Consider the following 130,996-nt stretch of genomic DNA (forward strand, 5'->3'; position numbering starts at 1 on the left):
AGTCATGTGTGGATGTGAGAGTTGGACTATAAATAAAGCTGAGCACAGAAGAATTGATGCTTTTGAATTGTGGTGTTGGAGAAGACTCTTGAGAGTCCCTTGGACTGCAAGGAGATCCACCCAGTCCATCCTAAAGGAAGTCAGTCCTGAATATGCATTGGAAGGACTGATGCTGAAGCTGAAACTCCAATACTTTGGCCACCTGATGTGAATAACTGACTCATTTGAAAAGACCCTCATGCTGGGAAAGATTGAAGGCAGGAGGAGAAGGGGACGACAGAGGATGTGACAGTTGGATGGCATCACCGACTCGATGGAGATGAGTTTGAGTAAACTCCGGGAGTTGGTGACGGACAGGGAGGCCTGGCATGCTGCAATTCATGGGGTTGCAAAGAGTTGGACATGACTGAGTAACTGAACTGAGCTGAATCTCTTGTCTCTGCAATGAGGATACCTGGATTATCTCAGTGGGCACACTATAATCACATGGGTCCTTAAAAGTGACAGAGAACTACTGCAGGGGATATTAGAGTGATATAATCTCAGAAGATTCAATTCAGGTTTGCTAGCTTAGAAGATGCAGGAAAGAGCCACAAATCAAGGAAGACATGCAGCCTCTAGAAGCTGGAAAAGGCCAGGAAGCAGATCTTACAGAGCCTTCATAAAAGAATACAGACTTGCTGACTCCTTGGTTATATCCCAGTGAGACCTGTGTACGACATCTAATCTATAGAGCTGTGCTGTGCTGTGCTAAGTCATTTTAGTCATGTCTGACTTTTTGAGACACCATGGATTGTGACCCACCAGGCTCCTCTGTCCACGAGATTCTCCAGGCAAGAATACTGGAGTGGGTTGTTGCACCCTCCTCCAGGGGATCTTCCCGACCCAGGGATCAAACCTGGGTCTTTTATGTCTCCTGCATCGGCAGGTGAGTTCTTTCCTGCTTGTGCCACCTAGGAAGCCCAATCTGTAGAGTTATAATGTAATAAATTTGTGTTTTAAAGTTGCCAAGTTTGTAGTAATTTATATGTTATATGTACCACAAATGTGTTAGAGCAGCAACGGAAAACCAATACAGCACTTGTTATGATTGGTATATTAGGGCTTATTTTGTCTTCTGTTTTTCTCTTTGTTTTTCATTTCTGTTTTCCCTCACTTCTGTGAGTATTTGAGTATTTTTTTTTAATAATTGCATTTTATTTGTGTAAAGTGTTTTTGAGAGTATCATATTATATAGCTGATTTTAGTGATTGCTTTAAGGCTCGCAGTATTTATACCTTTTCACAGTGCACTGCTGTTGCCATTTTACCCTCCTCCATTATAATTGTTTTAAATATTTCCTCTACATACATTTAGAACCACATCAGATAGTGTTAACACTTTTCTTTCAAAAGTCAAACATAATTTAGAAAACTTAGAAGAAAAGCTATTGTATTTACCATATTTTTGCTTATTGTGTCTTTTCTTCTGTCAAGAGGTTCCAAGTTTTCTCCTATTTATGTTTCCTCTCTGTTTAGAAAAACTCCTATAGCCGTTCTTCTAGAGTAGGGTTGCTGGTGACAAAAACTCTTTGTTTACCTTCATCTGACAATGCCTTGATTTCCCCTTAATTTCTAAGGGATGTTTTCAGTAGGCATAGGGTTTTAGTTTGACATTTTCTTTTCTTTCAGTGCTTGAAAAATGCTTTGCTTCTTCCTTCTGGCCTTTGTGGTTTCTGATGAGAAATTTACTATCATTCAAATGATTTTTCTCATTATGTAAGGCTTTTTTCCCCCTATGGCTACTTTGAAGGTTTTTTCCTTTGTCTTTAATTTTCAGAAGTTTCATCAGCTTTTGGCATAAATTTATTTAGGTTTACCCTGGTTAGGGTTTGCTCAGCTTCTTGAATCTATAAGTTTATACTCTTGCCAAATATATGGAAAGTTTTTAGCCATGATTTCTTCGAGTTCATTTTCATCTCTGCCCTCTTTCTCTTGTGTCCTTCTGGGGCCCTGGTGACATTGATGCTAGATCTTCTATAATACTCTCCCAGCCTCCTGAGGCTCTGTTTATTTAGTATTTTTTCTAATTTCTCATTATTTGGGGTGAGTTCTATCATTCTGTCTTCCATTTCTCTGGTTCTCTCGAAGCTCTTGAAGATTAGACAGTGAGGCCTGGTGTGCTGCAGTCCATGGGGTCACAAAGAGTCAGACACGACTCAGCGACTAAACAACAAAGATCAGCAAGTGAGTGTGAGCCAGGCTCCTTTCAAATTATCGCTTCTTCCCTGGGTCCCGGAGGATGTACATCTGTTAAGAATGGAGTCCCTATTTGCTACAATCCTCTGGCTCTCCTGAAAGTAAACCCTGCTGGCCTTCAAAGTCAAACATTCTAGGGGCTCATCTTCTTGGTGTAGAACCCATAGGTTGGGTAGTCCTTCCTGGGGCTTGGACCCCTTGCTCCTTGGGGAGAACCTCTGGAATTGTAATAATTTTCCCATCTGTAGGTTGCCCACCTTGTGGTATGGGTCTTGACTATACCACATCTCCATCCTTCTTACTCACCTCATTGTGTTCCTTTTTTATATCTTCAGTTATCAGAGGCCTTTTCTGCTAGTCTTCAGATTGTTCTCATTGCTGGTTGCTCCTAAATACTTGTAATTTTGGCGTTTGAGTGAGAGGGAGAACTCAGGATCTTTCTTCTTCTCCATCTTGGCCATTCCCTCTGAATACTGCACATTGACTTGTTTCTACCAAGGCTGCTTTAACATCATTGTCAGATAATTCTCTTTGTCATCTCAGTGTTGGCAACTATTTTTTTGAATTTGATTTCAAATTCTTTTTGATCTTTGTGTGATGAGAGATTTTTATATTAGAATCTGGACATTTTGCACTCTATATTGTAAAACTCAGGATCTTATGTAAGCCTTCTGTTTTATCTGGCTTTCTCTGATGCTGTGTCAAGGAAAGGGATTGTACCACTTCACTGCTACCAGACAAAGTTAGAAGTTCAGGTTCCTCCTTCAGCCTCTTTTGACACCTGAGTGGGGAGATGCTTTCCAACTGCTCAGCAGGGGTGGGAGTTCTGGCTTACTGCGTAGTCTCTACTGAGACCACACCAGGGATGGCCTTGATATAGGGAAATTCATGACCTTCTCCCAGGCCTCCTCCCATATTACTATAGTGGAAAGAGGAGGGGTGCCTGGTTACTACTGAGAGGAGGTGGAATTTCAAGCACCCAGTGGTCTTCACCACCGTGGGAGAAGCTTTTTTCTTGTACAGGGGAGATGAAGGTCCTAGCTTACTACTTAATGCTCTCTGACTCCACATTGGCAGGGTTGTTGGGGCCTCACTGCAGCCTCATGAGGGTAGAAGTCTAGGCTCCACACTTGGCTTTTGCTGGTGTGGGTGTGGGTGAGGCCACAGTTTATTCTGTGGTGTTTGTCTGCAGTGGAGCTGTTATTACCTAAACATGTTCTGTCTTTTTAGGTTATTCTTTCCCTGGTCCTTTGCCTAGAAAAAGCAGGCTTTTGTTGGAGCTAACTTTTGTCTGTGACCACTGGGTAATTCTAAGTTGTCATATTATTATTTTTAGACTGTGTTGCACATGCAAGAAGGAGAAGGCAATGGCACCCCACTCCAGTACTTTTGCCTGGAAAATCCCATGGACGGAGGAGCCTGGTGGGCTGCAGTCCATGGGGTCGCTGAGGGTCAGATATGACTGAGAGACTTCACTTTCACTTTTCACTTTCATGCATTGGAGAAGGAAATGGCAACCCACTCCAGTGTTCTTGCCTGGAGAATCCCAGGGACGGTGGAGCCTGGTGGGAAACCTCTATGGGGTCACACAGAGTTGGACTCAACTGAAGTGACTTAGCAGCAGCAGCAGCAGCACATGCGAGATCTTAGTTCCCTGACCAGGGATTGAACCTGTGCCCCTGCAGTGGAAGTGTGGAGTCTTACCCACTGGATGACCAGGGAAGTCCCAGATTGTTATATCATTTAATTCTAAGTCTGATATGTATGAAGCAGAAAGTAAACCCAGGAACTCAACATTGTCTGTCCTGGGTCCCTAGCTAGTCTACCACCTTCTCTCTGTCTTTCAGTCTTTTTCTTTTTCTTTTTTTTAAAAAATATTTGTTTATTTGGCTGCATCAGGTCTTCATCATGGTGTGTGGGCTTAGGTGTTCTGTAGCACGTGGAATCTTAGTTCTCTTACCAGGAATCGAACCTGTGTCCCCTGCATTGCACAGTAAATTTTTACTCACTGGACTACCAGGGAAGTCCCCAGAGTCTTGTTTTTATTTTGTATATAATGTTCAGAGTTTTAGTTGTACTCAGTAGGTAGAACATTAAAATGTACCTCTGCTCTCTCTTTCTAGAAGTTGAAATCACCAGGGGCTATATTTTTTAAATTATTCTTTTGGTATCTCTACTGTACCAAATGTGTATACAAGGCACCAGGCACTTCTTTTTGTTTTTTGTTTTTTTTTTTGGTTTGTTTTTAATTAATTAATTATTGAAGGATAATTGCTTTAAAGAATTTTACTGTTTTCTGTCAAACCTCAACCTATGAATCAGCCATAGGTATACATATATCCCTTCCTTTTTGAAACCCCCTCCCATCTCCCTCCCCATCACACCCCTCTAGATTGATACAGAGACCCTGTTTGAATTTCCTGAGAGGTACAGCAAATTCCCTCTGGCTATCTAGTTTACATATGGTAATGTAGGTTTCCATGTTACTCTTTTGATACATCTCACCCTTTCCTCCCCTCTCCTCATGTCCTTAAGTCTATTCTCTATGTCTGTTTCTCCACTGCTGCCCTATAAATAAATTCTTCAGTACCATTTTCTAGATTCCGTATATATGTATTAGAATACGGTATATATCTTTCTCTTTCTGACTCACTTCACTCTGTATAATAGGTTCTAGGTTTATCCACCTGATTAGAACTGACTCAAATGTGCCCCTTTTTATGGCTGAGCAATATTCTGTTGTGTATATGTATCACAATTTCTTTATCCATTCATCTGTCAATGGACATCTAGGTTGCTTCCATGTTCTAGCTATTATAAATAGTGCTGCAATGAACAATGAATGGGGTACATATCTCTCAATTTTGGTTTCCTCAGGGTATGCCAAGGAGTGGGATTGTGGGGTCATATGGTGGTTTTATTCCTAGTTTTTTAAGGAATTTCCATACCTTATTCCATAGTGGCTGTATCAATTTACATTCCCACCACCAGTGCAAGAGAGTTCCCTTTTCTCCACACTTTTGCCAGCATTTATTGTTTGTAGACGTTTTGATGAGGGCCATTCTGACTGGTGTGAGGTGATATCTCATTGTTGTTTTGATTTGTCTTAATGGTTGTAGCTTTGTAGTATAATGTGAAGTCAGGAAGGTTGATTCCTCCAACAGACTGCTTTGGCTATTCGAGGTTTTTTGTGTTTCCATATGAATTGTGACATTTTTTGTTCTAGTTCTGTGAAAAATGCCATTGGGAATTTGATAGCAATCACATTAAATCTGTAGATTGCGTTTGGTAGTATAGTCATTTTCACAATATTGATTCTTCCTACCCAAAACATGGAATATCTCCCCATTTGTTTATACCATATTTGATTTCTTTCATTAGTGTCTTATAATTTTCGGTGTACAGTTTTTGTCTCTTTAGGTAAGTTTAAGTGAAGTTGCTCAGTCGTGTCCGATTCTTTGCGACACCATGGACTGTAGCCTATCAGGCTTCTCCATCCATGGGATTTTCCAGGCAAGAGTACTGGAGTGGGTTTCCATTTCCTTCTCCAGTGGATCTTCCTGACCCAGGGATCAAACCCGGATCTCCTGCATTGCAGGCAGATGCTTTATTCCTAGATAATTAATTTGTTTTGCTGCAATGGTGAATGGGATTGATTCCTTAATTTCTCTTTCTGATTTTTCATTGTTAGTATATAGAAATGCAAGTGATTTTTGTGTATTGATTTTGCATCCTGCAACTTTGCTAAATTCACTGATTAGCTCTAGTAATTTTCTGATTATACCTTAAGGGCTTTTTATGTACTGTATCATGTCACCTGCAAACAGTGAGAACTTTACTTCTTCTTTTCCAATCTGGATTCCTTTTATTTCTTTTCCTTCTCTGATTGCTGTAGCTAGGACTTCCAGAACTATGTTGACTAATAGTGGCGAAAGTGGATACCCTTGTCTTGTTCCTCGTCTTAGGGGGAATGCTTTCAGTTTTTCACCATTAAGAATAATGTTTGCTGTAGACTTATCAATATGGCCTCTACTGTGTTGAGGTAGGTTCCTTCCATGCCCATTTTTTGAAGAGTTTTAATCATAAATGGGTGCTGAATTTTGTCAGAGGCTTTTTCTGCATCTACTGAGATGATCATATGGTTTTTATCTTTTAATTTGTTAATATGGTGTATCCCATTGATTGATTTGCATATATTGAAGAATCCTTGCATCCCTGGAATAAACCCAGCTTCATCATGGTGTATGAGCTTTTTGATGTGTTGCTGAATTCTGTTTGGTAAAATTTTGTTGAGGATTTTTGCATCTATGTTCATAAGTGATACCGGCCTGTAGTTTTCTTTTTGTGTGTTGTCTTTGTCTGGTTTTGGTATCAGGGTGAGGTGGTATCATAGAATGAGTTTGGAAGTATTCCTTCCTCTGCAATTTTTCGAGAGTTTTAGAAGGATAGGTATTCAGTTCAGTTCAGTTCAGTTGCTCAGTCATGTCCGACTCCTTGCGACCTCATGAATCGCAGCACGCCAGGCCTCCCTATCCATCACCAACTCCCGGAGTTCACTCAGACTCACGTCCATCGAGTCAGTGATGCCATCCAGCCATCTCATCCTCTGTCGTCCCCTTCTCCTCCTGCTCCCAATCCCTCCCAGCATCAGAGTCTGTTCCAATGTGTCAACTCTTCACATGAGGTGGCCAAAGTACTGGAGTTTCAGCTTTAGCATCATTCCTTCCAAAGAAATCCCAGGGCTGATCTCCTTCAGAATGGACTGGTTGGATCTCCTTGCAGTCCAAGGGACTCTCAAGAGTCTTCTCCAACACCACAGTTCAAAAGCATCAATTCTTCGGTGCTCAGCCTTCTTCACAGTCCAACTCTCACATCCATACATGACCACAGGAAAAACCATAGCCTTGACTAGACAGACCTTAGTCGGCAAAGTAATGTCTCTGCTTTTGAATATACTATCTAGGTTGGTCATAACTCTTCTTCCAAGGAGTAAGTGTCTTTGAATTTCATGGCTGCAGTCACCATCTGCAGTGATTTTGGAGCCCCAAAAATAAAGTCTGACACTGTTTCCACTGTTTCCCCATCTACTTCCCATGAAGTGATGGGACCGGATGCCATAATCTTCGTTTTCTGAATGTTGAGCTTTAGGCCAACTTTTTCACTCTCCACTTTCACTTTCATCAAGAGGCTTTTGGGCATACACACCGAGGAAACCAGAATTGAAAGAGACACATGTACCCCAATGTTCATCGCAGCACTGTTTATAATAGCCAGGACATGGAAACAACCTAGATGTCCATCAGCAGATGAATGGATAAGAAAGCTGTGGTACATATACACAATGGAGTATTACTCAGCCGTTAAAAAGAATTCATTTGAATCAGTTCTGATGAGATGGATGAAACTGGAGCCGATTATACAGAGTGAAGTAAGCCAGAAAGAAAAACACCAATACAGTATACTAACACATATATATGGAACTTAGAAAGATGGCAATGACGACCCTGTATGCAAGACAGGAAAAAAGACGCAGCTGTGTATAACGGACTTTTGGACTCAGAGGGAGAGGGAGAGGGTGGGATGATATGGGAGAATGGCATTCTATCATGTATACTATCATGTAAGAATTGAATCGCTAGTCTATGTCTGACGCAGGATACAGCAGGCTTGGGGCTGGTGCATGGGGATGACCCACAGAGATGTTATGGGGAGGGAGGTGGGAGGGGGGTTCATGTTTGGGAACACATGTAAGAATTAAAGATTTTAAAATTAAAAAAAAATAAATTAAAAAAGAAAAAAAGAGGCTTTGGCATTAGCTCCTTTCTAAATGTTTGATAGAATTCTTCTGTGAAGCTATCTGGTCCTGGGATTTTGTTTTCTGGGAGACTTTTGATCACAACTTCAATTTCAGTGCTTGTAATCTGGTTGTTCATAATTTCTATTTCTTCCTGGTTCAGTCTTGGGAGATTGAGCTGTACTAAGGATCTGTCCATTTCTACCAGGTTGTCCACTTTATTGCCATATAGTTGTTCATAATAGTCTCTTATAATCCTTTGTATTTCTGCATTGTCTTTTGTAACCTCTCCTTTTTCATTTCTAATTTTGTTGATTTGATTCTTCTCTTTTTTTTCTTTGTGAGTCTGGCTAAAGGTTTGTCAATTTTGTTTATCTTCTCAAAGAACCAGCTTTTAGATTTATTAATCTTTACTATTGTTTGTTTCATTTCTTTTTTATTTCTGCTCAGCTCTTTATGATATCTTTCCTTCTACTCATTTTGGTGGGTTTTTTTGTGTGTGTGTGGTTGTTCTTTTTTTTTCCACTTGTGTAAGGTGTAAAGTTAGGTTGTCTGTTTGATGTTTTTCTTGTTTCTTGGGTAGGATTGTGTTGCTATAAACTTCCCTCTTAGAACTGCTCTTGCTGCATCCCATAGGTTTTGAGTTGTTGTGTTTTCATTGTCATTTGTTTCTAGAAATTTTTTGATTTCCCTTTTGATTTCTTCAGTAACCTGTTGGTTATTTGGAAACGTGTTGTTTAATCTCCATGTGTTTGTGTTTCTTACAGGTTTTTTCTTGTAATTGATATCTAGTCTCATAGCATTGTGGTGGGAGAAGATGCTTGATATGATTTCAATTTTCTTAAATTTACTGAGGGTTGATTTGTGACCCGAGATGTGGTCTGTCCTGGAGAATGTTCCATGTGTACTTGAGAAGAAGGTGTATTCTTCTGCCTTTGGATGGAATGTCCTGAAGTTATCAATGAGATCCATCTCATCTAATGTATCATTTAAGACTTGTGTTTCCTTATTAATTTTCTGTTTTGATGATCTATCCATTGGTATGAGTGGGGTGTTAAGAGCTCCCTTATTTTTAAGTCAGAGAAAAAGATACTCAGAGGAATTAGATGACTTCTTAAGGTCACAGACTTATCTGGTGGCAGAGCCAGAGCTAGGCCCACAATGCCAGTGCTTTTCATACTGGAGTTTCTTTCTTACTTGAATTATTCATTATCAACACTCAGGCTTCATTCTGAATTCTGGTGGAAAAATCATTGAAGCATTTTAGGGAGAAAAGTTCATGATTGCTTTACTTTTATAAAGGTTCATTCTGGTCACCATATGGAGAATAAACACCAGGTAGACACAGAGAGACCAGTTAGGAAGCCACGGCAGTGTCTTCCACACTTAGCAAAACACCTCTCAAGTTAACAGATGAATGCAGATAAGTGCCTCATAAGAGATCAAATATCATTTCTTAAGAAGTGCTTGGTGGATAAGAAGAACAAGATGGCAGAGGCGTAGGTGTACATGGAGTACATCTCTCTCCACAGATACATCAGGAATATACCTTCAGACACAGAAGTACATGCAGAACACCAGCTGAGAGTGGACAGGAGTACCTGACCAGTGGAAAAGATTATATAGAGCCTTGCAAAACTCAATAAGACAAAGGAATTAGGGGGAAATACAGGAGTGTTAGTAGGATTGGGTCTGCCCTTGGTGGGTGGGGGAACTGAAGCAGGGGTCTGATTCCCACAGTGGGCCAACTGTCTGAGTCAGAGGAGGAACATTTAAGGCTGAGAGTGAAACAGCTGATCTGTGGCAGCCTAAATGGAATGAGAATCAGACAGTCCTTGCTGTAGCTAAACATACCCCAGATAGGAACACTGGTGTCCTGGAAAGTGCAGCGGATGGGAGCTGGAGTTTAGGGATTGTGGAGCAAAGGGTGAGGGCTGCTATTGACTGTGTAGAGATGGATTGAGGGGATATGAGGGAGGAAATCATGGTGGGAAATGCCAGTGGAGGAAAGCCAGGCAGCCATGGAAGCAAGGCGATACTGCTGAGTCACACATACAGGGTGGAGCCATCACCCTAGCCTCTCTCCCCACCATATGCCAGCATGTCGGCAGCTAAACAGTAGAGAGGCTGGCCCATCAAATGCCTGATGCACTGAACTACAGAGTAGGACCCCACCCAAGGTGCCCCTTTAAGAGCCTGATGTGCCGATCTACAGACTAAGACCCCAGCCTGGGGTGGGGGTGGAAGGGGTGCCTCTATGTGGCTGACACACTGTGAACAACAGTGAAGGACCCCAGGCAAGGGAGCCCTCTAAGTGCCTGGACGAGCAGAACTACAGAGAAAGACTGGCCGAAGAGGCCTTCTGATCACCAGCTACAAGAGACTTGAAAAACGACTCTGGGAGGGCCATAACTCCTGTGGTGGAGACAGTCCATGTCCCTGCACACTTTGTGCTGCCTAGCTCCCACAAGCCAAGCAGCTACACCACCTTTATGCACAACTCTCACTGGGGCAGAGCTGCCACAGGCAAAAAAAGCCTTCTATGTGCACAGGGTCACTTTGGTCCCGTCCGACTCTTTGCAACTCTGTAGACTGTGGCCTGCCAGGCTTCTCTGTCAGGGAGGCAGCTCTCCAGGCAAGAATACTGGAGCATATTGGCCAATTCTGGTTGCCATACCCCTCTAGAGCACTATATTTCCTGCTGCCCTAGCCGCCAGCCCCTCAGTACCTGGTACTGCCAGAACCCCTGTGACCCAAGCAGCTGCACCACATCCACACCTGGCCCTCACAGGGGCAAACCCAAGCCCTCCAAGGCAGATTCAGGAGCTAAACCCCAGTGGACAGCCCACATGTAAAGGTGGAAATAAAACCACAATTGAAACCCAGGGGCAGTGTGGCTGAGGAAGACCCAAAACCTTTCCACCAGGTACACAATCAACTAAACAGACTTTGTGTCTATGGAATATACAAAGGGCCATTGAGAGCTCCCAAGAAGAAAACACACTAGCTCTGATAGCTGTGGACATTGGAGGCAAGAACAAACAGGAGTAGGACCAGATTAGAATCTGAGCTGCCCCCACAGCAGGTCCAGAGATCAGCACAGTGTTGGAGCGCATCCTAGGGAGGTAAGGTGGACTGTGACTCCCAGCAAGGAAAAGGACTCTGACAGCAGTGAATCCAGAGAAATGCTTATTATTCTTATTTTTTCACTTGTTCTATAGATTCTTTTGGATTCCCCCCCCCCCCCCCACCCACCCCGCTTCTTCCCCCTCTGTTGCAGCTGTTGATTTTATTGGCACTAGGAAATCCAATTATGCTTTTGAGCTTCGCCCCCACCCCCAGTCACATTTTATATTGTTATCATAAACCTCTGCCTCAAATTGGGCTTTTGCAGTTCTGTGGAGTTTTCCTCTGTCTCTCTCTTTTTTTTCTCTCTCTCTTTTCAATTTTAATTTTTAATTTTTTAAACCTATAATTATTTTTCGACATTTATTCTTTTGTTTACTTTTCCTACTGTTCTTTCCCCCTTGCAGTTAAACTTTAAAGTAACTGGAGCCTATTATACAGAGTGAAGTAAGCCAGAAAGAAAAACACCAATACAGTATACTAATGCATATATATGGAATTTAGAAAGATAGTAATGATAACCCTGTATGCGAGAGAACAAAAGAGACACAGATGTATAGAACAGTCTTTTGGACTCTGTGGGAGAGGGAGACGGTGGGATGATTTGGGAGAATGGCATTGAAACATGTATAATAGCATATAAGAAATGAATCGCCAGTCCAGGCTCGATGCAGGATACAGGATGCTTGGGGCTGGTGCACTGGGATGAACCAGAGGGATGGTACGGGAAGGAGGTGGGAAGGGGATACAGGATGGGGAACACATGTACACCTGTGGTAGATTCATGTTGATGTATGGCAAAACCAATACAATAAGTAAAATAAATAAATAAATAAAGTATATAAATCTTCTTTATCTAACTCTATTTAACTTTGCATATCTAATCTTTCTTTCATTACTTTCCTCTTACCATATTTGTTAGTTTTGTTTTTACTGCTTTATTCCCCCTTGGCACCTTGCTTCAGTTTTGTTTTCCAGTTTGTGCTTAAGTTAATTTTGTTCTTAACTGGTAGATATAATTTTTTATTTCCTTTGTTTGCTGAGTCAATCTACTATACTTTATTTTTCTTGGACTGTTTTCACTTTGCTCATGTGTATATGTATATGTGTATATATCATTATTTTAATCATCATTTGCTGTATTTTGTAGCTGCCACTTGTCTGGAGCTCATTTTTGGTTTCTTGTTTTTGGATATTTGTTTTAATCTCACTTAGTTCAGTTCAGTTCAGTCACCCAGTCATGTCTAACTCTTTGCGACCCCATGGACTGTAGCACGCCAGGCTACCCTGTCTATCATCAACTCATGGAGTTTACTCAAACTCATGTCCATTGAGTCGGTATGCCATCCAACCATCTCATCCTCTGTCATCCCCTTCTCCCACCTTCAATCTTTCCCAGAATCAGGGTCTTTTCAAATGAGTCAGTTATTCACATCAGGTGGCCAAAGTATTGGAGTTTCAGCTTCAGCATCAGTCCTTCCAATGCATATTCAGGACTGATTTCCTTTAGAATGGATTGGTTGAATCTCCTTGCAGTCCAAGAGTCTTCTCCAACACCACAGTTTAAAAGCATCAGTTCTTCGGTGCTCAGCTTTCTTTGTAGTCCAACTCTCACATCCATACATGACTACTGGAAAAACCACAACTTTAACTAGATGTACCTTTTTTGGCAAAGTAATGTCTCTGCTTTTTAATATGCTGTTTAGCTTGGTCATAACTTTTCTTCCAAGGAGCAAGGGCCTTTTAATTTCATGGCTGTAATCACCATCTGCAGTGATTTTGGAGCCCCTCAAAATAAAGTCTTTCACTGTTTCCATTGTTTCCCCATCTATTTCCCATGAAGTGATGGGACCAGATGCCATGATCTTTGTTTTCTAAATGTTGAGCTTTAAGCTAACTTTTTCACTCTCCTCTTTCACTTTCAGCAAGTGGCCCTTTAGTTCTTCTTGGCTTTCTGCCATGAGGGTGGTGTCATCTGCATATATGAGGTTATTGATATTTCTGCCAGCAGTCTTGATTCCAGCTTCTGCTTCATCCAGTCTGACATTTCGCATGATGTTCTCCAAATACAAGTTAAATAAGTGGGTGACAATATCTAGCCTTGACATACTCCTTTCCTGATTTGGAACTAGTCTGTTGTTCCATGTCCAGTTCTAACTGTTACTTCCTGACCTGCATACAGATTTCTCAGGAGGCAGGTCAGGTGGTTTGGTATTCCCATCTCTTTCAGAATTTTTCAGTTTGTTGTGATCCACACAATCAAAGGCTTTGGCATAGTCAAAGCAGAAGTAGATGTTTTTCAGGAACTTTCTTGCTTTTTCAATGATCCAGCGGATGTTGGCAATTTGATCTCTGGTTCCTCTGCCTTTTCTGAAACCAGCTTTAACATCTGGAAGTTCATGGTTCACATACTGTTGAAGTCTGGCTTGGAGAATTTTGAGAATTATTTTGCTTACGTGTGAGATGAGTGAAATTGTGTGGTAGGTAGTTGGAGCATTCTTTGACATTGCCTTTCTCCCTTAATACCATGACAAACCACTTCTGGTATCTTTTTTCCTGACCAGAAGTCAAGCCCTGAGCCTTTAGAGTGGGAGCACTGACTCCAAGACCCTAGATGACCTGAGAATTAACCCTAAGGAGTATCAAACAGCGAGTACTCACACAAAGGAAACCACTTGAATACAATACCTGGCATCACCCAACCACCAGTAGCACCCTGTGCAGGACACCTCATCTAAACAACAAACAAAACAAAAATACAAAACAAATCATCAGCAGCTAGGATCACCACCTTACTCAGCCTTGCCCATGAGAGGAAAAACAAACAAAAACTCAGCACAAACCTCACCCTGTACAAAGCCCATATAAACCACTAGACCAACCTTAAGAGGGTAGAAACCAAAAGAAGAAGTAATTCAACCTTCTTCAAGGAAAGAATTTAACCTTTCTTGAAGCCTTGGAAAAAGAGACCTCAAATACAATAAGTTAAAAAAAAATAATGAAAAGGCAGAGAAATACTATACAAATGAAGGAACAAACTAGAAACACAGAAGTCCAAATTTAAAAAAAAAAAAAAGAAGAAATAGACAATCTACCTGAAAAATAATTAAGAATAATGATAGTAAAGATCAAAAACTTTGAAAACAAAATGGGGAAAATGCAAGAATCAGTTAACAAAGACCTAGGCAGTGGCACCCCACTCCAGTACTCTTGCCTGGAAAATTCCATGGATGGAGGAGCCTGGTGGCCTGCAAACCATGGGGTTGCTAAGAGTCAGACACGACTGAGCGACTTCACTTTCACTTTTCACTTTTATGCATTGGAGAAGGCACTGGCAACCCACTCCAGTGTTCTTGCCTGGAGAATCCCAGGGACGAGGGAGCCTTGTGGGCTGCTGTCTCTGGGGCCACAGAGAGTCGGACACGACTGAAGTGACTTAGCAGCAGCAGAAGAATTAAAGAATAAACATACAAACAACACAATTACTGAAATTAAAAATACTCTAAAAGGAATCAATAGCAGAATATCTGAAGCAGAAGAACAAATCAGTGATCTGGAAGATAAAATTGGAAAATAACTTCTGAAGAGCAGAATAAAGTAAAAAGAATGAAAGGAATTGAGGACAGTCTCAGAGACCTCTGGGACCATATCAAACGCACCAACATTCGAATTATAGGGGTCTCAGAAAAAGAAAAGAAAAAGAAAGTGTAAGAGAAATTTTTTGAAGAGATTATAGGTGAAAATTTCCCCAACATGAAATAGTCAATCAAGTCCAAGAGGTACAAAGAGTTCCATACAGGATAAACCCAAGGAGAAACTCACCAAGACCCATACTATTCAAACTAACAAAGACTAAACACAAAGAAAGAATATTAAAAGCAGCAAAGGAGAAACAACAAGTAACATACAAGGGAAACTCCATACAATTTTCCACTGATCTTTCAGCAGAAACTCTGCAGGCCAGAAGGGAATGGCAGGATATATTTAAAGTAATAAAAGGGAAAAATCTACAACCAAGATTACTGTACCTGGCAAGGATCTCATTTAAAATTGATGGAGAAATAAAAAAGCTTTTCAGACAAGCAAAAGTTAAGAGAATTCAGTACCACCAAATCAGCTTTATAACAAATGCTAAAAGGACTTATATAGTCAAGAAATAACACAGAAGAAAAAAGACCTATATAATCAACCCCAAACAATTAAGAAAATGGCAATAGGAACATATGTATCAATAATTACTTTAAGTTTAAATGGTTTTAAATGCTCCAACCAAAAGACACAGACTGGCTGAATGGATACAAAAACAAGGCCTGTATATATGCTGTCTACAAGAGACCCACTTCAGACCTAAAGATACAAAGAGACTGAAAGTTAGAGGATGGAAAAGTATATTCCATGCAAATGGGAAGCAAAAGAAAGCTGGAGTAGCAATCCTCATATCAGACAAAATAGACATTAAAATAAAGAAGATTAAAAGAGATAAGGAAGAAAACTACATAACAATCAAGGGATCAAACCAAGAAGAAGACATAGGAGCACCACAATACACAAGCCAAACACTAACAGACATAAAAGGAGAAATTGACAGTAACACAATAAGAGTAGAAGAATTTAACACCACACTCACACCAAAGGACAGATCATCAAAACAGAAAATTAATAAGGAAACACAAGTCTTAAATGATACATTAGATGAGATGGATCTCATTGATAACTTCAGGACATTCCATCCAAAGGCAGAAGAATACACCTTCTTCTCAAGTGCACATGGAACATTCTCCAGGACAGACCACATCTCGGGTCACAAATCAACCCTCAGTAAATTAAAAAAAATTGAAATCATATCAAGCATCTTCTCCCACCACAATGCTATGAGACTAGATATCAATTACAAGAAAAAACCTGTAAGAAACACAAACACATGGAGATTAAACAACACGTTTCCAAATAACCAACAGGTTACTGAAGAAATCAAAAGGGAAATCAAAAAATTTCTAGAAACAAATGACAATGAAAACACAACAACTCAAAACCTATGGGATGCAGCAAGAGCAGTTCTAAGAGGGAAGTTTATAGCAACACAATCCTACCCAAGAAACAAGAAAAACATCAAACAGACAACCTAACTTTACACCTTACACAACTGGAAAAAGAAGAACAAAAAAACCACCAAAATGAGTAGAAGGAAAGATATCATAAAGATCTGAGCAGAAATAAAAAAGAAATGAAACAAACAATAGTAAAGATTAATAAATCTAAAAGCTGGTTCTTTGAGAAGATAAACAAAATTGACCTTTAGCCAGACTCATAAAGAAAAAAAAGAGAATCAAATCAACAAAATTAGAAATGAAAAAGGAGAGGTTACAAAAGACAACGCAGAAATACAAAGGATTATAAGAGACTATTATGAACAACTATATGGCAATAAAGTGGACAACCTGGTAGAAATGGACAGATCCTTAGTACAGCTCAATCTCCCAAGACTGAACCAGGAAGAAATAGAAATTATGAACAACCAGATTACAAGCACTGAAATTGAAGTTGTGATCAAAAGTCTCCCAGAAAACAAAATCCCAGGACCAGATAGCTTCACAGAAGAATTCTATCAAACATTTAAAGAGGAGCTAATGCCTATCCTTCTAAAACTCTCGAAAAATTGCAGAGGAAGGAATACTTCCAAACTCATTCTATGATGCCACCTCACCCTGATACCAAAACCAGACAAAGACAACACACAAAAAGAAAACTACAGGCCAGTATCACTTATGAACATAGATGCAAAAATCCTCAACAAAATTTTACCAAACAGAATTCAGCAACACATCAAAAAGCTCATACACCATGATGAAGCTGGGTTTATTCCAGGGATGCAAGGATTCTTCAATATATGCAAATCAATCAATGGGATACACCATATTAACAAATTAAAAGATAAAAACCATATGATCATCTCAGTAGATGCAGAAAAAGCCTCTGACAAAATTCAGCACCCATTTATGATTAAAACTCTTCAAAAAATGGGCATGGAAGGAACCTACCTCAACACAGTAGAGGCCATATTGATAAGTCTACAGCAAACATTATTCTTAATGGTGAAAAACTGAAAGCATTCCCCCTAAGACGAGGAACAAGACAAGGGTATCCACTTTCGCCACTATTAGTCAACATAGTTCTGGAAGTCCTAGCTACAGCAATCAGAGAAGGAAAAGAAATAAAAGGAATCCAGATTGGAAAAGAAGAAGTAAAGTTCTCACTGTTTGCAGGTGACATGATACAGTACATAAAAAGCCCTTAAGGTATAATCAGAAAATTACTAGAGCTAATCAGTGAATTTAGCAAAGTTGCAGGATGCAAAATCAATACACAAAAATCACTTGCATTTCTATATACTAACAATGAAAAATCAGAAAGAGAAATTAAGGAATCAATCCCATTCACCATTGCAGCAAAACAAATTAATTATCTAGGAATAAAGCATCTGCCTGCAATGCAGGAGATCCGGGTTTGATCCCTGGGTCAGGAAGATCCACTGGAGAAGGAAATGGAAACCCACTCCAGTACTCTTGCCTGGAAAATCCCATGGATGGAGAAGCCTGATAGGCTACAGTCCATGGTGTCGCAAAGAATCGGACACGACTGAGCAACTTCACTTAAACTTACCTAAAGAGACAAAAACTGTACACCGAAAATTATAAGACACTAATGAAAGAAATCAAATATGGTATAAACAAATGGGGAGATATTCCATGTTTTGGGTAGGAAGAATCAATATTGTGAAAATGACTATACTACCAAATGCAATCTACAGATTTAATGTGATTGCTATCAAATTCCCAATGGCATTTTTCACAGAACTAGAACAAAAAATGTCACAATTCATATGGAAACACAAAAAACCTCGAATAGCCAAAGCAGTCTGTTGGAGGAATCAACCTTCCTGACTTCACATTATACTACAAAGCTACAGTCATCAAGACAGTATGGTACTTGCACAAAAACAGAAATATAGACCAATGGAACAAGATAGAGCACCCAGAAATAAACCCATGTACCTATGGGTACCCTATTTTTGACAAAGGAGGCAAGAATATACAATGGGGCAAAGGCAGCCTCTTCAATAAATGGTACTTGGAACACCGGATAGCTACATGTAAAAGAATGAAATTAGAACACATCCTAACACCATACACAAAGGTAAAGTAAAAATGGATTAAAGACCTAAATGTAAGACCAGAAACTATAAAAGTCTTAGAGGAAAACATAGGCAGAGCAGCCAATGACATGAATCTAATCAAGATCATCTATAACCCACCTCCTAGAATAATGGAAATAAAAACAAAAGTAAACAAGTGGGACCTGATTAAACTTAAAAGCTTTTGCACAGCAAAGGAAATTATAAGCAAGGTGAAAAGACAACCCTTAGAATGGGAGAAAATAATAGCAAATGAAACATCTGACAAAGGATTAATTTCCAAAATGTATAAGCAGCTCATACAACTCACTACCAGAAAAACAACCCAATCAAAAAGTGGGAAAAAGACCTAAACCTACATTTCTCCAAAGAAGGCATACAGATGGCCAACAAATGCATGAAAAGATGCTCAACATTGCTCATTTTTAGAGAAATGCAAATCAAAACTACAATGAGATATCACTTCACACTGGTCAGAATGGCCATTATCAAAAGGTATACAAACAATAAATGCTGGAGAGGGTATGGTGAAAGGGAACCCTCTTGCACTGTTGGTGGAAATGTAAATTGATACAGCCACTATGGATGACAATATGGAGATTCCTTAAAAAACTAGGAATAAAAATCACCATATGACCCAGCAATCCCACCCCTAAGCGTATACCCTGTGGAAACCAAAATTGAAAGAGACACATGTATCCCATTGTTCACTGCAGCACTGTTTACGATAGCTAGAACATGGGAGCAATGTAGATGTCCATCGACAGATGAATGGATACAGAGGTTGTGGTCTATATACACAATGGAATATTACTCAGCCATAAGAAGGAACCCATTTTGAGTCAGTTCTAATGAGATGGATAAACCTAGAACCTATTACACAGAGTGAAGTAAGTCAGAAAGAAAAAGATAAATATCATATTCTAATGCATATATATGGAATCTAGAAAAATGGTACTGAAAATTTATTTACAGAGCAGGAGTGGAGAAACAGACATAGAGAATAAATAGACTTATGGACATGGGGAGAGGGGAGCAGAGGGTGAGATATATGTAAAGAGCAACATAGAAACTTACATTACCATATGTAAAATAGATAGCCAATGGGAATTTACTGTACATCTCAGGAAACTCGAACAAGGGCTCTGTTTCAACCTAGAGGGGTGTGATGGGGAGGGAGATGGGAGGCTGGTTCAAAAGGGAGGGCATAGATGTATACCTACGGGTGATTCATGTTGAGGTTTGACAGAAACCAACAAAATTCTGTGAAGCAATTATCCTTCATTAAAAAAATAAATAATTTAAAAAAAAAAAGGTAGCTTGGTGAGCCTCCCAAACTCACTGATGTTGCTAGTATCCTATGAAGGTAAGAGACATAGAAACTTATGTCATGTCCATCGGTCAGTTCAGTTGCTCAGTCATGTTCAACTCTTTGTGACCCTGTGGACTTCAGCATACCAGACTTCCCTGTCCATCACCAACACCTGGAGCTTGCTCAAACTCATGTCCGTAGAGTCGGTGATGCCATACAACCTTCTCATCCTCACTGGTTCCCTTCTCCTCCTGCCTTCAATCTTTCCCAGCATCAGGGTCTTTTCAAAGGAGTCAGTTCTTTGCATTAGGAGGTCAAAGTATTGTAGCTTTAGCTTTAGCATCAGTCCTTGCAATGAACATTCAGGACTGATTTCCTTTAGGATTGACTGGTCTGATCTTCTTGAAGTCCAAGGGACTCTCAAGAATCTTCCCCAACACCACAGCTCAAAAGCCTCCCTGGCACTCATCTTTCTTTATGGTCCAACTCTCACATCGATACATGACTACTGGAAAAACCATAGTTTTGACTAGATGGACCTTTTTTGGCAAAGTAGTGTCTCTGCTTTTTAATATGCTGTCTAGGTTGGTCATAGCTTTTCTTCAAGGAGCAAGTGTCTTTTAATTTCATGGCTGCAGCCACCATCTGCAGCAATTTTGGAGCCCCAGAAAATAATGTCTCTCACTGTTTCATTGGAAACAGTGAGACATGTCATGATCTTAGTTTTTTGAATGTTGAGTTTTAAGCCAACTTTTTCACTCTCCTCTTTCACTTTCATCAAGAGGCTCTTTAGTTCCTCTTTGCTTCCTGTCATAAGGGTGGTGTCATCTGCATATCTGAGGTTATTGATATTTCTCCTGGTAATCTTGATTCCAGCCTGTGCTACATCTAGCCCGGCAGTTCATATGATGTACTCTGCATATAAATTAAGTAACTGGGGTGACAATATACAGCCTTGATATACGCCTTTCCCAATTTGGAACCAGTCCATTGTTCCATGTCCAATTCTAACTTTTGTACTGTTTATGGGATTTTTCATATTTGTGTAGAAGCACAAATCTTTTCTTTGAATCTAGAAAAGTGGAAATCTTGTCTCTGAGTCAGTTTCCTTAGCATATTTAGGAGGTCAGTTTTATTTGTTCACTATCTGTTCATATCATTCATTATGTTAACAAAGTCTTGCATGCTAAGTGGCTTCAGTTTTGTCCATCTCTTTGAGATGCTATGGAATGTAGCCCGCCAGGCTCCTCTGTCCATCTGATTCTCCAGGCAAGAATACTGGAGTGGATTACCATGCCCTCCTCCAGGGGATCTTCCTGACCCAGGGATGGAACTGGTGTCTCTTATGTCACCTGCACTGGCAGGTGGGTTCTTTACCACTAGCGCCACTAGTGAAATCCAACGAAGCCTTACAATAACCTATAATAATTACTGCAGAGTCTGCAATTACTCCCCACTTTGTGTTTGCCATATCCTCTGCTTGTAATGCTTTTCTACTAGATATTACTGTGGCTGACTTCTCTTTAACTTGTTGAAGGTCACCATCACAACAAAGTCTTTTCTGATTTTACCCTATTTTCAACTGAATCCCTGTCCCCTTCTCTAAACCTGAAAATCATTGTCCTTTCCCTGTTTTATTTTTCTCTTCAGTTCAGTTCTGTTCAGTCGCTCAGTCGTGTCCGAGTCTTTGCAACCCCATGAATTGCAGCACGCCAGGCCTCCCTGTCCATCACCAACTCCTGGAGTTCACTCAGACTCACGTCCATCGAGTCTGTGGTGCCAGCCAGCCATCTCATCCTGGGTCGTCCCCTTCTCCTCCTGCCCTCAATCTCTCCCAGCATCAGAGTCTTTTTCAATGAGTCAACTCTTCGCATGAGGTGGCCAAAGTACTGGAGTTTCAGATTCAGCATCATTCCCTCCAAAGAAATCCCAGGGTTGATCTCCTTCAGAATGGACTGGTTGGATCTCCTTGCAGTGCAAGGAACTCTCAAGAGTCTTCCCCAACACCACAATTCAAAAGCATCAATTCTTTGACACTTGCTTTCTTCACCATCCAACTCTCACATCCATACATGACCACAGGAAAAACCATAGCCTTGACTAGATGGACCTTTGTTGGCAAAGTAATGTCTCTGCTTTTGAATATGCTGTCTAGGTTGATCATAGCTTTCCTTCCAAGGAGTAAGCGTCTTTTAATGTCATGGCTGCAGTCACCATCTGCAATGATTTTGGAGCCCCCCCAAAATAAAGTCTGACACTGTTTCCCCATCTATTTGCCATGAAGTGATGGAACCGGGTGCCATGATCTTCGTTTTCTGAATGTTGAGCTTTAAGCCAACTTTTTCACTCTCAACTTTCACTTTCATCAAGAGGCTTTTTTGTTCCTCTTCACTTTCTGCCATAAGGGTGGTGTCATCTGCATATCTAAGATTATTGATATTTCTCCCGGCAATCTTGATTCCAGCTTATGATTCTTCCAGCCCAGTGTTTCTCTTACATACACACTTACCATCTTTATTTTCTATGTATCTTATTTCCCTTAGCTATCCCATTCATTACATCTTTCCTTCTTCTAGAATGTAATTTCTATAACTGCAGAGGTTAATTTTTTGGCATTTCTTAATTGCTACATATCCAAAAATTTTAAGAGTGCCAAGTTGCTCAAAAATATTTGTCAAATGAATCTTAAATTTGTGTCTAATTGTGAATCTAACTTCACTTTGTCATTGACATTAGCAAAGAGAGAGGAACGGTTAAAGTCCTTTTTGCTAAGTCACTTCAGTCGTGTCCGACTCTGTGCAACCCCATAGACGGCAGCCCACCAGGCTCCCCTATCCCTGGGATTCTCCAGGCAAGAACACTGGAGTGGGTTGCCATTTCCTTCTCCAATGCATGAAAGTGAAAGGTGAAAGTGAAGTCGCTCAGTTATGTCCGACTTAGCGACCCCATGGACTGCAGCCTACCAGGCTCCTCCATCCATGGGATTTTCCAGGCAAGAGTACTGGAGTGGGGTGCCACTGATCCTTCTTTTCATCATCCTTGAGCTTCGTTTGTGTATATCAGTCACCCAGCACATTGAACTAGGCTTCTGAAGAGGTTTTTATTGTTTTTAACTTCAGTATCAAATTAACTTGAAGAACCAAATTGAAGTAGCACTTGGAACACAGGAGAACAATGTTTAGGCTAACAAAATGCACAAATTCACAATATTAGAACTGTCTACAGAACTTACGAAGATTTTATATGTTGTGGTATGGTGTCATGCAAAATGAAAGCACTGATTCACGCACCACCCAGTTTTGTTATCAACAGCAGCTCATCTTTATGACTCTTTCAGCCCTAGACTACTTTGCTAAGTGTTGATGCTGAGCTATGGCTGGAGATGCAGGTGGCTATGCAAGGTCTTTCTTAGCATGTATTTCACACATGCGTTTTTATGGATCCAGACAACCTCGCTGGTGTCCTATCTGCTCATTTGCATCTTCCCTTAGCAATGAATTGCTGATCTATGAGCCAGAAATGACTCAGAGGGAGAGCTGGAACTATTATCTTCTTAATTTGCTTTGAAGAGGGATTAGTCCTATTGTTAATAATTCTGAAACACCAATTAGGAAGCAACATTTTGTTTGAAGACATAAATGTTCAAATTTTCAGTCTGGACACCAACTTTGAGTCCAGTGAACATCTGGCTTAAGAGTGTAAGAAAAAAGACAACTTTAAAAAATAATTAATCTTCATTTCTTTTATTTCAGTTTTTCTCATGAGCTCGAGTCTTACTTAGCAGTGCCAAGTCAAATCCTAGGTCTTACTATGAGACATGAAAATAAATGATAAAGAAGCAGAAACTTGAAAGTGAATCTTTAGTTTATGGTGCCTGTGCCTTTGGCTTCCTTCCAATTAGTTGGGGTCTTTGTAGGTTTCTGCTGAATTTTCTGTAATAAGTGGGGCCTGACATTTCCTTAGCCTATCCAGGAGGTCAGTTTTATTTCTTGCATAGACTATTTATCTCATTTATTACATTAACAAACCATCAGGATGAGAAACAAACTGGTCTGGACAGAGGCAGCTTTCCTAATTCATGTTAGCATATGAGGCAAGATTGCAACATCAACCCTCTTTACAAAAAACAAAAATCAAAACACAGAAGGTCCAAACCAACCACCCAAGCGAACAAAAAGTCCACTTTTATGAATTTTGCAGACTCTCTAGGTTGTCAGAAGGATTTTTGCTCATCATGCATTATAGACATTCAAGTTTCAGTAGGATTTACCTTCTTGTTCTTTTATTTTATGGAGAACCAGATCTTGTAGAAATGGCTGTACATTATTTGAAAGAAAACAGATTGGAAATAGAGGCCAGCACTGAGCCCTGAAACATGAAATCCTGAGCCTGAATGGTGACTTAAAAATTCATCCTCTCAGATAACCTTACTTGATAAAGATAGGCTGGTGAGAATCTCATGTATGATATGCAATGTTTCTAATATTAAAGGTCTTTTCCTTTACTTTCCTAAACATGTTTTTCAAATTGGCTTCAAGTTGATTCAGCTGCCTCAAGTGGAGAACAGCAAAAGCATAACTGCCCTGAATATGACAGATAGCTAGCAGCTGTTGTTGAAAAACTGACACTGCATTGGAACTGTCTCAACAGAAAAGTTGTGCTTTGCAAAGGCAACATGCTCTGAAATATTTGTGTCTGTGATCAGCTTTTGCATGAGGTCTCTCCTGATGGTAACCCTGAGAAGGCGCATTTGCCATCTTCAGTTTTTGAATCACGAATCTTTCCAAGAAAACAAAGTAAACCAAGAGATGTTACGTAAGTTTATCAATTCAGGCTCAACATTTTCAACAGTAATTTCATAGATATTTTTGTTTCCTATACCATATATCACAACAGACTCTATCTACATACATTTGAATTCACTTTGTGATTTTTGGCCTGATGAATGTGTCATTTTCATGTAGGTAGACAATATGGCAATATGTAATGTTAAGTGGGTCTTTGGGAAGGAAATGGAATTTATAAAAATAATCTAATCCATTTAGATATTTTTCAGCTCATCTTGGTGATCTTTTAATCCAAGCTTTTTCTTAAATACTGTATTTGCAATTTAAGCACTGCCACACGCTGCCACCGCTGTTACAAAGATACATTAGATTGATAGAACGATGCTGCATTCCTTATGACTGGAGAAAATAATGACTTCCTCTGTTCTCTCTAATCATGTTTTTATGGTTTGTTTTCCAAAATACTGCATACTTGACCTTAAAAGGGGATAAAGACTGCACATTTCATTTAACGAGTAATAAAAAGTTGGGTTCTCATTTTGCATTTAAACCTATGGGGAATACATTTTACTATAAGATATTTTCATTATGATCCCCAGGTCTCAGACAATTCTGGCTGACTCTGGCTGCTTAAGGACTGTGTATCTCAATAATTGAAAATAGATGCAGTGGACTTTGACCTATTTTACTTTCTGTGTCTCCAAGTTGAAAACTACTTTTTAGTCTTCCATGAGATTTTAAGAAGCCACTATTTCAAGTAAAAGGAAGAAACAAAAGAAAAGTCATGCTTCATTTTTTTCCCCAGTTCTTCACTGTTACCTTTTCATGGTCCTACCTAGAAATCTAGATTTCATTCTAAATCCTAGAATGAAAGGTGAAAATGTTACTGTCTGTTGCACCTTGTTTAAAAGGCAGAGCATATCAAATATACTCTCTAAGAAAATTATATTATTTGAACAGTTTTTTGCTTTAATATTTAGATTTAAGAAAACTGGTTTTCTCCAGACCTTCAGATTTTACATGAGGTAATTTGCTTGTCCAACATTATTTGTGTAAATGAGAACAGCCTCAAACAGAACACTAACAATAGTTAAAATAAAACTGTTTTGAACATAATAAAAAGCTGAAATACTCCATTCCTTTGGAAATGAAATGACATTGTAGATAGGAAAAAAAATAGTTTGAAAGATTTTCTTTATTTGGTTAGGAACCTGACCTCCCCCAATTTTGGCTATCTTAGACTTTACTCCTAAGTTGTGAGGTTGAGGGATAGAATAGATTAAAAGAAAAAATAAAATAAATTTTCAGAATTTCTGCCTGTCAATTTGGGCCAGAGATTTTTAAATAAAAGTGAATTATTATTTGTGTACTGAAATGTCTAAAGCACTTCAGTAATGTCCATTAACTCAATAAACTGCAAAATTTATATGGTGGTAGTGGTAGTTTAGTTACTAAGCTGTGTCTGACTCCAGGGACTGTGGCCACTCAGGATGCTCTGTCCATGGTATTTCTTAGGCAAGAATACTTGAGTGGGTTGTCATTTCCTTCTCCAGGGGATCCTCCAAACCCAGGGATCAAGCCCAGGTCTCCTGCACTGCAAGTGGTTTTTTTACCAGTTGAGCCACCAGAGAAACCTGGAAAATTTAGATATGGCTATGATAACCCATATGGGCTTCCCAGATGGTTCAATGGTAAAGAATCTGCCTGCCACTGCAAGAGGTGGAGGACACACTGGTTTGATACCTAGGTCAGGAAGATCCCCTGGAGGAGGAAATGGCAACCCACTCTAGTATTCCTGCCTGGATAATCTCATGGACAGAGGAGCCTGGCAGGCTACAGTCCATAGGGTTGCAAAGAGTTGGACACAGCTGGGTGACTGAGCCACACACACTTGAAAACCCATACAATTTTTGCCTTAGTTATTGAAGATGGTACAATATTCATCTTTAGAAGTCTTTGGAAATTTCAAGTAATATATTTTAGAAAACGTATCAGGGAATCTGTATGCTTTATTTTATTCTGACTAGCAACAAATGAGAAGTAATTTGACAAGTATATTTATTTTCTTCCTGGACTGATTGTAGAAAAATGCCGAAATTTTCTGTTATTCTCATTATGCTTCTCTTAGCTTTAGTAGAGTATTGAATCCATGTTCTGTTGCCTCTTTTCAGAATAAATTATTAGCTTTAATGAAACAAAATATTCATAATTCACCTAATTCATTTAATGATCATTCACAAATTTGATGTTTCTATTGCTTTCTAACACAGTATAGAAGACATGCTTCATTTATCATTGATTTGATGAATGTCAACTTATTTTCAAAATATCTAAGTGTATCAGCCTTAAAAATTTAATCAGAAGTTAGTGACTAAATTATGACTCAGCCTATACATAATTCAGGAAATATGCTGTCACTTTCTAAGAAAGTTTTCAGATTTATTTTTTTCAGTCTTCACAATCGACACTCATGACTTCCCAGGTGGTCCAGCAGTTAAATTTCAGCACTACCACTTGAAGGGGCGCAAGTTAGATCGTTGGTTAGGGAACTACGATCCCACAGGCAGCACAGGGTGGCACTCCCCAGAGAAGCTCACAGATGACACTCATAACCACAGAAGCCTCATTCCATAAAGGAGGGCAAGCCACAAAGTCTGTCTAGATGTTTGTGTGTGTATAGGAGGGACAGCCTTGGTGGATGGGGAGTTGTTGCAGGGTGTCCACTATGTGCCGAGCATGCTAAGTAATTGCACGTCTCATTTTTGTGATGTGAACTTGTATGTTGGGAAAGTACATCACACCTTGACTAGCTCATGCCTAGTTTCTCAGCTCTGACTGTTGGTTTCCTTATTGTTGCTTGTAGTGAAATAAGAGTAGGAAAGCCATGCAGCAGATTTAGTTATAGGGTCTTGGAGATGTTATGGATTTTAGAGCTCATATAATCCAATTCTCTAATTTACAGAGAAGGAAACTGGGACTCAGGAAGGTTAAGCAACTTTCTCAAAATACCACAGTCACCAAGTTATGGGCTTGTCAGTCTTCTGGATCATTTTCATGCATTCCAAGTGTTAATTTGGTGACGTGTGGATAGACTTTCTTAGGCCGAGGATCTTTGGATTAAATGGATTCCTTTATTTTATTTTTATCCATCTTTGCTTCCTTTGCCATCTTGTTTCATTTCCGCTGGTGACATGTAGATCTTACAAGTATCCTGCGGTAGCTTTGTTGGGATTGGGGATTCTGAGAAACCAAACCAGAAATTTGACACTATGGGGCTCGAGTAAAAGTAAATCATGACTTACCATGTATACCAGGGAGCTCAGCCACAAAATTGATGCAAAAATAGCCTAAACCTGCACTTCTTCCCATGTATTTCAAAATGCATTCTTTTGTGCCTTCATTACCTGTTAAACTTTTATCAACATTTATTTTATTCAAGCCAGAGCTTGAAAAATCAAAACCGTAGGAGAGGATCAGAGCATTTGTTCCTCAATTTCCTTGAGCTGTGGTATGAATCCTTTGACACTGGTGAATCTATTCATAGAAACATGTAACCTTCTGAAAAAAAGAAATCACCCAGTATCCAATCCAGTCAGTGAAACACTCATTCCTTGTGTGTGTGTGATAAGATATTATTTCCATAAGCTGATACTTTCTTTGTACTGGCATTGGGATACTATTACTCAACAAGCTACCTTGAATTCGTTGTGAAAATAATCTCCTCCAGACAATTTAACAACTATTTTGTAATTTTTTACTTAATAACCGTAAATACTGAAATATCTTAAGATAGCACCATATTTATTATAAAAAATAAAAGCACCTTCCTGACTCCCAGCTTTCATCTTCATGAAGTTCTTTTCTCAGTGATTGTTTCTGGCATGTTTGTGCCATTATGGGTTAATGTGTTTCCACCTTTATATTACATAAGAAGAGGGCTGCTCTTTAAAGTGTGTATGGGTATACTTAGAGTTGGTTTTGGTTGACACAACTTAATTAGAAGTATAAATTACTACATGACTTCCATTCTTCACTGGGAGCTACAGTTAAAATGCTGGCACTGGCTAATTAATAGGCTCGATCCTGCCTTGTCAGTGAGGCTAGTCCATGAAGGATTTGATGCTTTCTTTTCTGAAACAAACAAAAACAGCTTTGGAACTGTCAGGAAATAACAGCAGCTCTTGAAGGCTAATCATTACCAGCTTTTGTCATGTGGTTGTAATTGTTGCATGAATTCTGCTTCAATCAGGAAAAAATATGCTTAAGTGCCAGTAAAAGTTTTTATGCTGCTATGAAATTTTGCAATTTATGGCTTTGTACAGATCAGCTTGGGTTACTAGGCAACACCGAATGTATCATTCACTCAAATTATTCCTTAACCCCCTGCATTGCTACAAACTCTAGCAAAAACAAAACCAAAAACCAAAAACCAAAAACTGTAATAAACTATGCTAACAGGGTTAAATCTGATGACAAATGTGAAATGGAAGTTGTGATACTAAAAGAAAAAAGCAGTATTTAAAAACTACACTGGATGGAAAGCAATCTGAATATTTAGAGTTGTTTACCTCAGGAAAAAAAAAAGTAGTTTCAAATGAATTTAATGATCATGTAGTTCTCTGATTGGCCATTAAGCAGGCCAGGTTTTTGGCACTTAAGCAATCATATTTGTGATGCTGGTTTTAATTAAGAAGTACACTGTAGGATATTCAATGACCAGGGAAGTGCGGTATTGCTGCTTGCTTGCTGTGCACCCATATGCATCTGAGAGAATATAAAACCCCGAGATATAATGACTCTTTCTCCATCTTTAAATAGACAGTCTGCCTGAGATTGTGCACTGCCGCACAGACTGAGTCTTAGAATCTGCATGAAGTCTGAGCATTGTCATTTAATACGCAAGAAACTGCAACTTGTTCCTCAAAGCAGTACCAAATTACGAGGCAGGGACAGAGCCACAGACACTTCTGGGGTGTTTGATGACTCAAAAGGATATTAGGGAAACCCTAGAATCAGTGTGGGAGCGGCTCTAGTAACCTTGGTTTGTGGTTTGGAAGTGCTTCCTGGTTTGAATGCTTTTAGTGTTTTAAGTTTCTGTTATAATTATTCTCAAGCAGCCAAAATGATATCTCACAGTCATCATGTCAAAAGTAACAAAAAATGAGTTTCGAGCAGAAGCTCCCCAAATTTCATTTTAGTCCAATGTTTGTATGTAGGAAATGCTTCCAGGGTGAAAGCATGTGGCTTACATACCTCGGAAGCAGGAGATTGGAATTCAAACTCTGACTGAACTCTGACTCCCGTGCTGGATTGTCACTTTAAAGTTTGAGGAGCACTACTTCAGATTCCTCCCTGCTGGGAGGGGAGGCCCTTTGCTTTGCTGGTTCAGTTGCTGGGAGTCATGACCCTGGGGGCATGTGGAAGTTGTCACTATGAAGAACTAACCAGGACAAGCTGCTACTGAGCTGGGTTTGGCTTACGAGAGCTGCTTCCGCATGGAACTCGGTTCCTTTCCAGGGTGTCTGCTAAGTCACTTCAGTCATATCCAACTCTTTGTGACCCCACGGACTGTAGACTGTTGGCTCCTATGTCCATGGGATTCTCCAGGCAAGAACACTGGAGTGGGTTGCCATGCCCTCCTCCAGGGGACCTTCTCCACCCAGGCATCAACCCAAGTTTCCTATGTCTCCTGCCTTGCAAGTGAATTCTTTACTGCTGAGCTACTAGGAAGCCCTTCTCTTTCCTGCTGCTGCTGCTGCTGCTGCTGCTAAGTTGCTTTAGTCGTGTCTGACTCTGTGCGACCCCATAGACGACAGCCCACCAGGCTCCGCCGTCCCTGGGATTCTCCAGGCAAGAACACTGGAGTGGGTTGCCATTTCATTCTCCAATGCATGAAAGTGAAAAGTGAAAGTGAAGTCTCTCAGTCTGACTCTTCGCGACCTCATGGACTGCAGCCTACCAGGCTCCTCCATCCATAGGATTTTCTGGGCAAGAGTACTGGAGTGGGGTGCCATTACCTTCTTCTCTTTCCTAATTACCTGCAAACCAACCTTCTCTTGTCTCCATTCCCAGATCCCCTGGGGTTGACATATCATTTTCTTTAATTACCTTCTTCTATTATCAGAGCTGATCAATGGTACAACTTTAAGAGTCCTAGAAACATCTTCTGCTTCAAAGTTCTCTTTCCTCAGATGATATTTAAGAGTTGGCATTCTGCTTCTGAAATTCCATTCCTTGTAAGGCATTGTCCTGTGTAAAAGCAAAAAGCCTCTGGAAGGCTAGGTTCACCTTCCAGGGCTATGGTGTCATCAATGAGGAGGTTACAGAAAATCACTTCCAATAACTTCTCTTTTCTTATAATTGATAACAAAAGAAACTTTATTAGAGACTTTCTGATAGAACTGACTCTTAACTTGATAAGGGGCAAGGGAAGAAAAATTTATAGAAGTAAGGTATTTTTAAGTAAGAGGATAACCAAGAAGGTTATGAAAAGAATGTATAATTCAAGGGAACAAAATGTAAGGTTATATTGACAACATCACTAATTTTTATGTTTTCATGTAGTAAACAGAGAAAATTATTACTTAGAATGTGTACTTATAGTTTTTAGTTACATAGTAATTTTTATTTTAAAATACAGATGATGTTTAAAATTTTTCAAATAACTGTGGAATATGGGAATTTCTTAAAAACTAATCCCAATGATATATTAAATGGAGATAAAGAGAAAAAAGTTTGAAAAGGTGGTACCACTTAAAAATTCATTGGAAGAACTCCATGAGTGTGTCTTCATGAGGGGATGCCCACATAGATCATGGGGACCCTTCTATACACAAAGAAGTGGATAGTCCCTGGTACATAGGAACAGCAGGAAGTGACATATCAGAGTCAGAAAAGCACGAGGATTGATGGAGCATGAATCCTGAGTAAATCAATTATGGAATCCTCCATTCCATGAGAAAATTTTCTGCTTTCTACCATTAGGACTGGCACTACTACTATTTGAGGACCATTGGACTGTCAGTAACTGGGTAAACAATTCTCTATCTTAGTGGTGTGTGCTGAAATTTCTCTAATGAAATATTCTGAGAGTCTGCTTTGGGGAGAAGATGGGTCTCTGCCTCAGGCATGGCTAATATTCAGCACTGGGGAGCTTGTGACATGAATGACTAGGTTGTTTTCACTCAGAAAATAAGAGAAACTGGATTTGTTTCTTCCAAGGGAATTGGTAATGAAAGAAGAAAGAGTGCAGAGAAAGAAGGGGATGATGTGTGAGATGGGGTGAAGATGGTGACTGCATGGGGTCTAGGGTTAAAGGTCCAAAGTGATGGGGGCTCTTTTGATTTAAGGGTATCCCTTAGTTTTTATAGATGTGTGTGTGTGTGTGTGTGTGTGTGTGTGTGTGTGTGTGTGTGTGTGTGTGTAAGTAATTGGAGCTGTTTCACCTTTGTGTCCCATAGAACAGGGATATTCTGGTTTGGAATAGTGAGATGTTGTCTAATGTGAACTAGGGGAAGCAGATGGCTATAATTAGACCACGGAAATGAAAATTTCTAAGACTTCTGCAGAAAATTCTAGACATCTTGGACTTTTTCAGGGAATCTGAGTTGATCTCATCTAAGATTTTAATGGACCTACAGGTCCCACTGACATCACAACTATATCACTATACTATTGTATGACTCACATCACAGTACTGGATACCCTCACGTCACCACCTCCATGGAACTGTCATGCTTTCGGCTTTTATAGAACATTACAGGAACAATATAAGAATCACACCTAAGTGAAAAATGTTGTTTAGAAATGATCTGTGAGGTTGCTCTACATCTCCATCCACCAATTATTTGTGAGAAATTCCTTTAGGAATTCAGCATCAAGAAGACTCTGCTCGATTTCATAGCCTTGTCACTTGTCACTTCAATGAAAATTGCTGGAGATGTTGTGATGTTTGTCCCCAGAAGGTCAGAACTCAATATTTTTCTCAGTCACAACTACTCTGTCAAGCCTTCATTATCAGTGGGTTTTGCTTCTTCCTTTTTGCTGTCTTTATTTCTGATTTCTAGTTTTGTCCTGTTTTAAAGTCTTCATTAGAAGCTGCTTAAATCCTCTAAGGAAATATTTAGAGTAAAAATAATTCACCTTGATTTTGTTCAATAAAAATTTTGTTAGAATCACATCAAATGCTAGAAATACTATAGAGTGTCTTGGGGGAGCCACCAACTGCACCACCCCGCCCAGTTGTTTCATTTCTGCATTTAGTGTCTTCTCTGTGGCTTAACTGCTCAGTGGAACCCACACTTTCATTTTGTTTTCCATGGCAGTAAGGATGTAACCATTTGGCTTTGCATCATGCTACAAGCTGGGCTTTGGTCCTAATATTCATGAGTGAATTTAAAATATACAGCTTGGGGACTTCCTTGGTGGTACAATGAATAAGAAATTGTCTGCCAGTGCAGGGGACATGGGTTCAGTTCCTGGCCCAGGAAGATCCCATATGCCTCAGAGTAACAAAGCCTGGGTGCCACAGCTACTAAGCCTGCGCGCTAAAGCCCGCGAGCTACAACTACTGAAGCTCATGAACCTAGTGCCTGCTGCACAACAGAAGACACCAAAGCCCATGCACTGCAACGAAGAGTAGCCCCCTGCTCACTGCAACTAGAGAAAACCAGCCTGCAGCAAAAGACTCAGTGAGTGCATTCAATTAAATAAATAAATTAAAAAAATAAAATATACAACTTGTTCCACAAGCCTTAATAGATTTGCCTGTTTATCCCCCACCAAACGACACTACTCTTTTTCATACAATTTTCCATGAAATATATTGTTTGGATGACATTCACATGCAGTGACATTTGAGAAGGTGAATAGGAGCACAGAAAAGAGGTGGAGTTATATTTCATGGATAATAAAAATCAGGAGACCAACACTTTCAGATGGATACCATGCACAGCCGGTAATTAATTCACACTGCTGAAATGGTGTGCTTCCCTTCCTTCTGGACCCCAGGGATTCTCAGCTTTGACCCTAGTGACATTTTGAACTAGATAATTTTTTTGTTTGTTTGTTTGTTTTGCTATATGGGACTATCTTGTGCATTAAAGAATGGTTAGCAGCTTCCCTGGTCTCTAAACAGTGTATGGCAGTAGCACTTTCCTCCCCTAAGTTATGACATTCAAATCTGTCCCCAGACATTGCCATGTTTCTCTAGGGAGTGTATCGTTCCCAGTTGAGAATCACTGATCTACCTTTTTGCTCAACTTTTCTATCATGATATGCTATATTAACACTTTCTTCATTACTACATTTTTTGGGTATTTGCAAGTTCTGTGTCTTTATTTATTGAAGCACGGTTGATTTACAGTTTCAGACGCACAGCATAGAGATCAGTATTTTTACAGATTATTCACTATTAAAAGTTATTTCAACATAATGGCTGTAATTCCCTGTGCGTACATGCTCAGTCACTGACTTGTGTCCGACTCTTTGTAGCCCCATGGACTGTAGCCCGCCAGGCTCCTTTGTCCATGGGATTCTCCAGGCAAGAACACTGGAATAGGTTGCCATTTCCTACTCTAAGGGTTCTTCCTAATCAGGGATTGAACCTGAGTCTCCTGCATTGGCAGGTGGCTTCTCTGGGAAGCCTGTGTGTGTGTATACACACACAGTATCTTCTTTATCCATTCAACTGTTGATAGACACTTAGGTTGCTTCCATCATAAATGTTGTAAATGTTGCTGCTATGAACACTGGAGTGCCTGTATCTTTTTGAATTACTGTTTTCATTTTTTTCCAGATACATTCCCAAGTGTGGAATTGCTGGGTCACATGGTAGTTCTATCTTCAGGTTTTTGAGGAACTTGCATACTATTTTTGTGTAGTGACTGCATCAATTTACATTCCCACCAATAGTGTACAAAGGTTTCCTTTTCTTTACATCAACATTTGTTATTTGTAGACTTTTTGATGGTAACCATTCTAACAAATGTGAAGTGATATCTCACTGTGGTTTTGCTGTAAATTTGTCTAATAATTAGTGATGTTGAACATATTTTAATGTTCCTGTTATCCAACTGTATGTCTTCTTTGGAAAAATGATTATTTAGGTCTTCTGCCCACTTTTGATTGTTTTTTTTTTTAAATTCAGTTTTATGAGCTGTTTATATACTTTAGATATTAACCACATGTCTTTCAATTCATTTGCAAATATTTTCTCCCATCCTGTTGGTTGTTTTTTTGTTCTTTTGATGGTTTCCTTTTCTGTGCAAAAGGTTTAATGTCTAATTAGGTCTCGTTTATTTATTTTTGCTTTTATTTCTTTTGCCTTATGGGCAGATCCAAAAAAATAGCACCATGATTTCATGTCTGCTTGTCTTGTCTTCTAGGGGTTTAACGGTTTCAGGTCTCACATTTAGGTCATTCATCCATTTTGATCTTATTTTTGTATGTAGTGTGAGGAATGTTCTAATCTCATTATTCTACATGTAGCTGTCCAGTTTTCTCAGTACCACTTATTGAAGAAACTGTCGTTTTTCCATCATGTATTCTTGCCTCCTTTGTCATAGATTAATGACTATAAGTTACTGGATTTATTCTTGGACTCTGTTCGTTTCACTGATCTGTGTGCCTGTTTTTGTGCCAATACATTTCTATTTGATTACTGTAGCTTTGCAATATAGTCTGAAGATAGGGAGTGTGATACTTCCAGCTTTGTTTGTTTTTCTTTTTCTCAAGATTTCTTTGGCAATTAAGTGTCTCTTGAAGGTGTATGGAAATTTTAGGATTACTTATATTAGTTCTGTGAAAAATGTTGTGGTATTTTGATAAGGATTACATTAAGTCTATAGATTGCCTTGAGTAGTATGGTCATTTTAATAATATTAACTCTTCCAATCTGAGAGCCTGGGATATCTTTCCATTTCTTTGAATTGTCTTCAGTTTCCTTTATCAGTGTTTTATAGTTCTCAGATAATAGGCCTTTCACCTTCTTGGTTAGGTTTATTCCTAAGTATTTTAATTTTTTGATGTGATTTAAATGGGATTGTTTTTACCCTATTTTTATGCTATTTCATTGTTAGTGTAAAGAGAAGCAAAAATTTCTGTATGCTAGTCTTGTATCCTGTTACCTTCCTGAATTCATTTACTAGTTTTAATTGTTTTTGTGTGTAGTATTTAGGGTTTTCTATGTAGAATATCATGTTATCTGCATATAAACACGATTTTACCTCTTTCTTTTCAATTTGGATATCTTTTATTTCTTTTTCTTGTCTGATTGTTGTGTGTAGGACTTCGATACTATGTTGAATAGAAGTCATGAGAGTGAGTATTCTTGTCTTGTTTCTGAATAAAGCGAGAAGGCTTTTAGCTTTTCACTATTCAGTATTATATTGGTTATGGGTTTGTCTACAATGACCTTAATTGTGTTGAAATATGTTAGCTATACTTTGATAAGAGTTTTTATCATGAATGGATGTTGAATTTCATCAAGTGTTTCTCCTACAGCAATAAAGATGACCATATGGGTTTTGTCTTTCCTTTTGTTAATATAATGTATCATGTTGATTGATTTGCATATATTATACAATCCTGTGACCCTGGAATGAATCCAACTTGATCATGGTCTATGATCTTTTTTGTGTATTGTTCTATTTAGTTTTATAAAGTTTTGTTGAAGATTTTTGCATCTTATATTCATCAAAGATATTGGCCTTTAATTTTCTTTTACTTTTTTTTGTTTTTGTTTGGTCTAATTTTGGTACGTGGGTAATGGTGGCCATGTAGAATGAATCTGGGAGTGTTTCATCCTCTTCAGTTTTTTTGAATAGCTGAGAAGGGTAGTTATTAACTCTTCTTTATATCTTTAGTAGAATTTCCCTGTGAAGCCATCCAGTCCTGGACTTCCATTTGCTAGGTTTTTTTTTTTTTAAATTGAAAATTCAGTTTCACTACCAATGATCAATCTATTCAGATCATCTGTTTCTCTTTGATTCAGTCTCGGCAAGTTACATGATTTTAGAAATAAGTATGTTTCTTTTAGGTTTTTATAATATTCTCATAATTTTTTTGTGTCTCTGTGGTATCATTTATTATTTCTCCTCTTTCATTACTTATTTAAAATTTTTTTTAAATTAAAAAAATTAAACTTTTTGCTTTATATTGGAGTATAGTTGATTAACAATGTTGTGTTAGTTTCAGGTGTAAAACAGAGTGATTCATTAATACATATATATGTATATGTTCTTTTTCAAATTCTTTTCCCAGTTAAGTTGTTACAGAATATTGAGCAGAGTTCCCTGTGCTATTCAGTTTCTAGTTTTCAATGAGAGTTATTTAACATGTAGATTTATTTTTCATATGTTCATGGGGGGAGATGAGTTCCATGTCCTACTGCCCATCTTGATTCATCTCCTCTATTACTACTTTCTGATTCACATTGGCTGTTGGAATTTTCATCATGTCACGGTCATCCTCTCAGCCTATGGCTGAGTCACCTTGTTTTAAGTGTTTTTTGTGTGAACACTCCTTTATACCTGGTCTGCATCTCGAAGCAAAGGTGAAGGAGTGAGTATCCTTTTCCTGAACTGTTACAGCTCTCTTCTTAGCTTTCACTGTTCTAGATAGTATCCGCCATGAGGTGGTTTTCAATGATACTGCTAGAACTCATGGCTGTGGTCTTACTGCCTTTATTCTTCTGGTCTCTGGACACAGTTGAGATAAATTACACTTCTGTTTTCACTATTCCAGGTATATTCTTCATTTAAATTTATTGCCAAATCTAAACTGTATAACTTAAAAGGCAATCTCTCAGAATGTAATTTCTCCAGAATGTTTTCTCAAAAGAACATCATTGCATTAAGTTGTAAGAAGATAAAATTTGACATTAAAAATTAATTTAGGAATTCCCTTCCCCCTTCCATTTAGTAAATGCTGTCTGAATTCTTGGCTACAACAAGGACTAGAGCATTGAACTAATTACTGTAGCAATTAGCAATCATAGCCTGTTTATTTGCTAGACTCAATATAAGCTCATCCAAAATCAACTTACAATAAATGTAAAATCTAGTATTATGCTGTATAGGTCAATTAGTGCTTTTCATTAATGAGCCAAACTTTCAAGGACAAATATTATTGGAATTCTAACTTAAGACCTGGTAAGTATGTTTAAAGGAAAGCAAAATAATACACATGTTGATTTTGTGTAGACTTGGGCAATATTTTGGAAGGTACCCATATGATTCATATTTTTTGATGCTATTTTCTTGGAAGGAGGCAACATAGTTTAACAAATAAGAACACAGATTTTGGACTCAAAGTGACTGGGTTCAGATTTCAGCTCTGGCCTTTGCTAGTCATGTTACCTTGGATCAAATATACAAAATCTCTTAGCCCGTTTTGTCTCATTGGATGATAATAGAACTGATAAGACTGGTTGTTGTGAGGATTACAAATATAATGCAGATAAGCAGAGAACTATGTCTTATATTAAGAATTTGATAAATGGTGGCTATAATGATTTTGCTGAAGATTGGATATTAGTGAATTATTTTGACAGGAAGCTCATCCCCAACCAGCTTGAGAAAAAAGGGGAAGTCTGGAGGCTAGTGCTGGCTCCTGGCACAGAAAGTCAGTTCTTGAATGATATCGTAAAGGCTTGGTTCCTCTCCAATTCTTGGTCTATTCTTTCATTATTTTGCTCTCATACGTTGCCTTTGTTCTTATCTTCCCTGTGAAAACATCAGAAAATTTCTGCCTTGCCTTTTTAGTAATCGGATGCTACATCTGCTTCTCACATCTACTTAATAAGTTCTGTATGATGAGAAGTATCAATAACCTCAGATATGCAGATGATACCACCCTTATGGCAAAAAGTGAAGAAGAACCAAAGAGCCTCTTGAAGACAGTGAAAGAGGAAAGTGAAAAAGTTGGCTTAAAACTCAATGTTCAGAAAACTAAGATCATGGCATCTGGTCTCATCAATTCATGACAAACAGATGGGGAAACAATGAAAACAATCAGTTCAGTTCAGTTCAGTCACTCAGTTGTGTCAAGACTCTTTGCGACCCCATGACTGCAGCTTACCCGGCCTCCTATCCATCGCCAGCTCCTGGAGTTTACTCAAACTCATGTCCATTGAGTGGGTGATGCCATCCAGCCATCTCATCCTCTGTCATCCCCTTCTCCTCCTGCCTTCAACCAATCCTAGCATCAGGGTCTTTTCAAATGAGTCAGTTCTTCACATCAGGTGCCCAAAGTATTGGAGTTTCAGCTTCAACATCAGTCCTTCCAATGAATATTCAGGACTGATTTCCTATAGGATGAACTGGTTGGATCTCCTTGCAGTCCAAGGGACTCTCAAGAGTCTTCTGCAACACCATAGTTCAAAAGCATCAGTTCTTCAGTGCTCAGCTTTCTTTATAGTCCAACTCTCACATCCATAAATGACTACTGGAAAAACCATAGCCTTGACTAGATGGACCTTTGTTGGCAAAGCAATTTCTCTGCTTTTTAATATGCTGTCTAGATTGGTCATAGCTTTTCTTCCAAGGAGCAAGCGTCTCTTAATTTCATGGTTTCAGTCACCATCTGCAGTGATTTTGGAGCCCCCCAAAATAAAGTCTGACACTGTTTCCCCATCTATTTGCCATTAAGTGATGGGACCAGATGCAGTGATCTTAATTTTCTGAATGTTGAGCTTTAAGTCAACTTTTTCACCCTCCTCTTTCACTTTCATCAAGAGGCTCTTTAGTTCTTCTTCGCTTTCTGCCATAATGGTGGTGTCATTTGCATATCTGAGGTTATTGATATTCCTCCTGGTAATCTTGATTCCAGCTTGTGCTTCTTTCAGCCTGGTGTTTCTCATGATATACTCTGCATATAAGTTAAATAAGCAGGATGATAATATACAGCCTTAACATACTCCTTTCCCTATTTGAACCAGTCTGTTGTTCTATGTCCAAAACTGGAACTGGACATTGAAACAATGACAGACTTTATTTTTTGGGCCCCAAAATCACTGCAGATGGTGACTGAAGCCATGAAATTAAAAGACAGTTGCTCCTTGGAAGAAAAGCTATGACCAATCTAGACAGCATATTAAAAAGCAGAGACATTTCTTTGCCAACAAAGGTCCATCTAGTCAAGGCTATGGTTTTTCCAGTGATCATGTATGGATGTGAGAGTTGGACTATAAAGAAAGCTGAGCACTGAAAAACTGATGCTTTTGAACTGTGGTGTTGCAGAAGACTCTTGAGAGTCCCTTGGACTGCAAGGAGATCCAACCAGTCCATCCTAAAGGAGATCAGTCCTGAATATTCATTGGAAGGACTGATGTTGAAGCTGAAACTCCAATACTTTGGGCACCTGATGTGAAGAACTGACTCATTTGAAAAGACCCTGATGCTGGGAATGGTTGAAGGCAGGACAAGAAGGTGGCAATAGAGAATGTGATGGCTGGATGGCATCACCCACTCAATGGATATGAATTTGAGTAAACTCTGGGAATTGGTGATGGACAGGGAAGCCTGGCATGCTGCTGTCCATGGGGTCACAAAGAGTTGGACAAGACTGAGTGATTGAACTGAACTGAACTGGGGTGTTCAGCCAGGATTGCTATTTCTTCTATTGTTCAGTTTTTCAAAAAAGCTTTGTAAGACATGAAAAGAATCAAGAAATAGGCCCAGGGGCATATATGGCTCATCATCATTTTGATATTTGAAGCAAAACAATCATAACAGCAAACTGGCTTTTAATTTTTTCAAAATTAACATCGTTTATTTATCAAATTTAACTCTTGGGCACATAGATAAATATTTTCCTATCATGCTGTTTAAAGGGCAAATCTCAGGGTGTTTAAATCCTCAGAGAGTTATTATGCAAAGTTTCTTTATATGAATTACTTAGAATTAAATATTAATAAACTAAATTCTCTCATTCTAAGGGTTTTTTTTTTTTTTTTTTGGTGGTGAGGGAAAGACAGTAATCTAATTCTGCCTCTTTCTCATAGTGAAAATTCAGTTATCTTATTTCTCAAGTAAGGTGGGTGGGCTTGTTGAATGAAGGCCTTTTCTGTTTTATTTGGACAGGGTAGGATGCAGTGTTCACAAGGTCTGTGAGATCTGGAGAACATCCAGGTCATGGAGAGAAGGCAGGGTCCAGGTAGCATGTACACCATATATTTGAGCAGGAGGTTTAAGGTGCTCATTTCCTCTCTTTACTTATATTTAATGGTTCACTAATACTTATGATTTCTTGGGCAAGAGAAGAGTGTTTTACCAGTGTGGCACCTCAGGGGAAGATCTCCATTTATAATAATTTACACTAGTAGGTACTGTAGTACCCTTGCTGCTGCTGCTGCTGCTAAGTCCCTTCAGTCGTGTCTGACTCTGTGCGATCCCATAGACGGCAGCCCACCAGGCTCCCCCATCCCTGGGATTCTCCAGGCAAGAACACTGGAGTGGGTTGCCATTTCCCTCTCCAATGCATGAAAGTGAAAAGTGAAAGTGAAGTCGCTCAGTCGTGTCCGACTCTCAGCGACCCTTAGTCCCAGCTAAATTTGAGTCATCTATCAGCACACCTCTTCCCCTCTAACGCACTACTGGGTGTCCTGCTCCTCACCTTTTCATAAGAACACTTGTGAAAAAAAGACAATCCACATGATCCCTTATTAAAAATAGAGATCAAGATATTTGCGGCCTAGACTGGTATCTTCTTGCTGGTCAGTGGGTGATGTATTGACCATAACAGAAAGGAGATTCGTATTGGTGAAGTAGGAAGGAACACATGTAGCTCTCAGCTCTAGAATATTATATTCTGTCCTAATTAGAGACATGAATGCTGGTTCTAAGTATAAGGTGGGCAGAGATAGAGCTGGGCATATAGCACAGATAGAATCAGGGACTCAGGTCTCTCTAGAACTTCACTCTCAGTAGAGACTAGATTTATCCAGAGTGGCAACATTGTTGCTCTTAGATCTCAAGCTTACATCACACAACTTCTCTCTCAGTAACTTTCAACCAGAGTTGGACCAACTCTTCATCAGTGTCTGTTTAAAAAGTCCTGAGGAAAAAGGCTGTGAATAGTTCATTTCAAGCCTTATTGATGAACTATGGCCTGGAGATAGAGTTAGGTAGGAAAACGGACATATTCTTGGGTGAGTTGGGAAATTCCCATGGTAAGGGGGGAGGGACATTGTACAGATAGTTCCACAGTGTCCTCTACAGAAATCCATCAACAAGAGTGGCTGTAGTTATGGATGTCATATTTTAACTGATTTAGTCACATTGTTAAATTTGGAGAGTCTGGCTTTCTGATCATCAGCTCCAATATTCCACCTCTTCCATTTCCCTTTACATTCATTTTCAGTCTTATCAAAACCAACAGTGGATAATTCAGAGGACTTTTTCCTTCCCCAAATGCAGCCTGCACTATATAAAATTTGTTGAATTTTGCCCCATACCATTTTCTGCTGTTTATCACTTGCTTCCCTTCCTGATGTTTAGATTCTTTCTCCCTCTGGTTGGTCTGGATCCAGTGAATCCACCATGGTTCTAGTGACTTAAGCATCTGTATGCAGCTCTCCTGGAGGTGTGCACCCTGACTTTTGAGGCAGTTTGTGGCTGCACCCAGGCCTCCGCCACTTTTTATTTTTTTCGTGTCTCATCTGCCCTTGATTCATTTTCTTCACCGCTCTCAGGGAAATCATCCTTTACGCCAGTGTTCAAAATCCCCTGGGACTCAATTTCTTCACTCATTTCACTTCACTTTTGTGACCTGTCTGAATCTATTTTCTCTTCTTTGGAGCCTTTCCGTGGATTGGCAGTCAAGCTACTTCTCACTTGGCTTCCTTTCATACTCCTTATAACAGCTGGTTGAAATGTTTACTGTGCATTTTAAGCTGTATGTTACATAACTCTAGTCCCCTAGTACAGAGTAGATAACCGTACAAAATTTATTGAAACTATGAATTAATCAATTATTGGCTGAAAAAATGAATTTATCATGGGGGAAACTAGGATTGAAATGTAAATAGGAATACACAAATACATATACTGCACTTGAGTTCCATTGAGCACATAGATCCTCATGGTGAATATTCCTTTCTTATTAATTCACAAAATATCCCAAGAAATAATGAATCCACCTAACCTCTAAATATGTTAATAAATAATAAACCATGGCATACCATCTTACGATTTAGGTAAGTCATTTCAACTTCAAAATTAAGTTAGTCTCACTGAAAAAGCAAGATTAATCATGAAGTTACCAATATCTATTTCACAAAATGGGGTGGGGAAAATCACTGTATAATTTGATGAAGTAAAAGTGAAAACAAGGCCTGAAACTTATTTACACCAGTTAATCAATACATGAGATAGAGGATATCTGAGTACAATTATTAATATCTACCAGAAATCTTATCAGCTATGACTTATAAAATGTTCTAGCAAGTTTGAAGTACTAGTAATCATTTGACTTAAATGACTATTGAATAAAAAATGAACTGTTACATAGCAGATGTAGAGGGAGCTCAAATAGGGTAAGTTTATGCTATAATTTTGAAAAGGCAATGGCAACCCACTCCAGTACTCTTGCCTGGAAAATCCCGTGGACGGAGGAGCCTGGTGGGCTGCGGTCCATGGGGTCGTGAAGAGTCGGACACAACTGAGCGAACTTCATTTTCACTTTTCACTTTCATGCATTGGAGAAGGAAATGGCAATCCACTCCAGTGTTCTTGCCTGGAGAATCCCAGGGACGGCAGAGCCTGGTGGGCTGCTGTCTATGGGATCGCATAGAGTCGGACACAACTGAAGTGACTTAGCAGCAGCAACAGCATGCTATAATTTGAGACCAGCTAGAATTTATTTTTCAGAAGTGATTCTTTGTGGAAATAGTACAGGATGTTTGGAGGTAGCGGCTGGTATTATATATCTGTGAAATCTAAAAAATCATATAAAAGGAAAATGAGGCACATGTAACCACAGTTATTCACTAAATAACTGTATCCTTGGGAATGTGAACATAATATGATGCTTCATGAATCCTGCCCAACCCCCAAGCCCTCTCTAAATGCTCCCCCTACCACACTTCCCATCAACTCCTTTATTTATCTAGTCTTTGGCCACTGTGGATGGAGTCAGATGAGTATCTCCACCTGCTCTGTGCAGATTCTCCAGAATGACAATGGCCTCTAGGATGAGGCAGCTGCTAAGGGCGGGAGAAACATTACAGCACTTTCTTCAATACAGTCGCATCCCTGCTTTTGCACATGGCACTTGAATCCTTCCAGTAAAATTTTTTTTCCTGCTGAAATCTATTAAACATTCCTTGCTGCTGAGGCTATGGTGAGATATGGTAGCACTGAAAGCAATTATGTTTTCTGGAAAATATTTGGCAAAAGGTATGTTAAGAATACAGGGGCTTCCCTGGTTGCTCAGAGGTTAAAGTGTCTGCCTCCAATGTGGGAGACCCAGGTTCGATCCCTGGGTCGGGAAGATCCCCTGGAGAAGGAAATGGTAACCCACTCCAGTATTCTTGCCTGGAGAATCCCATGGACGGAGAAGCCTGGTAGGCTACAGTCCATGGGGTCGCAAAGAGTCAGACACGACTGCGTGACTTCACTATTCACTATTCACTATGTTAAGAATATTAAAAATGTTCATATCTGTATAATCATTTATACCACTTCTAGGAGTGTATCAGAAAGGATTTATCAGATTCATGTATTTGAATGTTTATGTACAATATAATTTATGATACTGAAAAATCAGAAAAAAAACCTCAAAAATTTGAATACTAGCAAACTGATGTGTCTGTATTTTGTAATGTTATACAGTTACTTATTTATTTTTACATTTGTTTGGCAGTACCCAGTCTCAGTCTTGGCACACAGGATCTTTAGTTACAGCTTGTGGGATCTAGTTCCCTGACCAGGGGTCAAACCTAGGTCCCCTACATTGGGAACATGGAGTCTTAGCCCTGGACCACATTGTAGGGAAGTCTCCTACAATAAAGATCCAATAACTGTTTTTCTAAATCAAGTATTAAATTGTTTTAGAAAAAAAAATTTAATGGTGTAGCAAGCTTCTATGCTATGTCATTAAAGGGAAAATTTGCATACAAAATACATTATGATTTCAGTATCATGATTTAAACATGTACGTGTGTATAATGAATACAAGAAAAGTATAACAAGGTACCCAAATGTTAAAATGGTAATTTTTGAGCAGGAGAACTAAATATGACTTTTTTTTTTACTGCTTTCTTATATAGTCTCTATTTCTTACAATTATCATGTATGTGAATAGAAAAACCATATTAAAATTTTGTGTAAAATAATATATTATTTTAGTGTTATAAGGAATGAGTTTTTCTTTGTTGCATGACAAACTTTGGAAAGCTCAAAATGGTATATTTATTCCATATTGTGCAGTGGAAGAAAGTGTGTTCTTCGTATTTTCAATAGCAGGATATTAAATTAAAACCAACAGTATTAAACTATCAGTTGTATCAAGATTTAAATAAAAATACATTTGTACTTATTCACAGTTGTCCTGTTTAAAAAAAAACACATTTATTTTAAGTAATGAAGATTAAATACATTGAATAACATTATTTTATGTGAATATGACTTTGCTAAATTTTAATAAGATAACAGCAGTTTAGAGAGATACATACACAGGTTGAATATATACTTTTTAAACAGTAAGGCATATTTTATGATACATAATCTTTTCACCACAAAATATATATACTTCTTAGATCTGAAATAAAACTAACACGACTACCTGGGACTGGAATAACACCTTTACAAGTAATTTAATTTTTATACATGACTACAGTAACATCATTACACAAATAAGCCACTCAGCTGGCATATTTTGGCAATGTGAATCTATAGGACACGGGTTGGATTTCACAAAAGCGTCTGGAACCTGACAACTACTGCTTAGCAAGTACATTTCTTTGTATGAAATGTACAGTAGCAGGTACAAGTGGGCCACAGTTGCTAATAGCTAAATAAACACGAAAGCTTTGCTGCCCTTTGGAAATTGGGCATGGCAGTCTTAAGCTCTTCTCTCCTGTTGCTCCTCTTGAGGTTTAACATATTCTAAGTACTTTCATGTGGAAATCAAATATAACAGAACAAGAGCAGACTAGGGAGAGGGCATTTCTCCCAGTAAAATTTTCCAAATCATCACTTTCATCCAGTTTCTGACATCAGTTCTTTGAGTGGGCATCATCTATCTAATGCAAAACATGGCAGAATGTGGCTTTGCTTTGTTGAGTTGCAAAGGAAAAGAACTTTTGTTCAGAGCTGTAGACAAGTCAGTTCAGTCCACATAATCTATTTTATCCTTTAATTCTGAAATGTAGCCATGCTCATTTGGTAGCGAGGTGTTGTGCAAGAATGTTTTTCTTGCTGCTTCTTTAAGGTGACTTCACAGACAGATTTCAGGTGTGTCACTCAACCTCAATGCATGGGGCAGGCTTCTTGGTAGAGGAGTTTCCATTTTCTGAGGGGCGGTAGGAGAGTGTGCTCATTTTTGTTGACAGGTTTGAGTGGGATTTGGCCTTCGGGGGAATGTATTTCAGAAGCTGTAGAAAATATTTTTTAAATTTTTTCCCTAGAAAGCCATAAAAGAGAGGATTCAGACAATTGTTAAAATAAGCCAAGCAAATAGTGATGGGCATGGCAGTGTCAACAATATCTTCAATTTTACAGTCACGAATGAGGCCCAACTGAATTAACACATCCATAAAAGTGAATATCTGGTGGGGAACCCAGGAAAAGAAAAAGAAAAGCACGATTGCCAAAATTATCTTGAAAATATCATCTTTCCTTGGTTTGTTCTTCTGAATTTCATAAGCCTTCTTGAGGGTCTTCCAAATAAGAGTGTAGCTTGTAAGAATGATCAGAAAAGGAAACAAGAATCCCAGTATATTCTTGGTGAGGCCCAGCCCTACCGGGAGGGTAGAATTTTGGGATTCGTAATGGAAAGCGCAAACTGTGATATTGGTATTCTCGATGAAAAATACATTGCGGTGGATTATAGTTGGCAAACTGGCCAAACCTGCCAGCAGCCAAATAATGATGCAGGTGACTTTGGCCACAAGCATTGTGCGCCGGAGGCGGGACTTCATTGGGTGAACAATAGCCAGGTAGCGATCAATGCTTAGACATGTGAGTAGAAACACACTGGCGTAGAGGTTGAAACTGACACTGGCGGAAGCGATCTTACATAGGTAATTGCCGAAGGGCCAGCGGTATTCCATAGCAGTGTAGACAGCCCACAGTGGCAAAGTCAGTAAAAAGCATAAGTCAGCCAGAGCTAAATTCAAAAGAAAAACACTGGCCACAGTCTTCAGTTTCATGTAAAAGTAAATGACAATCACCACCAAGCTGTTTCCAAATATCCCCACCACAAAGATAATACTGTATAAAGTAGGGATCATGATAAATATGTAATTGTGCCTTCCAGCTTTGGGACAGTCATCTTGGATTCTTTTAATACCATCTTCAGTGGAAGAGTTGAGGATCATTTTGATCTCTTGGCTGAGTCAGTCTCAGACACTATGCCAAATGCACCTAGAAAAAGTAAAAATGAAAAAGGTGAAAAAAAAAAAAAAGAAATTTCCAGTTGTAAACAAATAGTTTTGTTTCTTATTCATAAATACAGTACCTCAACTTTAGTTTTAGGAAAAAAAAAATCAGATCATATTTTCTGGAGAAAAGCTGTGAGCAGAAATCTTAAAATCTAAGATTGCACATTAAAATCTTTAAAATCTTAAAATCTTTAGATTAAAATCTAAATCTTAAAAATCTAAGATTGCTCATTTAAATTAAGTTTCAGAACACATTGCTTTTCTAGGGAATGATGAATATCCCCCAGATCAGTGGAAGTGGGCTCCTAGGTGAATATTCACATAGGTCCTTTGCCTTTTTCTCTAAGAGTAAATCCTAGATTAAAAAACATAATGTAAATCTCAGAAAGTACTACTGAATTAAATTAGTTATTCAGAAAGACTTGAGCTTTTCCTTAGGTATGCAAGGCTAATTGTCTTAAACCTCAGAAATGTGACATAGCTGTACCTTATTCTTTGAACCATTTCTTTCATCTCACAATCTTAGGTATAGAAATTATTAGCATCCTCTCTTAAGTGGTTGGAATTGCTGTCTCTAGGTTACTGAGGAACTGATTTAAGAGGGGATAAAAGGGAAGGCTGAAGGCTTTGGGGAACAGCATTTTTTGTATAGTTTTCCAGGTCATTTCATGCAATCACCACTTATTCTTTTTTTTAATATAAATTTATTTTAATTGGAGGCTAATTACTTTACAATATTGTATTGGTTTTGCCATACATCAAGATGAATCTGCGACAGGTGTACATGTGTTCCCCATCCTGAACCCCTCTTCCACCTCCCTCCCCATACCATCCCTCTGGGTCATCCCAGTGCACCAGCCCCAAGCACCCTGTATCATTCTTTAACTTCCAACTCAGTGTAGCAAAAGGGCCTGAATTTCCTAACTTTTGTGCCCACAAGCCATTTCTAGAGTTTAATCTCAATTAACCATTTGTTTAATAAAGGGTGTAAAATGAATAGATTAGGTCAGGATTGCCAATAAAATGTGTTTTGTCGGGGTTCAAGGCAGCAGCAGCAGTTCTTTAGGATTTTAGGAAGAATCAGATGCTCTGAAATGAGCTCCATAAGGATCTCTGCAAATATTTGCTCCAACATTTTACATAATCAACAATCAAGCTTTTCATTGATGTGATTTAGAAAAGCATCATAGTCTGCCCTAGACAAGAGTCTATCTAAAAACCCTTGGAGGGGAGCTGAAGGTGCTGTGACGGTCACAAGGCAGGATGGGGCACAGGTATGCTCTGAGGTGAAAGGCAGCCCTAGGCATCAGCGAGGCTGGCCAGTTAGGGGAGGGATGTTGGGTAAAGACCCCATTGCCCCACCAGGAGTGCGTCCCTAGATGAGCATGGGTCCCTAGATTTGCTTCCTCTTGCAGCAAAGTGTCCGGGGTAAGAAGAGGAATGGGAATAAGACACTTCTAGTCTGCCCTGCTTATTTAACTTCTATGAAGAGTACATCATGAGAAATGCTGGGCTGGAAGAAGCGCAAGCTGGAATCAAGGTTGCCGGGAGAAATATCAATAACCTCAGATATGCAGATGACACCACCCTTATGGCAGAAAGTGAAGAGGAACTAAAAAGCCTCTTGATGAAAGTGAAAGAGGAGAGTGAAAAAGTTGGCTTAAAGCTCAACATTCAGAAAACGAAGATCATGCCATCTGGTCCCATCACTTCATGGGAAATAGATGGGGAAACAGTGTCAGACTTTATTTTTTTGGGCTCCAAAATCACTGCAGATGATGACTGCAGCCATGAAATTAAGACGCTTACTCCTTGGAAGGAAAGTTATGCCCAACCTAGATAGCATATTCAAAAGCAGAAACATTACTTTGCCAACAAAGCTATGGTTTTTCTTGTGGTCATGTATGGACGTGAGAGTTGGACTGTGAAGAAGGCTGAGCACTGAAGAATTGATGGTTTTGAACTGTGGTGTTGGAGAAGACTCTTGAGAGTCCCTTGGACTGCGAGGAGATCCAACCAGTCCCTTCTAAAGGAGATCAGCCCTGGGATTTCTTTGGAAGGAATGATGCTAAAGCTGAAACTCCAGTACTTTGGCCACCTCATGCAAAGAGTTGACTCACTGGAAAAGACTCTGATGCTGGGAGGGACTGGGGGCAGGAGGAGAAGGGGACGACAGAGGATGAGATGGCTGAATGGTATCACCAACTTGATGGACGTGAGTTTGAGTGAACTCCGGGAGTTGGTGATGGACAGGGAGGTCTGGCGTGCTGCAGTTCATGGGGTCACAAAGAGTCAGACATGACTGAGAGACTGAACTGGACTGAACTGAGTCTGCCCAGGAGAGCTGCACGTAGTGTCTGGGAGAGCTGGCTGAACACATGCACCTAAGGTAATAGTGAAATGGTGCTGTGAGAAGGATGAGGCTCAATTAGCCAGGTTATAAAATATAACACTGGGAAAAAGAGGTTCTTAAGTCATCTCTTTGGAGAAGGTGATGGCACCCCACTCCAGTACTCTTGCCTGGAAAATCCCAGGGACGGGGGAGCCTGACGGGCTGCCGTCTATGGGGTTGCACAGAGTCGGACACGACCGAAGCGACTTAGCAGCAGCAGCAGCAGCAGCAGCAGCAAGCGGTCTCTGCCTCCCCCAAGGGGCGCAGTTATTCTCCCTCCCTGAGGTTTTTGGCTCTACACCCTCTTTATCTTCTCCTTTTGTAGTCAGAGCTGTATGAACTAAATCCCTTTCTTCTCTTCTCATTCACGGGGCTCTCAGCATTCACCAACAAGCAAATGTCACATGCTCTGTGGGGCCTTCCTAACTTGCCTGGGCAATTGGCTGTTCCATTTTTATGTGCTCTTTTGGCACTTTGGATGTAGGTTTTGACCTATATATTATAATGGCATGTTGACTTATCTGTCTTCTCCACCAGTTTGTAAGTGATTTGAGGATAAGGCCTGTTTGGAATCATCTTGTTCACTAGTGTAAACCCTCATACCTTCCAGAATGCAGATGATAAATGTCTGATGAATAAGAAAACAAGTAGACACATGAATGGGTGAATATTATATAACTTAAAGCTGTAAGTGGAAAGTATTGAGACTAATTTCTAGGGGGCTAATTAAATCAATTTACATTCTGCTCCCAAAGAATCTGATAGAAAATGCTCAGTGTCAACCTGAGCCTCACTTTTGATAATAAGCTAAAACCTAAACCCAACACAATTTAAATTGACAAAATAAACCCTTGGTACTTTTAGAAATCTGTAGTTTACAAAACAAAAGAAGATGAAAAGAAGGAATAATTTAATAGAAACTAGGGTTAGGTTATGAGGGAAGTTTGACCTATTTCTTTTTCACCCAGAAGGATTTCTCTACACTTTCCTGATTTTTCAGTTTTTAAAAAAGTCATAGTTACTAAAATTATGCCAATTTAGAGGTATATATTCATTTAAGTAAACAAATATTCTCTATTAAAAAGTAAATGCTTCATAAATGGCTAGCAGTTATTTACACCTTAATGTGGATTAATTATTTGTTCTTCTAATATCTAGTTGAGATAAGTTGGATTTTGCCTTAGGAAAAATTGAAAATGTCAAGGTTTTAGAATCTCAAAGATTAAAAGTGTCCTGGGTTGAACTCCATAACTCTGTAACTGAAAATAGGGAGAGTTAAATATTTGTTTCGATTTGGGCATAAGGGCACTAAAAGGAAGGAATACATTTGGGTGCCCTGAGTTGGGTGCCCAAGAGCAGGGAGGAAATTCTCTTTATTCTCTTCATCTTACTTTGAGGGCACACAACTCTGGTTGGTTCCATTAATTTTTGTCTAGAGGGGGTAGCATTTTATTGAGTAGGCCTGAATTGTAACCATCATTTATAAAAGAATTCCTGTGGAAAATTTTGTATTTGAAAGGATCAATTTATAAACATGGATTTGTAGTCCAGTTCTTTCACATTGTGAGGTCAGCCTTTTCATAAATTTCCATCGATCTATATTGACTAATATAAAAGGTTGCTCTGAACAACTAGAGAAATATCTCTGGAAATTTGAGTGAGGTATCTATTGTTTTAATGAGTATATTACTTGAGAAACTCTGAGCATAGCACTGAATATACTAATTGGAGGAACATTTTATATAAATGTTTATGTAAGTAATGACCAAGACTTCCTACCTAGTAAGGAGAGAGGGAGAGGAACTTCAGTGATGAAAACATCAGGAACAAGCATAAGGAGGCAGAAATGCAAACCGTGCATTTATCAGGCAGTTATCCATTCATCCCATGTTCACTCAACACCTATTATGTGTTGGGGTAAGGAATGCAAAGCGAATAAAAGCAGTCTTTCTGCTCCTCCTGATAATTTGAGTCTAGCTGGGGGATTAGGAGTCTTAAAGCCAGAATTATCTCCAATGTGTTGAATCCTTATACCATACTTAGGCATGTGAAATGTTCTGTATTTATTACTGACCCTGCCTAGCGGTGAGGATTTCCGATAATGATCAGGGATGCTTCCCAGAGATGGCCCGTAGGCTTTGGAGGATGTATGAAAATCAGAGTGGTTAGCACTTAAAGGCAGGCATCTGGCCAGCTAAGGTAGACTAGAGATTTTGTCATCGCTTGAACTTCTTTACAAGCGTCTGCAGCTTCATCTATGGGAAACTGTTCCTGTAAATTTATAGATACTGCAAAACCTTTTGGGTATGGATGGTGTATGAATGTGTACTGGATGGAAGGGTGACGCAGGCCTTACGGGTGTGTAAAAAATATTGTTCTCTTAGTCTGCACTGTTGCCACTTGTAGGCTTCCCTAGAGAAAGCTGGTTCTGAGAAAGAGAGAAGAATGAAACTCCTATGATTGGAGTCGCCTTCAATTGATAATAATTAAATGGAAAAGACTAGGCTGCTTCTCCTATTTTATAATGACATTTAATCCACTGGCATTTTATTTTATTTTTACTTTTTAATCATTGATCATTTATTTATTATTATTATTTTTATTTTTTAATTAATTTATTTTTAAAATTATTTTTCAATAATTAAATGGAAAAGACTAGGCTGCTTCTCTTTGAAGCTTGAAAGGATGCTCTTTTGGTGAGCAGCTGAAGGAGGAAGAGATGTGGTCTTCAAACTTTTGAGTCCTAGAAAGCAGCTAATTTTTTGGTTTCATTCTGCTGCTTCTCCCAGTAGGGTTACAGGCAGATAGGTTATTGAGTGAAAACATAGGAGGGGCCATCTCTCTTTATTCCTGGGTCTTGCTGTAGCTTTTACTTAGGCTCTGTGGTTTATATGAACTCCACATCATTTCCTCTTGGGGGAAAGAAAATGGAATTCAGAGTCAAAATGCTCGTAAATGAATTCCTTTACCACTTACAGATATGTGTAGCTCTGAGTAAGTCATCCCATTTCTCTGAATATAAGTCTCAGTTTCCTCATCTATAAGAAATGGGAGCAATGCCTTCTATTGCACTAAATTGTTGTTGTAATTAAATAAGATAACTTAAAAGTACTGGCTCTATCTCTCAAGCAGTAAGTATTTAATAAGTGTGTTTTATGTGGATCTTACTATATTATTTTGAATGCAAAGCAAGGGCTGGTTCAGCCATAAGTCAAAAAAGCATGAGAGATAAAAAAAAAAAAAAAAGTTTATCACTGGTAAGCTCTTTTTCTTGCCATTCAAAGGTTAAAAACACCAAGCTGTTTCTCAAAGTATGAGTAAAAAATAATCTTAAGCAGCTGAATACATTTTCCGTGAGTCAGGTGGGAACTCTCAGTCTGCTGCAAACACAAGGTTGGCTCACAGTGGCCACACATTTATCTACTGGTTGTTTAGTAGGAATTACCTTGCAGTCCTTGACAGCTTCCCTGGTTCTTAAAAACAAACCTGAGAAAGATTTTCTTTTTATCTTTTTTTTTTAATTCTAAGAATATTTCCCCCAAGACTTTCAATTAGAATATTTTTTTGACTTTTCAAGAACAGCTTTGTATTTTTTTCTTAATTTTTATTGGAGTATAGTTCCTTCACAATGTTTTGTTAGTTTCTACTGTATAGCGAAGTGAATCAGCTTTACATATACATGTATCCTCTCTTTTATGGATTTTCTTCCCATTTAGGTCACCACAGAGCACTGAGTAGAGTTCCCTATATAGTAGGTTCTCATTAGTTATCTATTTTCTAGATAGTATCAATAGTGTATATATGTCAAGGCCAGTCTCCCAATTCTTCCCACCCCGTCCTTCCCCTTGGTATCTATACATCTGTTCATGTCTGTGTCTCTACTTCTGCTTTGCAAACAAGACCATCATACCATTCTTCTAGATTCCACATACATGACTTAATATATAATATTCACTTTTCTCTTGCTGACTTACTTCACTCTGTATGACAGTCTCTAGGTCCACCACATTTCTAAAAATTGATTAGAATATTAATACCTCCTTAAGCTTTTATTCAAGCCCAAACCAATCTAATTAAATTGTCCATTAGAAGCTCCTTTTTAAATGAGTTTGCAATCTGAAGAAAAAAAAAACACTCTGAAGTTTCCTGTGATAATAAAGAGATAACTAAAAGACCAAGTAATTATATTTTAGGATAATCTATCAAAGTATCTTTCTTAAATATCAGAAAGAGTAGGTCAGTGCTTGTAAGTTTCTTGTCGTGATGGAGAGCTCAATAAACCATCCTGTTCAAAAGGCATTCTCTTTATTGATCCTATCTTATAATTCAGTCATTAGAAAGCAACTGATTTTGCTCCTGTGTGTTCTTCCCCCAGTAATGAGTGAGGCATCCTACAGGGAACAACTCTTAAGTCAGTATCTGTTTGTGAATTCATTGAATCATAGAAGCCAGCACTAAAATTTTTAGAGTTTCTACTTGTTTCTTTTTCAAATCCACTTGTTCTTATATCTTAACCTTCTGTTCTTATTTTATGGGATCCTTACCTCCTTAAACATTTTGAACATCTGTGTTAAGAGCACCTATTCAATTGCTTTCCTGTTTGTAGTTCTTCAGATGTAAATTCTATTTGTTTCATCTACAGACATGAAAGCATTTGCCTTCATTTTAGGTTTTGTAGTCTTTGACTGTGAGTCCATCTCTAGTGAAAATTAGCTTCTTTAGGAGGTCTGAGTGTCTGGATGGTGGTGGTGGGTGAAATTTCTGCTTGGACATACGACTCTCAGTTGATCTGGAAAAGTTCTTAGAGCCAGTTCTCAGCCTAGTTTTCTACCCCTTACTTTGCAGTTACTGCATATTAGGCCCTCGGTGCTGTGCTATGCTTAGTCACGCAGTTGTGTTATGTCTGACTCTTTGCGACCCCACAGTTTGCAGCCCATCAGGACCCTCTGTCCGTGGGGATTCTCCAGGCAAGAATACTACAGTGGGTTGCTAGTCTTTCCTCCAGGGGATCTTCCCAACCCAGGGATTGAATCCAGGTCTCTTCTTTACCATCTGAGTCACCCCAAAATACTGGAGTGGGTAGCCTATCCCTTCTCCAGAGAATCTTTCCTACCCAGGAACCTGGGGTTTCCTGCATTGCACACAGATTCTTTACCAACTCAGCTACCAGGGAAGCCATTAGGCCCTCTACCCATTTTCAAATTTTTACTAGTCTACAAAAGTTATTTTAATCTTAGATCATAATGGGCAGTAGTTTTCCAGTTCCTGGCTTTAACCAGGAAACCCAGTTTCAGTTGCCTTCAGTACATGAGTCTAGTGGTCTTTACTTCCATTCTGGTAAAGTCATTAGAACTTTATGTCAGCTGTGTATCTGGTGTTGGTTTGTCCCTGGCCCATGTGGTCTTAATTCTTCTTCGGTGCTCTAATGTGATATTTAATGTAGAGAAAAAAGGTTAATATCCATGATTGCTTAATCCATTGTCCTTAACTTGACTGGAAGTTGCTCTACACGTTATTTGGTGAAAATAGTTAAGTTGCTTGGATCCAATAAGCTTTAGACTATAGTCTTGTCCTTCTTCTTGCTCCATCCTCTCCATTGTGCCCTTTGATGAAGCATCCAGGTCTTTCTGGATGACATTCTCGTTTATGCTGGGGATCCTCAAAGCCATGTAGAAGAAAGCATGGCAGAAAGTCTATATTATAAGGCTCGTGACCTACTCTCAAGTCAGACACACAGGAGAATGCCATGCTTTTGGTTGATAGTCCCAGCCTGACTCCTTCTCTGTTACTTTCCTTGGAGATGATTTCATTTGCCTCTGCAATTCCCAGATGAATCTTCTCTTAATACAAAAATATGTAGTAAAAGTATTAATGCCATATTAATTAAATACTTAAGATTTAATCTTCTCAAACTTAATGAATACAAGTGTTGTATGTCTAAGTGGTTAAGTAATGGTTTCTGACCCTCTTACTAAATCAATATCATCCACCATGGCCTGCTCTCAGAAGAAATGAAAGCAGTGCAAAATACTTTCTTATTTCTGTTCATACCAAGTGTAACCAACTCTGGTGACAGTGGTTAAATGTTCTGTTATCCTCAACCAGTCCTAACCTTTGCTTTGTCCAAAATAGTGCAAGAAGCTAAAGAACTCAGCTATGAAAGGAAATTCAGAAGTTCTTTCCAAGTTAGGGTATAAATTTCAAGGAAAGTATAATGTTAATACTAAATTTTTGCTTCTTGGAAATTATTCAATACTTTAATATCTAATAATGTAACACTAGTCTACAACTAAATTTCTCTCCACTTGAGAAGCTCCTGTTTATCAGGAGCTTAAACAAGTTGGTTGTGATGAATATCCCAAGCTCCCCAAACAACTCTCTTCATGCCTATGGTATTTCCTCCCACTCTTGTCTGTCCTAAACTCTTGAGTATTTCTGTTGTATGAGGTTTTTTTTTTTTTAATTTCAAAAAGAAAATATAGGGATGAAAGATATGTGATTAAGTCTAATCAGGTGCTTAATAATCTTCCTTTAACTTGTTGGTGTTAATGAAAAATATTCTTCTTATGTTAAATATAGAAGGTCATGGAAGATTTTCTAGTGAGTATAGAAAGAGTAGTACTCCTGAGACTAGGAGAAAAGAAAAATAGCACCTAATTTGGAAGAAATCTTGTACATAAATGAACTCCTGTTCTTTAATACTCCCAAATTCCTCAAACTTATGGACTCACAGAATTTCCCCCAGGGAATCATAATCACATTTCAGAAGGTCAGTATCTCAGCCATCAGGGAGGAGGCAACATCATTTTAATGCTATGGCTTTTGGAGACTGTTTACAAGCCTCTTTTTCGACAGATGAAAGAGGCAGTTCCTAGGTGGGCATCTCAGTCAACAACAGCTGCTTTATCCAACTTTGTGAACAAAACCCCAGACTTCATATGTGAAGCCATTCCACATTTGCATCTTCAAGACTTTAAATCAGGAGCAGAAACTCTTTACTTCATTTCAAATTCCACTTTAAGGGGTATGAGGAAAGTTATTGGGAAGGAAAGGATGCACTAATTAATTTATACCCCTAAGAAATGATGATAATATTATAGAATTTCCATGTATTATGACTTTTATGCTAGAGATTATTGGCCACATGACAATTCATTGCAGATTAAAGTTTTTAATGTTATACAAATCACATAGCCATAAATTTTAATGAAGCTAGGAGGATTAAATATTCAGTATACTGTACATGTTCCCCCAAAGTGCCCAATTTCCTGATTGCAGCAGGAATATTCTTTGAATGATAGTCTACTAATTGGTCCTGCACAATGTGTAAGGAGGCCTGGGTTCTAATTTTGGCTTTTCAAATCATTGGCTAGGTGACCTTGAATGAGTCACTTAGCTTCACCAGACCTCTCTATTGTCATGCTTCAAAAAACCTTCTTAAACACTGAAATTTCATAATCTTTCTTCTGAATAGGTATGCATCTTTTGAAGACAAAGGCAATAATGGCCTGACAAGTAGAAATTACCTGATAAATCATAAAATCAGCCAACTATTTATCTGTTGATATAGGTATTATTAGTGTCACAGTGATTTAATAACATTGTATAACTAGATCTAAGAACTCTTTTTTTTATTAAAAATGAAAAGAAAAGAATTTTGCATTTTATTGAAGATAAATAAGCTCTACTTAAGATCACTAAGTAGAGTTAAGCTGACTGACTGGAAAAGACCCTGATGCTGGGAAAGATTGAGGACAGGAGGAGAAGGGGGTGACAGAGGATGAGATGGTTGGATGGCATCACTGACTCAATGGACATGAGTTTGAGCAAACTCCAGGAGACAGTGAAGGACAAGGAAGCCTGGCGTGTTTCAGTCTTGGGGTTGTAAAGAGTTGGACATGACAGAGTGACTAAATTACATAAGTTCATTATGTTATAGTGATAGTGGGTTTTTCTTCCCTTTTTTTTTTTTTTTTTTTTAAGATTAATTATCTACCCAAAGAAATGTTTCCTCAGCAGGGCATTTGGATATCTGGTTGTGACTCTAGGCTGATGAAGTCAAGATTATAGGTTTGGACATGATCTAGACAGAGGATGAGATGGTTGGAAAGCATCACTGATTCAATGGACATAGACTTGGGCAAACACTGGGAGATGGTGAGGGACAGAGAGGACTGGCATACTCCAGTCCATGGGGTCTCAAATAGTCAGACACGACTTAGCAACTGAACAACAACAACATGATCTTGACTAGTTATTTTTACTCCATTTATGATCAAAGATTGTGAACCTCTCATGCACTCCTGTGTTATTCACTGGCAGTTCCAGTTGCCAGGGTAAAGACAGATTGGTTCATGGTTGCAGGACAAAATTAAAAGCATACTTTGCTGTTAGGAAGTCAAGATAACATCAATATGAAAAAAGTGGTACAATGTGTTATTAAAATAACTTATTTGAAACGAACCTACTCTCAAATTCTTTGTAAAGAAAATACAACTTTTTAAAATTTAGCAAATGCTTACAGTAGTTTGGGCCTTCCCTGGTGGCTCGGATAGTAAAGAACATGTCTGCAGTGCAGGAGACCTGAGTTTGATCCTTGGATTGGTAAGATCCCCTGGAGAAGAGAATGGCAACCCACCCCAGTATCCTTGCTTGGAGAATTCCATGGACAGAGGACTCTGGCAGTCTGCCATCCATGGGGCTGCAAAGAGTCGGACACGACTAAGTGACTAACACTTTCACTTTCTTACAGTGGTTCAGTTGCCTAGGTAAAACAGAGGTGGGGTCAGAGTATTATAAAGGAACCTCACAGTAATATACTAAGTAGTATAATACTTCAAAGTATATTAGTTAATGCTTTGAAGAGTTAAATGGACTTTTGTGCTAAGAGAATGAGCTGAAGAATTGATGGTTTTGAACTGTGGTGTTGGAGAAGAGTTTTGAGAGTCCCTTGGATGCAAGGAGATCAAACCAGTCAATCCTAAAGGAAATCAGCCCTGAGTATTCATTGGAAAGACTGATGCTGAGCTGAAGCTCCAATACTTTGGACACCTAATGCGAAGAGCTGACTCATTAGAAAAGATGCTGATACTAGGAGAGATTGAAGGCAGGAAGAGAAAGGGATGACAGAAGATGAGATGGTTGGATGGCATCACCAGCTCAACGGACATAAGTTTGAGCAAACTCTGGAAGATGGTGAGGGACAGGGGAGTCTGACATGCTGCAATCCATGGGGTCACAAAGAATCAGACGTGACTGAGTGACTAAATAACAACAAAGGGTAATGTTCATTAGATTTTGATTTTATCACAGTTTTTTTTTCTTCAAATACAGTTTAGTTTGCTACGCTTAATTTACTGTTTTACATTAATATGTTGTAGAGATGGAAAGACAGCAGAGTGGTTTGGCAGAGAAAGGACTGGACTAGAGTATAGTTCAAGGGCTTGTTTTGTCCCTAAAATCAGTATTCTAAGCATGAGTCACTCAGCTGTGTCTGACTCTGCAACTCCATGGACTGTAGCCCACCAGGATCTTCTGTCCATGGGATTTTTTTAAGGCAAGAATACTGGAGTGTGTAGCCATTCTCTTCTGTAGCAGATTTCCTTGACCTAGGCATCGGACTCATGGCTCCTGCACTGCAGCCAGATTCTTTACTGTTTGAACCACTACATAAGTAATTTAGTTTCTTACTTTCTTATCTCTTAAATATTATAAAATATTTTGTATAAGAATACCAACACCAGTTCTCACTTCTGTTTCATAGGTTGTTAAATTTAAGAAGTTAGGTCTTTGGAAGATATGAAGGTACTTTGAAAACACAGCCTTTCTATATAATGCAAGGATAAGTGAAATGAATTTAATGAAAGAAAACTGATAACTTCAAAAGATTAATGGATTTTTTTCATTCAGAAGTTCAACAGAAATATTTTTCATTATTATAATCTAATGCTTTTGCTTCAATGATTATAGCATGGTACTTGATTAATGCTGAGAGAAAGGTAAAATGATATTGCATAGTATCTGTGTTTATGTTGTAGTAGCAAATAGCTGGGTAAAGAGTGAGGCCCTCAGGCTCAGTCTGACCAACAGATGTATTTTCTTTGGCTCCCCACAAAGGGTTTATAACTTCTGGGATTTGAATGTTCTGTGGTTCACTAATCCCCATCATTCTCTAGTTTCTGATTCTTTCGGCTAGTGCTGTTCAAAAGAAAAATGTTAGCTACATATGCAATTAAAACTTTTCTAGTAGCCACATTAAAAATAATAATATTTAACCCAGTATATCCAAAATATTGTCATTTCAACATGTAATCAATCCAGAAATTATTGAGATATTTTACTTTATTTTTCACCAAGTTTCTTTTTTTTTTTTCCCAGCATATTCTAGTTCAAATGTGGCTAGCCACGCTTCAAGTCTCAGAGACGGCTTGGGCCTGGCCACCAAACTGGACAGCACAGCACAGGTGCTTCTCTCACATAAGTCACTTACCTAAGCCTTCTAGCAATGGTTCTGAAAATGCGGTCTCTGGAACAGCAGCAGCACCATCACCGGGGAATTTCTTTGGAATGCAAATCTTAGGCCCCATCTAATATCTACTGAATCAGAAACTCTGTGGGTGGTGTCCAATAAGCTATTTTAATGAGCCCTCCAGGCAATTCGGGCACACACTTTTAAAAACCCTTAGAAAACTAGAAATAGAACTGCCATATGACCCAACAATCCCACTGCTGGGCATATACACCGAGGAATCCAGAACTGAAAGAGACATGGGTACCCCAATGTTCATCGCAGCACTGTTTACAATAGCCAGGGCATGGAAGCAACCTAGATGCCCAGATGATGGATAAGAAAGCTGTGGTACATATACACAATGGACTATGACTCAGCTACTAAAAAGAATGCATTTGAATCAGTTCTAATGAGGTGGATGAAACTGGAGCCTATGATACAGAGTGAAGTAAGTCAGAAAGAAAAACACCAATACAGTATAATAACACATATATATGGAACTTAGAAAGATGGTAATGATGACCCTATATGTGAGACAGCAAAAGAGACAACAAAAAAGGACTCTGTGGGAGAAGCCGAGGGTGGGATGATTTGCGAGAACAGCACTGAAACATGTATATTACCATATGTGAAATAGATCGCCAGTCCAGGTTCGATGCATGAGACAGGGTGCTCAGGGCTGGTGCACTGGGACAATCCTGAGGGATGGGATGGGGAGGGAGGTGGGGGTTCAGGATGTACACCCATGGTTTATTCATGTGAATGTATGGCAAAAACAACTACAATATTGTAAAGTAATTAGCTTCCAATTAAAATAAATTAATTAATTTAACAACAACAACAAAAAAACCCCAACAAAAAACAAAACACTGCCGTACTGGCATCTTCATTTGCAGCCTTTGCTAACAGGCTCTGTGTCTTTCATGATTCACTGCTGTTGTCTGGTCTCACTAAGTTGTGCTTGACTCTTTGTGACTCTATGAGTCTGTAATCCGTAGCACTCCAGGCTCCTTTGTCCATGGAATTTCCCAGGCAAGAATACTGGATTGGGTTTCCATTTCCTTCTCCAGGGGATCTTCCTGACCCAGGGATTGAACCCGTGTCTCCTGCATCTCCTGCATCGGCAGGTGGATTTTTTACCACTGAACCACCTAGGAAGCCCTTCGTGATTCATAGGCAAAATCAAATCCAACATGCAACGAAAGTACCATCAGCTAAAATATTTTTGTTTGACCCTTTAAAGGTGTTAAAACCTGAAGAAATAGAACAACTTCTTAAATGCAGCTTGAGAATTACTCATTAAGCTGTGTATTTCTTTTAAACATTTAAGACTAGCATAGCTTAAGTGCAGCCCAACAGGAGGTCATCTAGTCAAATAACTCTTGTACCTACTCCTAGGAATTTCTTTAACTGGATTGGGTGATACCCATTTCTGTACTCTCATTAGAATGAAGATCTACCTGGGGGAGGAGACACACTGACTCAGGTGAGAGTCAGAGTTAAGGTAGTAGAGGATCATGGGGCTGGGAGTCAAAAGGTCAGAATCAAGTACACGATTTCCCTCTCATGAGCTATGGAGCTTTTAGTTTTGTACTTAACCTGTGACTCACGTTATTCATCTGGAAAATGATCATAATGAAGTTCATGATGATAATGATAATAATAAATGATAATGATAATAAATGATAATATTATAATAAATGATAAATAACAATAATGTTAATGAAGCAAAAAATACCTGTCCATTCTGGCTCACCTTACTGTTGTGAGAAACTAATGAGGTCATGTATGTGGAGTTGCTATGAGATCCTGTAGCTTTAAGACTTTCATTAGCTTTATTAAACTCACACCGTGGTGTAAGTGACTAATTTTTCCTCTGCAAGCAAATACGATAAGAAGGATTAGAAAACTATGTGTGATTCTGAAAATAGAAGAAGCTAAAGGATCAGAAAGAGGTGGAAAGACTCAGAGAGGGAGTCTAAAAAGGCACTGCTGACAAGCTTCTGGAACAGTTGTCCCAGTTCTCATCATTCTCTTGAATACCTATATAATTATTTTAATTTTAATTAAATTTATTTATTTTTTATTGAAGGATAATTGCTTTACAGTATTGTGTTGGTTTCTGCCAAACATCAACATGAATCAGCCATAGGTGAATACTATATAATTTTAAAATATAAATTACAATGATACTACACCACTGATTTTAATAGAAAAGTTTAGACCATTCCATCTCCCATTATTTACCTCTCCATTCATTTCTATGTGGGGCTACTTGTGTTTTCTCATTAACCAGCCTGTGATAAGGGGCATGGATGCTGGGCCAATAAAAGGTAAACAACACTTGCCAACCGAAAAATACAATGAGATACCGGTGACTGCTGCTTCCTGTGAAAACTTCATTAGCAATAAATGAGTTACCAGATGTCACACATCAGATTTGAAATTAAAATATATTCCCACTATTTGTGTGCAGTCTGAGCAGGAGGAAAAAATGAACTCTTTCCAAGAGTTGCATAAGATAATGTACTTCTTTGCCTCGGATAGTTTGTTTCTCCTATAAACATAGAATAAATGCATCCCTTGGTTTGTAAAGGGGAATAATAGCATTTTTGCACACAAAAGCTATGCAGTGAGGTTGCACATAACTTATCCAGCAGCAACTCTTTAAGGATAAGGTGAATGTTCTCAAACATTCTACGGCACACCGAGACCACCATCTTGTTTTTAACTTGGCCATAGCAATTCCTATCTTTTCTTGCCTTCACCTTCAGCAAGCAATTTCTGCTTTTATTACCAACAATAAAGCTGTTCAGCTCAGCAACTGTCAACATCAACTCCATTCTTCCTGAACTTGCTGTAACAACAACCCTGTTAGTGCTTCCCTTTTTTCATAAGATATAAAACCGCTCCTCTTGTTTTTCTAGCTAGCTAAGCTGACTCTGTTCTGTTTCTCGAAGCTACAAGCCTCCAATTGGAAAGCACTCGTGGTTAAGGAGGAAACCTCACAGTAGGATATGGGGCAGCATGGTTTCACTTGAGCCAGCAGAAATTTCGTGTGATAAGCCAGTGTGGTAGAAATGTCTAACACACTCTAGTTTTTATAAATAAATATTTTTGGCAGAAGAAGGCCCATGTTCCTTCACAGTTTCAAAATCTCCACAGTTATTTGGTTCCAACTGAAGACCATGACTGTTTCAAACTGTTTATTTCCTTTCTTTCCTAATTTATTTTTGTTCTTATCTCTTGTAAGACTGGTGAAGCCTATAAATCAAATTAAGAGGGTGAATGTAAATTATCATTCTCAAGCCTCCTCTTGGAGAAATATTTACATAGAATTTCTTTACACATAGAAATTTCCCAAAGCACTTAAACATTTATTTCTGGATCATTTACTACTCATCAGATGCTAGAGATGCTGAATCCACTGCCCTTTGACCTTTGCATAAAGGAAACCAGCACATGTTTGAGATACTTATATATGTCAGTAGGGAAAATATCTGTTTAAACCTTTCAACTGTGTAACTTCAGCACAAAGTGACACACAAGTGTTCAGACAAACTTATTCAATCTATAACCATTTTCTACGCTTCTCTGTTTCCTCTGGTATCTGATTCACATAGAGGACTTATAATACTGGTGGCTTACCACTAACAATAGTAATGTTTATGATATTGAATGCTTACTGTATTCCAAGTATTGTGCTGCTGCTGCTGCTGCTGCTAGGTCGCTTCAGTCATGTCCGACTCTGTGTGACCCCTAGACGGCAGCCCACTGGGCTCCCCTGTCCCTGATTCTCCAGGCAAGAATACTGGAGTGGGTTGCCGTTTCCTTCTCCAAGTATTGTGCTACTTGCTTTCATCTCTGTAAGAGTCCTCTTTTGAATGAAATTGTGTCTCTGCCTGCTCCACAACAAATTCACGGGACTTCCCAGGTGGCTCGGTGGTAAAGAATCTGCCTGCCAGTGCAGGAGACACAAGAGATGCAGGGTTTAGTCCCTGGGTTGGGAAGATCTCCTGGAGGAGGAAATGGCAATCTACTCTAGTATTCTTGCCTGGAGAATCCCATGGACAGAGGAGCCTGGTGGCTACAGTCCATGGGGTTGCCAAGAGTGAGACACAACTGAGCAACTGGGCACATGCTCACACCAAATTCATAGGTTGAAGTCTGAATCTCCAATGTGACTATATTTGGAGACAGGGCATTTGAAGAGGTAATTAAGGTTAAATGAGGTCATGAGGTTGGAGCCCTAATCCAGCATGACTGGTGTCCTTGTAAGGGGGAGACACACCAGACATGAATGCGCTTGCACAGAGGAGAAGTGATGTGAACACAGTGAGAAGATGACTGTCTTCAAGTGATAAAGAAAGGTGTCACCAGAAACCAGCCCTGCTGGCACTCTGACCTTGACCTTCCCAAACTGTGAGAAAATAAATTTCTGTTGTCATTTGTTGTGGCAGAACAAGGCTTATGAGGGAAGGCACCATTATTCCCGCTCTTCAGATGAAGAAACTGAGGCTTAGAGAGCAGATCCTTATATTTTTGACATTTTAAAGTTTCAAGGCTCAGTTCTTTTTGTTTTGGTAAAGTCATCTCTTCACACTCTGGTTTAGCGCTTTTTAATCAGGGGTAATTTTGCCCTCTGGAGACATTTCTCAATGTCTGGAAACATTTTTGGTTCTCATAACAGGGTGAGCAAGAGAAGGGGGTATTAATAGCAACTAGAGAGTAGAGACCAAAGATATTGCTAAGCATCTTACAAGGCACAGGACAGACCCTCACAGCCTGGTCGAAGATGTCAATAGTGCTGTTGTTGAGAAGCTTTTCTAGTTTGGACGTTTTTTTTTCCCTTTTCAATTTCTGATAACCTGTAGTTCGCATCTTTCATGGGATGAGTTAATTATACAGTATATTTTATTGGTGGTTTTGTTTCATGTATTATATTCATATCTTCCCAGGGAAACTACTTTTGAGATTCCTCAAAAGATAAAATTCTGTCAGGTGGCCTTCAAATGTTCAAGGTCATGTTGAATACTTATTCAGTTCAGTTCAGTTCAGTCCAGTCGCTCAGTCATGTCCAACTCTTGCGACCCTATGAACTGCAGCGTGCCAGGCCTCCCTGTCCATCACCAACTCCCGGAGTTCACTCAAACTCACATCCATCGAGTCAGATGCCATTCAGCCATCTCATCCTCTGTCGTCCCCTTCTCCTCCTGCCCCCAGTTCCTCCGAGCATCGGAGTCTTTTCCAATGAGTTAACTCTTCACATGAGGTGGCCAAAGTACTGGAGTTTCAGCTTTAGCATCATTCCTTCCAAAGAAATCCCAGAGCTGATCTCCTTCAGAATGGACTGGTTGGATCTCTTTGCAGTCCAAGGGACTCTCAAGAGTCTTCTCCAACACCACAGTTCAAAAGCATCAATTCTTTGGCACTCAGCTTTCTTCACAGTCCAACTCTTATTAGAGGGTCCAAAGTTGTGAGCTGACTAAATATCTGTTATGTCAGATCTTTCTAGAAATTATCCTCTTTGAGCATTTTCCAGAATTCTAGGATTCTGTACAAGAACAACGGAAGAGAGAATTTGAACTTAGATTCATCATAGGGTCTTCAAGGTATTTGATGGTTCCTATAGTAACCCCAGTTGCCTCTGGAGGGAAGCAATTCCGGAAGTCAAACCCTGCCCTCTGGTGGCATCACTGCCATAGGCAACTGCTGTGTCAATCTGAATCATTAGTGTCCCAACTGATTTTACAATATTTGAATGTAATTTAATCTTTGATTGGATATTAGGCTTTTTTTTTCTCTGTGGATCAATGCACTGAATGTAGCCTGTCATTAAGGCTCTCAGAATTAAATCAAGTAAAGTAAGAGAGGATAAACATACTTAGTTACAAACAATAATCTCTTGAAGTCTGTGAACCAGAGTTTCAATTACTTAGTTTGAGTCTCTGTTCTGTGTCTCCTCTGCCCAACTGCTTTTTATGATCCATAAGGGCAATGAGTAGTTGTTTTTGTAGCTGAAGAACATTTCTGGAAAAAAGAGTTTCTAAATGAAACTCTATTAACAATATTAATAGAATTCTATGACCAAAATTTTAATTGTTGCATTGGTTCCTGTGGACTTTCCCTACAAATTTCTTATAGACTAGTCCTGCAAGAAAAGCACCATTATGTTTGAAATACCAGCTAAATCTGAGGAAATTATACTTCTCCTTTTCCCCATTAAGAAGTCTGTTCTCTCACTAGGAAAACACCACTGTACTTCTTATCACAGAATGCAGCCTTTTCTGTATACTGATGCCAAATGGGTAACATTTTAGTGGGGTATTTGAAGTTGTGATACGTAACTCCATGGGAGACAAGCAAGGTCATTCAGAAGGTCTTTTCATTGAGAACATCAGAGCTTTCAAAAGACGCAGGCAGCCTTTCCTGGATAATTGGGGTAAAACCGAAATAAAGCAAAACACCATAAAGAACAAAGATAGGCGATCAGATGGAAACACTTAGAATTAGGAGGTAAAAGATACAGTAAATGCTGATGCTGAATCTTATAAATATATAAAACCAACAGCATTGAGTAAAAAGTGACATAATTCAAGAAGTTGAAGAGCAGAAATCAGCTGATTGCAGGGTTTAGCAGAGGGGAAAAAGGACTGAGAACTAACACTAGCCTGGAACTGAGAGATGGAGGACTTTGTGGCTTTTTCTTTGCTGTTCTAGAAATTGAGACCTTAGGCAAATCATTAAACTGTCACTGGACTTTGCTCTGATAAACGGGAATGAGATGATAAAACTCCTACCTTCCCTTGTAAGAACGTTGTGAGATTCTATATTTAAAATAGTTTCCTCAAAAGATAGTTTGTTATAACCCATTCACATGAATAGACTATATAACATAAAAACAAGTTTAATATATGGCTGAAGTGGAAAGCTAATCTTATGTCAAGCAGTAAATATTCAGCACTGAGAATCTTAAAAGGGAACATTAATGTTAGCAGTGTCTGCTGGCTGGCGGGCATCATGCAAAACAGACCATAGGCTTTGCAGTCACAAAGGTCAGTTAAGATCCTGGCTCAGGTTCTGACTAATCTTGTAACTGGTTAATTTACTCATTCTCTTTGAGCCTTAGTCTCCTCATCTTTTAAAACAGGATAAAAATTTGCTGTTAACGTGAAGGTTAAATGAAACTTGGAGGGGGAGAGATTGCTAAACATTCAGTAAATGTTATCTATTATTACTGTCATTCTATATGTTTTCAATATATATTCATATGTCCCCATCAAATACTAGGTGAATTACCCCATAAAATTATACTTTATATATATAATTATACATATGTATATAATTTGTCACATTATTAACACATGGCCAAGAAACAGATTGGAATAATGTTAGAGTTCTGTCAGTACAGTGCAGTATGGTGATACCACTTGTTATTCAGTAAAGCAACGGAAAAGATCCAGGAAGGATCCATTTTTAAAATAAGTGAAAGAATAAACATCTAAAGTTCAGATAATTTTAAGTTTACTTTAAGCTGGGAGGGGAAAAATATCACACTATAGACCTTTGGTTGGTGAATCATACCTAATTATATGGCAAAAATTTCCTTCAAAGTGCAGGATTCAGACAAAAAACTTTCTTTGCCAATAGCTCCCCTAGTATTCATATAAGTCTCTTCCTTGAATTATCTGATTTAACATGTGGTAATTGGTTTTTTAAAAATATGACTTCACAAGATTCACCGTCTAATAATTATAAAACGTTATATTGTTTCTGGTAATAACATTTCTGATATTACTCTATTACTGTATAAAATAATGGAAAAACAAATTAGGCTAAATATTTTTGTACTCAGAATAGAGCAGGCAGATTTGTGAAGTTCATTAGAACTTTGTGAACATAACATAATATGATAATAATTTTGGATATGAAGAGGTTCTAATCCAGAGAAAATATGTTTAGAAATCAATCTATTTCAGTATGCATTGTAATATGCATGCCAACCATCAACTTAAAGCCATTTTCTAGATAAATTACATGGTTCATGTTATACCAGCAAATTAAGATGTTCTCTACATAAAAAGTCATTCTGTAACTATGGACTTTTGATTTAGGTTTGGAGTGTAGCTTTATCTTAGTGTGGATCAGGAAGTCACAGAAATTTGTGCTATAGGAGTAAATTTAGGGGTCAAATTTATTGCTTTTCTTCTTGAGAGAAATATAGGAATATATATCTATGCCCTTAGAAACACCAGGGAAAGCAGAGACACAATGGTGGAGTAGAAGGACTTGAGCTTATCTCCTCTTATGAAAACATCAAAAATCACAACAAATTGCTAAAGAACCATCAATAAAAATAATGCCAAAAAAGATATTCTGCATCCAAAGACAAAGAAGAAGCCACAGTGAAAGAGTAGAAGGGGAGCATTTGTGATACAATCAAATCCCATACCTGCCAGGCTGGCCACCCATAAACTATATGTTTGCCCTTTATCCCTGTAAACATACACAATTACTATATTCTAAATGGGGTCTTCATTGTCAGACTTCCCAAGAAAGTCTATTTTAACCTATAATGTAGTTGAATCTATAATCTATAATGCTCTGCCGTCATGTGCTTTCATTGAAACAACTTGAATTAGAGATTTATAACATTTTATTGCTGGAATGGGCCCTGGAAATTACATGCTCTGGGGTTCACATGTTTAAATACTTACAGGCGCTGGGAGTAACAGAGATGGGTGAAGCAGGCATGGTGGTGGACCTTTGCCCTTTCTCAGAGGATGTGGGGATGGGGAATCTTGATTGTGTCAGTTGTGACTGGGTGAGATACAGGCTGAGTTTTTTTTAAGGCAGGCTGGAAATTTCAAACTTTAGATGGAATATCTTATTTTGAAATGTTTTCAACTAAAGTAAATGGAAAAAAAAAGCAACACTGCGTGGAACTAAACAGAACTCTTTAGCAGATCAAATTTAGCTCTAGGAGTGCCAGTTTACAACTTAGGATCCAAATTTACAAATAAGAAGCCCCAGCGACATGCTGCAGACACCCATTCCAGTGTTTTTATAATAAGTAAATACTTCAAGTACACCGCCATTAGACAACTCCCTCCCCAAATTCCATTTCCACAAGCAACAACAACCCATGACAGGATTTTCAGGTAGCAGGAAGACACCTGCTACCCATCAGAGATATGATGGGATGAGGTTATTACCCACCCCTGCTTTCATGAGAGGGCTGCCCTGGTGGCTCAATGGTAAAAAATCTGCCTGCCAATGCAGAAGACTCAGTTTTGATCCCTGGGTCGGGAAGACACCCTAGGGAAGGGAATGGCAACCCACTCCAGATTTCTTGCCTGGAGAATCCTATGGACAAAGAAACACTAAATAGCAACAACTCTCATGAGACTGCTCTGGTGCAGAGTCTGAGAACTTGTGCAGAATGGCAGCCAGGACTGTGTCCTTGATTATTTGATCTTGATAGCAATTTATCTTTCCTTTTTCCTTTTTATATTTTGGAGAATATACTGTTAGGTTTTCTAGAGCTGTGTTGCATTTCACTAAAGTGATGTCTCCATGTAGGTGAATATAGCACACAGTCTGTGAAATTTGGTTACTGCATGTTATTTTAACTTTTATTCAAAAATATCATCTAGTGCCCAAAAGATGGTCAGTAGTGAAAGCACCTGATGTCATTTCATAGAGCCATAAGGATCAAATGGTCCTGGTTATATAACTGGTGATGAGGTTAAATTTTAAAATATTTTTAGTAAGTACTAAAAGATATTTATTTTTGAAAACTTCCTTATCAAATGTTTTTAAAGTGAAATGTGATATTCCAAGCATGAAATTATCTACACATTTGTGTTTCAAGGCTGCGTTTGTGTTTCTGATACTGTTTTCTAAATTCATTTACTGTGGTTTAGGAACACACACACACACAAAAGTACCTAGAGAGACTATATGTGCTATTGACAAGGTGAGTACATTGAGGGAGTTACACATAATTAATACTGGAGGAATATGGAGTATGTCTGATGAATAGTAACATTTGGCTAGCATATACATTTCTTGGGATCATGAAAGTGAAAATGTTAGTCACTCAGTCATCTTCAACTCTTTGCAGCACCATGGACTGTAGCCCGCCAGGCTTCTCTGTCCATGGGATTCTCCAGGCAAGAATCCTGGAAGGGGTTGCCATTCCCTTCTCTAGGAGATCTTCCCAATCCAGGGTCTCCTGAATCACAGGCAGATTCTGAGCCACCAGAGAAGTCTTAGCCCTAATAAAACTTTTTAGACAAGTAAGTTTGTTTTTTAGCTGGGTTGGAGAAATAGTTGAATTCTCATGAGCATATTCTGAATTCTGTAAAAAGGCAACACGTACATTTTGGTTAACTGTTTCATGACCTGGAAGAACACAGTTCATGATTTTATACATAGTGCCTTGGATGGGAAGAGTGGAGAGCTACAAAAGTACTAACTTCCATTTTAATTTCATTTTGGGTGAAGAAAACAAATTTCATGCTTTTTCAAGCTGTAGAGTTTTCTAGTGAGATAGAAAATCAAGATAGGAAATAGTGGACCAATAACGTAAACTCTTAGAATTCAGAAAATGCCATGTTGAGGACTGCTAGCTGCTACTTTGTTGAGATATCTGTGCTACAGTGGAGTGTCAGTCCATCTGACAATGGTGCCATTTGCTTCAGGAGCCAGAGACAGGCTGCAGAGAATTAAAGTGAGATGAGAAAGGGCCAACTGGAGCCCTTCAGGAAGTCTGTTGTCTTCAGACGGTAAACTCCTCTTAAAGGTAGTATTCACCTGGGAATTTCAGTATTAAGCAAGTATGAAGTATTAGGCTGCTCGGATCAAACTCATAATACAGGGAAGAATATGGTGCAGGCAGTGGAAGGAATGTGGTCAAACCAAGTTTGAGTTTTCAGCTCCAGAAATTCTATTTCAGACTTTTTAATATTGTGTATGTTGCTTCAATATGTTCAAACATTCCTCTGGCTTCTTGAACATATGGAATGTAGTTATATAGTCATCCAATGTCCTTGTAAATGAATTTTATCATCTGTGTCATTACTAGGTCTGTTTCTATTAATTGACTTTTTTTTCTTTTTATGGATTTTTGTTTTCATGCTTCTTTGCATGCCTGATAACTTTTGAATGGATACTAAACACCATGAACTTTATTTTTACTTTGTTGGATATTGGATGTTCTTGTATTCCTACATAAATTCTCTAACTACGCTCTGGGAAGCAGTTAAATTGTAGTTTGATTCCTTCAGATCTGGCTTTTAAGCTTGTTTGTTAGATGAGATCAGAGCAACATTTGTGTATGTTAGTTGCTTTTCAGTCATGTCCTACTCTTTGCCACCCCATGGACTGTAGTCCGCCAGGCTCATCAGTACATGGGATTCTCCAGGCAAGAATACTGTAGTGGATTTCCATGCCCTCCTCCAGGGGATCTTCCCAATCCAGGAATTGAACGTGAGTCTCCTGCATTGCAGGCAGACTCTTTACCATCTGAACCACAAGGGAAGCCTAGAGCAGCATTTAGTCTAATTTTTTCCTATTCCTGAAGCAAAACCCTTCTGAGTATGCCACCTGATGCCCCATGAGTTTTGAGTTCTGCCCCTCTGGCTAGTGGGAATTTCTGGTTCTGTATCATCTCTGGGGTTGTTGCCTCTAATCCTTTCGGGAGATTACTCATTCACATGCACTGCAGCACAGAGGGGACCTTTCAGATCTCCATGCTCTTTCTTTGTAAGGCTCTCCAATGTCTGGTACTCTGCTCTGTGAGCTCTAGCTCCTTGCCTCTCTGGACACCAGCTCCATCCCCTTAACTCTGGGGGACTTGGGAGCTCCTTCTGGAGTATCCTTTTCTGAGTTATGGCCTGGCACTTTCTCCAGGCAGTGATCTGGGGCTTACTCCATTTGTCTCCTCACCCTCAGAGAATACTGCCCTTTGATGGCTGATGTCCACTGTCTTGAAAATCATTGTTTCATATATATATATATATATATATATATATATATATATATATATAAAGTATATATCTATGAAGGTGAAGGTGAAGATGAAGGTGAAGTCACTCAGTCATGTCCGACTCTTTGCGACCCCGTGGACTGTAACCTACGAGGCTTCTCCGTCCGTGGGATTCTCTAGGCAAGAATACTGGAGTGGATTGCCATTTCCTTCTCCAGGGGATCTTCCCGACCCAGGGATCAAACCCAGGTCTCTCACATTGGAGGCAGATGCTTTAACCTCTGAGCCACCAGGGAAGCCCATATATCTATATGACTATATAATATTTCAGTAGCTGTTTTAGGTAATAAAGTAAACCCCTCTCACTCAATCTTGGCCTGAGTTTGACCTACTTTTTGTGTGTTTTATTTTGGAAGAACTATGTAGCATCCTCTTGTTTGTCTATTTATGAAATAAGGGTAAAAATGTAATGACTAATCATATAGTAGAACATATAGGATAGAACATGTTATAGTCTATAAGATTAAGCAAAGGGGCAGCCATACATTGAGGGTGGACTCTAAAAAAGGACCCATGTGGGGTGACCCTCACAGGATCTCCTGAGCACTCCTCTCTTGCTGGAACAGGGATATGTGCCTTTTTTTGTTGCCCACATATCAACTAATAACCCCATCCTTCAACTTGTGGACTTGCTGATGAAGGGTCTCCAGGCCAAAGGCAACTTGACTCCTCTCAGAACCAATGGGGCAAAAGCAAATTTAGCTGAAACACTTTGCCAAAGCTATCCTGCCACATAACTGTAGTACCTCAATAGAGTATATGTGATTTATAGTTTAAAAAAGTAGTTTTCTGATTTACACCTTCATTTGAAATAGATCACCATATTCACCAAACTCCTGTGAAGCAGAATGCATAATACTATTAGTTGCAAATATCTGCCCCAAATTATAAGCATATAGAATTTATTCAGCTTATAGTTAATGGATCAACATTTGAAAAGAAACATTTTTTTTTTAAAGAAAGGTATCTTTCTTCTGAAATATTACAATTCCAACTTACTAAAGTAGTAACATAAGTGACTACTTAAAATTCTCCAAGCCAGGCTTCAACAGTACATGAACTGTAAGCTTCCAGATGTTCAAGCTGGATTTAGAAAAGGCAGAGGAACTAGAGATCAAATTGCCAACATCTGTTGGATCACTGAAAAAGCAAGAGAGTTCCAGAAAAACATCTACTTCTGCTCTATTGACTACACCAAAGCCTTCGACTCTGAATCACAACAAACTGAAAAATTCTTCGAGAAAGGGGAATACCAAACCACCTTACCTGCCTCCTGAGAAATCTGTATGCGGGTCAAGAAGCAACAGTTAGAACCGGACATGGAATAGTAGACTGGTTCCAAATCAGGAAAGGAGTAGGTCTAGGCTATATATTGTCACCCAGCTTATGTAACTTATATTCAGAGTACATCATGCAAAATTCCAGGCTGATGAAGCACAAGCTGGAATCAAGATTGTTGGGAGAAATATCAATAACCCCACATATGCAGATGACACCACCCTTACAGCAGAAAGTGAAGAACTAAAGAGCCTCTTGTTGAAAGTGAAAGAGGACAGTGAAAAAGTTGGCTTAAAACTCAACATTCAGAAAACTAAGATCATGGCATCCGGTCCCATAACTCTATGACAGATAGATGGGGAAACAATAGAAACAGAGACAGACTTTATTTTTTGGGCTCCAAAATCACTGCTGATGGTGACTGAAGCTATGGAATTAAAAGACGCTTGCTTCTTGGAGGAAAATCTATGGCCAACCTAGACAGCATATTAAAATGCAGAGATATTGCTTTGCCAACAAAGGTCCATCTAGTCAAAGCTATGGTTTTTCCAGTAGTCATGTGTGAATGTGAGAGTTGGACTATAAAGAAAGCTGAGCACCGAATTGATTCTTTTGAACTGTGGTGTTGGAAAAGACTCTGGAGAGTCCCTTGGACTGCAAGGAGATCCAACCAGTCAATCCTAAAGGAAATCAGTCCTGAATATTCATTGGAAGGACTGATGTTGAAGCTGAAACTCCAATCCTTTGGCCCCCTGATGTGAATAACTGACTCATTTGAAAAGACCCTGATGCTGGGAAAGATTGAGGGCAGGAGGAAAAAGGGTCGACAGAGGATGAGATGGTTGGATGGTGTCACTGACTCAATGGACATGAGTTTGAGCAAGCTCTGGGAGATGGTGATGGACAGGGAAGCCTGGCATGCTGCAGTCCATGGGGTCGCAAAGAGTTGGGCACAACTGAGCAACTGAACTGAACTGAATGTGAGTGAAAATATAATAAAATCATATGGCTTTTTTACTGCATGTTTATTTAGGCCAAACCAGTATGAAGCAGCTAGATTAATTACTTTTATACTGTTAAGTACTGTACATAGTTAATTATTTAATCTAAGTCATATCTGAGCCAAACCTGTAAATTACTGTTCATGCAGGGCAATGATAATTTATGTACTCCCTCTGTACTACAGCCTGTTAATATATTATTTTTGATTTGATATTAGATGTTAAAAGTTTGCAAGAGGCCTTTCAAGACTACTCCATGACATAAGTTCTAAAATTATGGATTTCAAAATTAAGGTTGACAACATGGTATGATAGGAACTTATTTAGACGATGGATTTTATCTGGAAAATATTCTTCCCACATTTTACTCTGATCCATTGACTCTTATGGTTTCAGCTTGTGCTTTTTATTCTGCCTGATTTTATGATGCGGACGTTGCTTTGGATGCTTAGTAGTTTTTCGGCATGCACAAAACTTGATCTCAGGCACCCTCCAAGTGTGGCTAATCAGATTTTTAATGGTAGTTACAAATGCCTAATGAATTTAAGTGCTAGCAAGGTGCTCACCATCACCATGAACTCACCAAACTAAACAGATGACACTGAATCCATTCTTAAAATGTAAGATCAACTTTACATTACTTGAGTAACAAGTAATATTTGTACATAGTCGAATGAAAGAGAAATTTAAAAGTCTTATAAAGTAAAAAATTAAATTTTGAGATACTAATAAAGTAAAAAGAAGAAAAAGATGAAAAAAATCAGTAAAACACAAAGTTTAATTAAAACAAATAAGAGATATTATAGAGTATGCTTGCTGCTCCCCATGTGGTCCTGCAATGCCAGCATTAGCATCACCTGGGAGCTTTCTAGGAAAGCAGTCTCAGGCCCCACTCCACCTACTGAGTCAGAACCTGAATTTTGCAAGATTTTCCAGGTGATTTGTGTACTCATTCATGTTGGAGATGGACTGGTCTAGAGAGACATGTAGTAATCACCAAAGCCTGTGCAGGGACCCAATAGTTAGCCCCTCATATAGACAAAACCACCCCAATCACTGAGCCCCAGCCTAGTGGAGAGAACTGGGGAAAGGACAGACCAGCAGTGGCTGAGTGAGTCTCTTGCATTTTCAGAGGGAGCCCTTGGAGTTTAGAGGAAGAAGAATCTCACGGAGGCAAAACTGTGGCCAAGGTAAATAAAATATTTTTTACATAAAGCTACTATCTGCTAGCTCCATACCTATAACAAGTGAATTGGATATTAACCTTTCAGAAGAAAAACAATATAGATTCGGACTTCTTGGTGGGACTTTGATGGGAGGATCCTTGCTTGTTTGGGGAGAACTAAGAGCATCTAAAAGGATGGGAAGTGCTCCATCTTTCCTTGCTACACATTATTACCTTTTTTTCAATATGTATGAAATATGTGAATTTTGCAACATGAGTAGTTTTAACTAGCAACTGTCTTTCCTCTTTAAAATGCAAGCACTTGATGTACCATTTCCTTTCCCGGCAGAGGTTTTCAAGCTGTTCAACCACTAGAGGTCTGTATTACCTATTAAAAAAAAAATGATACTCAACTGGTTGTCCTTCAGTTCTCAATTTCAACACCTATTTCTGTGTTTTAAGATTTAAAATCTTCTAAAAACATAATGCCAGGGAATAAAAATCACAACACTTTAGGAAATGAAGGAGAAAAGCTAGTAGGAACCCTTCCATTCAGAAGGGTGCCAGGTCTTTCCCCCTCTGACCAGGAGACAACTGAGTACACCTGCATACTCAGAAACACAGAATCCACAGCCAGTTACAAATCTGGGGAACACGTTTATTTTCTGGAAAACAGGTTTTCCACCAATATATTTTAAGATCTCTGTTTTCATTTTAAATATAAAGCATTTGTTTTCTTCTCCAAAGCAATTCAGTTCTCAGTATAGCTCAAGCTGCACCCCACCCCCTGATAGTCCTTAGAACACCAATTTTACTACTTTTATGAGGGTTTTTAAATAAGAATTTCTTTTCTTGGTGACCCAATGTTAGACTAAAATTAATGCTCTTTCACGCTTAATTTATAAGACTTTGCTGCAGTTTTATAAACAAATGCATGAGTCTTGGGCTAGCCTGGTTGGAGCTATATTAATGATATAGCTAGCGGTCTTGACTGCAAGTTGAGTCTCCCAAGTTTTCGCTGGGTTCCATGTTTGCCAGGGATTTTTCACTAGCATAGCCCATTTTGGGCCTGCCTTCTGCCAGCAGCAGCACTGACTAAGCCTTCCAGAAATCAGAAATGAGCTGTCCTGTTTACAGGACACCCAGTTAATAGTGATGAAACCTTTCCATAGCATTATAGGGTGGGCCTCCTAAAACACTACACGCTCATATATTCACACACTTAAATGGAATGGTATAACACACTACAGAGGTAAGGAGCTATAATTTACTGAGTATGTATTGCAGCAAGGGTTTGGGATTTAGAGGCTGGATTTTCATCGATTCTAATTACTCCTGCATTTGGAGTAAGTGGGTACATTTGTTGCCAGGCAAGGTGTAATGCTATAAGCCTTGCCTTCTTAAAAGGCATTATGGCATAATGTTCCTGGCCTGGAAAGCCTCCAGAAGCATAAGTGGGTCTTGTGTGGCTTCTCTCTCAGTCTGTCACTTTATTAAAACACAACAATTTGCAAGTGTTATTTAGCAGATCAGCTGGGTTCATTTCAAAGGCTAATATTTAACAGAGGGGAAAATAACTTACCCTAATCCTTTTAAGAAGTGTTTTCTATGTATTCTCAGGCAATTTGCCTAGTGTTTTCTATAGATCTCAAAGCTAGGATTCAAGGACAGTTTTGTAATGTCTTATACTGCGTATCTTGGAGAAGGCAATGGCACCCCACTCCAGTACTCTTGCCTGGAAAATCCCATGGACAGAGGAGCCTGGTAGGCTGCAGTCCATGGGGTCACTAAGAGTCGGACATGACTGAGCGACTTCACTTTCAGTTTTCACTTTCATGCATTGGAGAAGGAAATGGCAACCCACTTCAGTGTTCTTGCCTGGAGCATCCCAGGGACAGGGGAGCCAGGTAGGCTGCTGTCTATGGCGCCGCACAGAGTCGGACACGACTGAAGCGACCTAGCAGCAGCAGCAGCAGCAGCAGCATACTACGTAACTATATAATCCAAATGATCAGTTCTACAGCAGAAGGAAACTAATTCACAGTGCAATAAGTTACACTGCAGACCACATAATTTAAAGTGGTTAAGTTTTTCATTTCCTGTTGAATTTCTGCATATGGCTGGTGGCATATGAATTAACAATTTTCTCACTGAAATGTGACAGAAAAATATCTGCTTTACCCAATCCTGAACATTACTTTCAGACCTCCTGACTCTTCTATTATTATTCAAAATTATGCTAGCTTATGCTTGTATCTAATAATGTATAAATATATTAATTAAATATTAGCACAGTGTTTTTACTTGTGCTAATTTGCTTCAATCATGCCTGACTCTTTGTGACCCTATGGACTATAACCCATCAGGCTCCTCTGTCCATGGGATTCTCCAGGCAAGAATACTGGAGTGGGTTGCCATGCCCTCCTCCAGGGGATCTTCCCCACCCAGGGATCCAACCTGCGTCTCCTCTGTCTTCTGCATTGGCAGGCGGGTGTTTTTTTTTTTTTTTTAACCACTGAGCCCCCTGGAAGCCCTCACACTTGTATATATATATATATATAAATGCTAATAGTGTAGCAGTTAATTAAAAACAGAGAAAGGAAGATCTCAGGCTTTGGAGAATTTGATGAGTTACATCTGGGGGAGAAATGAAAACTAGGATGTTGGAGTTAGTTCCAGATGCCAGTTCTTGTCTTGGTTAGTGATATGATGGACCCCTTAGACTCACTGTGAAAAAGTGAAGTCAATGAGAAAACCTAACTTGTAGCTTTGTTTTTGTGAATTAAGTAAGAAAATGGAGATGAAGTGACTGACCCAGTGCCTGACCAAGTAAGCATCCAGTTTTAAAGATGTTAGCTAATGCATTCTTTTTGTATCTGCATTAAAAAACCCAGCAATATAATACAACCGCAATAATCCTAGTTATTTTCAAGTGTTGTGAGAAGGCAATAAGACCCAGTATATGAAAGTATCAGGCTCTTCCCAAAGTGATCTCCCAAAAGGTTTCACCCATGAAACTAGACTGTAGGTTGGGAGAGTTTTAAAGATGATTCATTCTTGAATTTTTAATTTTTTTTGAGTGAGAATATTGTACCATTTTGATTACTTTATAAATCTCACTTATTTTTTTCTGCTCAGGATGATGACTTAAGTTTGCAACTCTACTAGACTAAGAAGATATAATGTTACCCCGAAATAAGATCTAACTATAGACAAACTATTTGCAGGGCAGTTAAAAAGATGAAGTTAAGGATAGGTTCTACCTCAGGGAATTGAAAGAAAAAAATATGATGCTTAAAATACTATTTTCAACCCTTATATTACCTTACCCCCCATGATTGAGATAAGTTTGTTTTGCCTAAAATACTGTATAGTGTCTCCTTTCAGGAGAAAAATCTGTGGGAGAGGAATTTGAAGGAAGCTGTGACCAACTAGCTTTTTATTAGGGACAGAATGCTGATTAAATTTCAGGCATTATTTTAACTCAACTTGTCTTCCCAATACGATTTGGGTTTAGTGTGAACACTGAGGTATTTTGCAACAACCGCTGGCGAGAGCAAAGACCAACTACTGACATAGAACTAAAAGGTTTTACTCAGAGGAGAAGGACTGGACTTTGGCAGTTTGGCCTTTGTGCAGCAATTTCCAAGGACACACTTGAGTTTCAAAAGAGATATGCGCTTCCTGAAATTACAGGCCCTCGCCTGGACAAGTCAGTGTCAATTCAAACCACCTTTCATGTTTTTATGTGAGAAAAGGAAAGCTCCTCATTTAAAGTTGCATGTTGTATGTTCCCAGAATGTCCTAGTTCTTTTGTAAGGGCTGATTTTATGAGATGTCAATGATATGAGGGGTCCTGGGAAATAAATTCCTATGTCATTGTAAATAATTGTTTATACCATCAGCAGCCCTGGGACCTGGAATTATGTCAGAAGTTCTTCTGGGGTTATATTTCATTTAGAGAGCCAGTCACACTTAAGGACTGAGTCCCTTATCTTTTGTCAACTCAGCACAACCTTGTTTCCAGAAGCCTCCTTCTATCACCACCACTTTGGAAATAAAATCTGCCTTTCCACTTCAAACTGCATGCCCTATAACTCCTCATGCACAGGAGAAATGTACAAAAATATTTTACTATAGCATTGTGAACTATAGCTATTGGGTATTGTTTTTCTAGAATAAAGGAAATCATATTGTTCCCCCTCATTCTGTCCATAATCACTTCTCATTTCTCACTTGAGGGAAGTCTCTAAAGGAGGCCTGTAAGGCACAGGCCTATTTGGGGGAAGCATGACATCACAGATGATTCGGTCCTTGGCCCTATCGGCTGGAAATAGTAACTAAGTCCTTTGTCTAAGCTGGTAAGAGAGGAGCTGCAGAAAATCAAATTAGCAGGAGAGAAACTATTCGTCTTCATTTTCTTGTTTCCAGCCTGCAAATACAGATTGTTAAATATGCCTGTTCTCTAATCCTCATTAGGAAATCTTGAAGAATAGCAGGACAGGAAAAAAGGCATGAGGGTTATGAGAAAACACCACCACTAAAAAATAATACAAAGTCAGAATCGTTCCTTCTCATTCAGACTGTCTTATGTGTTTAGAAATGGTAGAATTTGAGGTTTTCTGTTAAATTATTTTATTTCAGTTATATGTGGATGGATGCCACATACACAATCCCAAACATATCATTTTATTTTGAATTTTCTTTTTCTTGGACTTGAAGAGAAAATAATTTAAATGGAATACCCAGTGTATGAAATCATTTTGCATTCCGTGGTAGCCCCAGGAACTGTTAAATTCACCGGTATATGTCAGAAGGCAAAACCTTCACTAACAATAATCTAATGGTGATGCCATGCACCACTAAATCTCTGTTATGGGGGGTTTTATTTTCAGGCCCACAGACATGGGATTACAGGTCAGTGATAGGCAAAGTATTCTTGAGGTATACCAAAGGCGCCAAACGTATCAGTGGGTGGTCCTGGAGGAACTGACATCAACTGCAGATTTTTAATGATTAGAGTTCTAGTAGTAGTCACTGATGATGATGGCTACTGAACCAGTCAGGGGATTGAATCATGTACCTGACTTCTCTTCAAAAATCTCTCCTGTGAAAATATTTCACTACATTTCAAAGCAGCTTCAGTCATGAAACCTTTCCAGTTTAAAATGTTCATTTATTCCCCTCTTCTAGCATCCATTCTAAATTATGTCTCTAGTCTGTCTGTCAGTTGATAGCCTTCAATTTTTGCTTTACGGATACTGGTCTGTTTGCTGTGTCTTAAATATGCCATTGCATTGCTGCCTCAGGGCCTTTGCACTTGCTCTGCTCTCTCCATAGATCCATCTTCCTCCACACAGTTCCTTTGTTCTTACTAAGGAGGCTTTCCCTAAATTCCTTTTAGAACTGCATCCTTCTCCCTCACTGCATCTATACTCTATTTCCATTCTTCATGTCATCTAACGTACTCTATACTTTAACTTTTTTTTCCTGTCCACATGCACTGGAATGTTCTGTGAGGGTCAGGACTTTTGTCTGCTTTGCTCACACTTTGTCCTTCATGTTGGGAATAGTAACTGGCATGTAGGTGTCCAAAGAAAATACTTATTGAGTAAATAACAGCAGAATCTGTTGTAAACTGCAGCCCTAAATAGGAATAACTTGTGTTTAATATAATTTTCATTCAGAAGACTTTACTCTCATGATATTTCTTTGATTTTCGTATTTTTGAAGTCAGAAGAAAGAAACTTTAGGGTTACCCCATACCTGCTCAGCAATAAACTTCTGGGTCACAATAGTTGCAAGCTGAAATGCAATCAGGATTGAACCTGTCTACCTGTGGTTTTAAAGGTCAATAGGACCATGAAGACATTTCTAAGTCATACTGTTTTTTCTATCTCTTTCCAACTATTCACTCAGGCTTGGGTATGTGCCTGATTCCACTTTAGGACAGGAATATTCAACTGATAAAATCTAATTACATTTGCTTCCCAACTAAATTGCATGTCACCTTCCCCTCTTGTGATGGAAATGGCCCCTCTTGGGTCCTCAGCGTCTGATTATTGCAAACCTAATTGATTTGCGACATTTCATTAATAAAGTTAACTAAAACTAATTATACATATTGAAAAGAAGTTTCCTGTGAAATGAATTATTCTATTTAGCTTAAGGGTTCTTAACTGTTAGAATGAATTGTTGAGGAGGATTGAAGCATTATTTTCTCTTGAGATCTTTATATATATATAAAATACATATATATGTACATATAAATATGGATTGGTGGATGTTTATACCATAGTAACTAAAAAAAGGAAGAAAATGGTTAAAAATGAAGGTTAAAGATAACAAAACATCCTCCTCAGAAGATAAAAATCACAAAATAGGTTGTGCATAGATCTCTTCATTTTAAGATGTTAAATTGGGATCTGTTACATTTATCATACAAAGGAAGCTAAAATCAATTTTTAAATTGTTTGACATGTATTATTTTATTCATAGCATAAATTTCTCTTCACTGAACTGGTTCATATTGTATTTCTCACTCTTTAATTCAGATGCCATGTGTCTAATTCACCAATCTAATTAAATCAAAATTCTAGCATAAATCCAGAGGGAGCCTATACTATTTCAATTGCCCCAAACCAAGCAGATGCATTGTGGGTCAGTACTTTTCACAGGGTCATTTTCAACATTCCCTATTTGTTCAGTTATATGTAGATAAATATGTTCTACATAAAATGAAGATGAGCGTTCATTAATGGTTTGCTGCTAAGTCACTTCAGTCGTGTCCGACTCTGTGCGACCCCATAGACGGCAGCCCACCAGGCTCCGCTGTCCCTGGGATTCTCCAGACAAGAACATTGGAATGGGTTGCCATTTCCTTCTCCAATGCATGGAAGTGAAAAATGAAAGTGAAGTCGCTCAGTCATGTACGACTCTTTGCGACCCCAGGGACGCAGCCTACCAGGCTCCTCTGTCCATGGAATTTTCCAGGCAAGAGTACTGGAGTGGGTTGCCATTGCCTTCTTTGCATTAATGGTTTAGAGTTGAATAAACCATGGCTGGGCCATTACTGTTACAGAATAACCTTCTGTATCACGTAAGAAGCTGTTCTCATCAATGACTTGAATTTACATTGCTTTTACACCGCCAAAGCAGGTGCCAAAGGATTTCCTTCTTTGCATTAAGTAAGACACTGAGTTGTTTTATCCTCTTGCTCTGTATACTGACTGCACTGGACAGACCATGAGGCAGCTAAATGCCCATCCTGTTCTTTCCCCTTGGCCTGAAGCATCATTGAGGAGTCAAGGTTCAGACACTAGGTCAAAAGATAGCCTTTTTCCACTGTCTGGTTTTATCTACAGTGGCTTTGTTTGCTTTTTATGGTGGCCAGTGCTGTGTGCAGAAGTATTTTGGCTTTGCCTGGGTAAAAGGAGAAGGAAGGCTGCTTCCGATGGGACTTTGGACTTGCGATGTGACATTGTTCCTCTTGTCCCAGGGACGCCCTGGGAGAGTCCAATCTTTCGTTTCAAATCTGGAAAGGTGCCAAAGACCTAATTCTAGATAACTGGTTATTATCTGCCAAGTTTGTACTGTACTATTACATTTCTGAGATATTTTAGATATTCCCTGAATTAAGTCGTTTTCAGAGTCTTAAAACGAATGACTAGCTAGCTGAAGGGAGAGGATGACAGCACTTCTAGTACTGGTGAAAAGTGCTTCCTGCCAGCAAAACCAGACCATGAAATTAAGAGGCCAATTCTCTGAGCTCTTTTAATTATCAAAAATATTAATAGAACCAGTTTAAATTAGAATCTCCTATATAGTTGTATGCTGTGCATATCTAGCTATATTATTTAAACCTAGGATGAATATTACTGTGAATAAACTATATGGATAATAGGTTATTTATAGTAAACCTGTTATTCTATAAAGAAAAGCTATTTTTTGGTTTATTAAAAAAAAGAACTCCATAGACAGCTAACATTTACTCTGCCTTTTTTTCATTGGTAAGATTTGGATTCATATTTAACAATTCAAAACTGGGCCTACACCTCTATTATTTATGCTTTCACTGAAACATGATACTATTAAATGTGTAAAGGAATATTGACTGGGTAGTTGTGTCTTTTTCATAGCTAGTTATATAGCTATTTCAAATCCTTGATGCTTCAATGACTCAAAGATAAATTTGCTTTTAATTTCTTGCCTTATGTAACATATAACCATTAGTCCAGGAACCAAATTTAATTGAACTACTAGATATAAGTGACTGGAAAATAATTGAAACTGATATTAAGTGATGGGATCACAGTAGAGGAACAATGGTGAATAAGAAGTTTAAGTATACACTATAAAAGGGGGTGATTATATTAATTAAAATTATAAACAAGCTATTATTCTTTTTTATACAATAAGTTGGAAATCCAGAGACTATTAATATAATACACATTTCCATAAATGAAATAGAAATAAATGATCTAATAGTTATTTTGTTTGGTTCTTCAGTTGCTTAAAAAAATAAAGCTTTAGTAAAATCGGTATGATTGAGACCCATCTATCATTGTAGGAAAAATAAAATCTTACAGAATATAAAGAACAAAGAAAAAATACTGGCCTTTAAAAATGACCCTACATCTTTTCTAGTTTTGCTTATTTGGAGACGTCAGTGATTCAGTAAAAAAGCCAACAGCCATATATTAGGTCAACATAACTATGTGTACAATTTTTCACAATTTTTAAGGAAACAAAAACCTCTAAAAACAAAAATCTCTAAAAATTTTATAAGAATACATAAAATATTTAAATAAATATTTAAGTAAAACAGTTAATTCCACATATCTTAATATGCAATTAAATAGGAAAGAGGAAAGGGGCTTGTGAGAGCCATATACCAGATAACCTACAGCTAAGAAAATTAGCATTTAAAAAATATTTTTAAATTTCAAAAGACATATAAAAGAGCCCAAACCTTTCTTACCAAGTAGCCAGGGAAGTCTACTGCATTATTAATAATTTCTTTATAATAGCACTGTCAAGCAGAACTTTCCATAATGATAGAAATGTTCTATATCTGTGCTATTCAGTACAGTAGCCCCAAACGACATGTGTCCATTGAGAACTTGAAATGTGGCTAGTATCATGGAGGAACTCAGTTTTTAATTGCATTTATAATTAATGTAAACAGCTACATGGGGCAGATAATTACCACAGATTTTAAGCTCCTGAATATTTTTATTCTTTTATATCTATTAACCATGTTTTCCCATTTATCATAAGTAGGTTTCAGCCTAAGTATTTTTGTTTCTACAATATAAAACAAGCTCTGAAATGCTGTTTACACATTACTGGTTTAAATCGATAAAAGATCAAAGTTCTGTAGTTGTAAGTTGATGAAAGTTTTAAAGTGACAATACAAAGTTCAGAAGGCCCTTGGAAAACACTTTTTGTATTTCAATATAATGACCATGGGTTGGGACGGGGGTTGAAGATTCTTCCAAAGGCAAAGTTGCTAGTTAGTGGAAGAATTGTATGATGTTAGTTCTTCAGCGGAAAATAACTTCTTAGAATTAAGCATGTTTTTGCTCATTCATCTGAAACTTAAAGGTCTGAAAAAGTTTAACATTGTATAAGATGTTTTTGTTCAGTGTTTTCTTATTTGTAAGCAAAATGTCATAGTTATTTGGAAAGTTTTACTACAAATGTATGAATGTTAATCAGAAACTTAGGGGCTTCCAAAATACAGGAACAGAGGCTGATCTAAGGACCATTTCCAGGAGGAACGTCCCTGTATTACTATCCTTATTCTTCTACTTTAAGCCTGAGGGGGTGAATATGTAAAGAGCTCCTTCTGTTCAGTACTCTTAGGATGTAAAAGAAAGCTTCTAGTTTTGGTGTCTTCCTAACTTGGACATATATTTTAATATATTTTCCCAGAGCTGGATTTTTGCTGAAAATGTGCATAGCCCAGCTTCCAAAATTTCAACTACATCTCACACACAAAAAAACCCCTAAAGATTTCCAGTGGCAGAACTCTGAAGAACGTTACTATTTTTGTCTTCCAAGATTAAAGTAGTCCTAAATAGTTTTCTAACACCACTGTGGACTGCCTTCCAGCAAGTGTTTCCTACTTGTCAATCAAAAAGACTAGTTACCTCTAACATATGTCTGCCCACCGACCACCTATCTTATCTACCTTCTACTTTAATAAAATCCAGCCGTGACACATTCAGAAAGGGACAAGCTACTCTTTTCACTTTCCTTAGAGGAACTAGAGAATGTCTCTCCTGTTAATTTGGGAAGCTGAGGGTTTGTTCTTGGAGCTGAGTTTATGTTAGGAGAAAAAAATCCTGCTAGCTGGGTAAATCAAGGAGTCTTTTTATGAAAAATATCATACAGTCAGTGTGATAGGAGTTGAACAGACAGAGCACCCCCCTAGTTGCTCTGTGAGGTTCTGAGTGGAATGCCCCGCTGTGTGACTCCATAGGGCTTAGGTCTACCAGGGGTTAAACTGCTGTGGCATTAAAGGCTACCTCTGTACCCAGTTTCCGAGACCTTTTTTCTATACCTTATTGGAGTAAGGGAGACTTTTCTAAGAAGGAAACCCTGAGACATTCGGGTTTTCTGAACGTGAATAGGTGGCTTCAGGGTTTATAGTCTTTAGACATATGCCTCAAGAAGTGAGATCTCGGGATCACAGAGCACCAGTTGCCCATTTGGTGGCTGATGAGAGAGCGTGATCGTTTCCCTCCTGTCCCTCCTAAAGCCCTACATCGTGTAGAAAACACTGCTCAGAACAGTCACCTATGACCATGAGGAGATCCCTGCCAAAGGGTTGCAAATCTCTCACATGGTGTATCATCAATACATCAATATCTTGGTAATTCTGACATTGTTTACACTTAAAATCATGTTAGGGGGACTTCACTGGTGGTCCAGTGTAAGATTTCACCTTCCATTGCAGAGGATATAGGCTCAGTCCCTAGCTGGGGCGCAGAGATCCCAAATGCTTTGGGGCCAAAAGGCCAAACGATGAAATGGAAGCAATCTTGTAACAACTTCAATAAAGACTTTAAAAATGGTCCACATCAAAAAAAATCTTAAAAAAAATAAATTCATATTATGTATGTTCTTTATATATTGGAAGGAATGGGCTCAGAATGTCATTCTTTTCTACAGCTTCTGTTTCTGTCACCTGACAATAGTGTGTGTGGCTTTTTGTGTTACCTTCACGGTTGACACATTAGAGAAAATTACTAACAGATACAATGTTATAGGTGTAAGCCAGTTACCTGGATGCAGACCTTCTGGAATGGCTTCAATGACTTAGTCAGATAAAACCTGTCATTTTAGATCAGCTTATCATACATCAATCTGTAAGGAAAAAAAAAACAAAAACATTAAGTGATTCACTGAAAAAGGTCAGGTTTTTATTTTCTAATTTATAAAATAAGCATTAACACTACATCTTAAGAATGTTTTTGAATGGAATGAAGCCATCTGTCAACATCAAGAACATATTTTTCCTTATACAGACTTAGGCTCTACTGGGTGACCGTCTGTCAAGGGACCTCGTCCTCTTCCTGATTATAGTCAACATTTTCCCTCATACCCTTGTAGATGAATGCTAGAGAAAGTGAAGAAGAGTTTTTGGGTCAACAATAATGCAATTTCTAAGGCATTTCTGTAGATATAACTACTAAATATAAGAAACATCCTTATAAATTAGATTTTTACTTGTAAATTAACAAACTTTGATATATGATTATTAGAGTATAACTGCTATACAACATTGTGTTAGTTTCTGCTGTACAATGGAGTGAGTAATTTATATGTATACATATATCCCCCTCACTCTTGGACCTCCTGCTCACCACCCCTGCCTCCATCCGACCCATCCAGGTCACCACTGAGCAATGAGATGGGCTCCCTATGCTTTATAGCATGGTAGTGTGATTCCGTTTTACACATGGTAGGTAGTGTGATACATAATTCTTTTCATACAAAGCTTCAGTTCAAGTTCAGTCACTCAGTCGTGTCCAGCGCTTTGCGACCCCATGAACTGCAGCACACCAGGCCTCCCCGTCCATCACCAACTCCCGGAGTCCACCCAAACCCATGCCCATTGAGTCGGTGATGCCTTCCAACCATCTCATCCTCTATTGTCCCCTTCTCCTCCTGCCCTCAGTCTTTCCCAGCATCAGGGTCTTTTCAAATGAGTCAGCTCTTCACATCACGTGGCCAAAGGATTGGAGTTTCAAGTTCAACATCAGTCCTTCCAATGAACACCTAGGACTGATCTCCTTTAGGAAGGACTGGTTGGATCTCCTTGCAGTCCAAGGGACTCTCAAGAGTGTTCTCCAACACCACAGTTCAAAAGCATCAGTTCTTCGGTGCTCAGCTTTCTTTACAGTCCATCTCTCACATCCATATGTGACCACTGGAAAAACCATAGCCTTGACTGGATGGACCTTTGTTGGCAAAGTAATGTCTCTGCTTTTTAATATGCTGTCTAGGTTGGTCATAACTTTTCTTCCAAGGAGTAAGCGTCTTTTAATTTCATGGCTGCAGTCACCATCTGCAGTGATTTTGGAGCCCCAAAATATAAAGTCAGCCATTGTTTCCACTGTTTCCCCATCTATTTGCCATGAAGTGATGGGACTGGATGCCATGATGTTAGTTTTCTGAATGTTGAGCTTTAAGCCAACTTTTTCACTCTCCTCTTTCACTTTCATCAAGAGGCTCTTTAGCTCTTCTTCACTTTCTGCCATAAGGGTGGTGTCATCTGCATATCTGAGGTCATTGATATTTCTCCCGGCAATCTTGACTCCAGCTTGTGCTTCCTCCAGCCCAGTGTTTCTCATGATGTACTCTACAAAGTGTTATTGTGCCATAATTTTGAAAAGAAATCTCCTTAAAAGTTTTTTCTGTTTTAATTTTTCATAGAAGTAATATATATATGTGGTACAAGTGCCTAGTTATGGAAATGTATAAAGTAAAAGTACACATCTCTTAATTCTCTGATTGTCTCTCCAGATCTACTTCCCAGAGATATTTACTAGTAATAGTTTTTTATGTACCCTTTAGAACTTAAAAAAAAGTGGACCCATGCATATAAATGTGTATATCCATGGCTTCTCATTTTATGCATTATATGTTCTGTACTTCGCTTTCCTTTAAAAAAAAAAAACAGTAATATGGCTTGTAGAACTTTCTACATCAGATACACAAATCTATCTCACTCATTTTGATAGCTATTTAGTATTTTATTCATTGCTCTGAAATATGATAATTGATATAATCAGCCCCTAGTGGGCCTTGCGGGCTTTCCAGGTGGCTCAGAGGTAAAGAATTTGCCTGCCAATGCAGAAGACTCAGGAGACGCAGGTTCAAGCTCTGGGTGGAGAAGGTCACCTGGAGGAGGAAATGACAACCCATTCCAATATTCTTGCCTGGGAAATCCCACGGACAGAGGAGCCTGGTGGGCTACAGTCCATGGGGTTACAGAGTCAGACTAAGTGACTCAGCACACATCATGGGCCTTAAGGTTTTTTTTTCCCTTCTATTTCCCTTTTTTTGGATGTAAAAAAGTCTCAATGATCATATTTATATATATGCATTTTTGTCCTTATATGATTATACTGGTAGAATAAATTCCAAACATAATTGTCAATATAAATTGTTTATACACTCTAGGTTTTTGGAAGATACTTACAAAATGTCCTCTATAATGGCTATATGGATTTAAGATTAGCAAAAAATCTGACTTGTATAAAATTTTGCATTTTTTCTCAGTCTGATAAGTGAAAAATATATATTTGTTTTGGTTTACCTTTTTTTTGGTTATGAATGAGGTTGAGCTTCTTTTTGTTTTCTTATTTTTGCAGTTATTTTTCTACTAGTTTGCCTAGTTATGGCCTTCACTCATTTTTCCATTGGGTTCATTGTTTCTCATTTTAAAAAGCTCATGTCGAAAATTGGCATTTTACATGTAATGTGTGGCAAATAGCTTTCCTCTTTTGTGTTTGTTTCTGGTGCTTTTTACTACACAACCATTTTAAAATTTTTATTTAGCCAAATTCATCAATATTTTTCATTATGGTTTGGGGATTTTTTAAAGTAAGAAATTGTTTCAAGTTAATGAATTACTCAAGAAGATTGTGTAAAGGTGTTTTTTTTTTTTTTTTCCTAGCAACAACGTATACGAGTTTTCAAGTTTTACTATCACATTGTGGTACAGGAGCATTTTGGCATTAGAAGAATATATTTTTAACTTATTTTTTGGTGGTTTTTTTGTCATAGCAAAAATTTTCCCATGAGATATTTTTTCGTATAACATGCCACTCTGGTGTAAAATCTGTGAACTCTTATAGGGCTCTAGTATACCTTAGGGAAAAAAATAGAGACAGGTTGACTTGCCAGGATCATTCTCAGAGGGTTAATGGTGGTTGTTTATGATCTGAAATCTAGAGTGAGTTAGAAGGAAAGGAAAAGAAATTCCAAGATAAACAAAAAGTACGAATGGAGGCTCATGATAGGAAAGTCTGAAAGCACATGCCAAAAAAGAGGAAAGAAAAGTCACGTTTGATCTTAGCCTTGATCTTAATAATCCTCAAAAGCTTTAAAGATTTGTTATATATTTTGCCTAGTGTTTCTTATCTGTTCGTGCAAATATGCAGGCATTTAAAAAATCTCTAAGTGATTTTGCTCTCAAATCAGTGCTAGTGTAACTGAAATGTTTTTATTAGAACACCAATGACCCAAATAAGACATTTATGGCACCTTGACAAAAATCTATCAAAGACACACGCACACACACACACACACACACACACACTCTCTCTCTCTCTCTCTCTCATTGGATTTATGTTTTATACATTGCTGTATTCACTTTTAATTATCTTTCCTTGTCACTAGATATTTAAAAATATATACATATAAAATACACAATGACTGTATAATATTCCATCATATGGCTTAATGTAATGGGAATTTAAAAGAATAGATTTATATTTCTCGCAAAAATCCACTCTGTTAACCCAGTATATCAAACGCTAGAACACAGTCAGGAAATTATTACATAGGAATCACATCAGATTATTTTCCATTCCTGATAAAGTGGCAGCAATTAACTGTGTGAAGGTTAAGTGCTGGAAGACATCATGGTACAAAGCATTTTATGTGAGATGACATCATTTGAATGAAAGGAGAATTCGATGATTAAACCTGGGTTAATGGAACGTTCTTGTTCTAGCAGCATACCATGTTATTTACAAGCATGTAAAATGCATCTGAATTGCATAACAAGAAGAGTTTGGGTCCAAAAGTGAAGAAAAGCATATATGATGATGAAATTGTAAATGGATGAAGTTTAGAAGAAATGCTGTAAGGTTTTTCTTTCTTTTTTTTTTTCTTCAGTTTATTTAGGAAAAAAAAAAAAAACTAGTGTTGATTAAATTCAGCCACAGGCACAACTATTTGGGGTTAGTGAGATGAGCAGGACTGTTAAGAGTCACAAGAGAATCACTAGTACTTTATCATTGATCAGCACTAAGAAACTCTGCCTGCTAGTTTGCAGGATGTCTCCTGGGCACAAGTTCCCTTTTGAGCATTCACCACTTGGCTTTATGGCATCCCTGGGATGATTTTTGCCCTCATCTATAACTTACAAGTTAGACACTGTACTATTAGTGCTGCCGAAAGTTCTAGATCTAAGCAGCTGGTAACATTCTGTCTCCCAAGGATGTCCCTTTATCACGGAGAAAATCGTGGCTGCTTAGTTCTGTTGACATGCCTCTCCTCTCAAACATGATCACAGGGAGCCCAGACTCACCTCGGTCTTTTGACCCACATCAATGAGCCTCTGTCAAAACAACAGACATTTGACCCAGTCCAACTGACAGCTCTCAGAGAGTCTATATGCACTGGGAAAAATGTTTCAGAGACTCATCATTTGAGAAGTCACTGGCTTAAAATAAGGTACCCTTGTTTGCAGACTGACTGATTAGTATTATATTCAACTAAAGTTTTAGAAACTGTGCTTATAGATAAATGTGTTTATATTAAAACTATGCTTATAGATAAATATGTATTTATATTAAAAGGTGAAAGAGTGATGTATAATTTGAGTTGGAAAGATAAACACTTTATATATGTAGGATATGGGTTGTTCAACTCAGGAACTTTTTTAAAAAGTTCATCAGAACAGAAAGGCAAAAAAAGATAAATTTCAGGTAAGTTTTGGGAAACTAGAGATATCAAATTTTAAGTTTTAAGTTATGAACTATCATCGTTTTCTTACTTGTTTCCCAACTAAAGAAGGAATTCCTAGAATTTCTCATTATTGAAGTTAAAGGTAAGATGATAGGAAAATGTTATAGATCTTGCTTTTTTTCTATGAGGAAAACAGAACTTGATTTCCAATTATAACTTTCTAATAATTATCCAATAATTAATTGCTCCAATAATTAACTGGTCTTAAAAAGCAGGCAGCCTAATGTAGAGCAGACAGTGTGGGTAGCAACAAAGAGCACAGAGTCACAATTGTGTTCAAATCTTGACTCTAACAGTTACCAAAATTGGGTATGCTACTTATCACATTATTACTCAGTATCCCAATCTATAAAATGGGGATGAGGCAGTGACTATTATAGAGGGATGTCGTGAGGATTAAATAAAACACAGTGTTGAAAGGCTGAACATTGTTTGGCGCATTCAGCCAGTCAGTTCAGTTGCTGTCTCTCAGTCGTGTCCGACTCTTTGCGAGCCCACGAGTTGCAGCACGCCAGGCCTCCCTGTCCATCACCAACTCCCGGAGTTCACCCAATAAATGTTAGTTTTGTTAAAAATGTTATTTTATTAAAAAGTCAAGAAAGTAGCCTCTAGGTAATCATTTGAGCAAGCCGGAGGTACTGTCACTTGTGCTTTTCTAGCTTTAAAGTCCTTTCGAATCATGTGAAGATCTTGCTAAAATGCAGATTCTGATTCAGTCGGTCCAGGTGGGGTCTGAGAGTCTGAATTTCTAATAAGCTCCCAAGCGATACTCGTGATGCTAGTCTGGGGACCTTGACACCTGAGGTAAATGTGGCGGTTCTCAATAGGGAAGAAATGGGGAAAGAAGAAACGGGAAGTGCAGACAATACGTACAGATTTAAAACGCTTCCCAGGTGATTTTCATATGCTTGCCTTACCTGCTCTGTGATGCCTGAAGAACCACTGCTTTGATATTTCAACCTTTTATTCTTTTCATAGCTCTTTTTCTTATTCTTTACCTTTCTCTTGCCTTATTTTTTAAAATTTATTTATTTTAATTGGAGCTTCCTTGCCTTAGACTTTTAAAGCTTTAGATTTAAAGCAATTGTATTAATGCTTAGTTATTCCATTAGTAAGACTAAAGCAACACTTTTAAGTCACTTTATTGTAATAGGAAAGGTTTCTAACATTTCCTCAATATAAGGATCTGAAAATATATTTAATGTTTTCCACAAATTAAGCCAAAATCAGACAAATAGGCAAGAAAGTGACTTAAATAACAGAATACAAGGCGGTTGGGTGTGGTGCATACTATCAAAGGAGTTAAAACCCCATGGGGAAAGGAAAGCTGTGGTTATTATGGAAGGGGCCAGAATCAAACATGAAACCACATTAGATATTCCACCCAGTCTGAAAGGTAGAAGGAAGAGAGGGTTGTTTTTAAATGGCTTCCTACCCCAGTGGCATTGAGATGACTGGCGAGACCTATATCTAATATGTACTTAGCTTGACCAACATCTCTCTAGGACAGAGACCATTTTTATACTTCAGTGTGTCCTCAGGACCTAAGGCCTCTCAGATCCATTGCATTCCCTCAGTAAGTATCTTCTACTATTGTTGATATATTTCATACGTATAATTCTTCCTTTTCCAAGGCAGATAAGAGGAGCTTTGACTAAAATAAGAAATAACTAAAGAAAACTTATAGAGGAAATTAGCAATCATTAACTCTCTTTAAAAGTACAGAATTATATCCATATAACTTTTATTACAGTATATTGTTACAATTATTCTATTAAAAAAGTACAGAACCAAATGTATATATGTCAGTATTCTTACTCTGAAGTTAACTATGTAGCCAAAGTACTTTAATTCATTGATCTAAATGAGATTTTAACATCATCTGATGAAGAACAAAGCAGCTTTGATTATATGAAGAGAATAAGAAATCCCATAAAACTTGACCCAAACTGAATGGTTATTAATGCTATGATTTTAAATATTAAGGGCATGTAGAATTGGTACTTAGACTATGAAAAATAAAGCATACCTATTTCTTACCCATTTTTCCAATTTGTGTTAGAAAAGTAAATGGGCAACACAATTTAAAATATTCTTGCCTATAGGAAGGAAAATCAAATGATAACTGGAAGATTCTAGACACTTACTTCTAGTGTATATATATATAGTCTTTGTTAGTAAAATATTTTGAAAGAAATTTTGGTTTTCATAGTCAAGGAAATTTTCTCCCACAGTGATCATCTGCTATGAAGAGAAAGGATCAAAATCAGAAAACTTTTAATGTTAATACAACCACAGCTAAGATTCACTTGTCATGTTATGATTGTTCTAAACATATATTTTGTTTTCTAATTGTCAAGTTTGTCATTAAAATAACCAGCAAACAAAGCATCTGGCAAATTTATAACTCTGTAGATTTTTTTTTTTTGCTGTGATGTATTTTAGATGTATTTTAGAGCTTTAATAGGATAATAGTAGTAATTTGCCAAATCATTTGCCTATTACCTTAAATCCATAGAGATACTTCTAGATTTAAGATGGCTTTGTATATTAAGCCATTGAAAAGCTGATTTTTCATAGCTGAAATTCCTATTGTGATTACAAATAAAAAATGTAAAATGATACCTAAATTTAAGTGGGAAATGGAACAAAATTTACTTTTGCTGTGGAAGCTTTAATGTACTGTTTTAATAGACACTAATGAGAAAAGAAACAAACCGTGTTATCCAATGACTTCAGACAATTTTGAAAGAGAAAATTTATAATCATTTTGAAGAAAATAATAGTACTTTCCAGTAGTGATGGGTTAAGAAGCTGGTTTTTCCCATTTTCTAGATAACAGGGGTAAGTGTTTGGTTACATTTTTTATACTTGGACATTTTGTTGCTCTGGCTCTGTATTTTTTTATTGCCACAGTCTGTCTTCAAAACAGCTTTTAATTTTTTATAACACCTGGATGTACTTCAAACTTCTAACTAAAATTTTTAATTTTTCAGACTGCTCTCAGAGGCTCTGGCATTGCTCAGTCATGACTGAGCAGGAAGAGGACTAAGTAAACTAGTGAACTTGGGGCAAAAGACCGGGAGCCTGCATCAGGCAGCCAAAACATCTAAGTGTGATGGGTCTGGATCTTGGTCCCTGTATCAAATTTGAAAACAAAACACAGCAACTGTCAGCTGCATTAAAAGGACACCGTGAAAGCACAGATAAAACTATAAGAGACGTGAATCATGCATTTTAACTGAGTTTCAAACTCCTTTTCGAATGTGTGAATGTGTAACGCAGTCGTGTCCAACTCTTTGAGACCCCATGGACCATATGTAGCCTGCCAGGGTCCTCTGTCCATGGAATTCTCTATGCAAGAATACTGGAGTGGGTTGCCATGCTCTTCTCCAGGGGATCTTCCTGACCCAGGGATGGAACCTAGGTCCCCTGCATAGCAGGCAGATTCTTTACTATTTGAGCTATCTGAGAAGCTCTCAAGTATTTTACCTGGGCTTTGGGTAAGCAGCAAATTTTCTTTCATTATTTTTCATCTAGCGCAGGACAAGAATTAGTCATAGTAACAACAACAACAACAGTAATAAGAAGCAGCAGCAGCAGCAGCAGAATAACCCCAAATTATATACCAGCACACACACACAACTCTTACTAAAAGTAGGAAAAGAAAAAACAAAGAAGAAACCTGAACAATTCACAAAGTCACAGTTTGAGCACTAAAGCAGAGTAAGAGGGGGATAGCAGAGATTTGTGCTCAGAGCTCCTGGGATGCAGAGCATTGCCAAAGCAAGAGTGACTGGGAGACACTTTATAAAACTTGTCTCCCTTTGGCTTCAGTGGAAGAAAACCAGCTTTCTTTTGGGTTGGATGATGGGACAGTTGATTCAGTTTAAGATCAAAGAAGAATTGAGCTAGAAATCGAGGCCTCATGATGGACACAAAAAACAAGGAAATTAGGAAGAAAAAAAAGGGAGCTGCAATAGAGTAGATAACGGGCTAGATACTACTAATCATGAAAACTTTAGCAAAGTGTTGAGATCCAGCAACTTGGGGCCACTCCCTGATCCTTCAGCCAGGCTGTAGAAACTTCCAACTGTAATCTAGGGGATGGACACTTGGACCTAATGATTTTCCAGAGCAGATAATTTACCAGGAGAGCTATTTAGACAGTTTTGAGGAGCACAAACATGGGCTAAAAGGGTAATTGTTTTAGACTTTATTTTTTAAAGCAATAACTAGGAAAGAAAAGGAATCAAGGAATTTTATCACTAGAGGGACCTGAGGTTTGAGTTGTGAAGTAACTCTAACAGCACATGGCCAGTTATGTGGAAGTCTGCATTCCCAGCTCTCTGTGCTTCCTTGCCCCTGCACTGTCTTCCAGATGGGTGTTGGAATCCATCAGTCTCCAGAGAGATTATCCATGTGGTGGGGCCTTGAGAGCTAGGGAAACACTAGCAGGCAACAAGGGAAACAGGCAGTTTCCTTTAAAGAAGACGTATAAAGGTGTTACAGCTTATGCTAAGGAGAATAAACCTTGGAGACCCAGGGCGGTATAACTTCCAAGAGAATCATGTTGGGGATGACAGCAACTTGAAGAGGAGATAGAGGTTGTTCAAAAAAGTTATAAAACAGAGCGGTGGGGTGCCAGATTTCCTCCCTGCCTCATTGTTACTCTCATCTAGGAATGACACTAGAAGTAGCCAGGTGGAAAATGTGATCCCAAGGGAAAGTGAGCACCCAAACTTTCACCAAGAAGACAGGGCTCCAGAGGGCCACTCGTGGGTGTTTGATTCTTAATTAAGCCAACAGCAAAGAAAGATCAGGTAAAGAGGCCCGCCATGTGCTCAATAGCTCAGGGAAGGAGACTCTTCTGGAGACAAAGCATCTGGCATTGTCGATAGATCAGGCTGGACATTTAAGAGAACTGGAGAATGGGGTGCTAGGTAGAGGGGTGTATGAAGGGAAGGCGTCAGCAAGAGGTTCTGCTCGGTCTTGGAAGCAGAAGAATTTCTCCTAAAATCCCCCTCAGTGACAAACATGTTCTGGCCAGGGCTGCGGGGATTGGCGTGTTCAGAAAAGCTCCGTTTTCCTTCTCCCCAGTTAATTCGATGCGGACTCAGCATCCCGGGCCAAGGACCCAGCGTTATCATTTGAAGAGGGGAGGTGGGGAGGTGAACCTTGCAGGTGCCTGGCAGAGTGTGGGGACGATCAAGTACTCCTTTAAACTGGCACAACTTTTAAAGGTACTTCCGCCTCGAGGAGTAATATACACAGATCACAGTTTAAAGACACGAGTTAGCTAAAAAGCCTCGGGAAGAAAGTTTCCTTGGTTGCATCCCATCTCTGCAGATGCCTCACTTGTGATCCGCAGAGTTTGGTCAAATCAGAATGAAACGTCGGGGGCATGCGGCAAACAAGATCAGACTACTTCTTCCCACACCTGATTTGGGGAAGGTCCTCCACCTTCCAGTGGGTGCCGGGGGACCTTAGCTCGCTCTAGCCACCGTCTCCAAGAGCCTCCCGGCACCGCGCCCGCAGCTGACACCTTGGCACGAAACTGACACCCCCGCCCCAGCCCCCAAGCTGGCGGGGCAGTCCGCGCCACTCACCCGCGCTCACTCGGGACGCTGCGCCGGCGTCGGCCGAGCTGGCGGCGCCGGTTCAGGGTGCGCCCTCACTCCCGGGGCTCGCTTGGGTTCCTCCTCATGGATCGCCGTCTCGGGTAGGCAGAGCTGCTAATCGCGCGTCTGCCCGGGCGCTCAGTCGCCTCAGGCCCTTGACTGACTGGCGCTGGAATCGTCTTCTCTGAGGCAGCTCCAAATTTATACCGAGGGGCGTTGCTGCTTCGAGGGTTCCAGGGGCGAGGCTGTGTTTTGCACTCTCTCCTCCTCCGCCCCGCCCGGGAGACCCTCTCGGCCCAACCCCCTTTCCTCTCCAGATGCTGACGGAAGAGGGATGATGCCACAGCCATCCCCGGTGTCACTTACTAGATCTGCGAGTACCTGGCACTGAACCCGGCATCGGGGGAGGGAGTGGAGAAAGGAGGGAGAGCCGAGGGTGCAGGACCAGCCATTTACACCAAGATCCGGGTTACTCCACTTTTTTCTTTTAAAACTTGGGAAACTTTTAAGGATGAATTAGGGAACTTCTTTTTCTTCCCTGGATGTAGCTCAAACTTTGATAATACCATTGTTGATTAAAGATCGCTGCCGTAGATTGTAATTTCAGACTTGTTACAAAGTGAAAGGGTGGACATTCATTTCCTTCTATTGGGGTACGTTGTTGGAGTTACATTTTAAAAAATGTAAAAATTTAAAAAAATGATTAAATATATAAGGAATAATTAATATAAATTCTTTATCGCTCCTTCCGAAGAAGATGATCACTTTGCAACTCACGCTATAGGTCAGTATCACCCTTATACCAAAACAAAATGAGGCATGAGGAGAAAATCTCCCTGATGAATGTAGATAAAAATCCTCAGCAAAATATTAGCAAATAGATCTAGTTCAGTTCAGTTCAGTCGCTCAGTCGTGTCCGACTCTTTGTGACCCCATGAATCGCAGCACGCCAGGCCTCCCTGTCTATCACCAACACCCAGAGTTCACTCAGACCCGCTTCCATCGAGTCAGTGATGCCATCCAGCCATCTCATCCTCTGTCGTCCCCTTCTCCTCCTGCCCCCAATCCCTCCCAGCATCGAAGTCTTTTCCAATAGATCTAGTAACATATTAAAAGGATTATACACCATGTCCAAGTGAGATTTATCCGAGGAATGCAAGGTTGCTGGTAAGTCGCTTCAGTCGTGTCCGACTCTGTGCGACCCCATAGACGGCAGCCCACCAGGCTCCCCCGTCCCTGGGATTCTCCAGGCAAGAACACTGGAGTGGGTTGCCATTTCCTTCTCCAATGCATGAAAGTGAAAAGTGAAAGTGAAGTCGCTCAGTCGTGTCTGACCCTCAGCGACCCCATGGACTGCAGCCTTCCAGGCTACTCCGTCCAGAGGTTTTCCAGGCAAGAGTACTGGAGTGGGGTGCCATTGCCTTCTCTGGAATGCAACGTTAGTTTATCAAAAATCAATTGTTATAATATACCATATCAATAGAATAAAGAATAAAAGCCACAAGATAATCCTAATAAATTAAAAAGGATTTGACAAAATCTAACACTTTTTATGATAAAATCATTCAGCAAACTAGAATAGAAAATAATTTCTTCAGACTATGAAATCTATCTGTGAAAACTCACTAACATCATACTTAATGTTGAAAATAATGTTTTTGCATCTAAGATCAGGAAAACGGCAAAGTTCTTTGCTTTCCACATATCTATCAAACATTCTTCGAGAGGTTCCAGCTAGGGCAATTAGGCAAGAAAAAGAAATGAAAGGCATCCAGATTAGAAAGGAAATGAAACAATTTTTATGTGCAGATAGCATGGTCTTGTATTTAGAAAATCTTAAGGAATCAATTAAAAAGCTGTTAGTGCTAATAAACAAGTTCAGAAAGGCTTCATGATGCAAGAGCAGTATACAAAATCAGTTGCATTTCTGTTTGTCAGCAATGAGCAATCAAAGAATACAATTAAGAAAAAACTGCATTTACCATAGATCAAAAATATTAAACTTTAGGAATAAATTTAATAAAAGGATGCAAACATTATATGCTAAAAACAGAAAATATTGTTGAAAGAAATTAAATTAGACCTAAATAAATGGAATGACATTCCATGTTCATGGGTTGGAAGACTTAATATTGTTAAAATAGAAATAATCTCCAAGTAATATACAGAGTAAACATAACTATATAAAAATCTGAACAAGTTGTCTTTGAAGAGATTAACAGGGTGATCCTAAAATTTAGGAAAGCACAAGGGACTCAGAATAATCAAAATAATCTTGAGAATGAACCAAGTTGGAGGACTATAACTTGTCTCATAATATAACAGACATTTGGAATCATTTACCCTAAGACATTTTGTAGAAAAGCCAAAAGTAGGTGACAAATTCCAGAGTCTGTGAGTGATACTGGGAAATGTTCCTGTGATTATTGTTTTAAGAATCAGGGGAGCTTTATGTTTTCAAATGTATTTAGTGCTATAAATCATTAACCATAGTCACACCTGTACTAAATTCCACCTTGATTTTAGAAATGATCATAGTTTTGAGGACTGGAAGTTTGTTACAGTCAGTTGTTTTGGGTGAAACTTCTCAAAAGGGTGGGGTTGACTCACTGGAATGTTATATCATCAGACACAAGCAGATGAAAAGGAGAAGATTCCAAGAAATTAATGGCATCATTATTACTGTGCTGAATCAGCTGAGAAATAGGATGGTTTAAACACCCGACACTTATGCTGAACCCAGCTTTGCTGCTTGTTAGCCTTGTGCACAGATTTATGCTCTGATATGGATTTTTAAAATATATAGAGTAATAATATTCTCGAAATTCTTGTTAGGATTAAGAGAGTGTATATATAAAAGCTTCAGATACTGTGCCTGGTACATAGTAAAGTGCTTAATAAATTGGCAGTCATTTTCAGTGAGTAACCGGCTGTTTTCCATGCCCTTCAGGGTTGTATTGACGCATTTTTGACACTCTAAAAAAGAGAGAGAAACCTCTTGATATCCTTCTGATGATTAAATTTGTTTCTGGTATTTAAAATTTGAAATTTTGCATAAATGAAATCTCATACAGTGGACGAAGGAGTAGGCTTTTCCCCCCCTCTTTCTTCTCTTTGTATGCCATGTGAGGCAGAATCAGTGAACCATCAGCATGAGGCTGGAAGTGGGAACACAAAAGGAAAGGGCAGTGGGCTGTTGAAATGCTAGATGAGCAAAAGCAGAATGCAGAGCCTCACTGCTGCTGAGGCCAGAGCTAGGTTCATGTCAGATGATAGATCTTTCAAGAAAGACTCAGTTTGGAGTAAAAATGCAACAGGACATGGAAAGAAGTGCCGTGCCCAATAAACATGAAAAAGTGTTTACTCTTCAAAGTAATAAAAATGAAATTTAAAGCAAAATGGTGCAGTTTTTCACCTATAAAAGCATCAGAGATTAAAGAAAAAAGATGACACCAGAATTCAATTTTTACAAGGTAGTAGGTAAGTTGGTACTCTTGGAAGGATAATGTATATTACATATATATATATATAAAACAATCCTACAGCATTTATATATATACACAATGCTGTAGGATTGTTGTATAGGCTTCCCTAGTGGCTCAGACGGTAAAGAATCTGCCTGCAATGCAGGAGACCTGGGTTCGATCCCTGGGTTTGATTCCTGGGTTGGGAAGAACCTCTGGAGAAGGAAATGGCAACCCACTCCAGTATTGTTGCCTGGAGAATCCCATGGACAGAGGAGCCTGGTGGGCTACAGCCCATGGATTTGCAAAGAGTTGAGCAAAGAATTGGGCATGACTGAAGTGACTTTGCATGCTTGCATGCATCCAAATTAAGTAAAATACACACCCACACATATACACACACACACATATATATATATATACACACACATGCATATTCATGGGAAAAAATCAATGTATAGTCACTAAAATATGTACAGTGGTTTATTCTGAATGAAGAATACAGTAATTATGGATGCTTTAAAATTGTATTTTCCTTTTATGTTTGTCTATATTGCTAAAATTTTACATTGCAATTAAATTACCATAAAAAGTTAGTAGAATAAACAAGAAGGCAGGGAACTTAGCACAGGGACAGTTTGGAGATCAAGGAACATTGAGGGGCACCTCTCTTGGGGACAGTTTTTGCTGACACTAAACTTGAATGCCCCATGGCTTCAACTCTGTGAGTATGCCTATACCTGTACTGTTTATGAATATATAAATTAGCATGACTTTATGGGATGATATGTTAACTTGGAATTCAGAGACCTGGAGCCCACTCTCCATTATCTCTAGAGACATCAGTGGAGCTAGGCCAAGCCAGCTGACATCTACAGCTCTACCTTTATATCACATTTACTAGCTATGTGAACTTGGGCAAGTTATTTAAGTTCCTGTCTTTTAACTTACTTACCAACAAAATGTATTAATAGCACCTAATTCATTTAGATGAGGATTAAATTAATTAATGTGAAACAAATAGAACAGTGCATGCTCTGTTGTTAGTACTCAATACATACTAGCTTAAAAAAAGTTAGCTCTAATAATTCTACATATGTATGTTGTCCAAATATTCAAATACAGTCACTAGTCTAAGAAATCCTTTTAATAAGACAGGGATTTATCTTACTCAATATACTTTACCAAATTGATATCCCTGCCTTAGTTTTACAGGAAGATAAAAAGATGAATATGACAACCAAACAGCATTGTTAGCATTCTTGACTGGGGAATGTCAGTAGCCTCATTAAATATAACTGAATTTTACAATACCATGTATTTTAATGAGGATCTGTATCTCAGGAGGCTTATTTCAGTTGTCCATATAGTATACTGAAGAAGCTAATATGTAGAGTGAATAAACAACTGCTTTACCCCTCTTATTTTCTAAGTTTTATAAATCTGACTGCTTTAAAAAAACAGTTCTAAACTTCATAGGTCATGTCTATGGATTCCATAGATCATAAACAGGTTTTCTGTTTTCTTACCACCCCATTTGTAAAGATGGAGAATGAATATTTTCAAGGTTCTGTAATTCACCAGAGCTTAAGGATATTATTCAATGAATATTATCCAATAATACTGGAAAATGTGATAACATTTGTAGAGGCTTGGAAGACTCTAAAAGAATAAAATATGTTTAATAAAGTTAATTTTGCTCTAACTATGAGTTAAATTTTTAGAATTATTTAAGTGCTTATGAGGAAAGAGGAGAAAGGTAGTAGGCACAAAGCTATTCTTAATGTTAGAATTGAAGTCAGAAGTAGTAAATGAAGATGGATCAATTTTGTATAGAATTAATTTCTAAAAAAGCAAGGTTGTTATATTCACCAATTAAGTGTTGCTATATAATAGGAAAGAATGAAACATTTTATTTGCTACACAAATATAATTCCCAAGTGGATAGGTGTAATATATGACTGTTTCTTGTATATGAACATCATTGTTAATAAACATTGAATAAATCCATCATACTTTGTATAGAGGGACTGACATACTAAGAACTGAATCAATTTCCTAGAATTTAACTGTAAGAGAAGGAAGTTTTATATGGCAAATGCTAAAAAATGGAGATGTTTAGAAGTGAAGTATCTGGAGAAAGCAAGGTTGGTATTTAGGATGGGAAAGAGGATATATTAATATTTTGACCCATATAAAAGCTCAGCAGACTTTCAGATATAAAAATTCTAGAAAAATGTATGACATTTGCAAAACTGTGTTTGAATTTAACATTCTGAGGAAAGATACAGAGAGGAAGCTGTCCCAATTTAATTTTAATTCCCATTGTCTTCAAAATCCAAATATTTTCCACTATATTTCTTATTTTGTTCAATTCTGGTGAGTGGCTCCTTCTTTCCTGTCAAATAGTGTGTTCACACAATCATGTTGTCAGTTCTGTGCTTACTACAGAGGTCACGATAACACACTGTCCTCTGTGGCTGACGCTTCTCTGGCACACGGCTACCTTGAGAACACCCTGCTGGCTCACAGCACACTTCTGCCCTGCTGTTGAGCTGCATGATTCCTGGTCCAAGCAGGAGGTTCCTCCCTAATCAGTGAAAAGCCCATGTTTGACAGAGGGTGATACTTATAGGTGATCTGAGCTCCATTGATCAGAGAGACCTCCTAATGAATATAGCTTTTCCTGGCCCAGTTAGAATTTTCAGCTTGACCCTGCAGTCCAAATATTTCTAAACACATAGGCAAATTATATTCAAAAAGTAAAACTTGATACACTCACATGTAACCCCTGGATTGCTAGCTGCTGTCATCTTGTCAGGATTCCATCTCCACTAGTTTTCATGCTGGAGTCACTCACAAAGAAGTCCATATTTAGCTGACTTGAAAACCACTTATTAGCAGGGCTTGAGCGAATTGTTTTTTGGGAGATGAAGTATGAATATTGATTGAAGTAATGCCATTGGCTTTCATATGCATTACTTGGAGTTTGGTGGTGGAGGCTTGGTTGGGTTGAAGATATCTTCTGATAGCAAGTTTTTAAAATAAGTACTGTCTTTTCTAGTATAGCAGTCAAATGTTAATTTATACTTATCCTTATAGGTTTATTTTAATTGAAAACAACTTTTCCACCTGACGGTATAAATGGTATATAAAATTGGTATAATTTTATATAGACAAATTCAGGGTTTTTTTGGCTGACTCTGCTTATACTAACACTTTTTGTTTGCTTTGTATTTCATGATCTTTCTGCATGAACTCATGCTGGTAGTTGCTCATTAAATTATTCTTGCCTAAGTACTTCCTGATCAATTCTATTATTATTTGTTCTTTTCTTTCCTTGTATTGATGTGAACTGCTTGGTAATTTCCTGGATCTCCCCTTTGGCACATCTTAAAGATGAGAGTAGTTTTAATTATTTTCTTGAATCTTTCTGCAGCTCATCCATCCTTCTCTATTTTCTGCATTGTTTATGACTTAAAGGTCTAGAGAATATAGATGTATTATTCATATAAAGCAAATATCTTATTGTAAGAATAATATTCTCAAATATTTCTTAGCAAAGATATTTGTATTTTACTAAAATATGATTTGAAGATTCTAAAATAAGGAAAAATTTAGAGATTAAAATAAGCATTAACAGCTAAATATGTCTTTATTGGCAGGTCATTTAGCTTTTCCTGAATGAACAAAATATAAAATTAAAATTTTAAAAGTTTATAACTTAAATATGCAAATAACATTATTTTGTTCATATTATTTATACATGAGCAATATATATTGTCTCTAAATATATTTTACTGTGTATTTTTTTCTGATATTGCTTGTTACAGTTAACTGTAAAACCAGTTAAACCAGTTTTTAGCCTTTAGTCACAGAAGAGACAAAACTAATTAATCAAAGCACCAATAATAACTGCTGAATTAGGCATGGGGACATCAGAAAGACATAGCCCCTGAATATAAGATATACACAATTCAGCGAAGTAAGAAGCAGAGGTGTATAATACTGTGTTTAAATGAGAGAGATAAGCTCAGAGAATACAAAGAAGGCCAGCATTAATTCTGATATGTACAAGTTGGAAAGTTTCCACACCAGAGGAGGTATTTTAGCCATTCCATGAAAGTTAGGGTATTCTAAAGAGAGATCACAACATGTGCAGATGGCACTATGACAGTGTGCCTTTTCTAAAATGGGTAGGGGGAGATGCAATGGTACTTAGTATAGTCTTGATGTCTTCTGCTGGATTGGAATGCCTCAGCAAGCTGAGACCATCCTGGTCTTATTCACTGCTATGCCCATAGTCTGGCACATTTGGCACACAGTATATGCTCAATAAATATTTGTTGATGGAATGAATGGAGGATTGTGAAAGTCCAGGTGCAAGTGTTTGGATTCATCCTGTGGTAGTAAGAGTTGAAGGGGTCATTGAGTAGGCAGTCCCTATAATTCCATTAGTTGTGTAAGAAGATGAAAAGTGACTCTGGTGGAAATGTAGAAGATAAATCCAAATGGGGCCAGCCTACAAGCTCACTGATTTTGAAATTCCAGAGAAGAAATGAAGAGGACTTAGCATGATGACTTTGTGGATGGTGGGACAAGCTTCTGAGATGCAGGGGAAAGGATTCATTGACTCGTTGAAAATGAAGGGTGAGAGAGAGGTAGAAAGGAAAGGATGAGATTTCTGGGTCGGGAGAATGAGTGGAAAGCTGTGCTATTAACTGAGATCAGGAATATGAAAAGGCAACATATTTTCAGAGGAAAGATGAGTTCAATTTTGGGTGTACCCAGCTTGCTTTCTTGAAGGGCATCCAGGTAAAGCAAGACCTAGCCTGGGATTTGTAGTTTTGGAAGTCATGAGTATGGAGAAGATGCCCAAGGGCATGGGAGGAATGAGTTTATGAGAAAGGATGTGAAGAGAAAAGAGACACAGAATAAAGGATGCATCTTGAGGAACACACATCTAAGGGATAGATAGAGGGGGAAGAGTTAGCAGACAAGGGTGTTCACATTGATTGAAACACAAATTGTGGGATAGATGCTGTATTAGGTACCCTAAGTATGTTTTGTGTGATCTTCACAACAGCTCTGGGGGGCCCTTATTGGAGAAGGAGCTTTACCAGGAAAGGCATCTTGACATATTGTCTGGAGGGAGTTTAAGTAGGTATATGCAAACTTTTCCTCTAAAGGGCCAGATGGTAAATATTTTAGGCTTTTTGAACTATACTGCCTATGCAATAACTACCCAACTCTGCCTATGAGGCTGAAAGAAGCCACTGTTGTTGTTCCCTTGGTAAGTAGTGTCTGACTTTTTGTGACTTCATGGACTGCAGTATGCCAGGCTTCCCTGTCCTTCACTATCTCCTGAAATTTGCTCAGATTCACATCCATGGAGTTGGTAATGCCATCCAACCATCTCATCCTCTGTTGCCCCCTTCTCCTCAGGCCCTCAGTCTTTCCCAGCATCAAAGTCTTTTCCCAGTGACTCGGCTCTTTGCGTCAGGTGGCCAAAATATTGGAGCTTCAGCTTCCGCATCAGTCCTTTTAATGAATATTCAAGGTTGATTTCCTTTAGGATTGACTAGTTTGATCTCCTTGCTGTTCAAGGAACTCTTAAGAATCTTCTTCAGCACCACAATTTGAAACCATCAATTCTTCAGTATTTAGACTTCTTTATGGTCCAGCTCTCACATCTATACATGACTACTGGAGAAACTATAGCTTTGACTGTCTGTACCTTTGTTGGCAAAGTGCTATCTCTGCTTTTTAATATGCTGTCTAGGTTTGTCATAGCTTTCCTTCCAAGGAGCAAACATCTTTTAATTTCATGGCTACATTAAAAAAAAAGCTATAGAGAAGCAAATAGAGATGACTATGTGCTAATAAAACTTTATGGACACCACCATTCAAATTTCATGTAATTTTTCTGTGTCAAAAATATTCTTTTTTGACTTTTTAAACTGTTTAAAAATGTGAAAACTAATTCTAAGTTCATGGGCTTTATTAAAAACAAGAGCAGGCTGTGGTTTTCCATCCCTTGTTTTAAGGAAAAAGAGAGTGTTAAGTGTCAGATGTAGACATATGAGCCCTAAAAATATCACTGAGTGTTGCAAACAGGAGGTAGTTAATGACCCAGTAGGGATGGTGTTAATAGGGTGAAGGGGAAAAATCCTACTGTAATAGGATGGGGAATAATCAGAAGGTCAGTAGAGTAAGTATAGGAATTTTTAAAAAACAAATTTGGCAAGGATGAAAAGATAGAATTAAGGTGATTCTTTAAGGGAAAAGCAATGCCTAGAGAAGTTTTTTGTTCTGTTTCCTTATTTTAGTATTTAGGCAATTTGATCATTTTTTGAGTATAAAGGAGTCAGATTAAAAAGAAAAGGAGATTATTGATTTAGTAGAGACAAAATTATTGGCAAAACAACATCATGTGGAAGATAGGAAGACATAAAGTTCTGTGCATGGGGGAAGATTACCTTTGGTTGAGATTTGGACTAAGTCATCATACCTTTCTCTGTGATCTCTGTTCTGAATGGTGTTTTTAAAACAGCTTTTATGATGGCTAAGAGAAATTCTATTTGATCCTTAAAATAATCCTCCATGACAGATAAATCTGGTGTTACCCTTCACATTTTACAAGTGAAGAACCAAAGGATCAAGAGTTAAATGTATTCAGAGACATCTAGCTAACAGATGGCAGATTAGAACCTAGTCAGGCTAATTCCTGTTCCAGTTCTCTTTGCATTGTATTTTGTTTCCTTTCCTACTTCTAAATAAATTTGCAACACTTAAGAGAGTTTAGTGGGCTTTCCAGATGGTGCTGGTGGTAAAGAACCCGCCTGCCAATGAAGGAGACCAAGAGATGCAGGTTTAATCCTTGGATCAAGAAGATCCCCTGGAGGAGAGCATGGCAACTCACTCCAGTATTCTTGTCTGGAGAATCCCATGGACAGAGGAGCCATGGGCTACAGTCCGTGGGGTCGCCAAGACTAGGACACTACTGAAGTGACTTAGCATGCATGAAATAGAGTTTAGTGGTGATATTTTAAGTAAGATTTGAATGAAACATTCATTTATTTACTGGTATTTAGAGAGCTTTTGACTAGGGGCTTCTGTTAAAATGGAGTCATATCCCTGTAGTTTTCTATTCTGGAACTCTGAAATAAATGAATATAGATTTCTTTTATAATTAGAGTTTAATTTTTGGATTCTAATTGTTTAGATCTTTTAGGGACTGTGAGTTATAACTCTGAGCTATATAACTGTGTTTAGGTAATTCCTATATATATACACAGGGGTCTGATCTATTGATATCCAGAGTACAGTTGACTCAGCATGGCCATCCCTCAGTTCTTTCTAGCCATGAGACAGAGAGCAGGCAAATGGATAATTACTGAGTGTTAAAAAAATTTGCCAAAAGCATAGGGATGTTTGTAAACATTTGAAAAATAATGGAGAGAGTTTGTTTAACATATCCTGAAATAATTTTAATATTCACTATATCAAAAGTGCAATTTTCTTTTTACTTTCAGAATAATTGAGGAATGTTGTTGAGACATTATGAGATAATGTTGTGAGACATTATCTAAAAATAGTGAGGGAGAAGAAGCAGTCATGTTTAAAAACTAAGTTCTATCTGCAGTTTGAATTTCGCTAGGGCCTACATAGGTCCAAAGCAGTTTGGAGACTAGGCTGTCTCACTTGACAAAAAGTAACTGTTTTTCCTTTGGCTAGTCCCTTCCTCCACTCCTCACCAATGGGACAACCTTACTTCAGTTCTGTCAGTCCTTAATGTATGCTAACCAGAAAGAGCAAGAAGGCTACAGGGAAAGTTATTTAAAAGGAAAGATGAACAAGCATAACAACAGTTCATGCATTTGGAAATATTTTAGGTCATGAGGATATGTTGGGAAAAGGAGTTTGACAGAGAAGAGTGTCTTTGTGTAGCTTCAATACACATTTTCATTTCAAAATAGAAAAAAAAGGTTAAAGAAAAATGGCAGGAAAGGCTAATACTCAAACCTACTAAGTAATTATTTAAATATTTTATATGTGATATCTCTGACATGCTTGTATATGAAAGAAAAATAATGCCAAGATATAATAGAACTTTTCTAAATTTCAAGAAGTAGAAATCAAATATATTATATTAAGACTGGATTATCCTTTGACTAAATTATTTACTGGCTCTAATTAGGATTCTGTGTTAAGTTACATTTACTTTCATCAGGCCCCTTCCCTCCTGTCCTAGACTTGCTCTCTTTTCACTTCTCTGGCTGCATCCCTGTGAATATCACTTTCTCATCACTAACCTTGACCCTTACCTTGATAAATCCCTGAGCCAAAAGTCACCCAGAATCCAACTTTATATATATTTTTGCACACTAACATCATTTTAATTATTATTTAATGGTGTTTCCATACCCTAATTCTTTTCTTCTGAGATCAAATCATGCAGTTATATTTTCTATGCTCTATTGGTTTCCAAAAGCAGATGCTTGGTACATGTGTTCTAGGACAAATTGTCTTCATCAATAGAGAAACACCTAAGATATATTTTCCAAAGAGGTTTCATAGACAAAATGTTTTGGCTTTTCCTTCTAACTTATTATATTTGGTGAGTGTTATAATTAAAGATTAGGAACCAAAGAAAATTATTTCAGAGCTCAGAGTTCCTGGAAAGGAACGATTTGATTACCAAGAAGCTACTCATTGTAAAATTCAAAATTTTCAGGTTAAGGAAACTCAGGTAATAATTTTAAAAACATTTTTATTGTGAAATATCATGCACATATAGAAAAATACACAGAATAAAATGCATCCTCCCCAAATTCATGTGTTGAAAGTCTAAACCCAAGTGTATTTGGAGACAGGGCCTGTAAGGAAGTGATAAAGGTTAAGAGAGCTCATGAGAGTGGACCTTAATCTTTGCTGGACTTGCATCCTTATGAGAAAGGAAGAGACACAAGAGAACTCTCTCCTACTCCTCAAGTGTGCAGAGGAAAGGTCATATGAGGATGTGCTGAGAAGCTAGTCATCTGAAAGCCAGGGAGCAAGGCCTCAATTACTTCCCAAATGGCTCAGTGGTAAAGAATCTGCCTGCCAATGCAGGAGAGGCCAGAGATGCAGTTTTGATCCGTGGGTTGGGAAGATCCCCTAAAGTAGAAATGGCAGCCCACTCCAGTATTCTTGCCTAGAGACCCCCATGGACAGAAGAGCCTGGCGAGCTATAGTCCGTGGGGTCACGAAGAGTTGCAAACAACTGAGCATGCACACACTGCACTTTGCAATGTTGAAGGTTCACTCTGTGTGTGTGCAAGGCCTCAGTTAATAGTGGCACCTGGATCTTGTACTTCCAGCCTCCAGAACGTGAGAAAATAAATGCTGATTAAGCCACTGAGGCTGCGGTATTTAGTTATGGCAGCCCTAGCAGACTAATATACCATCCAAAGCAAAAATTAGAACAGGGCCAGAATCTCAGAGGCCCCCATGTGTCTCTTTTTTGTCACATTCCTTTTAGAGGTCACCACTATGCTTACCTTCATGGCAATCATTTCCTTGCTTTTCTTTATACTTTTTCCACATATGGCTGTATTTATAAACAACATAGATTTTAAGCTTCGTGTAGATGGACCCTACTGTTAATGTGATATGCCTGAAGTAACTTAGCTTGCATGCACTGTTAATGTATTTGTCTATGTCTTGCTACTTTTGCTCAACATTATGTTGGTAAGAAGTTTCTGTGTTGCTATGGTTAGCCCTAGTCTGTTCATTTTCATTATGATAGAGTATTTCATTGTATAAATATACCTACCACATGAATTTTATTGTGGGTAGACATTTGGGTTGACCTTTTGGCCATCGTGGGTATTGCTGGAAAGAACACCCCTCTCCATGGTTTCACTTATATACACATTTCCCTGGAGAAGAATAGCTGGGTTACCAGAGTCTGTTAAGATAATAATTTTCAAGTGTGTATTATTTTAGAAGTATAGCTTCATTCTTCTGTTCTTTACCTCAAAAGACAGGATCATTCCTTGTTGCAGAGAAAAAGTCTCCATAGTAGAATCATAGGCTTTAATTGGCCATCTTGTGATAGCGTCATAGCAACCGCTGTCTTGGGAAATACATTTAAGTGTTTTTGTTTAAATTTTTTAATTTTGTACTTTTCTTGCTGTTATTACTTGGTGAGCCCAAAGAGCATCCTATTTAACTGACTACTGCTCTTAAATATAAAGGCCACTTGGCTCTTCTGGTGTGTTGATTAATCTTCATCTGTTCTCCCACACCATCTAAACCCATTCTTTCTTCTTCTCTATCCTGAGTATATCTATTCCTCAGTTTATTGACGCCTACCAAGGGCATTTACTTCATGTTCTTTCTGGCTGTGGCTTTGAACTATAGAAGACTGGATTTGAATTCTGGTTCTGGGGTCTTGTTGGCTTTGGCTAACAGGCAGCAGATCTGAGGGGTGAAAAGTTGGAGTATTTTTCCCTGGCTTCTTCTCAGCTTTGACATTGAGCCACTAGAAGTATTTCCTCTCCTGCATGTGTCTAGTTCCTTCTGGGAGGTTCATTTTTCTGGCCTCCTGTTTTCACTGAGTTCCAGGACCACCATTTCATTCCCTGGTCTCTTTAGTGCTAGGGGTGGTAATGACTTCACACTATTGCTTGTCTCTAAGCTCATTACTGTACTGTATTTGTTTTCTTAACCCTACCTAGCCTTCTGTAGACTTTTTGAAGATCTTTACTAATCTTCTTCGGGTAAATTCTCTTTCTTACTGGGACCCTGCCTGATACTTGGATTTTAAATTTCTGTTAAGTAGAAAGAGTCCCTTGAACTGCAAGGAGATCAAATCAGTCAATCCTAAAGGAAATCAGTCCTGAATATTCACTGGAAGGACTGATGCTGAAGCTGAAGCTCCAATATTTTGGCCACCTGATGTGAAGAACTGACTCATTGGAAAGGACCCAGATACTGGGAAAGATTGAAGCTGGGAGGAGAAGGGGATGACAGGATGAGATGGTTAGATGGCATCACTGACTAAATGGACATAAGTTTGAGCAAGCTCTGGGAGTTGGTGGTGGACAGGGAAGCTTGGTGTGCTGCAGCCCATGCGGTCACAAAGAATCAGACACGACTGAGTGACTGAACTAAACTGAAATAGAAATTTTAAGTGTTTTTCAAGTACAATGTCCGTCCAAATTTACCAAATAGTTATTACATTTTATTTTAGGTTTAAGAACAAAATTTTTGCTAAAAATGAAAACCCCAATCCAAATATAGAAGGAGGTACTAGTGTAATTGAGTATCAAGTCATGTACCTGAAACTGAATTGAAATAAGCAGTATATGAATTAATTCAGGATCATATGTGCCTTTTCTGCAAGTTGATGGCTAGTCAAATTTTTCTTGGTTTTCTAAATCTCTAATATTCAAGGGTTTCTTACTTACCTCACTTTTATAAGACTAAGTTTAGGAAGCTCTTCTTTAAGATCAGCTAAGCTATTCTTCATTTTATTTGACCTCCTTTTGTTCTGGTCTCTGAAGAGAGTGCATCATACTCATTAAGTGTGGTAACATGGCTGGATCTTTGATAGAATCAGGAATTTCAGCATTTTTACTGGCTAGAGTTTATACTGGCTTTCTAATGGAACAGTAGGTAAAGAATCCACCTGCAATGCAGGAGACTCAGGAGATGCAAATTTGATACATGAGTTGGGAAGATTCCCTGAAGAAGGAAATGACAAACTACTCCAGTATTCTTGTCTGAAAAATCCTGTGGACAGAGGAGCCTGGCAGTCTATTGTCGAAAGCGTTGCAGAGTCAGACACAACTGAGCAACTAAGCACACAGAGGTTATACCTTTATTTTCTAACACCTGATCTTGGAAAAAGAAAATAGGTACAAACATTCCAAAATTTCTGTTCTATTGTGCTCAGTATAGTGCATAATCCTAGCTTAGATTTTAGAGGCATTGTTGGTATTTATGTCTCTAAGCTAGGCACAGATTTCTAATCTACACTAAGCAAACACCTATGCTTGCAAATCTATTTTTATCTTGGGTATTCTGATTTTATCAAACTCCAGTGCTAATGACTAAAGGAATTATTTAAAAGAAAAGTTGTTGCTTAATTTGACTATAATATGAAAAAACCATCTTTTTCTAGCACCATTTATATTATTTCTGAATATAAAAGCATGAACTGTTTAAGCACAAACACCCAAACACCCAACTGCTCCACACCTATAGAAAGAAGAAAACCAAAAATAAAAAGCTGCATATTCAGTTCAGTTCCATTCAGCTCGATTGTCTCTGACTTTCTGTGACCCCATAGACTGCAGCACACCAGGCTTCCCTGTCTATCACCAACAGCTGGAGCTTGCTCAAACTCATGTCCATAGAATTGGTGATGCCATCCAACCATCTCATCCTCTGTTGTCCCCTTCTCCTCCTGCCTTCAATCTTGCCCAGCATCAGGGTCTTTTCTAATCAGTCAGTTCTTCGCACCAGGTGGCCAAAGCTACATATTCAGTTGACACGAAATATACTATATTACTCTTGGATAGGTAAGTGGTAAAGATTTTTTGTTGAAATATTTCAGTTGGGTCCTTGTGAATACATGAACCTTGTCTGTATCCAAAATAGTATAAGAAATCTTGGTCTTGGTGTATTATTTCTAAAGAAAACAATGGTATAATATTGCTAATGTTATCCCTAGCACTCAGAACAATGATTTTCACAATGTAGATGCTCAATAAAGATCACATGTTGTTCTCGAGAAAGCCAAATGTCATCCATTCACTGAAGAGATTCATTCTGATTCCTCATACCTGCCAAATATTTACTATCATATGAGCCTCATTTGGTATTCTAACAGTTCTGTTGCTTATAGCTCTAGTGTTTTGCATGCAGTGTGAAACAAATTCTAAAGATGAACTCCTTTGGAAAATGCTGTGTTTGAGGCTAATTCCCAACCACCAAGATGCTATTTGTATTGCTTAATAGCCTCTGAAATCAGTGTGAGACTAATGTACAGTTAATAATTTTACAACTGTCCTCTCCTAACATAAAACATATGGCTTTTAAATAAAGAGAACAAGTTTAAATATAATTTGCATCAACACATTACAGTAACATTTGCACCTAGGGAAAAGAAAAAGAGTGTAATGGGTTTTAATGCATATTGCAGTCCAAGTAGACACTCAGCATTGCTTTGACCTTGCATTGTCTTTATAGTTTTCAAAATTAATTATTTTCCCTTTCTTTCTACTAACTTTTAATTACTTAAGGTTCTTACATAAGTGAAATTTCTGAAGATGTAGAATGAATCTATTGTTGTTATTGTTTGTGTGCATACACACACGTGGATTCATATTAATTTTTAAAGTTTTATAGTTAATGATTCTGGCTTCTGATCCTTGGGTGTATTTTAATTGAATGGCATTCAAGACTTGGAAAAATACCAGATGAAACCAATTAATATCATGGAAAAAACCAGTGCTAAAGTAGGATGCCAAAGTGGAAATAGAGTATAAGTAACATTAATAATAGAAGGAGCAGGTTTAGCAGTACCTAACCAACTGATTAAAGTTCTTGGGTGCTTTAAAACTGTGTAACAAGAGAGTTTGCATATAAAAACATTGATCACAATCTGCAACCTAGAGAGAGCTAAATGCATTATTAGCAATATTCATCTTTACTCTCTTAGGGAAATAATATCCCACCTAGGTGATATGTTGTAATTCACCCATATATTCTTTAAAGCTTCCCTGTTGAATAAAATTTGTATAGATTTTTGTTTTTCCTTACTACAGACTCAGGAAAGCACAAGGGAAGTGTCCTCCTGTAAAGACATACCGGTTTATTACATTTTTAAAACTGTAGAGATCTGTACAGAACTCACAGTGTCCTTCCTTGTGTAAGTGAGGACACTGAAGCCTAGAGAAGTGAAAGAACTCATTTAGATTAATTTGCTACTGATAAAACCAGGACCAGAACACAAATCTCCTAACTCCCTATCCAGTGCTCTATTATTTACCACACATGAAATAATGAATTAAACTGAAAAGAATTGTGATAACTTAGGAAAAACCCACTGTCTTAGGAGTCTTAACTCCTCAATTGATACTCATATGCATTACTACAGGACAAATGTCTATCACACACATACAAAATTAAGCACTAAAAATAACAAATAAATTCTGAATATTTTAAAGGAAACGGTGTGATCTGATGAGAAAACAAGAATTTTTACTATTGCCATACATTTTCACAGGTTGATAATTTTGCTGTTTTATAGAAAGTAGAGGAGCGAATAAAGAATACAGGAGAAGACTGGAGTTCCTGTCCTGGAATTTATCATGTCTCCACCATTTGATTTTGGAAAGATTAACTTTTCTGAGTCTCACTAATTTCAGCTCGACATTGGATATATTTTTTCTTGGTTTTGGTGAGAAGATCCTGTTCTCACAGGATTTAGTAAGCTGCAAAGCATTACACAATGCAAGGTGATATCATTACATGGTAGAACTTAGTACTTAAGAATGATGAACTACAATGTCTGTTTCTGCCACTTATTGGGAATTTACCTCTCTAGGCCCCATTTTCCTCATCTGAAGAAGAAATCTAATAACAGTGCTCATCTCAAGGATTTTGTGAAGATTAAATGGATTAATTTACACGAAAGTACCATAGCACCAGGGGCGTCCCAGGTAGCACTAGTGCTAAAGAACCTGTCTGCCAATTCGGGAGACAAGAACATACAGGTTCAATCCCTGGGTCAGGAAGATCCCTTGAAGGGCGGCATGGCAACCCACTCTAGTATTCTTGCCTGGAAAATCCCATGGACAGAGGAGCCTGGTTGTCTACAATCCATAGGGTGGCAAAGAATTGGGTCAGGATGCAACAGTAAGAATTGGCCATGGAAAACAGACTGGTTCCAAATAGGAAAAGGAAGTCGTCAAGGCTGTGTATTGTCACCCTGCTTATTTAACTTATATGCAGAGTACATCATGAGAAATGCTGGGCTGGAGGAAGGGCAAGCTGGAATCAAGATTGCTGGGAGAAATATCAATAACCTCAGATATGCAGATGACAGCACCATTATGGCGGAAAGAGAAGAATTAAAGAGCCTGCTAATGAAAGTGAAATAGGAGAGTGAAAAAGCTGGCTTAAAGCTCAACATTCAGAAAATTAAGATTATGGCATCTGGTCCCATCACTTCATGGCAAATAGATGGGGAAACAGTGGAAACAGTGGCTGACTTTATATTTTGGGGCTCCAAAATCACTGCAGATGGTGATTGCAGCCATGAAATGAAAAGATGCTTACTCCTTGGAAGGAAAGTTATGACCAACCTAGACAGCATATTAAAAAGCAGAGACATTACTTTGTCAACAAAGGTCCGTCTAGTCAAGGCTATGGTTTTTCCAGTAGTCATGTATGGATGTAAATGTTGGACTATAAAGAAAGCTGAGCACTGAAGAATTGATGTTTTTGAACTGTGGTGTTGGAGAAGACTCTTCAGAGTCCCTTGGACTGAAAGGAGATCCAACCAGTCCATCCTGAAGGACATCAGTCCTGGGTGTTCATTGGAAGTACTGATGTTGAAGCTGAAGCTCCAATACTTTGGCCACCTGATGTGAAGAGCTGACTCGTTTGAAAAGACCCTGATGCTGGCAAAGATTGAGGGCAGGAGGAGAAGAGGCCAACAGAGGATGAGATGGTTGGATGGTATCACCAACTCAATGGACATGAGTTTGGGTAAATTCCGGGAGTTGATGATGGACAGGAGGCCTAGTGTGCTGTGGTTCATGGGATCGCAAAGAGTTAGACACGACTGAGTGACTCAACTGAACCAAACCGAACTGGAACACCTTAGCACAGCATAGCACAGCACACCATGGTATCAATGTGTTCAGTCTCTCAGTTATGTCTGACTCTTTAAGACCCCATGAATCACAACACACCAGGACTCCCTGTCCATCACCAACTCCCAGAGTTCACTCAAACTCATGTCCATTGAGTCGGTGATGCCATCCAGCCATCTCATCCTCTGTTGGCCCCTTCTCCTCCTGCCCTCAATCCCTCCCTGCATCAGGGTCTTTTCCAGTGAGTCAACTCTTCGCATGAGGTGGCCAAAGTATTGGAGTTCCAGCCTCAACATTGGTCCTTCCAATGAATACCCAGGACTGATCTCCTTTAGAATGGACTGGTTGGATCTCCTTGCAGTCCAAGGGACTCTGAAGAGTCTTCTCCAACACCACAGTTCAAAAGCATCAATTCTTCAGCGCTCAGCTTTCTTCACAGTCCAACTCTCACATCCATTCTTGACCACTGGAAAAACCGTAGCCTTGACTAGATGGACCTTTGTTGGCAAAGTAATATCTCTGCTTTTCAATATACTCTCTAGGTTGGTCATAACTTTCCTTCCAAGGAGTAAGCGTCTTTTAATTCATGGCTGCAGTCACAATCTGCAGTGATTTTGGAGCCCAAAAAATAAAGTCTGATACTGTTTCTACTGTTGAGGCCAGGGGTGGCAGCTGGGAGGAGCCACCCACGCCCACGTCCAGGGCTGGCGGCTGGGAGGAGCAACCCGAGGAGCAGTGGCTGCACAGGCACAGGAGGGCCCAGAGGAGCTATCCCATGTTGAAGGTCAGGAACGATGGCGGTAAGGAGATACCCCTCGTCCAAGGTAAGGAGCAGCGGCTATGCTTTGCTGGAGCAGCCGTGAAGAGATACCCCACGCCCAAGGTAAGAGAAACCCAAGTAAGATGGTAGGTGTTGTAAGAGGGCATCAGAGGGCAGACACACTGAAACCATACTCACAGAAAACTAGTCAATCTAATCACACTAGGACCACAGCTTTGTCTAACTCAATGAGACCAACCATGCCTGCAGGGCAACACAGGACAGGTGGGTCATGGTGGAGGGGTCTGACAGAATGTGGTCCACTGGAGAAGGGAATGGCAAGCCACTTCAGTATTCTTGCCTTGAGAACCCCATGAACAATATGAAAAGGCAAAATGATAGGATACGGAAAGAGGAACTCCCCAGGTCATTAGGTGCCCAATATGCTACTGGAGATCAGTGGAGAAATAACTCTAGAAAGAATGAAGGGATGGAGCCAAAGCCAAAACAATACCCAGTTGTGGATGTGACTGGTGATAGAAGCAAGATCCGATGCTGTAAAGACCAATATTGCACAGGAACCTGGAATGTCAGGTCCATGAATCAAGGCAAATTGGAAGTGGTCAAACAAGAGATGGCAAGGGTGAACGTTGACATTCTAGGAATCAGCAAACTAAAATGGACTGGAATGGGTGAATTTAACTCAGATGACCATTATATCTACTACTGTGGGTAGGAATCTCTCAGAAGAAATGGAGTAGCCATCATGGTCAACAAAAGAGTCTGAAATGCAGCACTTGGATGCAGTCTTAAAAACGACAGAATGAACTCTGTTCATCTCCAAGGCAAATCATTTAATATCACAGTTATCCAAGTCTATGCCCCAACCAGTAACACTGAAGAAACTGAAGTTGAATGGTTTTATGAAGACCTACAAGACCTTTTAGAACTAACACCCAAAAAAGATGTCCTTTTCATTATAGGGGACTGGAATGCAAAAGTAGGAAGTCAAGAAACACCTGGAGTAACAGGCAGATTTGGCCTTGGAATGCGGAATGAAGCAGGGCAAAGACTAATAGAGTTTTGCCAAGAAAATGCACTGGTCATAGCAAACACCCTCTTCCAACAACACAAGAGAAGACTCTACACATGGACATCACCAGATGGTCAACACCAAAATCAGACTGATTATATTATTTGCAGCCAAAGATGGAGAAGCTCTATACAGTCAACAAAAACAAGACCAGGAGCTGACTGTGGTTCAGATCATGAACTCTTTATTACCAAATTCAGACTCAAATTGAAGAAAATAGGGAAAACCACTAGACCATTCAGGTATGACCTAAATCAAATCCCTTATGATTATATAGTGGAAGTGAGAAATAGATTTAAGGGCCTAGATCTGATAGATAGAGTGCCTGATGAACTATGGAATGAGGTTCGTGACATTGTACAGGAGGCAGGGATCAAGACCATCCCCATGGAAAGAAATGCAAAAAAGCAAAATGGCTGTCTGGGAAGGCCTTACAAATAGCTGTGAAAAGAAGAGAGGTGAAAAACAAAAAAGAAAAGGAAAGATATAAGCATCTGAATGCAGACTTCCAAAGAATAGCAAGAAGAGATAAGAAAGCCTTCTTCAGCGATCAATGCAAAGAAATAGAGGAAAACAACAGAATGGGAAAGACTAGAGATCTCTTTAAGAAAATTAGAGATACCAAGGGAACATTTCATGCAAAGATGGGCTCGATAAAGGACAGAAATGGTCTGGACCTAACAGAAGCAGAAGATATTAAGAAGAGGTGGCAAGAATACATGGAAGAACTGTACAAAAAAGATCTTTATGACCCAGATAATCATGATGATGTGATCACTAATCTAGAGCCAGACATCTTGGAATGTGAAGTCAAGTGGGCCTTAGAAAGCATCACTAAGAACAAAGCTAGTGGAGGTGATGGAATTCCAGTTGAGCTGTTTCAAATCCTGAAAGATGATGCTGTGAAAGTCCTGCACTCAATATGCCAGCAAATCTGGAAAACTCAGCAGTGGCCACAGGACTAGAAAAGGTCAGTTTTCATTCCAATTCCGAAGAAAGGCAATGCCAAAGAATGCTCAAACTACCGCACAATTGCACTCATCTCACATGCTAGTAAAGTAATGCTCTAAATTCTCCAAGCCAGGCTTCAGCAATACGTGAACCGTGAACTCCCTGATGTTCAAGCTGGTTTTAGAAAAGGCAGAGGAACCAGAGATCAAATTTCCAGGATCCGCTGGATCATGGAAAAAGCAAGGGAGTTCTAGAAAAACATCTATTTCTGCTTTATTGACTATGTCAAAGCCTTTGACTGTGTGGATCACAATAAACTGTGGAAAATTCTGAAAGAGATGGGAATACCAGACCACCTAACCTGCCTCTTGAGAAATCTGTATGCAGGTTAGGAAGCAACAGTGAGAACTGGACATGGAACAACAGACTGGTTCCAAATAGGAAAAGGAGTCCGTCAAGGCTGTATATTGTCACCCTGCTTATTGAACTTCTATGCAGAGTACATCATGAGAAACGCTGGACTGGAAGAAACACACAAGCTGGAATCAAGATTGCCGGGAGAAATATCAATAACCTCAGATATGCAGATGACACCACCCTTATGGCAGAAAGTGAAGAGGAACTAAAAAGCCTCTTGATGAAAGTGAAAAAGGAGAGTGAAAAAGTTCGCTTAAAGCTCAACATTCAGAAAATTAAGATTATGGCATCCGGTCCCATCACTTCATGGCAAATAGATGGGGAAACAGTGGAAACAGGGTCGGACTTTATTTTTGGGGGGCTCCAAAATCACTGCAGATGATGATTGTAGCCATGAAATTAAAAGACGCTTACTCCTTGGAAGAAAAGTTATGACCAACCTAGATAGTATATTCAAAAGCAGAGACATTACTTTGCCAACTAAGGTCTGTCTAGTCAAGGCTATGTTTTTTCCTGTGGTCATGTATGGATGTGAGAGTTGGACTGTGAAGAAGGCGGAGCACCGAAGAATTGATGCTTTTGAAGTGTGGTGTTGGAGAAGACTCTTGAGAGTCCCTTGGACTGCAAGGAGATCCAACCTGTCCATTCTGAAAGAGATCGACCCTAGGATTTCTTTGGAAGCAATGATGCTAAAGCTGAAGCTCCAGTACTTTGGCCACCTCATGTGAAGAGTTGACTCATTGGAAAAGACTCTGATGCTGGGAGGGATTGGGGGCAGGAGGAGAAGGGACGACCGAGGATGAGATGGCTGGATGGCATCACTGACTCGATGGATGTGAGTCTGAGTGAACTCCGGGAGATGGTGATGGACAGGGAGGCCTGGCGTGCTCCGATTCATGGGGTTGCAAAGAGTCGGACACGACTGAGCGACTGAACTGAACTGAACTTTTCTACTGTTTTCCCATATATTTCCCATGAAGTGATGTGGCCAGATGCCACGATCTTAGTTTTCTGAATTTTGAACTTTAAGCCAACTTTTTCACTCCCTTCTTTCCCTTTCATCAAGAGGCCTTTTAGTTCTCTTTCACTCTATTTCTAATGACATCAGTATGGTCTTATGTTATAAAATTGATATTTGTTGCATTGCACAATTCATAGTATGATACAGTAGCAATAATTATTAAGAGAGGAAAATATTATTCTAAAATATTTCATCCAGCATGTGTCGCTGAATCCCTTCACTGTTCACCTAAAACTATCACAACATTGTTAATTGTCTCAACCTCAATGAAAAATAAATAGCTAAAAAAAAACAGCTCATCCATTAAAATGTATGAAATACCGGTCAAAAATCAACAAAGAGGAAGTTCCTTGAATAGATTCACATGGAGTCATTCAAGGATGAAGATGGCTATTTAAAAATCAGTCTAGTAAGTATCCTTAGTTAGAATTCTTCTCATTTCTTGGCTCAACTGACCATTATAACCTTATTTGTCTTTATGATGATTCTGTATTATTCCCAGCTGTGGGCCATGTCTCAGAATCAAACCAAAAAAAAAAAAAAAAAAAAAAACCCAGACAGATTTTGGCCTTAGTCTAGTCTTTAGAGAGAGCAATTAAACATGTAATGATTAGTAAAGTAGTTTATACTTTGCATGTGAACAAGACGAAAATAAAAATCAATAAGTATCAGGTAAATGGAGTTTTAAATAGACTGGTAAGATTTTTGACACTGGGTAAATTCCTCTCCAAAGCTTAACACTGTAACTTAGTAAAACATTTTCTCTGTATAAAACATATTTTGAAAAGAGAAAAAGAAATTCAGCTTGCAGAAAGAAACTATCAGGAACTCAGTTTGTAAAATTTTTGAGTTGATAGGGGTATAGGTTCTTTAATTTGGAGGAAAGCACATAATTGAGTGAGATCTCTTTTAGTGAACATTAATGAAAATGTGATCTACCATATAATTTTAGAGAAATTTAAATTGCCTCATTATCATTCATTGATTTTAAAAGAACCCATTGTTGGGCAGACAAGGGGAAGTGATCCTCTGAGGCCCCGTCTGGCTCTGATGAGGAGCATTTATTATAGGAAACTCGTGGCAAGGGGACTCTTGCAGGGGTATTGCCCAGCACTCTGAGGGAGCACACAGAGACCTCACAGTATCATACACCACTGCTGGCCACCAAGAAAGAGAACTCTGGGGCTGGGGATGCATAAGTTAAACAATTAGGGAAGACTAGCCCTCACCCTGCCATGATGAGGACTTGAATGAACATTCCTCAAGGATGATGAGGGGACTTCATATCCTCTTTTCATTCATTCATAGGATAGTTTTATCATGTTAGCTAGAAGCATGACTTTGTTATCATTATTTTAGTCACTCAGTCATGTCTCATTCTTTTGCAGCCTCATGGACTGTAGCCCTCCAGGCTCCTCTGTCCATGGGATTTCCCAGCTAGGGTACTGGAGTGGGTTGCCATTTTCTTCTCCAGGGGATCTTCTTGACCCAGGGATTGAACCCACATCTCCTGCTTGGCAGAAAGAGTCTTTACCTCTGAACCACCTGACTTCCTGATACTATTTTTATTTGGATGTTAAATGCAGTTTAAAGGCATGTATAAATGCCTCTCAATTTCTTTCACTATATGCATCCAATTGGGATAGACAGGAGATGTTTTTTGCAAAATTTGGAGGATGGAAAAGAAGCAGGCCTCCATATTGTTTTTACACTCAGGTCAATGCAGGTGCTATTATACAGCTCACTCATGTTGTCAGTTTGCTGGTATGGGACAGCAACCGGCAACTGCTGCTGCTTCATCTTCCTCTGAATCCTCTTTCAGCTTCCTCCACTTCTGGGCGAGATGTGTGTTTAGTTCCATGATGCAGAGAACCAGCTTTTTTGGTAAGACACCCATGTCATCCAAGTCAGAGATAGTGAGAGTCTGACTGGGTTGCCACCTAGCTGTGAGCTCCAGTTTGATCTTGTGGGTGACAGCCCTCTCTGTAACCCGTGAGAGGGTAACTCTCTCCTTGATTTTATATACATCTTCTTAATTGCTTACCCAGTAGACTTCAAGCTTCAGATGTGAAGACAAAAACTTTACAAAAAGTTTTATGCCAACTCCTAAAAATACATAAGGGAAAATTCTATAATAATTCATAATATGACTGTGCTTCTGCTTCTCTTATTGAACTCATATTAATATAGCATTTGGAACCTAGAATATGTTTTTCTTTGAAAGAACTCTGTTCTATATAAGAGTCATTGAAATGGTTTAATTGCAAGGAGGATGAGATGTGGCACAAATAATTTATTAAGAATGCTAAAGAGAATGAGAAATAAATTTGAGTGAGCACTGGAAAATACTTTTTAGAAAGAGCAATATATTCTTGCCTTCCTTGTCGAAGATAAGGTGTCCATAGGTGTGTGGATTTATCTCTGGGCTTTCTATTTTGTTCCATTGATCTATATTTCTGTCTTTGTGCCAGTACCATACTGTCTTGATGACTGTGTCTTTGTAGTAGAGCCTGAAGTCAGGTAGGTTGATTCCTCCAGTTCCATTCTTCTTTCTCAAGATTGCTTTGGTTATTCGAGGCTTTTTGTATTTCCATATAAATTGTGAAATTATTTGTTCTAGCTCTGTGAAAAATACCACTGGTAGCTTGATAGGGATTGCATTGAATCTGTAGATTGCTTTGGGTAGTATACTCATTTTTACTATATTGATTCTTCCGATCCATGAACATGGTATATTTCTCCATCTATTAGTGTCCTCTTTGATTTCTTTCATCAGTGTTTTATAATTTTCTATATATAAGTCTTTAGTTTCTGTAGGTAGATATATTCCTAAGTATTTTGTTCTTTTTGTTGCAATGGTGAATGGAATTGTTTCCTTAATTTCTTTTTCTACTTTCTCATTATTAGTGTATAGGAATGCAAGGGATTTCTGTGTGTTGATTTTATATCCTGCAACTTTACTATATTCATTGATTAGCTCTAGTAATTTTCTGGTGGAGTCTTTAGGGTTTTCTATGTAGAGGATCATGTCATCTGCAAACAGTGAGAGTTTTACTTCTTCTTTTCCAATTTGGATTACACTATTAGTGGGAATGCAAACTAGTACAGCCACTATGGAGAACAGTGTGGAGATTCCTTAAAAAATTGCAAAGAGAACTGCCTTATGACCCAGAAATCCCAATGCTGGGCATACACACTGAGGAAAGCAGAACTGAGAGAGACACGTGTACCCCAATGTTCACCACAACACTGTTTATAATAGCCAGGACATGGAAGCAACCTAGATGTCCATCAGCAGATGAACGGATAAGAAAGCTGTGGTACATATACACAATGGAGTATTACTCAGCCATTAAAAAGAATACATTTGAATCATTTCTAATGAGGTGGATGAAACTGGAGCCTATTATACAGAGTGAAGTAAGCCAGAAAGAAAAACACCAATACAGTATACTAACACATATATATGGAATTTAGAAAGATGGTAATGATAACCCTGTATGCGAGACAGCAAAAGAGACACAAATGTTTAGAACAGACTTTTGGACTCTGTGGGAGAGGGAGAGGGTGGGATGATTTGGGAGAATGGCATTGAAACATGTATACTATCATGTAAGAAATGAATCACCAGTCTATGTTTGATACAGGATACAGAATGCTTGGGGCTGGTGCACGGGGATGATCCAGGGAGATGATATGGGGTGGGAGGTGGGAGGGGGGTTCAGGATTGGGAACTCAGGTACACCTGTGGCTGATTCATGTCAATGTATGGCAAAACCAATACAGTATTGTAAAACAAAATAAAGTAAAAAAAATAAATAAAGAAAGAAAGAAAGTTAATATCAGTTAAAAAAAAAAGAGCAATATATAAGCTATACCTGAACATGTACTTAGACATGTAAAATCAAGGGGGTTTAACGTTTTAATAGAATGAGTGTCACTAGTAAAGCCACAGACTAGTTGCCACTTTCTAACATTTTTCACTATATATCTAGTCATCAAAACCAGTGGGCATTGTCTTTGATTCCTTCTTCTCCATCAAAAATAACAAGATAGTCAAGTTTATTGTAGGAGGGGACTTAAAAAAACCCAAGTCAAAGAGAATAGGTATAGGAAGGCCAACAATGAGCCATCAGTGCAGTCAATCACCCTCCATATCTAATAAGCCATTAAGCTCAATTGATTAAACCTTTTCAAATTCTCTTGAACTTGTATCCTGTTGGTCTTCTGTCACTATCTTAGTTTTAGCCTAGCTTCATCTTTTGACTGGGATATTGCAATAGCTCCTATACTGGGATGAATAATGTTTCCCCCCTGCCACATTTATGCTCAGAATGTGAGAATGTAAGCTTATTTGGAAATAGGACCCTTTGTGTTAATTAGTAAGTTAATAAGTAAGTTAATTCATACTTGGTTATAATTCCAGTGGCTGGTGTTCTAATAAGAAGACGGTGATTTGGACACAGACACAGAGAGGAGAATGCCAAGTGAATGTAGGGACACACAGAAAGAACGTCAGGTGAAGATGGGCAGAGAATGAAGTGATGCATTTACAAGCCGTGAGACTTACAGGATTGCTGGCAACCTCCAGAAGCTAGGAAGAGACAAGGAAAGGAGGGGTTCCCCTCTTTTAAAACATTTAAAATATTAAATTTAAAAAACAATGTTTTTTAAAATCATAATGCATAGGAGTTAGTCAAGCAACGAGTGACCATTTTCCTTCCACTGGAATTTAGGCCACAAGGGAGCATGGATCTTACTTGTTGGTTCATTGATATTTGCCCAGGACATAAGACTTTACCTGGCACACAGTGTACACTCAGTTAGTATTTGTGGAATAATATTCATGAGGCTGTTTTGACTATCTTAACGAGATTGTCAAGATTGTTAAACTGTCAAAAAATTTTAAGAGAGAAAATTGATTATTTTTTGTAATAATTTAAGGATCTTAAAGACTTAGTCTGCTTCTTTCTGTTTAATAACTTTTCTGGAGTTTTAAGACATTACCTTGTTTTTGACTGCTTTAATTATAGGGATAAACATGAAGCATGCCATTTCATAGAGTGTCGATTGAAATGAACTCTCTTTTCATGAATGAGGTATTTAAAATCATAATAATGTTGTTTTATGTTACTTTATAAAGTGGAGTCATTGTTTTCAATCATTTTCTCTTTTATCCCCCATGTGTGGGCATATATCTGACTATGTACATACACATCTGTGTGTGTGTGTTTGTATGTATGTGTGTGTATGTGTGCATGTATATGTATGTATGCCAGGAATGGAGAGGCTATATAAAACCAATAATTATTTTATAGTTAACACAAATTTTTGCTAAGTCATTTTATCATCTTAACTTTGCTGTATTTGATTTCAGGAACTTAATTATATGTACCTGGTTAGTGCTTAAAATTTAAAGAATAAACAATTATAAAAGCCCTTCACAGAAACAAGTATAAAACATTGAGGGTTTCTTTCATTTAAATAAGTTACTTAACTAATTTTTTTTGTTTTGTTTTTGAGATGTTCTGTGTGAAATTAATTCATATCATTTTACTCTCCACACTAATACGTATTTATAAATTTGGCAAGTAGTGTTTTCTTAGAAGTAGTATGTCACCATAAGCAAGTTATCAGTAAAACTGAGCTGCCTACACTGCTAGTCATTTACTTAATTTATTAAAAAATGCATAAGTTCCTAAAATTTGTGTATAAAGTTTCAGATACTTGAATGCTGGACAGTTTCTCAGATCATTTCTTGTCCTGCAGTAATAAAAACCTGCCTTGGCCAGGCAAAATAAAGGCAGAAAATTCCAGAAATAAAGGCTAATTATCAAAAATTTCTCCCTTATTGTTTTCTTAGAATTCTCTCCTTCATTGTCATCACTCCAGTCATGTAGACCATATGTCACTTCTTAAAGCAGAGTGACTGGAGATATTCAAATGTTTTGTCTTATCTGTCCATCTGTCCATCCACCCAGCCATCCATCCATCAGTCCATCTTGCTTGCTCATTCATTAGCTGCAAATATTTACTGGGTATCTGCCATATGCCATACACTGCTTCTACCTACCTTTATTATAAATATATCAGTTCAGTTCAGTTTAGTCGCTCAGTCATGTCTGACTCTTTGCGACCCCATGAACCACAGCATGCCAGGCCTCCCTGTAAAGGCTAATTTTCTCCATGCTGTAAGCATGGGAGGTGAATAGTTCAGAATCTTTGGCTACACTTGCTGTCTGGCTCTGAACTATCTTACTTGTATGTACCCAGCATGACTTTTGCTCTGCACAGCATTTTCAAGTACACAATATTTTATACTGAATAAGGATAAGAAAATTCTAATAGTTTATAGATGGAAAAATAATGTAAAAATAAAATATAAAAATCCTAGGTTAAAAATGTGAGATAAGCATACCATGTTGTATCACAAGTTAAAAATTGGAATAAAATAGTAATAATAAAGCTTTTTTTTTTTTTTTTGCCATGTGGTTGCCATGGGGAAAGAACATTAAAAGAAGTTGAGAATATTGGCAAGTGATAGTTGAAGAATAAAAATATTGAGGCTAAATTTGAGAGGAAAATGATGAAGCATGAAGGGATTGGTGGCTTAGAATAAAGTGGAGGGTTTGTGGGACTGGAGAAACCAGAAATGTAAGGAACAGGAAAAGGAGGAACTGCAGCAGGTAGCTGGTAGGAATGAAGTTTGTGGTTCAAAAGGAGGATGCTTTCATTTAGTTTTGGAGGTGCCTATTTCAAGTCCCAGGGTGGCTGTGAGTGAACTGGACATCTGGGTCACTGCCAGTGAGGAGACCAAGGAGAAGGGTCAAAGTATTGAGTAGAGTGTATGGATGTTGATGTCACCCAGGATGACATCAGATCTAGGGGTGGAGAAATACAACAAGAAAAGGTACCATAATGTCTTCCCAGAGTGATGGTGGTGTTGAGGATGTTGCCAGTGAGGGAAAGCCTCAGAGAGGAGTAGAGGTCTAGAGGTGGCACTGGGAAGTGAGCTGACTCTGTTTCCTGTTGTGAAGCCACAGAGACCATGGTGTCTCATGAGAAAAACCAGTTTCTACACAGGGAGGTGGGAGATGTAATGTTCAGTCAAGAATCTGAGGACAGTTGACACTCTGTTTATAATTCCAGAGATGTTTCATCGGTGGAGCAGGGAGATCTGGGGGGAAGAGTGGATCTGTGGGGGTGAGAGCTCAGTGCAGGATGGGGTTCAGCAAAGGAAAGATGTGAGACATGAAAGTTTTCACTGCTCCCACCAAGTGTTCCCAGCTGTCTCCTGCTGTCTGATGAGAGGAGAGGAGGACCAGGCCTCTCAGGAGGGATCAGCTGCTTCTGAGATGAGCCACTTGTCCTGGGAACTCTGGGTACAGATGAAGCTGGTCCCAGGATCTTCACTGCTTTTATGTCTAGTAGTTAAAGTGATTTGAGTTTTCCACTAATGATTTGCATGTTTTACTCAAGGGGTATTGTGGTGATAAAGCAAAGTGCATGTGAGACAGAGTAGCTAATTCCAGACCCTTTGATTTGTACGATTGAATTTCCACCACATGCTGTATTTCTTAAAAAGGCAAATTTGACTTTTCCGGTTAATGGTGGACTAGAGTTAAGTCCTGTGAATGGAAAATGACAGATAAGCACTGAGAGGGCAGTGATTCCCCTGTGTGAGCAATTTCATCCCCAGGGTAGACAAAGTAAATGTGAGCAAGTGAAAGGTGATGTGAGAGAGAGGTAACAGTACAGGGTTGGTGTTGAAATTTAGAGGAAGAGCAAGTGCCCCAGACTGTGAGGGGGATAAGTGAAAGTGTTTGCCTGGGAGTTTCTTCCTGAGTTGTTTGAGCTGAGGATGTCTAGGCAAGGGGCTCTGCAGCCAGTCCTCTTGATCAGATGTAGACTAAGTGGGAATAAAACCTTTTCTGGACACCAGTGTCTTACCGACAAATGCTACTGTAGCTCTGAGACCATAAGAGATGAGGGATTGCAGGCATTCAGGCACTGTCCCACTTCCCCAGGTAGAGTAAGGGGCTAGGGCATTGCCTCGGAAGTAGAATGTGTGTAGTATCATTCAGGTGAAATACCACCAGACGCCTGGGAATATTAGGAAGAGCAGAAGTCACACCAGGAATAGAAGTCAAGTAAGACAGTTGGCAGCTAGACTGTGAGTCTAGTCCTGGGGTCTGAACTTCATGTGCTTTATAAGGAGGATACCAGGTGTTACACAACAGTGTTGTACCTTATATACTCATGGAGTTGACAAGACTCTGCTGGATTTCTGAAAATGGAGCAGAGCACAGAATACCTTTCCATTATTCTCAAGCAATGATGTAGTAACAGTCTCCAAAAAGCCCAAAAGAGCTTCTGATGCTAGTGAATCCTTCCTATGAAATCCCTGGACATCTCAAATAGTTTTAACCCACTTCTGCTATCAAGAGAAAGAGCAGTGTTCTTATGGAGAGTTAAGAATCTGTCAAGATCTTTGCTAGGTAATTTAGCAAGTCAATGGGTAAATAAACCACTGCTATCTCAGGGCAAGGAAGAAATTATGGATAATATAAAACTCTTTTCCAAGCTGATTTGAAATGAAAGATTGTATCAGAAAATAATTTCAACTCTTTCCCAGGAAAAGCATAGAGATTATTTATTTTTACATTATAGTAAAATCATTAAACTTTGTTTCTGAATTTAAAAAATAAGAAACAAAAGAATTAATGGAATATATGTGTATATGGGTGGCATCACTGAGTCAATGGACATGAGTTTGAGCAAGTTTCAGGAGATGGTGAAAGACAGGGAACCCTGGCATGCTGCAGTCCTTGGGGTCACAAGGAATAGGATATGACTGAACAATTGAACAACAACAACAATTTATTAAAAGTACAGAAATGAGAATACTTTTAGAAATTAGGAGTGTGAAAGTTTCCCCTTGAAAATTTGAAGAAAGACTCAATATGTTCAAGTACTCTTCTCCAACACTGATTATATATTTCCAGAATAGATGGACTGTGTCTTAATTTTTGTAGCATCCAATAACAGTGATCATTAATCAATATTTATTAGTTAAATCAAATTGAATTAAAGAGAAGTGTAGTGGCAAGTTCAATTAAATATAGCAGATCATATATTATTATACCTAATATTGTGGAGATATCAAAAACACATTGTCACATTCAGAAGGAAACCTGTTAGTCAGTTCCTATGCTGAAATTGTACTTCTCTGTTCTTCTGTGTTTATGATGTTATAACATACTCTTAGGGCTTGCCAAAAGAGAAGAACTCAGGCTGAAATGCTTTTGGTAGCTTTGATACCGATGGTACGATTTTCAAATTATTCCTGGTAAATGGTGAAAGTGGGGAATGAGCAGGGGAAAATGGGGGACCAAGCAGGGAGAGAGGAAAGTAGAATCTGGTTAGAGTAATAAATTGAGCTCCCTTCACAAATTTCCTGTTTAGAATATCAGAAATAGGGTTGGTCCAGACCCATAAAAACCATCTGGGATTTCACTTTTCTTAGTCTTTTAGGTTGACTTCTCAGGAAGTACAAGAATGCTCAAATAATAAATGAGGAGGAAAGAAAAACTTGAGCCCTTACCTGAATGCATTTACATAGTTTGAGATAGAATTTACTAAAAAGGACCATCTAACTACTTGTCTGTTTATTTTTAGATTTCAGATATAGAGAGCAGAGTTAATCATAGCCCTCAATTCATGTTGTAATATCCACATTAGTTGGTCCCTGCAAGCCCTCTTTTTATTTATCGTTTATTTATTCATTCCCCTTTAAACCTGTTTTCCCACCAAGGAAGTGATTCCAATGTGTTTGATATGCTTCCTCTTATTTGTATTTTTGTAATTGTGTGGACTTGTTGATATACATGTATATTTAATTTATATTAATGGTGTCTTAGATTGGTCTCTTCAGAAGCAGAGCCAGAGACAGTAATTTTCATTCCTGTGATTTACTAGGGGAATATTTTCAGAAGGGGAATGAGGGAAGTAGGGATGGGTCAGGAGAAGAGCAAAGCAAGAATATGGCTTCAGAGACCAGTTTCAGTCTGATT

The 130,996-nt window shown here is 38.6% G+C and overlaps 1 protein-coding gene across 1 annotated transcript; it reads right to left on the reverse strand.

The window, feature by feature from the left end:
- Nucleotides 1-45,085: 45,085 nt before the first annotated feature.
- On the reverse strand, nt 45,086-97,489 carry AGTR1 (angiotensin II receptor type 1). The gene is made up of 3 exons (XM_052641178.1): nt 97,331-97,489; nt 86,741-86,822; nt 45,086-47,034 (listed from the first exon to the last, which is right to left on the reverse strand). The coding sequence occupies exon 3, from the start codon at nt 46,986-46,988 to the stop codon at nt 45,909-45,911; it is 1,080 nt and encodes a 359-aa protein (XP_052497138.1). The 5' UTR covers nt 46,989-47,034; nt 86,741-86,822; nt 97,331-97,489; the 3' UTR covers nt 45,086-45,908.
- Between the last annotated feature and the right edge of the window lie 33,507 nt (nt 97,490-130,996).

This window comes from Budorcas taxicolor, chromosome 1 (assembly GCF_023091745.1).
Source record: "Budorcas taxicolor isolate Tak-1 chromosome 1, Takin1.1, whole genome shotgun sequence".
Lineage (NCBI taxonomy): Eukaryota > Metazoa > Chordata > Mammalia > Artiodactyla > Bovidae > Budorcas > Budorcas taxicolor.

Excerpts from the sequence above, each read along its gene's own strand:
- AGTR1 (XM_052641178.1), bottom strand. The coding sequence starts at position 46,988 with ATGATCCTCAACTCTTCCACTGAAGATGGTATTAAAAGAATCCAAGAT.